The sequence below is a fragment of the Symphalangus syndactylus genome, chromosome 17, assembly GCF_028878055.3.
Source record: "Symphalangus syndactylus isolate Jambi chromosome 17, NHGRI_mSymSyn1-v2.1_pri, whole genome shotgun sequence".
NCBI lineage: Eukaryota > Metazoa > Chordata > Mammalia > Primates > Hylobatidae > Symphalangus > Symphalangus syndactylus.
Window position 1 is genome coordinate 52,451,758 of NC_072439.2, and position 144,179 is coordinate 52,595,936.

Genomic DNA, 144,179 nt, shown 5'->3' on the forward strand with positions numbered 1-144,179 from the left:
GAGGGATCTGGGTTGTGCGCTCCTTGTGAGAATCCTAATGCCTGATGATCTGAGGTGGAACAGTTTCATCCCAAAACCACCCCGCCAACCCCCTGTCCGTTCGTGGAAAATTTGTCTTCCACAAAAGCAGTCCCTGGTGCCAGAAAAGGTTGGGGACCGCCGGTCTACACTGAGTAGCGCCATACCACAGAGCAGAATGTAGAAGATTCGTGACTCATCCTAGATGCATCACGTGTAGAATGACTTAACACAAATTCAGCAAAATGGGAGCTCAGGAGATGAAAAGAATGATATAAGAGGGAGATTATATTTCTGAGAAAACACTGACTTAATTGTCTCAGTCTTATCACTTACAACCTTTTGCATGAATTTCTTTTAGAAGGAAGTATTAAATCTTTGAGTATAATATAAAATAACTGGTTTGACTTGCCAGATTTTCTCAGAGCAAACCAGGCAATAGCATGCCTACATTATCCTTAATTTACAGTGACAACTGATTTTGCTTTTCACATTAAGCAAAAATCTATTTAAATTCTTGCAATTCTGAGTAGAGAAAAATTTACATATTTAGCTTTATTAGAGTAATTAACTATAATAGAACTGTTTAAATTGCCACGGAAACCCAATCACCTATTTTATCCCCACCAACCCCCCTAGAAGGATTAATTAGTTCATGTAACTGAGAAAGTCCAATGTAGAATTGGCTTCAGGGGTTCAAATGAGAGAATCAGAACTCTCCTCTAAATTGGCCTCATTTTCTCCATGAGAGAAGTTATAATTAGGGAAGAGAGTTGGGGTAGGGGGTGAGAAGGGGGGATGATGAGGAGGGGAAAGGAAGAAGGAGAGCACGGATTAAAGTCCCAGAAAAGTACTTTGGTCCAACTTGTGTGTCACATTTCCTATCTTGGAACTTTCTCACTTGATATCTACTCCCTGATCATTTTGTCATCTGTTAATCCCTTTTTCCTTTATTGACCCCTTCCACCCAACCTCCTTCTCATTCAAGGTTATAATTGTTTAAGACAAGTCTATTGCTTTGTGGTTATAGGCTGCTCAGATCAAGTATTGCTCAGATCAGGTAGCTATTTAACCTGTTTGAGAGTTGTCTAGAATGGATGGAGCCAGCACTTGATTGCTTGGTTAAGAAACAAAAATATTAAGGCCTCAGGAGGTTGCTACCAACACTCCCTTGGGCCACTGGCCATACTCGTCTGTTTTGTGTACTAGCAACTCTTACAAGAGGGAAAAAAAACAATTACAGCTCCTTTATTCCTCTTGAGTTGCTAAGAGCAGATCTGTTTGAAAGAAAGTGTGCCGTTGACGTTTTTCCCTAAGCGTTTTAAAAAATAGTATTAGAAAAAAAATAGTATTAGAAAATGCTGCTGAATCTTGTCTTTTAACAGCTCATAAAATCTAGGAATAAAATTATTTTTTAATATATTAAAATACATAATGTATGTAAGCAACAGGTGACTCATAAATGTGATTCTTCCAGTAAAATTGTGTTTTATACAGATGTATAGAAATTTGGTGTTGAGATCTACTTCAGTACTTGAATTTTCAAATTAAAAAAAAGGCCAAGAGAGGTTAAATGTCTTGCCCTGGTTATATAGCTTATGGCAACAAAACAAAACCAAACAAACAAACCCTACACCCTTGGCGGGGCTTGGGGAAAGCAGAATAACAGCAGAGGACTTTGTCAGAAATTAGGTGGGAAGAGAGAAGACAGTAACAAGGCAATTTTACAAATTTAATCTCAATTTCACTTCACATTTACGCTTTAGCTAAGATGGGCTGAAATTTTTCAAATAAACTAAAAAAGGCAGGTGTATGTGTGTGCAAGATATATCAGAGGAAGGCAAGTTTACATAATAATTTCTCATCCTAATATAACGAAATTCAGATTTCAGATTGACTGGATCTATTTCCCCACTTGGAAAGATCCTTCCCCGAAAGCAGGTTTATAAATTGCAGTTCTTCAGACCACTCATCCTGTTCACTGATTACATGATGAGAATTGAAAACACGCAGAGATTACCAGCTATGTGTCCCAGGCAAGGTGGCTACCTCACGTGTAAGGTAAGTTTAAAAACAGCACACCTGGCCAGCCTCAGTGGCTCACGTCTGTAATCCCAGGACTTTGGGAGGCTGAGATGGGTGGATCACCTGAGGTTAGGAGTTCGATACCAGCCTGGCCAACATGGTGAAACCCCATCTCTACTAAAAATACGAAAATTAACCAGGCGTAGGGGCGCACGCCTTGTAGTCCCAGCTACTTGGGAGGCTGAGGCAGGAGAATCGCTTGAACTGGGAGGCAAAGGTTGCAGTGAGCCAAGATTGTGCCACTGTACTCCAGCTTGGGCGACAGAGCAAGATTCCATCTCAAAAAAAAAAAAAAAAAAACACACACACACAAAACAGCACATCTGCCTCTCAGGTGCAGTTTGGATCACATGTTCTCTCAACGTTCTTGCCATTTTAATTTGGTGAAATGCTGTGTTCAACTAGATCTCAACTTTGCTGAAGCACTGGCCTGCCTGGGACCATGGCCTGATGTGGCCCATTGCAAAACACTATTTTGTTGATGTCTCATTTTAAAATTCGTGCAAAAAATCATTTTATTTCAAATTGTTCATTGCTGGGTTTAATATAAAACTTTTGTTTTATTGTTCTTAACTCCCTAAGTTTTTAAGCAAAATGGATGCTCGGGAAATGTGTTTCTCCTGAGGCTGCGTGTAACCCTGACATCTTATTCCCCATGGGTTTGGAGGAATGCGTGGAGGAATGTGTGTATGTGTGGACAGCATCTTAAGAAATAAGGTGATCATTATAGAGTCATCTTCAAATTTGTATAAGTTTTCTAAATAATCTGTAGTACAGCCCTCTGCTTAAGGATTGTTGCGGTAACATAAGCCGGGCACAGTGGCTCACGCCTGTAATCCCAGCACTTTGGGAGGCTGAGGCAGGCAGATCACGAGGTCAGGAGATCAAGACCATCCTGGATAACACGGTGAAACCCTGTCCCTACTAAAAATACAAAAAATTAGCCGGACGTGGTGGCAGGCACCTGTAGTCCCAGCTACTTGGGAGGCTGAGGCAGGAGAATGGCGTGAACCCGGGAGGCGGAGCTTGCAGTGAGCCAAGATTGCGCCACTGCACTCCAGCCTGGGCGACAGAGCAAGACTCCGTCTCAAAAAAAAAAAAAAAAAGGATTATTGCAGTAACAGAAGAAGATGTGTTTCAGGAACTTTGTATCCAGAGATGCATGTGGGAAGATTATATGGAAAATGAAGATAATGTTTTAAAATAATACACAAAGTTACAGTACTAAAAAGGCAATTAAATACTGTACAAAGTAATGAGAAACATGCTGAAAAGAGTCTTGAGGAAGGCTAAAATTGTGGTTCCATAAACATTGACCGAATGAATGAATATGGTTAAGGCAGTTGTTCTCAACGGGGGTTTTACTCTCCAGGCTCATGCAGAGTGGCCTCTTTGGGTACTGTAATGGTCCTGTTCTTAACCACTACCTCTAGCTGGGGCCTGGGGTGGAAGAGTCTTATCCTAATCTGTCCCCAGACAGGGAGAGGGCAGTGCTTGTTTCCTAGCCACTCTGAAAGGCTGAAAGCTGTTAAGGAGGCTTAGTGTCATTTCAAGCAGTCTTCCTTGCCTCTGTGAGTAGTTTTTCCATATTTATGCTTAAAACAAACAGAGGAAGCTTTTCATTCCAATAATGAAATAAAAGGCTAAATTCAAGGTAACAAATGTTTTAGTGGGAAAGATTGTCTAGGATAACAAAACAAAGGGAAATATCTCTTATTAGCTCTTTTCTTCTTTTGATTAGAGAAAAAAGCCGAAGAGCTACTTTTGGGGCTTTAATTGGCTAGTGGACTACCCCAGAGGACACAAAGAAAGAGGGTTCACAGTGTTTCTCGGGCACTTCCTGTTTTCTTTGAACTTGTGTGGGAATGTGAAGCTGTGGTGAGAGGCAGCTTTGAAATGTGACCACAAAAGAAAGTCTCGTTTTAGTGTAGTTTATTTATTTTCTTTCAAAGCATTTGTGTTAATGAGTTGGATGGTAAGAGGTGATTAACATTCCAGACCAGTAGATTTCAGAAATGTCTTCCAACAATGAAAATAACTTGTGTTAATCCTCCAGGCTTTCACCTTTACTTAGGCTGACTGAGGGGTGGGAAATAGCTTTGGAATCTTTACTGAGGACCAAGCAAATTTACAGTTTGAAAGTCAATCCTATTTAATTTTCCAACTTCTCCAGAATATTGTTTCCATTTAGCTTCTTGAGAGCATTTTTGGAAGGATTGCTATGTGCTAGGTATCGTGGGGGGTAACAGTTGTGAAGATGTGTGGCACAATTCCTGCATTCAAAGTGCATATGGTATAGCAGAGGAGAGAATCACAAAAATGTTACAGCAAAACGATAAGAAGCCTCATGAGGCCTATAGGAGCAGGAGGGGGCATTGGTTCTAGATGCTTGAGTATGTAATTTTCCATAAATGGGGACAGTGCACAGGAGGAGCAGCACTTCAGGGACGAGAAAGCAGAAGCACAGGGTTTCTGTGATAATTCCTATAGGAAAGGGGGCTGGACCGTAGTATATATCGGTGGGGGTGGAGGGAGATATGCTGGGAAACAGCCTGTGGACATTGACAGCTGAGGTGAGGAATTGGACTGCTTTCTATAGATGATAGCCAAGGAGAGTTTCTGAGCTGATGAGCCATCAGATCAGATCTGGCTTTTAGGGGTGAATCTGTCTGCACTGAGGCTACGGTGGGCGGAGAGGAGGATGAAGAGGTGGAGGTTCTAACAAAAGCATTGTGGGCACTTTCAGCATCACACTCCAGGCATCTTTGGCCTTGGATTAATAATTTATAAGTAATATATTCAATTTAAAAATTAATGTCAACTTTTGTGGTTATATTCCCCTTGTATCCTCTGAGTTTTCTTTTGTCCTGCTGAAAACTATACTCCATTAGAATTATCCTTCTTAAATCTAGTCTCATCTTCCCAATTTAGCTTTTAAACTTTGGGTAACATTTACATTTTTCTGTCATCTATTTTCTGCTCATTGGCTAAGGAGCCTTTTTCCTGCCCTGAGAATATAAGATTCATTGCAATTAAAGAGCCTAGTGGTTTAATGTGATTATTCTTTCTTGTTTTTCTGAGAAGCCATCCTTGTCTTTTGTGGACCAGTCAAGCCTGACTTTGATCTCTAGGGACAATACACTGTGAGTATTTATTTCAGGAAGGACACTGATCCTAGATACTCACTTAGGGGATGACTTTTCCTTATACCAAGGAAAATTGTAAGATAGGAATTTGTTTTTTTGTTTTTTTTTTTTTGAGACGGAGTTTCACTCTTGTTGCCTGGGCTGGAGTACAGTGGCGCGATCTCGGCTCACCACAACTTCCGGCTCCCAGGTTCAGGCAATTCTCCTGCCTCAGCCTCCCAAGTAGCTGGGATTACAGGCATGCGCCACCATGCCCGGCTAATTTTTTGTGTTTTTAGTAGAGACGGGGCTTCTCCATATTGGTCAGGCTGGTCTCGAACTCCCGACCTCAGGTGATCTGCCAGGCTCAGCCTCCCAAAGTGCTGGGATTACAAGTGTGAGCCACAGCGCCCAGCCTGTATGATAGAAATTAAACTGATTACCCTTGTGAACTGAATGAGAACCTCCATATTCTCATTCAGTACAAGCATAAGTAGGACCTAGACATCTTATCTTGCTGAAATCTGGCAAGGCATACAGGCTGTCTGGCATACAATACATAGGATGCTCCCTCCCACCCCAGCCAAGATGGCATGATGCATGTACTTGTCCTTCTCTGGGAAGATAATGAGCAGTGATGGCAGATTTCTCAAGGGTGCCTTATGATGGAGTTGCAATTCCCCATTCTTTTTCCCTTCTCAGAAATTTCTGAAACTCATTTAGTTAAAAGATTAAAAAAACACATTGCAAAGGGACTTGAAGTGATTGGGACCCGACTCATCTTCCTGATATAAATAACTAGAAGTAGACAAAATATGTGAAACAACCACTCTCAGAAATTGGACAACAGACAGTGCAGGGCCTTGATTCCCAAGAGAAAGATAAATAGCAAGGAACTACACAAAATGTTTCAAGGAAGCTGTATTAATTAGGTAGGGCTGTCACAACAAAATACCACCGACTGGGTGGCTTAAACAACAGAAACTTATTTTCTCATAGTTCTGACAGCCAGAAGTCCAAGATCAAGCTGTTGTCAGGGTTCGTTTCTTTTCAATTTTTTAATTTTTAAAAATTTTTGTGACAGAGTCTTGCTCTATTGCCCAGGCTGGAGTGCAGTGGTGTGATCATAGCTCACTGTAGCCTTAATCTCCTGAGCTCAAGTGATCCTCCTGCCTCAGCCTCCCAAGTAGCTGGAACTACAGGTGTGTGCCACCACCTGGCTAATTTTTTTGATTTTTAATAGAGGCGAGGTCTTGCTATGTTGCCTAGGCTGGTCTTGAGCTCCTAAGATCAAGCATTCCTCCTGCCTTGGCCTTCCAAAGTGCTGGGATTGTAGGTGTGAGCCACTGCACCTGGCCAGGGTTGGTTTCTGGTATGGCCTGTCTAATTTTTGTAGAGACAGGGTCTTGCTATGTTGCCCAGACTAGCCTCAAACTACTGGCCTCAGGTGATCTGCTTTGGCCTCCTGAAGTGCTGGGATTACAGGTGTGAGCGACCGAGCCTGGCCAAGGGGCACTTTTTAGACTAAGGTACAGAGAGGGGGATCCCAAGCACAATACAGTCATCTCACTATTGGAGTTCAAGAAGGTGATCTGGAATTGGCAGGGCAGACAACTGTAGAGAAGAGACCTATGCAGAGAAAGAACTTCAGAAGTCCACACAGGAGTTTGAGTATTGCTGAAATCCAATGAACTAGGCACACTTTGCCCTATGCGTCTCTTCCATCTGGCTGTTCCTGAGTTGTATACTTTATAATAAACCAGAACATTTTAAGTAAAATGTATCCCTGAGTTTGTGAGCCATTCTAGCAAATTATTGAACTTGAAGGTTGTGGGAACCCCTGACTTATGTCTGATTGGTCAAAAGTATGGGTGGTCCAGGACCTGCAACTGGTGTCTGAAGTGGGAACAGACTTGTGGAACCGCCAACACTTAACTTGTGGGATCTGACACTAACTCCAGGTAGATAGTGTTATTAATAGAAATGAATGGAATGTCAGGACACTCAGCTGGTTAATGTGGGAACCTTTCCCCCCTCAATATACACATTTGATATCAGAAGTATAGTGTGAGTAGGGAAACAATTTTTAAAATTTTTAAAAAGTATTTTTTACTTTTTTATTTTTATTTTTTGATTAGAAATAGAGACGAGCTCTTGCTGTGTTGCTTAGACTAGTCTCCAGCTCCTGAGCTCAAACGATCCTCTTGCCTTAGCCTTCCAAAGTGCTGGGATTACAGGTGTGAGCCATGCCCAGCCAAGAAAGTTTTCTTTTATGGTTTTAAAACTTTTTCACTTTGAAAGCCTCATAGTGATCTGAGAAATAACCCAACAGCCTCACAGAACAAAGTCTTAGATCTATTGACAAAAGTAACAGAATTCAACACTCCTCAATGTAGAATTTGCAGTGTTAATCCAGTAAAAAATTACTACACATAAAAGTGGGAAATGTGAACTTTAGACAGAAGAAAAATCAGTAAATAGAAACCAACTCAGAGGCCAGATGGTGACTCATGCCTGTAATCCCAGTACTTTGGGAGGCCAAGGTAGGCTGAACACTTGAGCCCAGGAGTTCGAGACCAGCTGGGCAACATGGCGAACCCTGCCTCTATTTTAAAAAGTTTTTTAAAATTTAATTTAAATTAAAAAAGAAACCAACCGGAAATGACAAAGATGATGGAATTAGCAGACAAGGATTTTAAAATAATTTATGTATATGTGGTCAGATATTTAAAGAAAAACATGAATAGAACGAGAGAAATTGAAGATATTAAAAAAGAACCAAGTGAAACTTCTACTATTTAAAATACAATATTTTATATGAATAATTCACTGAGACTTAACAGAAGATTAGATACTGATAAAGAAAAAGATTCGTGAACTTGAAGAGAACAAAATAAACTATGCAAATGAAGAAAGAGTACAAAGACTGAAGAATCAACAGAATATCAGTGACCCGTAGACAACATCATGAGCTATAACTTACAGGTAATTAGAATCTTAGAGGAGGCAGGGATCAGAAAAAAAATTTGAAAAATAATAGTGAAAAATATTCTGAAATTTTTAAAAATAGAGACAGGGTCTCACTATGTTGCCTAAGCTGTTCTTAAACTCCAGTGATCCTCTTGCCTCAGCCTCCTCAAGTGTTGGGATTAGAGGTGTGAGCCACTATGCCTGATCATTTAAAAAAAATTTTTTTTGTTTTGAAATGGAGTCTTGCTCTGTCACCCAGGCTGGAGTGCAGTGGCGCAATCTCGGCTCACTGCAACCTCTGCCTCCTTGGGTTCAAGTGATTCTCCTGCCTCAGCCTCCCAGGTAGCTGGAACTACAGGTGCGTACCACCATGTCCCGCTAATTTTTTGTAATTTTAGTAGAGACGGGGTTTCACTGTGTTAGCCAGGATGGTCTCCATCTCTTGACCTCGTGATCCGCCTATCTCTGCCTCCCAAAGTGCTGGGATTACAGGCATAAGCCACCGCACCTGGCCAAAATTTTTTCATTGAGACGTAATTCACATACCTCACATGCTAATTCACCCATTTAAAGTACACAATTTGATGTTTTTAAGTATATTCACAGGTTTGTGAAACCATCGCTACCACCTAATTTTAGAACATTTTTGTCCTGCCTAAAACAAGCTTCTCCAATTACCACAGTCAATTTTAGAATATGTTTATTGACTCAAAAATGAAAGCCTGTGCCCTTTGGCTATCATTTCCCTATCCTGGCATCCCTGTAGCCTTAAGAAACGTCTAATCTATGTTCTGTATCTATATATTTGCCTATTCTGAATAATTCATATAAATTAAATTATATAATATGTAGTATTTTGTGGCTGGCTTCTTTCACTTTAGTGTGGTATTTTCAAGGTTCATCAATGCTGTTTCATTTATTAACACTTCATTTTTTAATTGCAAAATAATATTTCCATATATGAGTATATCACATTTTATTTCATTAATTGATGGGCACTTGGGTTGTTTATTTTTATTTTTATTTATTTATTTTTTTAGAGACAGGGTCTTCCTATGTTGCCAAGGCTGATCTCAAACTCCTGGGCTCAAGCAATCCTTCCACCTTAGCCTCCCAGTGTGCTGTGATTATAGGTGTGAGACACTGTGACCACTCAGGTTGTTTCTTTTGGGCTGCAAGAATGGTGCTCCCATCAGGCGCAGCGGCTCACATCTGTAATCCCAACACTTTGGGAGGCCAAGATGAGTAGATCGCTTGAGCCCAGGAGTTTGAGACCAGTGTGGGCAACGTGGTGAAACTCTGTCTCTACTAAAAATATAAAATATTAGCCAGGCATGGTGGCACACACCTGTAGTCCCAGCCACTCGGGGTTGGGGTGGGGGCTGAGGCAGGAGGATCGCTTGAGCCCAGGAGGCTGAAGCTGCAGTGAGCCCTGATTGTGCCACTGCACTCCAGCGTGGGTGACAGAGTGAGACCCTGTCTCAAAAAAAAAAAAGAATAATGCTCCCAAGAACCGCAGAATGTACATTCTCATATGCACAAAGAACATATACTCTAAGATTAACCACATGCTCAGTCACAAAGCAAATCACAATAAATTCAAAAAAATCAACATCATACCAAGCATCTTCTTGGACCACAGTGAAATAAAAATAGAAATCAATACCAAGAAGAACTCTCAAAACCACACAAATACATGGAAACTAAACAATTTGCTCCTGAAAGACTTTTGGGTAACAACAAAATTAAGGCAGAAATCAAAAAATTATTTGAAACAAATGAAAATAGAGACACAACGTACTAAAACTTCTGGAATGCAGCAAAGGCAGTGTTAAGAGGAAAGTTTATAGCACTAAATTCCTACATCAAGACAACAGAAAGATTAAAATTAAAAGCCTAATTTCACGCCTAAAGGAACTAGAAAAACAGGAACAAACTAAACCCAAAGCTAGCAGAAGAAAAGTAATAACTAAAATCAGAGCAGAACTAAATGAAATTGAGACCCCCAAAAAACATACAGATTAACAAAATTAAAAGTTGGTTTTTTGAAAGGATAAATGAGATTGATAGACCACTAGCTAGATTATCAAAGAAAAAAAAGGAGAGAGAAGATCCAAATAAGCACAGTCAGAAATGACAAAGGTGATGGATATAACAACCAATCCCACAGGAATATGAAAGATTCTCAGAGACTACTATGTACATCTCTATGTACACAAACCAGAAAATCTAGAGGAAATGGATAATTCTCTGGAAACACACAACCTCCCAAGATTGAACCAGAAAGAAATTGAAACACTGAGCAGACTAATAATGAGTTACAAAATTGAATCAGTAACACAAAATCTACCAACCAAAAACAGCCCTGGACCAGATGGAGTCATGGCTGAATTCTACCAGATATACAGAAAGCTGGTACCAATTCTACTGCAACTGTAAGAAAAAAGGAGGAGGGATTCCTCCCTAACTCATTTTGTGAAACAAGTATCTTTTTCGTATTATTTATTTATTTGTTTATTTATTTTTTACCAGTGTCATCCTGATACCAAAAATCTGCCAAAGACACAGCAAAAAAGAAAACTACAGGCAATATTCCTGATAAACATAGACACAAAAATCCTCAACAAAATACTAGTAAACTGAATCCAGCAGCACATCAAAAAGATAATTCACTACAATCAAGTGGGCTTTATCCTTGGGATACAAGGATGTTTCAACACGTGCAATTCAGGCCAAGCACAGTGGGTCACGCCTGTAATCCCAGCACTTTGGGAGGCCAAGGTCAGCAGATTGCTTGAGTTCAGGAGTTTAAGACCAGCCTGGGCAATATGGTGAACCCCCATTTCTACTAAAAATACAAAAACTTAGCTGGGCACGGTGGCATACGCCTGTAGTCCAGCTACTCGGGAGGCTGAGGTGGGAAGATTGTTTGAGCCTGGGCGGCAGTGTTCACAGTGAGCCGAGATCGGCCACTGCATGCCAGCCTGGGTGAGAGTGAGACATCATACCAAATGGGCAAAAGTTGGACGTATTTCCTCTAAGAACTGGAACAAGGTAAGGATGTCCACTCTCACTACTCCTATTTAACATATTACTAGAAGTCCTAGCCAGAGCAATCAAGCAAGAGAAAGATATAAAAGACATCCAAACAGGAAAAGAGGAAGTCAAATTATCTCTCTTTGTTGGTGATATGATTCTACACATAGAAAATTCTAATGATTCCATGAAAAGACACCTAGACCTGATAAATGACTTCAGTAAAGTTTCAGGATATAAAAAAAATCAATGTGCAAAAATCAGTGGCATTTCTATACACCAATAACATTCTAGCTAATAATCAGATCAAGAATGCAATTATATTTACAATAGCTACACACACACACACACACACACACACACAAAACCACACAAAAATACTTAGGAATACATCTAACTAAGGAGAGGAAAGATCGCTACAAGAACTAAAAAACACAGCTGAAAGAAATTATAGATGACACAAACAAATGGAAAAAATATTTCATGCTTATGGATTTATCATTAAAATGTCCATACTGTCTAAAGCAATCTACAGATTCAATGTAATTCTTTTCAAATTACCAATGTCATTTTTCACAGAATTAGAAGAACCTATTCTAAAATTTATATGGAACAAAAAATAGCCCAAATAGCCTAAGCAATCCTAAATAAAAAGAACAAAGCCACACAGGCATCACATTACTTGAGATTTTTTTCTTTTTTAATATAGGTCTTTACATCTACAAATTTTCTATTGAGCACTGCTTTAGCTGCATCCTATGTTTTGGTATATTGCGTTTTGTTTTCATTTATCTGAAATATGTTTTCTACTTTCCCTTGTGATGTCTTCTTTGGCCCATGTGTTATTTAGGAATGTATTTTTTAATTTACCATTTACAATAGCATCAAAAACAATAAAATAGGAATAATTTAACCAAGGGGATGAAAAATCTGAAAACTACATGATATTGATGAAAGAAATTTAGGCATTAGCTGGGTGTGGTGACTGGCACCTGTAATCCCAGCTACTCGGGAGGCTGACGCAGAGAATTGCTTGAACCTGGGAGGCAGAGTTTGCAGTGAGCTGAGATCGTGCCACTGCACTCCAGCCTGGGCGACAGAGCGAGACTCTGTCTCAAAAAAAAAAAAGAGTATACTATGGGCCAAGTGTGGTGGCTCACGCCTGTAATCCCAGCACTTTGGCGGGCCAAGTTGGGTGGATTGCTTGAGGCCAGCAGTTTGAGACCACCCTGGTCAACATGGCAAAACCCTGTCTCTACTAAAAATACAAAAACTAGCCAGGCATGGTGGCACATGCTTGTAATCCCAACTACATAGGAGGCTGACACAGGACAATTGCTTCAATCAGGGAGGTGGAGGTGGCAGTGAGCCAAGATCGCACCACTGCACTCCAGCCTGGGTGACAAGAGAAAGACTCTGTCTCTAAAGAAAAAAAAAAAAAAAAAAAATATATATATATATATATATATATACATATATATATATATATACATATATATATATATATATATATATATATATATATATATATATACATACAACAAAGAAAGGATAATCTCTTCAATAAATGGTGTTGGGAAACTGGATATCCACATGCAAAACTATGAAATAGGATCCCTGTCTTACACCACTCACAAAAAATTAACTTGAAATACATTAAAGATTTTAATGTAAGACCTGAAAATGTCAAACTCCTATAAGAAAACATAGGGAAAAAAATCTCCTTGACACTGGTTTTGGCAATGATTTTTGGATATGACACCAATAGCACAGACAACAAAAGCAAAAATAAACAAGTGGAACTATATGAAACTAAAATGTTTCTGCATGGCAAAGGAAACAACCAAAAAGGCAAGCTACAGGATGGGAGAAATATCTACAAACCATATATTTGATGAGAGGCAAGCATCTAAAACATGTAAGAACGCATACAACTCAATAACAACAACAACAACAACAACAAAACCCAAAACAAATAATCTCATTAAAACTGGGCAAAGAAGTCTGGGCGCGGTGGCTCACGCTTGTAATCCCAGCACTTTGGGAGGCCGAGGCGGGCGGATCACGAGGTCAGGAGATCGAGACCACGGTGAAACCCCGTCTCTACCAAAAATACAAAAAATTAGCCAGGCGTGGTGGCGGGCGCCTGTAGTCCCAGCTCCTCGGAGAGGCTGAGGCAGGAGAATGGCGTGAACCCGGGAGGCGGAGCTTGCAGTGAGCCGAGATCGCGCCACTGCACTCCAGCCTGGGCGACAGAGCGAGACTCCGTCTCAAAAAAAAAACAAACAAAAAAAAAACTGGGCAAAGAACCTTAACAGACGTTTTTCCAAAGAAGACATACAAATAGCCAAGTACAGAAAAATAGTGCTCCACATCACTAAACATCAAGGAACTGCAAATCAAAACCACGAGGAGATGTCAGCCCACTCATTATGATGGGTATTAACAAAATAACAAAAGATAGCTATTGATGAGGATGTGGAGAAAAGGGAACCCTTGTGCACTGTTGGTAGAAATGTAAATTGGTACAGCCATTATGGCAAAGGGTATTGAGGGTCTTCAAAAAATTAAATTAAAACTGTCATATAATCCAGCAATCCCACTTCTAGGTGTGTATCAAAAGGAAATAAAATCAATATCCTGAAGAGATATCTGCACCCCCATGTTCATTGCAGCATTATGCACAATAGCCAAGACATGAAATCAACTTGTGTCCTTTGACAGATGAACAGATAAAGAAAATGTGGTATATACTTATACAGTGGAATATTACTCAGCAATTAAAAAAGGAAAATCTTGCCATTTGAGAACATATGGGTGAATTTTGAAGGCATTATGCTAAATGAAAAAGGTCGGACAGAAAAGACAAATACTATATGATCTGAAATTTGATCATATATTTGTGCACTCTGAAAAAGTCAAAGTCATAGAAACAGAGAATAGAATGGTAGTTGCCAGGAGTTTAGGGGTAGGTGAAATGAGAAAGATGTTGGTCAAAGAGTACAAACTTTCAGTTATAAGATAAATAAGTTATAGGGATCTAATGCACACATGGTAACTGTCGTTAATAATATGGTATTAAATACTTGAAATTTGCTAAGAGAGTAGATCTTCAATGTCCTCACCACACAAAAAATTGTAACTGTGAAGTGATGTATATATTAACTAACTTGATTGTGGTAATCATTTCACTATATATATGTATATATACACTATATATGTGTGTGCATATATATAGTGTATATATACATATATGTATATGTATATATATGTGTATATATACATATATGTATATGTGTATATATAGTGTATATATGCATATATATGTATATGTATATATAGTGTATATATACATATATATGTATAGGTATATATATAGCGAAATATATATATATATATAAAATTATCAGGTTGTACACTATAAATACAATTTTATTCATTATACCTTAATAAACTTGGGGGATGAGGAATGACTGAAACCCATCTCCACCCCAACCAATTTATTTTTATTTTTTTGGAGACAGAGTTTGTCTGTGTTGCACAGGCTGGTCTTGAACTCCTGACCTTAAGTGATCCTCCTGCCTCGGCCTCTCAAGTGCTGGTATTACAGATGTGATGCACTGCGCTCGCCCCAACCAATTTAAATTTGGAATCTCTGGTGGTGGAACCAGGCTGTGTGTGTGTGTGTGTGTGTGTGTGTGTGTATAAAATTGTGTGCATATATAAAAATATGAAATATATGTATGTGTTTTTAACTTATATGGAAATTTAAAAATACATATCAAAATGGAGAGAACTGTATAAGGAACTCTCATGTACCACTCACCTAGCTTGAAAGATGATCAATTCATGATCATTCTTGTTCCATTGATACTTTCTTCCTCTTTCCTCCCCTGCTGAATTATTCAGAAGCAATTCCCAAATATCATATTCTATTCATATATCAGTATGTGTATTGAAAAGAATGACGCCTTACAAAAATAACCACAAAAGCATGATCACATTTTAAAATTTAATATTAATTTTATCAATGACCTGGGGAGAGTTCCGATTTCCCAGGCACAGGGATTTGAAAGGCTCCCAGGGTGATTCTAATGTGCAGCCAGAGTTGAGAACTACTAGATGCTGATCCGTGCTCCTCAAACTTACAGCGAGCACACACAAATCTACCGGATAACTTGTGAACATGCAGTTTCTGATTGGGGGGTCTGAGATTCCACATTTCTAACCAGCTCTTGCATGATGTCCATGCTGCTGGTTCAAGGGCTACCCTCTGAGTGGCGAGGCTATAGACCACAGGGTCTTTGGAGGAGTGGTGTGGGTGTGTGTTGATAGGACTAACATGCCACCAAAATGGCATAAAGGTTATTTTAAACTGAAAATTTTTTAGTTACAGCAGATGCAGAAATAAATCTTATCTGCATGTCCCATATCTGACTAAAGCAAAGCTCCCTGAGAATTCAGTTGCCATAACCCACTGCCTACCTTCTCCAAGAGAGTCTTCAAACAGAGAAGCAATTGACCTTTAACACAGTGACATTCCGAGAATATTGTGTAAACGAGCCTCGCAGAATCTTCCATATATTACCACTGAAGCCCCTTTTCACTTAAATCCTTACCGTTAGCTGTTTGGGAAGTCTGTCCTTCCTTCCCGCCCTCTCTCCTGCTCTCTCTCAGGTGCTTGCACATGTGTAATACACTTTTCTCCAGGTTCCATGCTCTAGGACACAAGGTGGTAGAGGAGAAAGTTTTCCTCCCTACAGTGTGTGCAGTGTGTGTGTGTATACATATAATAGTCTTTGCTTCATGACCAGAAAGAACCTCCATTTTGCACCTCGCAAGGGTAGGAAAATTGGTTATACTATATGTGGGGTGTCAACTTTTCTCTGGATGTTCAGCTAATGCTTTCCCCTCGGGGGATGGTCTAATTCAGTGATCTTCAAACGGGATCTGAGGACCTTCAGGGGTAAAGGCTTCTTAGGGGATCAGTTCCCATGGGCTCAGTATCATGCCTTCTCTAAATGGGAATGGACAGAGATTGTGTGTGTAATGAAGATGTAGGCTCCCATTTACGAAGAAAGGCAGACCCCTCACCATGGTGTCTCACTGAGGGGGTGTACCAGGTGCACAACCCTCCTAGGCTACACCCAAGGGATCCATGTTGAGAAAATCAGTGACCCTAGTGATTGGGTAACATACATGTTAAGCAGTTTGTAATTCTTTGAGTTTAACCAAATTTAAGGAGAGTGAATCATACATTTCCAATGAAATTTTACTTTCATCAAAATTTGCTATGTTGTTTTGATCAGTTATGTGCTAATAATAGTTGTAATGTTAATCAAAGGATTTTTTGGAATACACAGCCTTAAGGTCACAGAAAGTAAACTTTTACATTTTTAAATTTTAATATATTATTTTCGTAGTCAAGAAATATGAGAAGATGATCAGTAATAGATTTTCAAGCATAAAAATATATCACAGCCCAAATAAACTTCTTTGGAGGAATTAGGATGAAACTCTAAGTTCAAAAGAAAATAAAAGGAACGTTGCAGAATTTCTGGCTGTTAAAAAAGAGCTAGTTCATATATTTTTTAAATGGATAATGTCAAGTATTATATTACTGTGGTATTTAGATTCCATTGGATTCATTTTGGAAGGTAATGTTTCTTTCAAAATGTCAATATTTATAATACATTGAAAATGACATTTTTTGCAACTGCCTAAATTTATGATGAATCATTATAGATGTCAACTGAAAAATGTGCAAGGGGGAACATGCATTAAAATGTTTTCTTAAGGGCATAAAATGGGAAAAGTTTGAAGACCACTGATCTGGACTGATTGCTTCCTTCTGAGGGGGCTAAGTGCCATTCACTAGAATGTAATTTATTTTAAACCATGTCTGTTTTACATAAGCTATTGTAAAGAGAAAATTTAATGAAGTAGAAATTGATCCATACTTTACAATTTCATTTGTTTTGAGATTGATAAACAACGCTACAAAAACTTAAATGTGTGCTTAAGGAAATTGTGTGGGTACAATTTATGTAGCACTTTCTGTTTATTCTCTGTGGGTAAAGGAGAAACAAATATATTTGTATGGTACAAAGTTACTTCTATTATTGTTAATACTTATTAACATCATTTATTTTAATACTAATAATTAATTTCTTTCTGATATGAGCTTTCAGTTCCTACTAATTCTCTCTCATTTAACATGACTCTATAATTATTTCTTCTTTTATATTATAAACTAGAGATAAGGTCTCACTATGTTGCCCAGGCTGGTCTGGAACTCCTGAGCTCCAAGTGACCCTCCCACCTTGGACTCCCAAAGTGCTAGGATTTTAGGCATGAGTCATCACACCGGGCCTCTACAATTGTTTCTAATTCTTTGAAGCCCCAGAAGAAAGGTGAGTTAATTCCTTGGTTTGGTCAGAAGGACTGCGTCAGTGAGAGGCTGAGATCTCTGTAATTATGACAGTAGTTTCCATCACTAAGCACAACTATAGTAGGCCAGGCACTGCACACATATTCTCTCTAGTTGTCAGACGTACATGTTAAGGTCTGAATGTTTGTGTTCCTCCCCAAATTCCTATGTTGAAATCTCAACCCTCTTGATGGTATTTGGAGGTGGGGTCTTTGGGAGGTGATTAGGTCATGAGGATGCGGCCTTCATGAATGGGATTAGTGCCTTTACAAAAAGGAAACCCAGAGAGGTCTATAGCTCTCTTTCCACCATGTAAGGATACAGTGAGAAATTGGGAGTCTGCAACCCAGAAGGCGGCCCTCACCGGAAACTGATCATGCTGATCTCAAACACCCTGATCTCAAACTTCCAGCCTCCAGACTTGTAAAAAATGTTTATTGACTAAACATTTATCCAGTTACCCAAACCACCCAGTTTATGGTAGTTTGTTATAGTAGCCCAAACTTAATGAGACACTACAACCATGAGAAGTTGATTTTATCTTTTTCAGTTTACAGCTGAGAGAACTGAGGTTAAGGAAGTTCTGTAACTTGCCCAAGGGCACACAGTTAGTTGATGGAGAGCTGGGACTTGCCCTGGGATAGTCTGAGTGATATACTCTTTGGACCCCTCTGGGATTTGGTCCTTGGCAAAGTGAGCCCTGGTGAGAAACAGAGGGAAAAATATTTGATGGGGTCAGATGACCTGGGCTCACTTTATAACTCCACTTGCTGCTTAGCTGTGAGACCTAAGAAGTCACTTGCCATCTTTCAGTCTTAATATCTTTGCTGAAAATTTGCAGTATTGTGGGACTCAAAGTATAAGCAATATATGAGTATGAAGGAGGATTATTTTATCCTATCCTCTGGCTCAGATTTTGTTATAAAATTGACAAAAAAACAATGATATCACCTTTTGGTCCCAGAGGAGTTCCCAAAACCTCATTTGAGTTTGTGGAATTGGGAATTGGGTTACGTTTTTCCGTCTTTGTTGAATGCAAAATGATTGGATCCATCAGCAAATGGATCGTCAAAACTTAGAAGTGCATGGAAGTGTGTAGCATCCCTGTCTGATTTGGGCACTGGGAAAAGAAATCAGGTAGTGCAAACACAGGAAAATGTAACACATCTTTTTAGAGACACATTACCTGTGTGCATTCTAGGTAATCCATGAATTGAATGAACTCAGGTAGAGAATTTCTAGGTTGTTTGTGTTGAGTTCTAAATCTGGTCTCCATCTCTAGAGAATTATGTAAGCGTAGAGTTAAAAAGTAAAGATATACTTTGTATTAAAGAAAGTTCATCTGTTCTCTGGATAAGATGAAATGTCTAAGTTACAGCCTTGGTGGCCTGATTCCCTAATCTACTTTGAAGAATTCAACTAAAGCCTCTGCTGACTCACAGAATTGTTTGCTTCTCCCCAATAATTGCTTCCAGTCTCCTTTTCATATTTACTTGCTTGCTTCTGGCTAGTCTTTTAAATATAAAAAGAGAAATTTCAGATATTGGAAAAATATAAAGAACAGTTAATGAAGACCTCTTGAGCTTACCACGTTGCTTAAGAAATAGTCACAGCCCGCTGTATACCTCCCAACATCACATATAGCTCCAGTGGTAAGCGCCAGCCCAAACCTTGACATCAAGCATTCCCATGCATTACTTTATACTTTTCCTACACAAGTATGTCTACCTAAATGATACATGGGATCATTTTGCATATTTTAAAACTTCATATAAGTAGAATAATACTGAATGTGTTCCGTTGCCCTCTTGCTTTTTTCATTCAAAGTGAAAATGTTTTTTAGAGTTGTTCATATTGATGCAGGTATTTCTAGTTCATTCGTTTGCAGTACTGTGTGGAATTCCACTGTGTGAATACACTACAATTTACCTATTCTGTTGATGGACATTTTATTGTTGCTGTTGTTTTTCTATTACAAACAATGCTTCAGTGAACAAGCTTGTTTTTGTTTCACTGAGTAAACGTGAGTGATATGGTTTGGATCCGTGTTCCCACCCAAAGCTCATGTTGAATTGTAATCCCCAGTGCTGGAGGTGGGACTTGGTGGAAGGTGATTTTATCATGGGGATGGTTTCTCATGAATGGTTTAGCACCACCCCCCCTTGGTACAGTGTAGTGAGTGAGTTCTTATGCGATCTGGTTGTTTAAAACTGTGTGGCACCGCCCCCCAGCCCTCTCTCTTCTTCCTGCTCCCAGCCATGTGAAGTGCCTGCTCCCCCATCATACTTCCTGTCCAGCCTGTGGAACTGTGAGCCAATTAAACCTCTTTTCTTTATAAATTACCCAGTCGCAGGTATTTCTTTATAGCAGTGTGAGAATGGACTGATACAGTGAGTTTCTTTAGGATATCTCTATTTAGGAACAGAATCTCCATGTGTTGGGTAGGCACATCCTCAGCTTTATTGGCTAATGCAATTTGCTCTCCAAATGATGATACCAATTTTCATTTTCTCCAAAGGTATTTGAGTGTTCCCATTGTTTTTCCATCCTTGCTCCTGGATCATCATTATTGGGTAGGATAGAGAAAAAGCGCATAGTTTGATCAACTGCAGGTTTTAAAAATTGGCACCTCTTCAAGAAAAAGACAAGCGTCTGTGGATTAAAATCTCAACTCCTTACCCTAGTGCACAGAGCTGCATTCACTGGCTCCTCCTACCTCACCAGCCTCACCTTGCACCACATTCCCTGTCATGCACAGTGGCCTCCTTTCTAGCCCTAGAGTGTGCAGGCAAGCTCATTCCCATCTCATAACTTGGTATTCTTTCTTTCTGGAACACTCTTGTCTCAGCTCACTGTGTTACTAATTTCTTCTCCATTTTTACATATTGGCTCCTCAGAGAGGCCTTCTCTGACTACATATATAAAGTAGTCCCCTGCTTACGTGATTACTTACTCCTAACACATTCTGAAATTATTTTCCACTGCAATATTAACACCACAAGGGCCATGTACAGTGCCTGGCATGTGCTAAATTTGTATCAAATGAATGAATGTACACACTGATGCCTTCTCTACCATGCAAACCTGTTACCCTTTCCTATAACTTCATTCTTCATCCTTCCTGCATTTTGCTGATCACTGGCATATAGATCAGAGAGAATGCAGAGGACCCTGGTAGTGTCCTAAACAGAGGCTCTAGCCAGTGTTGCCTTTCCTTCTGAATGTCCCAACATCTCATGCGTTGGTTTCATCCACCACTGAACCTTTCACTTTGGAACAAAGCCAGGCCATCTCCTTCTGCCCTCAGTGCCTGAGATGAAGCCTGTGACTCCTTCTTTTGCTCTCTACCTTTCCAGAAGTCACTGTGGCCTCCTTCAGTACTTGGTCAAGGACAGGATTTGCCTGAATCATCTCTGGCCCTTTCTTGCTAATCTGATGGTGTGGGCAAGTCCCCAAGGGGTTGAGCACATACTTATTTACTTATCATCTGGATATTTGTGACTTTCTCGTCATCATTTGAGTCACCTGTGATTCTAACTTCCAGTCAACATACTCAAGGGTTAATTATTGCTTCTGGAAAAAATTCTATGATCATTCTGAGATGGGTCATTTGATTCCTTTGCCTTCTTTGCTCTCTCCTCCCTCCACCCGCACATGACATCTGCTTCCTGAGCTGAGACATATGCTCTCCTTTTGGTGCTCTCTGTACTTCTTTTTGTCACTGAGCATACCTCATTGTTTTGTCATGGCCTTTTCTTGTGTCTTGTTTTTCCTGAGGACGGGAAACTATGAGTTCTAAGTTTGTATCACCAGTACTTGGTACGAAATAAGCAATGAATAAATGTTTATTAAACAGATGAACAAATGAATGGATGGAGTAAACTCAGAGCCTGGAATTAAAACTTTTATTAACACATTCAGTTTATATAGAGACAGTGCCAGTGCCAGCCGTGTTTCTGAGAAATTTGTTACCAGTGGCAGCTCAACTCCAGAGAAAGCCAGGTTTTTCATAAAAAGATTGAAGTGGGAAATAGGCTTCGATATGAATCTATTTTAATCTATTTTCAACCCACTCTGTCAAGCACTGAATAGAGCAGCAAAGAGACACTAAGAATTTTCCTCCATGGCCATGTATATCTCTTACAGAGATTTCACTTTACTTGCTCGTTCATTCATTCATTCAACATTTGTCAGGTGCTAATATGCATTCATACGAACAAGAGATCAAGGGGTTGATTATGTTTCCAGCATGTTGCCCCTTTGCTTAATAGTTTAACAGAGGGAAGCCTCTGTGTTATTTTGAAAATGACACAATTGGGCATTGTCTCTGAAGAATCTGGATGGATGTTACACTGTGGTTTTCATTTCCCGGTGTCAGTCCTGTAGAGCAAGCATGTGAAAAGTGGATCCCTGGACTTTTCTGTGCATTGTCTAATGCTGGGTCACACCACAAAGTGTACTATAGATGCTCTAGTGATTTTCTTGTGTGGCTGTGAACACACACAGTCTTCTCATTACCTGCTTTGCACTTGCCAGTTTGGGTCAAATCAAGGTATTCCTAACTCCTGGATTTCACTCTGTGTTATAGGGGAAAAACTGAAACAACACTCTCTCTAAGGAAACGTGTAACTCGAGGAGGCCGTAATCACTTGTTGGTTATCTTCTCATTACAGATTGTGTTATCCCGACCTAGCAAGGGTATTAGATCTTGTGACTTTTTTTGTTTCTTCTTGAGACAAGGTTTTGCTCTGTCCAGCCCCTTACGGCATTTTGAAAACAATCTTACTCCTCATTTCATATTATTTTCTACTTGCCTCACTTATATTCACTTATTTTTAAAGTATTTTATTTTTCTATGTTGGATATATTCCTAAAAGGCACCTTATATCATTTCTGGAATAAGACAGAGATAAGAAAAAAAAAAGCATAATATTTGTTGTTTTGCAGGGAAATGGAACATTAGAATGATAGAATGATCAGGACAAAATTACTTGGTTTGAAGTAAAATCTATTGTTTACTTTTCCTTAGTGTACCCTCTAACATAGTTGGAGAAAAATACAGTTCATTTCTGTTTTTTTGTTTTGTTTTGTTTTTGCTTTTTTGAGATAAGAGTCTCACTCTGTTGCCCAGGCTGGAGTGCAGTGGCGTGATTATAGCTCACTGCAGGCTCAACCTCCCAGGCTCAGCCTCTCTAGTAGCTAGGACTACATGCCTGGCTAATTTTTTTGATTTTTAGTAGAGATGGGGTCTCACTATGTTGCCCATGCTGGTTTCAAACTCCTGAGCTCAAGTGATCCTCCTGCCTCAGCCTCCCAAACTGCTGGGATTACAGGTGTGAGCCACCATACCCAGCCAGAAATTCTGTGTTTCTGAGAAATTTTTATTATTACAGTATAACATTTGCTTCTGAATGTTATTGGCCGTCCAAATCCTATTAATTTTATTTAAATACATCTATTAAAACAATGTAGACTCCAATAGCCTTTGCTTAATTTTTTTAATAAGCTAGTAGTAAATTTACTGTGAAAATGAAAATCCTAACAGTTTCACAAGATATTTGTTTCCAGTTTACTAACAAGCAATGTGCATTTAATTTAGTTGGCTTATTTTGCAGTTCTATAATAGAGTTTTTCTGTGGCTTTCTTTTGAGAACAAAAATTCCGTTTACTTTCTATCTTTCAAAATTCTTATTGGCAATGACTAATTCCCCTGCGTGAAATTTCACACACACACGCACACACACACACACACACACACACAGAGAAAGAGAGAGAGAGAAAGGACTGGAATGAAATTGAACACAATATTAAAGATGGCTACCTGGCCCAGTGCTGTGGCTCACACCTGTAATCCTACCACTTTGGGAGGCCGAGTTGGGTGTATCACTTAAGGCCAGGAGTTCGAGGCCCGTCTGGGAAACATGGTGAAACTCTGTCTCTACTAAAAACACAAAAATTAGCCAGGTGTGGTGACGTATGCCTGTAATCCCAGCTACTTGGGAGGCTGAGGCACAAGAACCATTTGAACACGGGAGGCAGAGGTTGCAGTGAGCTGAGATTGTGTCACTGTACTCCAGCTTGTGTGACAGAGTGAGACTCTGTCTCTAAATTAAAAAAGATTTATCACTATTGTTATTTTGAATTATTCAGTTCTCTTAAATAATTCTAACTGCCTTGAAATATGAGACTGATAGATAGATGTTTTCCACTTGGGAATATTTTCATTTTTAATAATTTTTAAAATAAGTAATGTAAATTTCTTATAAATCAAAGAAAATGTAAATCAAATTAAATGACTGAAATGAGTCTCAATCATTTCAGAAGTTTATTTTGCCAAGATGGCGGATGCACCCGGGAGAAAGGAGCACAAAACCACAGGAACATCTATGACCCATTCTTTTTCCAAATAAGGTCTGAGATTTCAATATTTATTTATTTGAGAAAAGTCTGGCTGTGTCACCCAGGCTGGATCCGCCTGCCTCAGCCTCCCAAAGTGCTGGGATTACAAGCGTGAGCCACCACACCTGACCTGAGATTTCAATATTTAAAAGGGAAAGAGCTGGTAGTAAGGGAAAGAGGAAGGAAAAAAAGGGGGAAGAAAAGAAGAGGAAGGAAAAAAAGGGGGAAGAAAAGAAGAGGAAGGAATAAAAGGGGCAAGCAGTTGCATCTTTTGAGTCTTTGATCAGCATTCACTGAATCCACATTTTACATGGGAAAGGAGGGGATATAGGAATAATTATGCATTCATCTCATGCTGGTGGATCTGCATTTTTACATAAGATAAACATAGAGTAGAGGAAGTAGTCAAATATGCATTTATCTCAGGTGAGCAGAGGGATGACTTTTCCCTATGCCTGTGATGAGAAGCTGTTAATTTACATTGTCAGGTTAACATTCAATGAAGCTGTTTTAGTGTAAAGATTTTGGGGCCCCCAAAAGAATTTCCTTTTGAGTAAATTGTGAGGGAAGTATGTAGCCTTTTCTCTTTGCAGCTATCTAATTAGGAACAAAATAGAAACCAGTTTTGTGTGACTTAGTTCTCAAGCTTGACTCTTTCCTTTGGCATAGTGAGTTTGGAGTCCTGATATTTTTATTTTCTTTCACACCTTTATTACATGTCATTAGTTATCATTTAGTAAAGTAAATAACATTCTGGCGTTAGACATGAAGCAACATGGTAAAAGACGCTGTCCCATTATCCTGCTAATCTCAGCCAATCAAAGCCTTTGGGGCTCAGCACCCCAAAAGTGGTTTTTAATGATGTACAAAAACAGATTTCAGTTAGGGCTTTGTTGCAATTTGCCCTTATGTGCAAATTTTTAGTGCTATTCTGATACATTTAAGCTCTATTATTTTAATATCTTACTTGATATTGATAGAAGCTAAAAGTTTACTCATCAATGAAAAGGAAGAGGCTAAAGGCAAAATGAAAAAGAAAAAGAGAAAGACTTTAATGTAGATTAAGATATGAATCTAGGAACCTCTTTTTCACAAAGATAGCAGTGGGGAATGGCAAGAGTGAAAATAAAAAATAAAACGGAATCCTCAGTATTAACAAAATTCCTTGAAAGAAGGCTAACTAAAAGCAGGAAAAGAAAAAAAGGGAAGTTAATGGATTAATAGCAAGAACCAGGCCCCCTATCTCCCAGTCGCTCAGCCTCCCTGGAATACTCTATGCTTCCACTTACTCCGTTCCTTTCCATTCCCTCTTGTATTTCCTCAGGTAGCTCTTAGCAGGGAAACAATATAATTTGACACTAAGTCCTGAATGGTGGGTAGGCCTAATCCCTCTTGTTCCACACTAGCACCAAATTTGGAATTCAGTGTAAGGAGTGTCCCCTGAAACTACATTTCACCCTCTCCCAGAGAACAAAGAGTTGAGAAGTAAGTCCTGGGAAGTGCAGGAGCTACAGAGTTCTGGCACCCTTCTATGTCTTGAGGGTCCTCCACCTCCAACTCTCAACTTTGCTTTCTGTTTTAAAGCAACCCTATCATTGAACTGGCTGAGGTGGTAGGACCACTTGAGTTTAGGAGGTCAAAGCTGCAGTGAACTGAGATTGAGCCACTGCACTCCAATCTGGGTGCCACAGCAAATCCCATTCTCAATAATAATAATAATAATAAAAGGCATTCTTGGGTTATTAGGCTGGGGTGGCTCATCTGTAATTTCAGCACTTTGGGAGGCCACATTGGGAGGATTGCTTGAGCCCAGGAGTTCAAGACCAGCCTGGGCAACACATTGACATAGGAGTTAAAAAGGAATTATTTAGGCAAATAATGAGGGCAAGGATGTCCTCAGTAAGGTTTTCCTTTTAATGAAAAGCAGCCCCCAAATCATTTTCTTTTCTAACAAAGAGCAGCCTGTAAAATTGAGCTGCAAACATAGACAAGCAAACTGGAAGCTTGCATGGGTGAATCCTGGCAGCTGTGCCAATAGGAAAAGGCTACCTGGGACTAGGCATGTTCAAAATGGTGGCTCCATCTTCCCTTCTCTTTGCCAGCCATGTGTACAGTAAGAAGAAGGCAACATGGAGTCTACCAGGCAAAAACTCCATTTGCATAATAAGATTAGGGTGGGGCAGCCAGTTTCCCTGTGCATTATGTAAACATCACACCTGGTCCAACCAATCTATGGGCCCTATGTAAATCAGACACCGTCTCCTCAAGCCTGTCTATAAAATCCGGTGCCAGAAGTCCCATTTGGGCTCCTGTCTCTCTCCCAGGAGAAAGCTATTCTCCTTTCTCCTTTTGCCTATTAAACCTCTGCTTTTTTTTTTTTTTTTTTTGACATGGAGTCTCGCTCTGTCACTCAGGCTGGAGTGCAGTGGCATGATCTCAGCTCATTGCAAGCTCTGCCTCCTGGGTTCAAGCGAGTCTCCTGCCTCAGCCTCCTGATTAGCTGGGATTACAGGTGCATGCCACCATGCCCAGCTAATTTTTGTATTTTTAGTAGAGACGGGGTTTCACCATATTGGCCAGGCTGGTCTCGAACTCTTGACCTTGAGATCTGCCTGCCTTGGCCTCCTAAAGTGCTGGGATTGCAGGTGTGAGCCACCGCGCCCGGCCTAAACCTCTGCTCTTAAAACTCACTCCTTGTGTGTGTCTGTGTGCTTAATTTTCCTGGCATAAGGCAACGAACCTTGGGTATCACCCCAGAAAATGACACCGCTTCAACAGTGAGACCCCATGTCTTAAAAAAAATGTAAACCACTAGTGCTCAGAATTTGTTCTAAATTGATAATATAGCATATTTCTTGGTATTTTAGTCATTTTGTATACTTTTTTTGAATCCTCCCTGTATTAGTCAGGGGTCTCTAGAGGGACAGAACTACTAGGATAGATGTATTTATGAAGGGGAGTTTATTAAAGAGTATTGACTTACACCATCACAAGGTGAAGTCCCAAACTAGGCCTTCTGCAAGCTGAGGAGCAAGGAAGACAGTCTGAGTCCCAAAATCTCAAAAGTAGGGAAGCCAACAGTGCAGCCTTCAGTCTGTAGCCAAAGGCCTGAGAGCCCCTGGCAAACCACTGGTGTAGGTCCAAGAGTCCAAAAGCTGAGGAACTTGGAGTCTGATGTTCGAGGTCAGGAAGCAGGCAGAACAGGAGAAAGTTGAAAGCTGGAAGACTCAGCAAGTCTGCTCATTCCACCTTCTTCTGCCTGCTTCATTCTAGCCTCTCTGGCAGCTGATTAGATGGTGCCCACCCAGGTTGAGGGTGAGTCTGCCTTCCCAGTCCACTGACTCAAATGTTAATCTCCTTTGGCAATACCCACACAGACACACCCAGGAACAATACTTTGCATCCTTCAATCCAGTCAAGCTGACCTTTGATTGATATTAGCCATCACACTCCCGATCCTTCCACCCCAAAAAATCCTCAACCAAAAAAACCCCAAAAAATTCAACAAAACAAATGAAAGCACCATCATTCTTAGTTAAATTTCTTCATTTATTATATTTCTTATTGTCTTCATTATATCTTGCTTTATACCAGAACTGTGACAGAGGGCAATTAGTTTTAGAGAAAGTGAAGAAAGGTAGGAAGGTTGCTTTAATTTTTCCCAAACCTGGCTTGAGGGAAAATTCACACATCCTTCAAGTTTATGAAACAGGCGCCGGATCTTTATTAAACTGGCCAGCAGAAGAAGGTCATCTCCACTCACGTATCGGAGGATTGGAATCTCCTCAGGGTTTGGTAGCTTTTCAGCAAAGAGAAAGAGAAGGAAACTCAGAGTCCAGGAGTGGAACTGGGGAGGTGGGAGGAGCTGAGTCATGGCACTTATGTGGGGTTGGATTCCCCGATGAGGGTCCACTCTAATTCATCCATAAGCAGGGGTGGTGGAGTTATTCTAATCTGAATGAGGAAAGAGCTGAAACGCTGTGGAGACTTGAGAGACCAAATGGAATCTGGATACCTTCAAAAGCCTATAATGTATTCAAGTAATTTAACCAGCACCTACTGAGGGAATCACAAAGATGCCTCAGACACAGTCCCTTGCCTGGAAAGTGCCCAGTGGGGGAGGTAGGGTGAGTGCTGGTCTGAAGGCTGGGTGCTCACTGGGAAGGCACTGAGAATGGCAGTTCTCCTCAGAGAAGGTAGGACTGGGGAAAACTAAAACTCCCTTTCCTGCTCCTAAATGTGCCCCAACCTCCAGGAAGCCATTCCAAATTAATCTCTCCGTTACCCTTCTTTGGCCTCTGCTCTCCCCGCTCTCTCACAGCTTTTGATGATTCAAGGCTGGTGTTGTCTGCTTGCAGCTGCAGAAACATAAACGGATTTGCCAGGACAGTCTTGCCTGAGGTGTTTTCATTCTGTAGCTTCAAAGCCAGCCTAGGAGGGGCATTTAGCCTCTCTGCGGCAGGTTAGATGTAAGCAGAACTACTACTCTCTGCAAGCTAAGTGACCACTTACCTGCAAAAGATGATACTTACAGTATCATTTCTGTATTTCACTCCTCCTTCCATAGAAAGGAAGGAATGGAGGAAGGAAAGAGTATGAGATGGACAAATAACAAAGAATAAGTCAGAATCTTTTACCCCAAATATCACACCATGACAGAAAAGTTTTTTACTGATTAAGTCAATGATGACTCTAATAAGAAAGATTTCCTTCCCCCCCACCCTTGTTTCCAGCGGGGTTGGAATAAGAAAGATTTCATCGGCAGGATAATTTTAAGGAATTCCTGAAAAATCAAAAAGCAGATGAGACCATATGCATATAGAGAGAAATGACCAAATGAAACCAGTAACCAAAAACACATATATTCTGAGCAAAACCTCAACAGAAATGGGAAGCAGGACAGAGTCTGAGGTAAACATTAGGCCGATCAATTGGGAGGCAGGCCCCTCACCTTTTCCTTTGTGTTGAGCACTGGTGCCCATGGGCTGAGGCTGGCAGCGGGCACTAGTGCTAGCCTTCTACCCCTTAGCATCTGAAGCAAACTTTAGTAAGCAGAACAGGGAAACAGGAATTCTCAAATCCAAATTGAACACACAATTGAGAATCACCTAATATTTGATGCAACTAAAGAGAGGCACCACATTTACCTATCAGATAAACTTATACTCAAGGAAAAATAATTAGGAGATAGAGGAAGACTTTAGGAAATATATCCATATTTATATAGTTAATATTTTCTGAGGGACTTGAGAGAATATTGTTAAGGAAGAAAAACAACTAGAGGATTTGGAAGTTAATTCTATGCATATTATAAAAGATATGTTAATTTTAAACTAACCATTAAAATATAGTGTATTAAAAGACTGAGTCTGTTAGCTGGGCATGGTGGTGCATGCCTGTAGTCCTAGCTACTTGGGAGGCTGAGGCAGGATGATGGCTTGAACCCAGGAGTTTGCAGTTACAGTGAGCTATGGTCACGCCACTACACTCCAGCCTGGGTGACAGAGCAAAACCCTGTCTCTAAAAACAAACAAACAAAAAAACCACTGAGTCTGTTAGGTTGAGGAAAGCAACACAATCCAACTATATGTGGTTTGCAAGAGAACATATAACTCAAAACTACATTAAAAAGGTTGAAAATCAAAGGATGAAAAAATATCAAACAAATGCTAACAAAGAGAAAGCAAGTGTAAGAACTTAACATCAGATGGAACAGCACTTAAGATAAAGGCCACTAAAAGGGAAATTAGGAATAACACATGTTGATAACATTACTACCTTTATTGTCAAAATAAAAACAAAGCCCTCACTAATACACTAAGGCACGTAATGGGAACAGCTGAAGAGTGAATGAGTGAGGGGAAAGAATGGGCTGGCCCTGGCAAAAGGTACAACTCACAAAGAAGAGAGTAGCATCTTTAATTTCCTGATCACAGAGCTTCAAAATATATACAGCAAAAGTTGATTGAAACATTAGGAACGATGAACAAATTCACAACCATTTTGGGAAACTTTCATACATTTCTCAGAAGTAAACCCAATGACACAAAAATAAAAGGATAGAGAGGGAGGTATGACTAGAACAACTGGACATAGAATTTGTGCCAATAAACTATACAACATTTTGGTTAAATATACATGGAACACATAAAAATTATGTAACCAACCACAAAGAAAATATCAATATATTCTAAACAGGAAGGAAAAAACTGCAAGTCGTATTTCCTGACCATTTTGAAATTAACAAGAAAGGGGTAAATCTTTCTATCTATTTGAAAATTCAGTGACTACTATATTGAAGTCAAAATAGGTATTCTAAATTATTTAGAAGTGAAAGAAAATGACAGCACTATATATTAAAACGTGTGGCAAATGACCAAAGAGGCACTCAGAGTACTAGGGAGAAGGTGGGGGTGGGTGTGGCTAGTTTTGATGGATTGCTCAGGAAAGGGCTGCGAAGAAACCTGAAGGAAGTGAGGGAACAGCCACATGCTAAATGCGGGGAAAACATTTTAGGTTGAGGGGATAGCAAATGCAAAGATCCTATGACAGGAACATGCCTGATATTTTCAAGGAATAGCAAAAAGGCCAGTATGACCGGAACAGAGTGAGTGAGATCAGGTAATACAGAGATACTATTCAAAGAAAGCGGTCCAGATTATGTACAGCATTGCCAGCCTTTATAGTGCCTTGGCTTTTACTCGAGTAAAATTAGAAGCCCCCGGATAGTTCTGATCAGACTTATGTTTTCAAAGTATCATTCCAAGTATTGTGTTAGAATAGACTTTGGGAAGACCAGAAGCAGGGAGACTTATTAGGAGGCTATTGCAATAATCAAGCAAGAGATGGATCAGGTAAAGAGGCAGACAAGAATGATAGCACTGGAAAATGTGAGAAGTGTGAGACTCTGGAGGTATTTTGGAGGTAGAGTTTACAGATGAGTTGGTATGGGACTCCCGTGAAACAGAGCGTTTAGAGCTGTGAAACTACTCCCGAGTTTTTGTCCTGAACAAGTGAAAGAATGTACTTGCCATTTTCTGAGATGGAGAGGACTGAGATTGGATCAAGTGTTGAAATCAAGTTCTGCTGTGTTAAGTTTTTTCTTTTTTTCCTAACAGGGTCTTGCTCTGTTGCCCAGGCTGGAGTGCAGCGGCACAATCACGGCTCATGCAGCCTTGAATCCCCTGCCCCCCACTCTGCCAATGGTGGGCTCAAGCTATCCTTTCACCTCAGCCTCCCAGATAGCTGGGACTACAGGCATGCGCCACCATGTCTGGAGAATTTTAAAAACGACTTTCATAGAGATCGGGTCTCACTATGTTGCCCAAGCTGGTCTCACACTCCTGGGCTCAAGTATTGCTCCCGTCACAGCCTCCCAAAGTGCTGGGATTACAGGCATGAGCCACGGCGCCTGGCCTGTGTTGTTTTTAATGCCCTCTTAGAAATCCAGATGGGTATGTTGAATTGGAATCAGAGACTTGCAAGTCTCGAGTTCATAGGAGATCTACCTGAAGATACAAATTAAAGGGCTATCAGCATGCAGATGATATTTAAGGAAGTGAGATTCAATGAGATAATCTGATAATCTAATCAGATAATGAGATTATCTGAGATAATCTGAGGAGTGAGTATAGAGAAAAGACAGCCCAAGGACAAGCTCTGGGTTCCTCCAATATTTAGAAAATGGGGAGATGAAGAGTGATCAGGCCAGAAAAATGAGAAGAAATGGCCTGTGAGGTACAAGGAAAATCAGGGGAGAATAGTCTTGGAAGCAAGGGAAGAAATGATTCCAGGAAGAAGAGATCATCAGTGTTTAATGCCACTGAGAAGTCATTAAATTTCATATAAATTTAATATTTATATTGAATTCAATATTCTTCAAAATGTAGACACAAATCTTCAATACTTACTAACTGGAAAACAAAAACAAATAGGAAACCCCTCCAACTATATAATCTGTATATTATCTAATTTTTATGTTTTAAAAAAGATGTATAAAATAGGCTGGGCGTGGTGGCTCATGCCTATAATCTCGGCACTTTGGGAGGCCCAGGTGGGCAGATCACCTGAGGTCAGGAGTTCGAGACCAGCCTGGCCAACATGGTGAAACTCCGCCTCTACTAAAAATACAAAATTAGCTGAGTGTGGTGGTGCACGCCTGAGCCCCAGCTACTCAGGAGGCTGAGGCATGAGAATCGCTCGAACCCGGGAGGTGGAGGTTGCAGTGAGCCAAGATCACGCCACTGCACTCCAGTCTGGGCAACAGAGCGAGATTCCATCTGAAAAAAAAAAAAAATGTATAAAATAATTTATAAATGCATAGTAAAGAGGAAGGTACACACTAAATTTTGTATGGTGGTTACTTTGGGGAAGGGAGTTAGAATAGAAGAAGAAATGAAGAGAATCTCATTTTTTAAAAAATTATCTTTATTTCTGTATTGTTTGAATCTTTAAATATAAAAATATATTCGCAAGTCGCTTGTAATTAAAAAAAAAAAACCTAAAGGGTGATTATGAGAACAATGAGAAAAGTAAAAAACTTTAATAATGAACTCTTCCTTTTGCATCAAAATGACTCTTTTGATTAAAATTAATTTCTAAGTGGGGAGAGGAAGGGAGGTGCAGGGGTGGGGGAAGGAAGTAGAGGGAGAGAGAGAGGGGAGAAAGAAATATTTTTATATTTTGGGTAAGAATGTATTTACTATGGATGTAATGTAACAAAAGGAGGGGATACTGCAGATTTCTAATCAAGAAAGAAGTTTGTCTGGAGCCTAAAAATTTGACTGCAGTTTCCAGACTTACTGAAAGTAACTGGAATAGTGCTTAGCACATTGTAGACCCTCGCTCTATGTTGCCTGAATCTGAAATCTCCCCTTTGTTTGGTGGTCATGAGATATTCCTTCCTGTGTTGAATATTGAGATTCTATTTCCACATACTTAAAAGTTGAAGGCACTTTTGAAGTCTGGAGCTATGTCTTCCTTTAAAAATCAATGAAACAGGCCTTGCGTGGTGGCGTGCCTGTGTCCCAGCCATTTGGGAGGCTGAGACAGGAGAATCGCTTGAACCCGGGAGGCAGAGGTTGCAGTGAGCCAAGCTCGCACCACTGCACTCCAACCTGGCGATGGAGAAACTCCATCTCAAAAAAAAAAAAAAAAAAAAAAAATCAATGAAACAGGCCGGGAGTGGTGGCTCATGCCTGGAATCCCTGCATTTTCAGAGGTTGAGGCAGGTGGATTACCTGAGGTCAGGAGTTCGAGACTAGCCTGGCCAACATGGTGAAACCCAGTCTCTACTAAAAATACAAAAATTAGCTGGTCGTGGTGGCGGGTGCCTGTAGTCCCAGATACTTGGGACGGTGAGGCAGGAAGAATTGCTTGAACCTGGGAGGCGGAGGTTGCAGTGAGCTGAGATTGTGCCACTGCACTCTAGCCTGGAAGACAGAGCGAGGCTCCATCTCAAAAAAAAAAATCAATGAAACAAAGGTCCTTAAAGTTTAAGGGACCTGTTTGAAGTCACACACTATATGTGTTACTTATGTATATAGCTATACGTCCATCTCTCTTTGTATCCATCTCTATATATTATTTTATTTAGTGCCAAGTACCACCCTTAGTGCTTTGCATTCTCATAAAATCTTCACAGCACTCTGTAAGGTTGGAATCATTATTCCATTTTATGGAAAAAGAAACTGAAGTTCAAGCTCACTCAGTCAAGTGGCAGAGCTGAGGTTTGAAACTACAGAGAATCTGCAACCTGAATTCCACGTTCTTAACCACCGTGCATTATTGCTGGTCACTGAGGATGTACTCAGGGAGAGGCACTGGAGTTACAGAAGTCAATAAGACAGAGATTCTTCCTTTCAGGAGCTTGCCATCCAGTAGGAAAGGCAGTACTGTTCCGCAAGCTCGGGGATGGAGGCAAGTACACAGAAAACCCACAGAAGGATGTGTTTGAGGCTGACTGGGTAAAGGACTAGGAGGTCTGGGAAGTGTCTTCAAGGAGACAGGGCTTATGATTGGTCTTGAACATTATTCAAACTCAGGTCTCCTGACCCAACCCAAGGCTCTCTACCACGGCGGGGAGGAAAACAAACACAATACGAAATCTTTAAACTAAACTCCCAAAGCAGCACTACTCTGGCACAGAGCAAACACTCAATAAGTGTTACGTGGATCTGAGTCTGAACTAAAAGGAATTTCAGAGTAAGAAACAATAAAGCCACCTCAATTCCATATGAAGCTTTCACTACATGTTTTTCCATTGAATTCCAAAATCCTAGTGGACAGTAGATTATGCACTAGTGTAATCTATCAGTAATAATACTAACAAAAGTTATTTTACTCTTATTATTATTCTAAATGCTTTAAACTGTTTTTAAAAATGTACCTACCTTCACTTTGGTTCCAACACTGATTCTTGCCTGTTGGCCCATTGCTAGAAAAGTTATAGAAATCTTGTCTTGTTCTAAGATGCGGACTCCAATATAACGGTTCAAAGCCAGAAAGACAGGTTTAAATGAAACAAAGGGTGAGGAAGTGATGGAATTTGACCAATTCCAAGCTCTTATTCTGTTCCCGGCTTGATCTGAATATTGACCTCCCAAGATATTGAGGTATACCCTGGGCAGGAAGGAAATGTAAAAATCATAAACAGTAACACTGTAATTAAATACTGGAATTATCCCTGTCACTTGCTAACCAAGGGGAGTAACGGTTTATGCCAGCGATTAGCAGGAGTGGTGGAACTTCAGGTAATCTCAGGAGTGATAATACTATGACTAAATTCTACACGAATCTGAAGTACTGTATCCTATTTGAGCTCATACTGATAAACTAAAATGGGTCCAAAGGATCAGCCTGGGATGAAGGAGTCTGGAAGGTTGAAGAGGGAGCAGGGAAGGTTTAGTCTGGAGAAAATGAGATACAGAAGAGTCGATTAATCCTGAAAGAGGAGGAAAGACCAGTGCTTAGATTTTCACCACACCAAAATAAAGACCTGTGGCTGTAAATTCTGGGGAAAACTGTGTTGACCTCAGTACAAGAGAGCTGTTTTCTGGCCATGTCCAACTAGGAGCTAGGAGTCCTTCCAGGAGTCCTCCCATCATGGCTGAGTGTGGGGGCAGGGGCTCAGGGAACACCTCTGTGATCACTGCAGTGGAGAAGAGGTCTGTGACAGAGCAAAGGTGGACCTTAGACCCACGAGGCGACCCCATCTCTTCAGACCATGAATGCCTTACATTTTACTACCTCACGTTTAGCACCTCACCATCTGAGATCTGGCAGCACTAATCGCTGTGCCATTCTATTCAGTTATCTCCTTCTCATACCCTCTTACCATCCCCACCTTGAGGACAGACAATAGATACAGTGTTCTGGGTACTCAGAAAGTTGGCTTAATTTGATAATAAATTATTTTTTAAAAACTAGATGACTTGGCCATGGGGACCCCTAGCTAACATCTCATGTTAGAGATGTTATTGTTATACCTGTATAACAGATGAGATTGTTATACCTGTATATAACTTCAAGGAAAAGACCTCTTTCTAAAAAGTTCAAAAAGTTTGAATTGTATTTGAAGTTAGAACCCAAATTTCACTTTGTCAGGCTAAATGAAATAATTTGAAGTTACAGAGTATATACATAGTAGGTTAAATTGGACCCAGTATTGATCAGTGGTAGTAATCTAATAACAAAAGCACAAATGAGAAACCGAGGTGATTATCTTATTGTGTCTGGGAAGGGAAGATTTAGTTTTATCTTGAAATCTGGGTGAAAATCATACCTAGCTAAAATTATCTGGCTAAATCAGTCCCTTGTTTATTTAGTAAACATTCTTTGAGTCTACACTATGTACAGATATGCTGCTATGTAGTAGCAAAGATTCAGGATGTGCCCTCAAGGAATGTCTGTCAAGTAAGGGAAATGGACTCACTACACAAGAGGCAGAGAGAGGGCTATGAGAGTATCAAGGAGCCATCTCAGGGTGCCTCAGAGCTCAGTTCATGGGGCAGGGGCTTCATAAAACCAATCTGGAAGAACCTATTGGTTTCCAGCCTAGAAACCAATGAATGTTGGTGACAATATAGCACTGCATCGAAGGTAACATAGAAGTGCTATAGAATCCTGAAAGATAAGTAGAAAGTTTCCAATATACATGGTGGTAATGAATTGACTACTGCTGTGGACGAAAAACACAAATAGCTCAATATCCTAACTTTCTGAAGGACTAGCAGTATATAAACTTCACCAATTACTGGCAGAGGTTCCCAAGATGAGATTGTTATACCTGTATATAACTTAAAGGAAAACACCTCTTTCTGAAAAGTTCAAAAAGTTTAAATTGTATTGGAAGTTAGAACCCAAATTTCACTGTCAGGCTAAATGAAATAATATGAAGTCACAGAGTATATACATAGTAGGTTAAATTGGGACCAGGATCTTAATTTCTCTGGAGATTTTGTCTGTATGTTATTGTTCTTGCTTGTGGCTATAGGAAGCTTACTAGTTAGGAATGTATCTCAAACAATAACAACATAGTGTATCAACTGTCTATTGACAAGTTGTTTACATAGATGAAGCAGAATAACATCATCAGGGCACAGGCTCTAGAGACTGCCTCAGTTACATCCCAAATCCCTAGAGTTACCATATCATTTATCAAGTTTTTTTCTATGTTGTAATTATATAGTTCATATATTCTTAACTATGTATAGAAATAATATGATGAGCTTTATCTTTATAATTGCTTGGGATTTTTCCACTGAAAAGCATACGGAATGGTGTAAACCAAAAATGTCTCTGAGTTGAACATTACCATCTAAAGAACACTAACTTAAATAAATCTTCTGAAACCCATTCTTTTCATTTAAAAAGAAAAAACAAAATTTCCCAGAACGAAAGCCACAGAATGGCAGCAGCAGGAACCTAGAAGCTTACCAGACATTTCCATTGGGATGATAGCAGGAACTTCTGCCAGAGGAATCCAGCACTGCTAGGATAGCAGGGTTAGTGGGCATATCTTCTTGGACTATACAAGTGAAACCATTTACCTTGTTGGGCACTCGAATGATGGCTAGGTTTCCAGATGGATAGCTGAGATCAGATAAAGTCATATAAATTTTTCTAATGCTCCTTGACTATTCTGGGAACAAATTCAATTTATGAGAGAGCACTCTGAACTCATTAAGCATTCTGAAAATGGGAGGTACTATATTAATACAAAAAGTTTTATGCTTTTTATGTGGATCAGAATATACTGATGAGATACAAAAATCCTCAACAAAATCTTGCAAATTAACTGTCACAATATAGAAAGGATTATGCACCATGATGAAGTAGGGTTTACCCCAGATATGCAAGGTTGGTTTAACATCTGAAAATAACTTAATATACCATATTAATAGAATAAAGAGCAAAAAACACATGGTCATTTCAACAGACACAGAAAAAGCATTTGACAAGTTTCAACCCTCTTAATAATAAGAAAACTCAATGGATTTCACATAGGAATGAATGTCCTCAACCTGATAAAGAGTATCTAAAAAAAGCCCATAGCTGGGCTGGGCATGGTGGCTCATGCCTGTAATCCCAGCACTGAGGGAGGCCAAGGCAGGAGGATAGTCGAAGCCCAGGAGTTCGAGACCAGCCTGGGCAATATAATAAGACCCTGTCTCTACAAAACAATTTTTTTCATCTTTAGAATTTTGATTTTTTTAATTAAAAAAACCCCACAATTAAAACCATACTTAATGGTGAAAGACTTAGTGCTTTCTTCCTAAGATCAGAAACTAAACAAAAATGTCTGCTCTTACTACTTCTATTCAACTTTGCACTATTAATAGATGTTCTGGCCAGGCGCGGTGGCTCATGCCTGTAATCCCAGCACTTGGGGAGGCTGAGGAGGGTGGATCACGAGGTCAGGAGATTGAGATCATCCTGGCCAACATGGTGAAACCCCATCTCTACTAAAATTACAAAAATAGCCAGGCATGGTGGTGTGCGCCTGTAGTCCCAGCTACTTAGGAGGCTGCGGCAGGAGAATTGCTTGAACCTGGGAGGCGAAGGTTGCAGTGAGCCAAGATCATGCCACTGCACTCTAACCTGGGCGACACAGCAAGACTCCGTCTCAAAAAAAAAAAAAAAAGTTCTAGCCATGGAAGTTTAGGGGGAAAAAAAAGGAAATGAAAAGCATCCAGATTGGAAAGGGAAGTAAAACTGTACCTATTAGCAGATGACATGTTCTTGTATATAGAAAATCATAAGGAATTCATAAGATAATGTATTAAAACTGATAAATGAGTTCAGCAGGGTTGTAAGCTACAAGATCGATATACAAAAATAAATTGCATTTCTATACACTAGCAGTGGACATTCTAAAAATGAGATTAAGAAAGCAATTCTATTTTCAATAGCATCAAAAGCAATAAAATATACTGAAGAGAAGTCACTAACTGTTAATACTCATTTCCATATCCAGGCTGATTAGAAGTCCAGAAATGAACACAAGATTGATTCTAAATCATTTTGCAAATCAGCCACAGCCTTCAAGAAAGTTAAGAGGAATAAAGTCAGGGCATGAAATGATTAATAATAAAAGTTGGAAAACCGTATATTTTTATATGGTTTTTATACAGACACAGCCTGTAGTCCCAGCTGCTTAGGAGACTGAGGTGGGAGGGTCACTTGAGCCCAGGAGTTTGAGGCCAGCCTAGGCAACATAGCAGGACTCTGTCAATAAAAACTTAAAAAAAATTTTTAAGTCAGGTAAATTATTTAAAATTTATTGATGTAATTAAAACAAAACCTACACACTCTCATAGGGTCTAGGGAAATAAAACTTCATTATGCTTCCTATGCTGTGAAAGTCATTTTTCTGGCTTATTATTGGGGTTTAAGTAAACGCTTAGGAAACGATGACTAAAAATGACTTTCTTCTACAAGGGGAGGCTCTCAGTTCATGGAAAGATCTCCTCATTTTTTTGCTTCTTGTTTTTACTTTCCTCAGATATTACGAGGATCTGAAAAGCTCAAAAAGTTTAAATATTAAATGAATGACCTGGCCATCAGGCAGAAAGTCCAAGTGATCAATAACTTAGTGTTCCATGAAATGGATATTTAATTTTGGTATTAAAAATTGTCTACCGCTCATGGGTGTGTAAACTGGTATACATTTTCTGGGGTGGAGGGATGGCAAAATTCTATCAAAGCTTTAAAATGTCCAAATCATTCATCCAGAATTTCTAGCCCTATATGTTTATTTATTTATTTACTTATTTATTTATTTAATTTTTTGAGATAGGGTCTTGCTCTGTTGCCCAGGTTGGAGTGCAATGGCACGATCACAGCTCACTGCAGCATCAACCTCTCTGGCTCAGCAAAGTCCTCCCACCTCAGCCTTCCAGGTAGCTGGAACTACAGGTGTGCACCACAACACCTGGCTAATTTTTTGTATTTTTTTTTTGTAGGCACAGGCTTTCACCATGTTGCCTAGGCTGATCTCAAACTGCTGAGCTCAAGCGATCTGCCCACTGTGGCCTCTCAAAGGGCTGGGATTATAGGCATGGGTCACCATGCCCAGCCTCAACCCCTAGGTATTTAATTCAAGAAAGTAAGTGGTAACTATGCCACAAAGTATGCACAAAGCTGTTTATTTAGCTGTTGTGTATAATAGCAAAATTTGTGAAACCACTTTTGTTCAGTAATAGGGGATAGGTTAAATGAATTATAGTACATCTATATAATAAAGTACTATGTGGTTATAAAATGGTATTGCTACCTGTGGATGGATTTTTGGGGAAAAAATGTGTTGTATCTTTATATTTATTGCATATCGTATATTTATAACATTATTGTATAATTTCATTATGTAAAGGAGTCAGTTAGAAAATATGAATAAACAGTTAAAGAATCAATTTATATATACATATATACATATATATATACACATATATATACACATATATATACACACACACACATATATATACACATATATATACACATATATATACACATATATATATACATGTATATACTCATACATATATATGCTCATAGACAGAAAAAACATTTAAAAAAACCCCATAGGCCAAGTGTGGTGGCTCATGCCTGTAATTCTAGCACTTTGGGAGGCCAAGGTGAGCAGATCACCTAAATCAAGAGTTCAAGACCAGCCTGGGCAACATAGCAAAACCCTATCTCTACTAAAAATACAAAAATTAGCTGAGCGTAGTGGCATATGCCTGTAATCCCAGCTACTCGGGAGGCTGAGGCAGCAAAATTGCTTGAACCTGGGAGGTGGAGGTTGCAGTGAGCCAAGATCCCACTACTGCACTACAGCCTAGGTGAGACTATGTCTCAAAAAACAAACAAAAACCATATCTTTTTCTTTTTCTTTTTTTATTTTTCTCTCTCTTTTTTTTTAAATTGCTCTTTGTGGAGCAGGGCTACTCCATAGGAAGTGTGTTCAGAATAGCCAAAAATATATATATTTTTAAATGCTGGCCAGACACAGTGGCTCACATCTGTAATCCCGGCCATTTGGGAGACTGAGATGGGAGGATCGCTTGCACCCAGGAGTTCAAGACCAGCCTGGGCAACATAGAGAGACCCCATCTCTACCAAAATTTAAAAAATTAGCCAGGTATAGTGGTGCATGCCTGAGGTCCCAGCTACTTAGGATGCTGAGCTGGGGGGACTGCTTGAGCCCAGGAGGTTGAGGTTGCAGTGGGTCATAATTGTGCCACTGAACTCTAACCTGGGCCTCACAGTGAGACCCTGTCTTAAAAAAACAATAGTAATAAAATGCTAACAGCTTTTCTCTGGGTGGTAGAATTTGAAGGTAGTATCTCCTTCCTTCCTTCCTTCCTTCCTTCCTTCCTTCCTTCCTTCCTTCCTTCCTTCCTTCCTTCCTTCCTTCTTCTTCCCTCCCTCTCCCCTTCCTTCCCTTCCATCTGTCTTTCTCTTTCTTTCTCTGTTTCCTCTCTCTTTCTTTCTTGGTCTTGCTCTGTCATTTAGGCTGGAGTGTAGTGGCACGATCATGGCTCACTGCAGCTTTGACCCCTCCGGCTCAAGCAATTCTTTCACCTCAGCCTCCTGAGTAGCTGGGACTTCAGGTGTGTACCACCACACCTGGCTAATTTTCTTATTTTTTGTAGAGATGAGATCTCACTATGCTGCTCAGGCTGATCTCAAACCCCTGGACTCAAGTAATCCTCCTGCCTCAGCCTCCCAAAGTGCTGGGATTATAAGCGTAAGCCACCACGCTAAGTTCCTTTATAGTTTTCTTGTATCTTTCTATTTATTTATCTTTTTTATTAAAATTTCTATTTTTCAATTACACTGGATCTTTATCTTTTTCTGTGTTTTATTTATTTATTTATTTTTTTATTTATTTTTTCTGAGACAGGGTCCCACTTTGTTGCCCATGCTGGAGTGCAGTGGCACAACCTCAGGTCACTGCAGCCTCCACCTCCTGAGCCCAGATGATCCTCCTACTTCAGTCTCCCGAGTAGCTGAGGCTATAGGCATGCGCCACCACGCCCAGCTAACATTTTGTGGAGACGGAGTTTTGCCATGTTGCCCAGGCTAGTCTCAATCTCCTGAGCTCAAGTGATCTGCCTGCCTCGGCCTCCCAAAGTGCTGGCCTTACAGGTGTGAGCCGTGTATTTCCTTCCTTTAGCTTTCTTTTTTTTGAAGTAATAAAGCTAATAAAAATCACTTGTTGAAAGAGGATACAATATTTGTGTTGTCCCATCTGGAAATGAAGTCAGAAACTTGCTCCCATGTTTGTAGTGCTTCTCTAAGAGCTCATTCCCGACAACCTGTACACCACAGAAAAAAGACACTTAATTGTTTTGGACATAAAGTAGTAAGTACGCCAACAATGGACATCAGCTGGTTACTAGACAGTCATACAAATCAATTATTAATTTAAACGTTGGCCCTGCTTCAACAACAGGAGACAACCCTTAGCAATTATTAACAGATTGTCCCTAATCCTTGCAAGTATAACTTGATAAAAATCCTTCTGGTAGAAATCTGACATTACATATCTATTTTAATTTTTTTTTTTTTTTTTACTTTATACACGTTACTATAAGAATAAAACAAAAGCAGATAAAAACCAGCCCCAGCACAATGTGCAGTGCCATTGCTGTCATAAATCAGATATTCGTGCATGCATGAGTCTGTCTCCGGACTCTATTATGCATATGGATTTCTGTGTTTATCCTGCCCCAATACTATACTGCCTTAATTACTATATTTTGTAATAGATCTTAATATCTGGTAGAACACATCCTCCTTTCCTCAGCCTCTTCTTCTTCAAGAGTGTTTTGGTTACTCTAGTTTCTTTATATTTCCACATACATTTTAGAATCAACTTGTCAAGACTTCCCTTCTCCCAATACACACACATACGCAATCTTGCTGGAATCTGAGATTATACTGGATCTATGGATCACTCTGGAAAGAATGATCAAAGAGTGTCATCTTTAAAATATTTCCTCTGCCTATCCATGAACATTAGGTCAAATTTGTTAAATGGATTGCTCATATTTTCTGTAGCATTACTGCCCCCCAATCTTTTTTTTTTTGGTCTAGTAGTCAATTATTGAAAGAGGTAGTGCTGGGTGCAGTGGCTCACACCCATAATCCCAGTACTTTGGGAGGCTGAGGCAGGTGGATCACCTGAGGTCAGAAGTTTGAGACCAGCCTGGCCAACATGGTGAAACCCTGTCTCCACTAAACATAGAAAAATTAGCTGGACGTGGTGGCACACGCCTATAAAATTCCAGATACTTGGGATGCTGAGGCAAGTGAATCGCTTGAACCTGGGAAGCAGAGGTTGCAGTGAGCTGAGATCACGCCACTGAACTCCAGCCTGGGCAACAGAGCAAGACTCTGTCTCAAAAGGAAAAAAAAAAAAAACAACGAAAAGGTAGGCTAAAATATCTCATTATGAATATGGTTTTCTTTATTTCTCCTTTTACTTCCGTGAAATTTTGCTTCATGTATTTTTGAGGCTGTGCTAATATGGACAATATATTTTGTAATGCTATATCTTACTGGTGGATTGAAATTTTGTTAATTAAAAAGTGATCATCTTTATCTTATAAAGTGATTCTCTTATCTTTATGTTACACTTTCTTTTTTTTTTTTTTTGCGACAGAGTCTTGCTCTGTTGCCCAGGCTGGTGTGCAATGGTAAGATCTCGGCTCACTGCAACCTCCACCTCCTGGTGATTTTCCTGCCTCAGCCTCCCGAGTAGCTGGGATTACAGGCGTGTACCACCACACCCAGCTAATCTTTGTATTTTTAGTAGAGATGGGGTTTCAGCATGTTGGCCAGGCTGGTCTCAAACTCCCTGCCTCAGGTGGTCTGCCTGCTTTGGTCTCCTAGAGGGCTGGGATTAGAGGTGTGAGCCACTGCGCCTGACCTAGCTTACACTTTCTTGAAATATGTTTTAACTGGGTATAGAATCCTAGATTGGCCATTGTTTTCTTTTACCACACTGAAGACATTTCATTGCCTTTGAGCCTCTATTGTTGCTGTTGGGAGGTCATCTGCTAGTCTAACTGTTTTCTTTTAAATGTAACCTGAACTTTTTTTCCTCTGCTACTTCTAAGAAATCTTTCTTTCCTTTTTTTTTTTGGTTTTCGGTTTTCTGCAGTTTCACTATGATGTGTCTAGAATTTTTTTTTTTTCTCATACTACTTGAGATCACTGGGATTCTTAATCCTGTTGATTGGTCTCTTTTATCAGTTTTGAAAAATTATCATCCATTATCTTTTAAAATATTACCTCTGCTTGATTATCTTTTTTTCTCTCCTTCTGGGATTTTGAATAAATGCATGTTAGACCTTTCTTTTTATTTTTGTTCCTTACACTCTCTCGTGTTTCTTGCCATTTTTTATCCCCATAATGAGTTTTGATATTTTTTCTTTTCAACCTTTCTTCCTGGGCACTAGTTCTTTCTTTAGTGGAGTCTAACCTGCTTTCAGCTCTCAACTTTTAAGTTTTTAATTTCAATTGTTGTATTTTTCATTTCAGTTGTTGCAGTTTTCATTTTCATTTCAGTTCATTTTTGTCCATTTCAAATTTGCTATGTCTGTTTATAGTTTTCTATTCCCTTCATATATCTCCAAGCTGACCTTTTATTTTCATGATCACAGTTAGACTTCCTCATTTTCCAAAGTCTTTTCAGGTCTCTTCTTATTGGATATTATTCCTCTAGATTTTTAGTTGTACTGTTAAGTTTTCTTGTGTTCTTTGTTATTTTTCACTGTGTGCTGATAACTGAACTTGAAAAATAATTTGTAGGTGTGATTTGAAGGTTGAATTAGCGACCTTCCTCCAAAGATAGTTTGGATTTACTTCTGCCAGGCACCTGGGTTTACTGACAGCCCTTACATTCTTTTTGTTTGTTTGTTTTGAGATGGGGTCTTGCTCTGTCACCCAGGCTGGAGTGCATGGTCATAGCTCACTGCTGTCTCAAACTCCTCAGCTCAGGTGATTCTCCTGCCTCAACCTCCCAAGTACGTGGGCCTACAGGCATGTGCCACCATGGCCAGCTAATTAATTTAAAAAAAAATTTTTTTTTTTTGAGATGGAGTCCTGCTCTGTTGCCCAGGCTGGAGTGCAATGGCGTGATCTTGGCTCACTGCAACCTCTGCCTCCCAGGTTCAAGCAATTCTCTGCCTCGGCCTCCCAAGTAGCTGGGATTACAGGCGCCTGCCACCTTGCTCAGCTAATTTTTGTATTTTAGTAGAGATGGGGTTTCACTGTGTTGCCCAGGCTGGTCTCGAACTCCTGAGCTCAGGCAGTCCACCCACCTTGGCCTCCCAAAGTGTTAGGATTACAGGTGTGAGCCAACACACCCAGCCAAAAACATTTTTTAGAGATGGGATTTTGCTATGTTGCTCAGGCTGGTTTCAAACTCCTGGCCTCAAGTGATCCTCCCACCTTAGCCTCCTGAGTAGCTGGGATTACAGGTGCAAGCCAGTTTGCCTGGTTCAACCCTTAAATTCTATATCGCCCAAGATAAACAAACCAGATCTCAGTAATTTAATTCCGAGAAGTCTATTCTGAGGGCCTATACTTACACAGAAATGTACTTACATACAATGATATTTAAAGAAATGGTATTTAGTACAGCAAAAAAATTGTTAAGAATCAGTATGTCCAAGAACAGAAAAATGGGTTAAACTACATGACAAATTATATAGCTGTTAAAATAATATTAATGTAAACTATATAATATCATGGAAAAATTATTTTTTTTTGAGACAGGGTCTTGCTCTGTCACCCAGGCTGGAGTGCAGTGGCACAATCTCGGTTCACTGCAACCTCCACCCCCAGGCTCAAGGGATCCTCCTGCCTCAGCCCCCCAAGTAGCTGGGACTACAGGTGCATATCAACATGCATGGCTAATTTTTCTTTATTTTGTAGAGGTGGGGTTTCGTCTTGTTGTCTAGGCTGGTCTTAAATTCCTGGATTCCAGCAATCTGCCTACTTTGGCTTCCCAAAGTGCTGGGATTAAAGGTGTAAGCCACTGTACCTGGTCTTGGAAAATGTGTTTTTATAATTAAGTTAAAAAAGGAGATAAAAATTTTATATATGATACAATTATAAGTATGTTAACAAAAACCCATGCAAGGAAAACCATCTAGAACAGTGCTAATATAACTTTTGATTATAACAAAAATGTTCTATATCATCAATGCAGTACAGTAGCCACTAGTTACACGTAGCTATCTAGGACTTGTGGAATGGCTAGTGTGACTGAGAAATTACATTTTAAATTTAATTTAATTTAAATCTAAATAGCCAAATGTAGTATTACTACCATATTGGGCAGTGCAAGTCTAGAAAATATTGAAATATTAATGTTTTGGGAGAAGTGATTGGGACTTTTGGTAATTTTCTTCCCTTCCTTTTAATTTTCTAAGGGTTCCAAATGTTCTCTAATATGCAACTCTTACATTTTAAAGTAAAAAGGCTTTAACTCAAACATAAGATTGTTATAAAGTCTAGTAGAAGTTAAAAGGCCAAGTTTGTACCAATTCTTTTTGACAACTAGTTAAATGCGTCATGTAGCCAAGCTTCATGAAAGATTTTCTAATTTTAGGTAAAACTGTTTTTTTTTTTAAATAGCAAGTAAAAAAATTATGAGTTCATTACCTTTCCACATGCTGTCCGAGAATCACAACAAATGATGGACATGTTACTGTTTCTTAGTTGAAAATCAAATACAATGTCATCAATTGTCTGCTTTTCTGGAATATCCACAGAAAGTTGATAAGAAATTGTTTTTAAGCGCTTTGAATCTAGTGGGAAAAGAATCACATAAAAATACATATATGTTTTATTTTCTATAGCCTCTTTTCTAAAATGAAATTTCAAACCCCAATATAAATGCACTGATTCATAAGGCATTTTTATATTCAAAGTTTCATCATCTTTAAAAATTTTATTATTCCCCTTTGTCAAAAAATGAGAACATTCCTTTGTTAAAAGAAGAAAAATGAGACTGGGCGCAGTGGCCATGCCTGTAATCCCAGAACTTTGGGAGGTCGAGGCGGGCGGATTACTTAAGGTCAGAAGTTAGAGACCAGCCTGGCCAACATGGTGAAACCCCATCTCTACCAAAAATACAAACATTAACCGGGCATGGTGGCGTGTGCCTGTAATCCCAGCTGCTTGTGAGGCTGAGGCAGGAAAATTGCTTGAACCAGGAGGCAGAGGTTGCAGTGAGCCAAGATCGTGCCACTGCACTCCAGCCTGGGTGACAGAGCGAGACTGTCTCAAAAAAAAAAAAAAAAAAAAAAGAAAGAAAGAAAGAAAGAAAAAAATGACAATTTTCATTAAGTGGAAGTTTCTGGCCTTAGTTCTAGTAGAACTGATACTCTAACAGTTGGATATCAGGAAACTTTATATTAGGGATTTAGTTACAAAAATAAATTAAAATATATCTTCTCTAAGTATCTTTTTTTTGGCAGTTCAACTTTTTTTAAATTTTTATTTTATTATTTCAATAGGTTTTTGGGGAACAGGTGGTGTTTGATTACAGGAATAAGTTCTTTAGTGGCGATTTCTGAGATTTAGGTGCACTTACCACCTCAGCAGTGACGTGAAGTCTTTTATCCCTCACCACCCTCCCACCCTTTCCCCCTGAATCCCTAAAGTCCACTGTATCATTCGATGCCTTTGCATCCTCATAGCTTAGCTCCCATTTAAGTATCTTTTCAGTAGCTCTGGGTGGTAGAGGAGGAGCCTGATGCCCAGAAAGATTAAGTCATTTACCCCAAATCAAACAGCCTGTAAGGAGAAAAGCAAGGATATAAATCCAGGACTTCTGATTCTAAATTCAGGGTTTCTTCAACTGTACCAGTACTACAGTGATACTGGTGAGCTGACTTCTACCACAACTAATATATGAAGAAAATAAGCTGACTTTTTTTTTTTTTTTTTTTTTTTGAGACGGAGTTTTGCTCTTGTTGCCCAGGCTAGAGTGCAATGGCACAATCCCCGCTCACTGCAACCTCCGCCTCCCAGGTTCAAGTGATTCTCCTGCCTCAGCCTTCTGAGTAGCTGGGATTACAGTCACCTGCCACCATGCCCAGCTAATTTTTGTATTTTTAGTAGAGATGGGGTTTCACTATGTTGGCCAGGCCGGCCTCGAACTCCTGACCTCAGGTGATCCACCCGCCTTGGCCTCCCAAAGTGCTGGGATTACAGGCGTGAGCCACCGTGCCTGGCCAAGTTGACTTATTTTTGACAGATTTTCCATATTCAAGCTTGAAAACAAAATTGAAAGTATGCTTCATAAAATATGAGACAATGAACTTGAAAGCTCTTCGCAGTTATCTGTAAAGTGCTCTATAGGTGTTGCTAATTTATTTCAATGAATAATAACAATGAGATGAAGACTGAAAACTCCAAAAACCAGATAGCTGGAAACACTAGCTTTTCTGGGCCATTTTGACTGATGCAGGCTATACTGTACTTAGAAATAAAAAATTTTCAATACTACTACTTCTTCTTATTTTTTTATAGAGACAGGATCTCACTATGTTACCCAGACTGGTCTCAAACTTCTGGGCTCAAGTGATTCTCTCAACTTGGCTTCCCAAAGTGTTGGGATTACAGGTGTGAGCCACTGCACCTGGCCAATACTATTTTTTAAATACACTCACTTCATCTTTGGGTTAAACATCTGAGCTTTCTGACATTGTACAGCTGGTCTACAGGATCAGCACTGATGAACTCACCATCTTCAGAGAAATGAGTCTGTTCCCTTGATATTATAGCAAAATGTCTGGCCATTCGTTGTTCCTGTTTCCTATAAAATCAAAAAACATCAGGCATACATCTGAAATGTGGTTGAAGCTTAAAACAGTCTACTACAAAATTCAGCTGCCTAAATGCCATCCTTGTCTGTTTGATCTGTTATTACTTGTGAATCTAGCAAATACATCTTCAGAATTATATATCTTGAAAAAATGAGGTTCATTTACAAAAGGAGCTCCGACTAAGCCGGCCTGTGTGAGTTTCAGTATCAAAGGCTCAATGTTACCTTTGCAGGGCTTTTTCTTTTGCCTTGAGTCTGTCGACCTCACTGCCATGGGCTGCATGAGGGCCAATAGCAATTAATTCAGCTTTAGGGGGTTTGGTTTTTATTCGCTCCTCATAGATATAGTCAATCAGATTTTGGAAAGCAATACAACAGGAGGCCTGGAAAACACAGAAGTTACTTTCATCTCGTCAGTCCTAGATGACGATGATTAGAGGGGATAAAAATGACTAATAAGGTTTGGATAACAATCTATCATAAGTTTTTTTTTTTTTTTTTTTTTTTTTTGAGACGGAGTCTCGCTCTGTCACCCAGGCTGGAGTGCAGTGGCGCGATCTCGGCTCACTGCAAGCTCCGCCTCCCGGGTTCACGCCATTCTCCTGCCTCAGCCTCTCCGAGTAGCTCGGACTACAGGCGCCCGCCACCAAGCCCGGCTAATTTTTTGTATTTTTAGTAGAGACGGGGTTTCACCGTGGTCTCGATCTCCTGACCTCGTGATCCGCCCGCCTCGGCCTCCCAAAGTGCTGGGATTACAAGCGTGAGCCACCGCGCCCGGCCTATCATAAGTTTTTATCTGGTAAAGCTTTATTAAGATATAATTCACACACCATACAATTCGCCCATTTAAAAAGTATAATTCATTTGTTTTAATATATTCACAGAGTTGTACAATCATCATCACAATCAGTTTTAGAATCTGAAACCTGTCCTCACTAACAGTCACTTCCTCTCCTTTCTTCTTCACAGCCCCTGGCAACCACTAATTTACATTCCATCTCTCTAAGTCTGCCTGTTCTGTACAGTTTATAAAATGGAATCATACGACATGTAGCACTCTTTATGTCTGGCTTCTTTCACTTAGCATAATGTTTTCAGGGTTTGTCCACATGGTAACATGTTTCAGTCCTTCATATTTTTTTATGGCTGAATAATATTTCATGGAATGGATATACCACATTTTATTCATCCATTCATCCATTGATGGACAGTCGGGTTGTTTCTATATTTTGGCTATTATGAATCATTCTGCTGTGAACATTTTTGTACAAGTTTTTGTGTGGACATATGTTGCCATTTTCTTGGGTATAAACCTAGGAATAGAATTGATGGGTCGTATGGTTACCATTGAATCTTTCAAGGAACTACTAGACTTCCAAAGTGATGCACCATTTTATATCCCCCCTCAGCAGTACATGTGGGTTCTAATTTCTCTACATCTTTATCAACACTTGTTATTATGTGTCTTTTAAATTATACCCATCCTAGTGGGTGTGAAGTGGTATCCCGTTGTGCTTGTGATTTGCATTTCCCTGACAGCTAACACATAACTCTTTTTTTTTTTTTTTTTTTTGGAGACGGAGTCTCACTCTGTTGCCCAGGCTAGAGTGCAGTGGCACGATCTTGGCTCACTGTGACCTCCGTCTCCCGGGTTCAAGCAATTCTCCTGGCGCAGCCTCCCAAGTAGCTGGGACTACAGGTGCACACTGCCACGCCCAGCTAATTTTTTGTATTTTAGTAGAGACAGGATTTCACCGTGTTGCCCAGGCTGGTCTCAAACTCCTGAGCTCAGGCAGTCCTCCCGCCTCGGCCTCCCAAAGTGCTAGGATTACAGGTGTGAGCCATCAAGCCCGGCCTAACTCTTTTAAAAATGGCAATGCAGGGGAAAGATGCAAGAGAAAATACTACATATGTTTAAAGATAATACTATTTCCACAGTAAACCTGACTTAGAACTTACATGCCCTTTTGGTTCAGAGGAAACATCCACATTAGAAAAAAATGCTCTTAGATCGCTGCCACAAAATTCACATTTGGGTGATGTCTCCTCCTCTTCGTCCTTCAGAGAGAGAGGAAAAAATTAAAGAAGTCCCCACAAAGAGGCCCAGAGGCTCTGAGAGCGGCAGGAGCATGACCCTGGGCATGGTCAGTGAATGGAACAGCAGTGGTGATGACATGTGCCAGTAAGTGATATCACTTCCATTTAAGGGATGGTGAGGCTTGAGGAGCCTGAGGTGGTGTTTTGCAGGTCTCTGTCTGGTGCAATTCCCCAGAGCAGAGCTGAGCTGATCAGGAAGTGTGTGGTCTTTGGGATGCCTCCCTCGTATAAGAAGAAAGTTGCAGAAATGAATTCACTGTGGATACCAGAGTCCCTTGTTGGGGAGGGGGATGTGTAGTGTGTACCTAGATGCAAGAGATAAGGATAACACACACTGGATTTTATACAAATGATCTAAGGTATTTGAACATCATTAACTCTTTCAAGAAGTGCCAAGTAAGAAAAAGCCTTGACATTACTGTGTAGGTCAAAATGTACAATGACCGACTTTCTAAAATAAACGAGAATCCTTTCTCCGGGGAGCCTAGGTTGGAGCTCTGAATTTTGTCTGTATTGTGAAGGTAATTCAGGACAGGGAGGAGGAGGGGACGAAAAACAAGGGAGAGATTGGGAGTTAGGGGCTCAGCTGGCTCAAAGTGGAGTGGCCATGTCAATGACCTGAGGTCACGTCTGTGATTGCACAGGCTCCTGAGCAGGTGAGCAGCCAAGCCTTAGTACAGGCCTCCAGGAAGAGACCCAGATCATGACTTGCAGATCATTAACAACACCAGGGCATCTGTATATGCCATGGAAACCATTCTCTGAGACTGGCAAAAATGCCCGACATAGGGCTAAAAAGTGACTAAGGTGGCCAGTGCTGCCAGGGATTCACTACCCCAGAGTAATGTCCAACATATTTAGGCCACTGAAACTACCCAATAGTAAGTACTGCACATTGCTAAAAGCAGAATGGATGGAGTAGGGCAGAAAGAGAGCTGGGCAATACCAAGCCATTCACAACCTGTTCCATACAAGGGACTTGGTAGTGAACTCATCAGCCTGTTGTCCTTTCACCCTCAGCTTGGTGTGAAGCAAGATGGAGATACTTCAAAAGACCATGAGGGAGGCCAGGCACGGTGGCTCACACATGTAATCCCAGCACTTTGGGAGGCCGAGGCAGGCCAATCACCTGAGGTCAGGAATTTGAGACCAGCCTGGTAAACCCTGTCTCTGCTAAAAATTCAAAAATTAGCCAGGCATGGTGGTGTGTGCCTGTAGTCCCAGCTACTAGGGAGGCTGAGGTAAGAGGATTGCTTGAACCTGGGAGGCAGAGGTTGCAGTGAGCTAAGATCATGCCACTGCATTCCAGCACTCCAGCTTGGGTGACAGAGTGAGACTCCATCTCAAAACTAAACAAAAACAAAAACATAAAGACCATGAGGGGAGTTGGGATCTTCACCTGAAGAGGGTGTGGCTAGAGAGAAGAGCTGGGCAAGCCAGCCGCTGCTACCCCTGAACTAGATTGGCATCAACACTAGACCTGAAAGACCTGCTGAGGAGCAGGAGGAGCCAGCCTCATCCAAGTGCCAGTTCAGGGACATCTTGGGGGAGAAGCTGCAAGGCCTTCCCCATGGTAAGACCCATCTCTGGGTGTTGCAGGAGGAGAGTATAACCTCAGAGACATCCCTAAATACAAGCCTTTGTGGTGCAGAAAAAGGAAGGTGCTACATTTAAATAAAGAATTTCAGGGCTGGGAGTGATGGCTCATGCCTGTAATCCCAGAACTTTGGGAGGCCAAGGTAGGGATATTGCTTGAGCCCAGGAGTTTAGCCCACCCTGGGCAATATGGTGAGACCACATCTTTTCAATAAATAAATAAAAAGAAAAAACAATTTCAGCCTGAAGAGTCTGTTAAGTGACCATAAAGTTTAGAAACCTGGGTAAATATAAAGAGTAAATGTTTATAGATATTATATTACATGATATACTGAATTTTTCCCCTCACTAGATTGCATAGCTCAATGTGCTGTACAAAATAGCAATGAACACAACCTCAGTGCATCCATACAGCATTTCCATTCATCTCTACACGTGCATCCATGATATGTTGCCTTGCATGATTCGTGCCCCTTATTGTTAATGAATAAACCTCCACCTTTACTATGCCCAAGAAGAAGTCATCAAGGGTTCTCAGATCTGGGGAGTAAGCAGTTCTCTCCACATGACCATGGCATCCAGTCCAGGTTTGGAAACAAGCATTCCACCAGTCAGTCCCTTACCACTCTAGCGGCAGTGTGGTGGTGCATCTTATTGGAATTACTTGAGGTAACCTTTCTCTTGCCTTTCAAGTACAGGCATTAATCAGTCACTTCACGTGACCAAATATGGCAAATATTCACCCATGTTTCCAGGCTTGGTTCTTTTTCTTTCTTTCTTTCTTTCTTTTTTAATAATAAGCCTGGGAAACATAGTGAGACCCATCTCTGCAAAATATTTAAAAAATTATCTAGGCATAGTGGTGCACACCTGTGGTCCCAGCTACTTGGGAGACGGAGGTGAGAGGATTGCTTGAGCCCAGGAGGTTGAGACTGTAGTGAATCATAATCGTGCCATTTACACTGTAGCCTGGGTGACACAGCAAGACCTTGTCTCAAAAACAAAATAAAATAATAATAATTTTTTTAAAAAAAAGACAGAGTCTCTCTCTGTTACCCAGGCTGTTCTCAAGTGATCTGTCTTAGCCTCCCAAAGTGCTGGGATTACAGGTGTGAGCCATCATGTCTGGCCTGTTTCCAGGCTTTGCGGCCACTCTTACAGGTTGAATTGTGTCTCCCAAAAAGATACATTGAAGTCCTAACTCCTGGTACCTGTGAATGTGACCTTATTGAGAAATACAGTCTGTGCAAATGTAATCAAGTTAAGATGAGGGCATGAGAGTGGGCCCAAATCCAACTGGACTTGGTGTCCTTAGAAAAGGGGGAAATTTGGACCCAGACACACAGAGAGAATGCTGTGACAACTGAGGCAGAGATTGGAGTGATGCAGCTGCAAGCCAAGGAATGCCAAAACTGCTGCCACCACGACAAGCTAGGAAGAGGGAAGGGAGGATTCGCCCCTATATTTTGGCCCTGCCAAAACACTGATTTCGAACTTCTAGCCTCCATAACTACAAGACAGTAAGTTTCTGTTGTTTTAAGCCACCCAGTTTGTGGTACTTGTTATAGCAGCCCTAGGCAACTAACACAGACACTCTAAGTGCTATTCTGAGTAATTGAGCTCTTCGACTTTTTTTTTTCCTTTTAGAGTATTTTCACTGTCTATTGTGCAAATCATTATGTGTTTTTTTATGTCATTTTTTAAGAGTAATAATAAAAAACATGAATTAAAGTCACCTTGAAGTTAATGCCTAAATTGGAGCTCTCTTCTTTGTATGCCAGAATGGATGGTGGTCCGATGCTGGCTAACGTTCTTAGAGAAGGCTCGAACAGTGTTAGGAAGTCTTCTTTAAACTAAATTTAAAAAGAGAAAGGGGTGAGGAGGGGAAATAATTGAAGATTTGATAAGCCATTTTTACTATGAGAACAATGTAGTAGTTAGTATGATAAACATTTCTTACCTCCAGCTCATATAAAATATTTAGTTTCGACTCTTCTGGATTAATTACCCATTTTTCTGAAGAGAAAGAATAGATTTGTAAGAAATGTTTAAAGCCTTTGTGCAGCGCATTCCACTTCTGTAATTTGGAGATTCACACCCACCATCATCCTCTTTGCCCAGCACGCACACACTGTTCAGATGCCCTGAACGCCGACGTTTTCACCACCTCCTTACACCTGTTCTTAGGTGAGTCCTTTTTCACAGCATATGGGCTCTGTGCGAGTTAAGGCGATTCCCTACTGGTAGTTTACCTTTGCCAGCAAAAGGAGATGATGCCAAACATGTATTTACCTCTTAATTTAGATGCCAGACATTCAGGTTCAGCTTTCTCTTTAGAGGCGTTCTTCCCTGTGAAAACAGGGTATATGTGTCATCAATCTGACAAAGTAGAAAAGAAGCTGAATATAAAAGAAAATACATCTCTCAGAAAAATAAGTACCCTTACTGTGTTTCTTTTATCTTTTAATCTTTTGTCTCTTTTTCCAAATAACATTTTGCCAACAATAAGGAATAAACAAAGGAAAGTTAGCATTCTGTATATCACATTTTAAAATGTTTCCCCTTCCTTTCTAGTCCTAGAATACAGTAGTCCCCCTTGATCTGCAGGGGATACATTCCAAAATCCTGAATGGATGCCTGAAACTGCAGGAATACCAAACCCTACTATGCACAATTTTTTTTTTCCTTCACAATTTTATAGATAGAAGATTCATTCTTACCATGTATCTTAGTAACCTCAGCATACTATTTTTTTCTTTTTTGAATGAAGTCAATAACTTTTACCTTTTCACTTAAAGGACACACTTTATGGATTCTCTTTGGCATATCCAAATTGCCAACACCACTTCTTTTGAGCTTTGGGGCCATTATTAAGAAACTGAGGGCTAGGTGCCGTGGCTCACACCTGTATTCCCAGCACTTTGGGAGGCCAAGGCGGGTGGATCACTTGAGGTCAGGAGTTCCAGACCAGCCTAGCTAACATGGCAAAACCATGTCTCTACTAAAAATACAAAAATTAGCCAGGTGTGGTGACGGGCACCTGTAGAACCTGGGAGGCAGAGGCTGCAGTGGGCCAAGATTGTGTCATTGTACTACAAAATGGGCTACCAAGCGAATGTCTGTCTCAAAATAAATAAAATAAAATAAATTAAGGGTTATTTGAACATAAGCACTGCAATACCACTACAGTTGATCTGATAATCAGAAGGCTGCTAAGTGACTCCAATAGACAAAGAGATAACTCATGTCCCAGGCAGGACAGAGTGGGATAGTGAGAGATTTCATCACTCTACTCAGAATATCATGCAATTTACAACTTACGTGTTGATTATTTCAGAAATTTCCCACTAACATTTTCAGACTGCAGGCAGCTGAAACCACAGAAGATGAAACTGTAGATAAGAGGGGACTACTGTGCTACACAGATTAATATTTTCCTTGGTTATAATCATGCTTTGCATACCCTTTTATTTTCTGCTTCTTTTATGTACCATCGATCTACTTTATGACTGTTATTCTTCATGAGATTTTTCAGGTGGGAGGGTGCTGAGGGTTCTAGTTCAAGACAGTGAAGTAAACCACCAGGATTACTCTATCTAGATTCCAGAGCAGCACTGGAAATGGGGAAGAAGCCATCCATGAATCAGCAACTTTGAGTAAATGTCTAGAAGATTTAAAGCACATAGGATTGGAATGATGAAAAACCAATCAGAGCAACCTATAATGGGACAGAGGCAAAGGAAAGAGGCTACTAAAATGCGAGGGACTCATTTTCTTAGCAAAGCCAGGAGAGCAAGGGCTGCTGTTGGAGACAGGTAGCCTTCAGAAGTTGATCTAGGCTGGGCGTGGTGGCTCATGCCTGTAATCCCAGAACTCTGGAAGGCCAAGGTGGGGAGATTGAGTCCAGGAGTTTGAGAACAGCCTGGGCAAAATACTGAGACCTGGTCTCTATGAAAAACTTTAAAAAAATTAGTTGGTTGTGGTGGTACATGACTGTGGTCCCAGTTACTGGGGGCTAAGGTGGGAGGATCGCTTGAGCAGGAGGTTGAGGCTGTAGTGAGCTGAGATCGCACCACTACTCTGAAGCCTGGGTGACAGAGCAAGACCTCGTCTCAAAAAGTAAGTAAGTAAGTAAATAAATAAATAAATAAATTTTTTTAAAAAAGAACTTGATCTATTTTGGGGAGGTGGGGGGCAATGTGGATCATCTGAAAAAATTTTGAAGATGTTTTAGGCATCTTTATCTATAGAAATACCAGCACAGGTATTTTAAAAAATTAATGCACAAAGATTTTTATTAATACATTATTTGTTATAGGGAAGAGCTCAAAAAAAAAACAAAAAAGCAAAACAAGGCAAGAACAACCCCAATATATCTAGCATTACATAAGTCACAATAACTGTATATGAGGAAATATTATGCAGTAACTTCAAAGAATTAGGTCAATCATTCCTGACATGGAAAGATGTCCATGATACATTGCTGTCTTAGTTCATTTGGGCTGCTATAACAAAATGCCTTAAACTGGGTAGCTTATGGGAAAGGAAAATATACTGGGGCCCCAAAATCACTAAGCTAAAGTGAAAAGTCAAGCTGGGAACTGCTTAGGGCAAACCTGCCTCCCATTCTATTCAATGTCACCCCTCTGCTCACTGAGATTAATGCATATCTGATTGCCTCCTTTGGAGGCTAATCAGAAACTCAAAAGAATGCAATCATTTTTCTCTTCTCTACCTATGACCTGGAAGCCCCCTCCCGACTTTGAGTTGTCCCGCCTTTCCAGACGAAACCAATATTCATCTTACATATGTTGATTGATGTCTTATGTCTTCCTAAAAGGTATAAAACCAAACTGTGCTCTGACCATCTTGGGCACATGTCGCCAGGACCTCCTAAGGCTGTGTTACAGGTGCGCATCCTTAACCTTGGTAAAATAAACTTTCTAAATTAACCGAGGCCTGTCTCAGATTTTCGGGGTTCACATTTTGGTAACCACAGAGGAATTCTGAGTGGAGGTACCCCTGATATTTGACAAATCTTCTACTGGTGCTTGGTACTAGCTTGACCTATCTGTATGTCTCAAACCAATAGGACAATTTGCTGAGGCTTGGAATCACCCCCTCCAGAGAATCCCTGATCTCCTCAAATTTGGTCACGATCTAAGTTTATTTTGCTGTACAGCTTCTCTTTTTTTGAAGTTTTACTTGCTTCCAACACAAAGAAGTCATTTTTTTCCTGCTTCCATGACAATAGAAGGCAGGTAACTATTTTATATAACATATATCTTTTATATAACATATATTTTGTATCGTCATATAACAAGGCCACCATTTGCTAGCCGGGCCAAACTGAAACAGTGGTTGTTGCCTCATGCTGCAGTTCCATAGCTAAGGTTTTGCCTTCTTTTTTCCACCACAACAGCCTGGGTTTTGTTCCTAAATCAAGCCCTTTCTGGTTTGATACTTGGTACTTCTGAAATAGCAGCAATTTTTTCTAGCTGAAATATGCTAATGAGATTTTAAAAGATTTTTTTAAAAGAAGCTCAATGGTTAAAATTAGCTTAATTAAAAGCTAACATCCAAGATGTGTGTGTGTGTATGTGTGCATATGTGTGTTTGTATTTAAAAGGCCTTCATGTTATTTTTTTCCCTCCTAGAATCTTGTCCCTTTTTTTTGAGCAAAAGTTTTTTTCTTCTCAGTTGACTGAATTCTGTTTTCTTCATTTACTTCTGCTGTTTCTCCTTTCTCTTGTACCCTCTGCTGCATGAGGAGCCTAAAATAGTTTATAATAGCCCAGGGTTCCTTAAAGAAAACAGAGAAGGTACCAGCGTCCCTTTGAGGGAGAACGCTGTTTTTCCTTATGGGAACTCCAAGAATGTAAATAGACAAGTTCAGCTCAGCTTTTAAACTGCTTTCTTTGGTATTGTGTTACCTGATTTATTGACTAATATAGTTACTGCAACAGAGGCTACTTTTGGTTTTTTTAAGACAGGTGTGGTTTAGGCACTTATGTCTTTGTTTAAAAAAATTTTTTTTTTTTTACATGCACTGTAAAAACATGATGTGGTCTAGCCTCATAATAATTCTCCCTCTTTGGAAACCCAGGATTCGGCATGGGCTTTGCCCAGAGCGCAGCGATCCAGTTAAAAGATAGGTAGTCCCTGTCTGAATAAAATTGGTCTCTTTATACAAAACTATGAAAGATTTTTATAATTTTATGTTTGATTTGGCATCCATCTTTAATCTCCCTCTAGCACACCAGACTTTTTCTCTCCATATGTTATGATATAAATGTTGTTATTTGATTTTCACCTGAGTTGTTTCCTTTAATATGCAAATTTAAGTCTATTTAGCTGAAAACTGCCTAGGGTTGTGAAATAGGTTATCAAGAATCTGAATGTCTAAGATAGGAAAACAAAAAAAGGTTTTCATTAATCTATAAGATGTACTTCTATTGGCATGCCTAATATATCTATGTATTTATGTGTTTTGTACACACTGTTTCATTACTGAAAAGATATAAAACAACTCTAATTAATTGACTTAAAGAAAAATAAAAACACTTGAATCAAATACTTTATCAGGAAAAAAGAAAAGACTAGTCAAATACTTTTTCAAGTTTATGTAACTTCAGTAAAATCTTTAATAAATAAACTAGCTTTTCAATTATTGGTAAAGTAATATTAGAAATGTCTTAAGAATTGTCAGCATACATTTTTGTCTGCATTTATTAATCAAGAAATTTCATACTTATCCCTGCCAAATACTATAAGATGTAAAAATTTGACATAGGGGTTACAAATCTATAAACCCAGCCCAAGACAAAATGATCTTTGCTTGTATAATCTTTAATAAGTAAGACATTGATATTGATTTAATAAAAAATAGCTACATCTTAAATTTAGTAAGATTACTATAGCTTCTAATCTTGTGGCTTTCGGCAGTCTGGTCCACAGGCAGTGAGGTTTGTTTTGGGAAAGGACCATTATCATCTTTGTTACAAAGCTCAACTGTAAACTAAGTTCCTCCCAAAGCTAGTTCAGCCTATGCCCAGGAATGAACAAGGACAGCTTGGAGGTTAAAAGCAATATGGAATCAGTTGGGTCAAATCTTTTTCACTGTCTCAGTTATAATTTTGCAATGGCAGTTCCATAACTCTAAATGATGGCTATCACGGTTTTCATAAATAATCCAGGTAAACAATTAAAATAATTAGGTAAATGTAATGTGATAAATACTTGTAGACAAACTCACTATAATTTAGAATCTAAAGTTAAATTATAGATATTTCATTACTTGGGTATTTTCCATTACAAATATATTTTTAGGAAAACATTCTTTAAAAAAAAGTGTGTCCTTTTAAAAAAGGTGAATAATTTTTGTCTAATTCAAAGCTTATTTAAAGATCATGTATTAAACAAGGTAAAAGTAACCAGGAAATAAGAGAGATGTAAAGAAAGTTATAAAAATAAAGAGGTTTGTTTGTTTTTTGTAAGAAAGCTTAAAGAGAAATAATTTCAATGAGAAAGAAAGAATCTTGTATGGTAAATTTAGTCCTAGAGTAGAATGACTGGTTGTTTAAGAGAGAGGGATGTTCAGGACAAACTAGAAAGTCCAATCATGTAATGAATGGTATGTGTAAGTCACAATAAGAGGATTTCTTTAAAAAAACGTACATAATCAAGTTTTCATATTATTATTATTATTTTTTATTTTATTATTATTAAACTTTAAGTTTTAGGGTACATGTACACAATGTGCAGGTTTGTTACATATATATACATGTGCCATGTTGGTGTGCTGCACCCATTAACTCATCATTTAGCATTAGGTATAACTCCTAATGCTATCCCTCCCCCCTCCCCCCACCCCACAACAGTCCGCAGAGTGTGATGTTCCCCTTCCTGTGTCCATGTGTTCTCATTGTTCAATTCCCACCTATGAGTGAGAACATGTGGTGTTTGGTTTTTTGTCCTTGCGATAGTTTACTGAGAATGATGATTTCCAGTTTCATCCATGTGCCTACAAAGGACATGAACTCATCCTTTTTTATGGCTGCATAGTATTCCATGGTGTATATGTGCAACATTTGCTTAATCCAGTCTATCATTGTTGGACATTTGGGTTGGTTCCAAGTCTTTGCTATTGTGAATAGTGCCACAATAAACATATGTGTGCATGTGTCTTTATAGCAGCATGATTTATAGTCCTTTGTGTATATACCCAGTAATGGGATGGCTGGGTCAAATGGTATTTCTAGTTCGAGATCCCTGAGGAATCGCCACGCTGACTTCCACAATGGTTGAACTAGTTTACAGTCCCACCAACAGTGTAAAAGTGTTCCTATTTCTCCACATCCTCTCCAGCAACTGTTGTTTCCTGAGTTTTTAATGATTGCCATTCTAACTGGTGTGAGATGGTATCTCACTGTGGTTTTGATTTGCATTTCTCTGATGGCCAGTGATGATGAGCATTTTTTCATGTGTTTTTTGGCTGCATAAATGTCTTCTTTTGAGAAGTGTCTGTTCATGTCCTTCGCCCACTTGTTGATGGGGTTGTTTGTTTTTTTCTTGTAAATTTGTTTGAGTTCATTGTAGATTCTGGATATTAGCCCTTTGTCAGATGAGTAGGTTGTGAAAATTTTCTCCTATTTTGTAGGTTGCCTGTTCACTCTGATGGTAGTTTCTTTTGCTGTGCAGAAGCTCTTTAGTTTAATTAGATCCCATTTGTCAATTTTGGCTTTTGTTGCCATTGCTTTTGGTGTTTTAGACATGAAGTCCTTGCCCATGCGTATGTCCTGAATGGTAATGCCTAGGTTTTCTTCTAGGGTTTTTATAGTTTTAGGTCTAACATGTAAGTCTTTAATCCATCTTGAATTAATTTTTGTATAAGGTGTAAGGAAGGGATCCAGTTTCAGCTTTCAACATATGGCTAGCCAGTTTTCCCAGCACCATTTATTAAATAGAGAATCCTTTCCCCGTCATATTATTATTAAGTTTTGGTTTGCTTAGGAAAAAAAGCTGAGATTCAATTTTTTAAAAAAATTAAGGCTATTACATCTGTGTATCCTTCTGTATGCACTTTTAAAGCACTTGTGAGACTGAGTTACAGGGCTTTGACTCCTGGGTCTAAAAAGGACACCAAGTCCAGCTGAATTTTAAACACTGACAGCAATTAAGGCCCCATCTTCAGGCCTGGTAGAAGATGTCAATCAAAATAAACTGCATTCCTGAGACACAGGGCCAGAAATTAAAGCTATTCCATTCCTCAAGGCCCAGGGACTATCATGGAATAGATAGACCTGTGAGATTGTAAGGGCCAATTTTGAGGGATAAAAAAAGTTCAGTTTCTCTTTAATCATCAATGCCAAAAGCACACTGATATAATACTAGCATATAGGTGCTTGTGTCAGTTTAACAAGGTTTTCATGAAGCATTAACCAACTCCTTAATAAAGGTTATAAAGTTTATAAAAGGCTTATGGAAGTTATATCTTATGGTCAAGATTAAAATTTTATAGATAGTTTATAAAATTTTGAAAAACAAATTTAATTGGCTTCATGCTGCCTTTTTAGGGCTTATAATTTGGAAAATTAAGTCTCCTCTCTCAAAGAATGAAGGTTTTTGCTCTTTTTTGAAATCCTTGAGTTATCACTTTGGTTAAATGAAATGACTTATTTTACAATAACCTGTGATCCTATTTCATGATATCAAGGGTTTTAAACCTTTGATAACTGACAAACTTTCCAAATCAAATTATAAATTATGTCTTTTCCTGACCTAATCAATCCTTTAAGATATTAGGTTCCTTAAAGTCCAAAAATGACATATTTGGCTTATTTGGTATAAAAATTATACAGGAAGCACTCTCAAATATAAAATGATCTTTGGTTTTCTTTGGCCTTATTTGTATAAATATGTTATTAGTATGTGTTCTAAAATTATGGGAAACTCCTATAATTTTGATATGAGTTAATGTACATTATCAGTAATAATTATAATTATGTTAAATTATTGTGTACCACAGAGGTAACAAATTTTCTTGTCGATTGTGTCTTTGACTATGGCTGCCCTAAAACTTTTTTTCATCCCCAGACAATTGTTATCTTGTTTTGGTTCTCTTTAGAAGGTGGATTTATAATCAGCTATAAAACTCTAACAGGTGTTCTCAAATGCAGGTTTCTGATAACTCCAGAGACTGTGACATCAGAATAGAGGAAAAGCTTTCAGGTCTCATGGAGAGCTGAAATATTCATGAATATCAAGCAGAACAGGAATTAACTGCATAGACTAAACTAATAGAAGTCTGAAGTAATCCTTTTAACTTTTTGCTTGAAATGTTGCTCATCCTTTGTTTTGCTTTTCAGATTCAAGAAAACTTTTAAGCTATTTACAGCTTTTAACAATCGAGTAAACTGTACTCCTAAGAACAAAATTTGGAGTGTATTTGTTTTCTCTCTACCTGATTTCTCCAGAATTTGGAAACTATTTGTGAGTATTCTTAACTTATAGCAATACAGTTATTTGTATAAGTGCAATAAGAATCTGTTTTCATTTATGATAGAACACAATTGGAGAAACTGGTTATTTTACCAAGGCTTTGACTGGAATGGTGTGCTTTCCTTAAGGAATCAAAATTGACTTATGGATCCAATAAAAGCCCTTTGGGAAAACTGGCCTCATACTTGTCCATACAGTCCCTGTACGGAGTTCCTGACCTGTGGTAAGTAAAGAATGTCACTTCCTGACAGGCCTAGGAGCCCCAAGTTTTATCTTGGAACTTCAAGAGAAGAGAGGATCACCCAACTCATAGGTATTTGATGGTACAAATCCATGGCTGGGTTCGACTTTAAAAAAGTCTTATCTGAGATTCTTTCTACAGAACAAAGTTCCATCAAAGCCAATTTAAAAGCCTATATAAAAATAATTACTTTTTTTTACTGCACTATATACAAATAATTAGGCCAAGTATAATAAAGCAAACCAGTCCTACCATGATTTGTCTTTAGTAAAAATGGGAAACTGGAGAGAGAAAAATTATGTTTCAAAACCTATAGTATACTTGTTGTTAGATTCTTGTCTTGACGAATGTTTTTCAGTTTGTATTATTTTCTACAGTTTGGTCTGAATTCTAATTTTTCTTGGTTACAAATCTTCAAAATAATGTTTTCAATTTTTTTTCCTTCTTTTTTCCCCCATTTTCCCCAATTTGGAATCACTGAAAACTAAGCTGTGCTTTTGTAAAGCCCTGCAAACTGAAGCTAGAAAACTTAAACTTCAGAAGAAAATAACAAAAACCTATTTACATACGTAAGCCACTTTCATACCTGCCTAGTGATGTATGGATTTCAGAGTAATGTGGCCTATAGCAGTTTTCCAGGATCGTTCTTTTGTTTGTTGTTGTTTTTCTCCCTTCCTCCTCTTATTTTTTCTTCCTAGGACATGAGACTTCACAAACTGCTAAAACCATTTTAGCCATGAAAGATCAGAAACAACCTGAGACCAGATTCTTTTTTCTAAAATGCTTTCTCTGAAAAATTTTATTTTTAAAATTTTATTTATTATTATTTTTTGGTGTGTTTCAGAAAGATGAAACATTTTTAAAAGAAAAGGGAGAAGAAATGTGAATGAAAAATAAAAACTCAGGAACCCAATTCACTATGCCACAAGGAAAAAATTAAGCTAAAATTTGAGTCATGCAAGAAACCACTTTTCCTTTTGCTCCTAAGCAGACAGCTACAGATAAAAGGTTAAATATCTCCATGGGTAGCTACTCTATGTTTGTTTTATCTTATGTAAAGTGCTGATTTACTGAGTGCCAGATGAATACAGAATTGACTATTCCCCCACCTGCTCGTTTTCTCCTGCAACAAGTGGATTATGACTTCCTTCCTCCTTTCCTTCTGACCTGCTTTTCCCCTTTAAATACTGAAGCCCTCAAAATCATCTTTGGGGGAAGGCAAAGACCATTTCAGTGACTCTGTCTTACTTCTCTTCTAGGCATGTCCTTAACCATGGCAAAATAAATTTCTAAATTGATTGAAACCTGTCTCAGATACTTTTTGGTTTATAAGCAGCATCCCCACATCTTGGTACCAATTTTCTGTCTTAGTTTGTTTGGGTTTCTATAACAAATTATCATAAACTGAGTACCTTACATAAACAACAGAAATTTATATTCACAGTTCTGGAAGCTGAGAAGTCCAAAATCAAGGTGCCAGTAGATTTGGTGTCTGGTAAGGGCCTATTTCCTGGTTCATAGATGGTGCCTTCTAGCTGTGTCCTCACATGGTAGAAGGAATGAACTAGCTTTCTGGGGCCTCTTTTACAAGGGCACTAATCCCATTCATGACAGCTGCATCCTCATGGCTTAATTATCTCCAAAAGGCTCCACTTCTTAATACTATCACATTAGTGATCAGATTTCAATATGTGAACTTTGGGGGAACACAAACATTTAGACCATAACAACTGCTAAGTAAAAACAATAAAGAATAGATAAAACTGCCACTATTCACACAAAATGTAATTGTCCACTAAACTTTCAACTGATAAACTACTATCATGAATAAGGTAGTACGGCAAGGGGGTCAGATACAAGATTGATACATAGAAATCAATAGTTTTCCTATAGATTGACAATAACCAGTTAGAAAATACAATAGAAAAAAAGATTCTGGCTGGCTGTAGTAGCTCATGCCTGTAATCCAGCATTTTAGGAGGCCGAGGCGGGCGGATCATGAGGTCAGGAGACTGAGACCATCCTGGCCAACGTGGTGAAAGTCCATCTCTACTAAAAAAAAAAAATACAAAAATTAGTTGGGCATGGTGACTCATGCCTGTAATCCCAGCTACACGGGAGGCTGAGGCAAGAGAATTGCTTGAACCTGGGAGGCAGAGGTTACAGTGGGCTGAGATCGCGCCACTGCACTCCAGCCTGGCAACAGAGCAAGACTCCATCTCAAAAAAAGAAAGAAAAAAAGACCCCAATGTTTGGCTACATCAATGAAAGACTATAAAACACCTAGCATAGACTAATAAGAGCTTTATGAGGCTCATATATATAGTATATACTGTATATATATATGCATATATATATGCATATATATATGCAGTATATACTACATATATAGTATATACTGTATATATATGCAGTATATACTATATATACATATATTCATATATGTATATACTATATATATACATATATTCATATATGTATATACTATATATATACACACATATATACATGTGTATATATATATATATACATATATGAAGATCAGAAAAAAAATGGAGAGGTACATTAGGTTCCTGCAAAGCAAGAAAGACTTAATATTAAAAAGGTATCAATTATTCACAAATTAATCTACATAGTCAGTGTAGTTTTGGTGGGAGTTTTCAATGGGATTTTGATTCTAAAATACTTTTGAAAGAACAAGCGCCCAAGAATAACTGGGAATAATATTTTGAAAAAGAATAAGGAGGGCAGAAATTGGTTTATCATATATTAAATATGTAAAACCACAGAAATTAAGATAGTGTGATATGGTATAGGAAAATACCAATAGTTCAGTGGAACAGAATATTTGCATGTGTGTACATACACACACAAAATATACACACAATATATATTTGATAATTTAGTATAGGATAAAGACACCATTTCAAAGCAGAGTGGAGAAGTTGGACTGGTTAAGGAGTAGTACAGAGACAAAATTTGGGGGAAAAAGGATGGTTATTTTCTTAAGCCATTCACAAAAATAAAGTCCATATTGATTTAGGTGCTAAAGATAAATAGTAAAATTCTAGAAGTTTTAGAAGAAAATTTAGGAAAATATACATATATTATTGAATTAGGGAAATACTTTTTAAACCACAAAATGTGAGAATCGCAAGGAAAATATTTACTTACATCAAATTTAAAATTATATATAACAAAAATGACCACAAGCAAATGTAAAAGACAAACTAGGAGGAGCAATCTGCAACATATACAACATTCAAAAAAGTATTACAGATATGTAAAGAGCTGCCAAAAAACAAACATCAAGAAAGAAAAGACAACTCAATGCTTAACTCAAAGAAGATAATCGAGTGACCAAAAAAACATATATTGGTATCAAGATGCTCAACCTCGGCAATAATCATAATAATTAAGAAATAAAATAATAATAATTTCCACCTACCAGACTGTCGAAAATTTAAAAGAATGACAATATCAAATATGGGAAAGGGTAGGAAAAGGGTGGTCTCAACAATACTTTTGATGGAAGCATATATTGGGTCAGCTCTTTAGGAAGGTGATGATTAAAATGTGTAACTTTTCACTCAACAATACCACTTTCTTGGCATCTGTCTTAGAGCAATATTTGGTGTGTACACAAAGAGGAGGCAGCTTATTGTAACACTGTGGAAATGAATATCTAGGAACAATTTTATGCATCAGCTGGGGAATCTTTAAATAAATAATTGTACATCTATACTATGTACTATTATGCAACAGTTACAAAGAATTTTTACCTGTATTTACTGGTAAAAATTTTCAAGGCCTATTAAGTGAAAAAGCAAGTAGAACAACAGATTCGGTGTGATACCATTCATGTAAATAACAACAGCAAACAAAACGGGCCACACTACTATACTTTTATATGGATATAAAAGCTTAGGAAAAGATTTGGAAAGATACACACCAACATGATAATAGTGGTGACATCTGAAATTGAGGGTAATAGTCAAAAGGAACTATTGTTTGATTTGTATCTTTTGACTTTTTAAAAATAAGACTATGTTGATGTTTTAGTTACTCCACCGTACCATTAAAAGCTTAGCAATGAAATGCGACTGTGGAGTATGATTCCATTTCTATTCTACACTTATTTCACTCTCCTTTGAGCCCACTCCCAATTTGCCTTTTATCCCCAGAGTTACACTGAAGCTGGTCCTATCCACATCACCAATGACTTCCACATGCTAGATCTAGTAGTCAGTCCTCAGTCCTCATCTTCCTAACCTCTGAGTATCATTTGAGCCTGTTGATCATTCCTGCCTCCTTGAAACTTTACTGGTATCTAGGACACTTCTTGGTTTTTCTTCTACATCACTGGATGCTTTTCCTTAGTTTCTTCTTCATGTTCCCAACTTAACAATGGAGTGCTGCAGGGCTCAATCTCTGGGCTCTTGCCCTCATATTTTCTCAGCAGCCAGCAGTCATTAAAAATACCAGTTGGATTATATCACTTCTCTGCACAAATTCTCCAGCAACTTCCCACCTCACTCCCAGTGAGAAAGATCTGGTCCTCAGATCTCTGTGACCTCATCCCTGAAGATTCTCCTCCCTGCTTACTCCACTGCAGCCACACTGGCCTCTTGTTCTAGAAGGAGGCACTTGCTGTTCCCTTGCCTGGAACACCTTTCCTGTGAGATTGTCCTGGCTCATTCTCTCACCTCTTGTAGGTCTTTTCTCAAATACCTCAGATTCTCAGGAAAGATTTCTCCGGGCATCCTGTGCAAACTTGCACCCTACCTCCAACCCCCGACACTTTCCAACCCCTTCCCTGCTTTACTTTTCTTCTTAGCACTTACATCATCTAATGTTTTATATATTAACTGATTTATTCTATATATTATTGCTCTCACCATCACCTCCACTTCCCACACTTTAATATCGCTGAGACAGGGGATTTGCTTGTTTTTTTCACTGCTGATACCCTATTATAGGCTAGACCTATGATAGGTGCTTGGCAAATGGTAGGTGCTTGGCAAATGGTAGGTGCTCAGTAAGCGTTTGATGAATAAATGACATAAAATAAAACGTGAATATAAAAGCTGAAAGGAAATATACTGGAAAAATTAAAGTTTTAATTATTACATTTTCCACTTCTTAGTGGTTTGACATTTAAAAAGTGTGCATGTTACTTGTATAATAAAAAAAAGATAAGTATCAAAAATATAATGGCAGATTATTTCTTGATGTGAACATAATTGCTACCATTTATTGAACATTGAAAATATTTAACCTTGTTTTTTTTTTTTTTTTTTTTGAGACGGAGTCTCGCTCTGTCACCCAGGCTGGAGTGCAGTGGCGCGATCTCGGCTCACTGCAAGCTCCGCCTCCCGGATTCACGCCATTCTCCTGCCTCAGCCTCTCCAAGTAGCTGGGACTACAGGCACCCGCCACCACGCCCGGCTAATTTTTTGTGTTTTTAGTAGAGACGGAGTTTCACTGTGGTCTCGATCTCCTGACCTCGTGATCCGCCCGCCTCGGCCTCCCAAAGTGCTGGGATTACAAGCGTGAGCCACCGCGCCCAGCCAACCTTGTTTTGATCTTCGTAAGAATCCTGTGACAATATGACTATTACCAAGAGATGAAGAAAGTAAGACTCAAAGAGGGTAAGCAACTTGCCCAACATCACAAGTTTAGTATGTGTTGGGGCTGGGATTCAAATCTAGCTGTACTGGCCTTCTACACCTGTGGTATTTCCAACATGCAATCCCTCCTCCCAGGAAAAGCTAAGAAATCAAACTACTCACTCGATTGCACTTTATCAGACAAATCTTGGAGCCAGCTTTCTTCTGTTTGTACTGATATTGGAATTCCTGGAGACAAATTGTGATGAATATTTCTGAAATTTTGACAAAAATGTTTTGAGTATATCTATATAGTTGTTAGCAGGTCTTCTAAACATTGAACATTTAATAATCAATTAATTAATGCACATAGGAAATACTGAATTTGTTTTCTTTGAAATATTTTCTTCCATTTTTATCTCTTCAGTAAAGTTAACTCAGTGTGTTTGCATCAAATCTTTTTTTGGGGGATGAGCTGGGTGGATAGCTTGAGCCCAGGAGTTCAAGACCAGCCTAGGCAGCGTGGTGAGACCCTGTCTCTACAAAAAATAAAAAAATTAGCCAGATATTATGCTCCCTGCCTGTAGCCCCAGCTACTTGGGAGGCTGAAGCAGGAGGATGGCTTGAGCCCAGGAGGTGGAGGCTGCGGTGAGCCGTTATCACGCCACTGTACTCCAGCTTGGGAGACAGAGCAAGGCTCTATCTCAAAAACAAACAAACAAATAAACCATGACCATACACTGAAGTGTCCTTGTCCTAACTCCAGTAATAGGATTACCCAGCTTCACTCCTCCCTGCCCAGACACTCCACAGGAAATGACTCTAATATGCCCCACCCATCTGCACAGGGATCATAGCAGACTCTCCCATGCAGACTCTCCCATGCAAGCTCTGTCAGAAAACAGAACTACTAAAGCTAGGGAAGGATTCCTTTCTAGCTATTTACCAGCCATTCATTTATAAATAAAAATGGGCAACGAAGGATTACCACTTAAGAAAAATCAATAGCATTGAAGAGAAAAAGCAAGAGAAATAAACAGAACGATTGACTTTGAAAGGAAAAATAATACAAAGAACAAAGGAGAACTTTAATATATTAGAACAAAGCCCTCAAAGAGATAAAAACAAACCAAAAAAACACACAAAAAACAAACCAAATTATTTTGAACAGCAACAATCAGAGAACAAGCACTGGTTCTTCGAAATTTCAAATATGAATCCTCCAGTAAAAAAATTCTGTACAAGGGCTGTATAGTAGCATGTAAACAAACATCAAAAATCCTGAAGATACTGAAAATACAAAGGAAATGTTATTAAAGATGGAGAATCTACCTAAGAGGTCCAACAGCATCTAGGAGGAGTTCTGAAGAAAAGAAGAAAAGGGGAGAAAGTAATTATATATCAGAATGGTCTGAGGATAAGACTGGTGAGGCAGTATTGGCTACTAGGAGGCAATGAAGCAATGTCTTCAGATCTCTGAGGGATTTTTTTTTTTTTTTTTTGAGATGGAGTCCTGCTCTGTTGCCCAGGCTGGAGTGCAGTGGCACAATCTCGGCTCACTGCAAGCACTTCCTCCAAGGTTCACACCATTCTCCTGCCTCAGCCTCCAGAGTAGCTGGGACCATAGGCATCCGCCACCACGCCTGGCTAATTTTTTATTTTTTTGTATTTTTAGTAGAAACGAGGTTTCATCATGTGAAATGGTTTTAAATCCCTTCTTTTTGGCAGGTTTTTATTTTTATTTTTATTAACAAGTCAAGTACAAGGGCAAAATGAAATTTCAAGGCAGGCAAGAACTCAGAAATTTGACTATCCGTGAGACCTATATAAAAAATTCACCTGAGGAGTTTCTCCAGCAAAAGGAAAAGCAACAAAAGAAAGAAGACAATATGGGAACCAATAAAGTGTGGCCAGTGAGCCAACCCAGAAAAACTGTAGACAAAACAACGGAGAGTCAAAAAGTTTATTTATTTATTTTTTATTTATTTTTTGAGATGAAGCCTCACTCTGTTGCCCAAGCTGGAGTGCAGTGGTACGATCTCAGCTCACTGCCTCCCAAGTAGCTGGGACTACAGGCCCACGCCACCATGCCCGGCTAATTTTTGTATTTTTAGTAGAGATGGGGCTTCACTGTGTTGGCCAGGCTGGTCTTGAACTCCTGACCTCGTGATCTGCCTGCCTTGGCCTCCCAAAGTGCTGGGATTACAGGTGTGAGCCACTGCGTCTGGCAAAAAGTTTACTTTTTAAGAGACAAATTTTATGGACATAGGATTATATTTTCTTGTCCATAGATTCAATCATATTACTGGCTTGTCAACATAGAAGTGTTAGTATTGTTTGTTGGTTTTCAATTTTTAGAAACAACCCCAGAGCACTTTAATTATAATTAACAAACCATAATACAAGCATAATAAAGCTTGGAAAAGTAATATAACTTTATGTAAATATATATTGCATTTTAATATAACTTATCATTTCATATAGTTTGTGTTAATTGGGAAAAAAGAGGAGAGAAGAGAGATGGAAAGAGGAAGTGCATTAACATGTTAATTTTTCATTATAGTCAATAGATGCTAAAATTGATGAATCAAGAAGTAGAGGTTTAAATACCTCAAAGTCCTAAATGTTAGAAAAACTAAAAATAATATAACTACCAAAGTGGAGAGGTGGGAATTCAATACATATGTCAGAAATTGATAAACCAAGAAATGAAAATGTCATTTTAAATAATAATGGAAACAAAACTGAAGGTGAGTGGGAGTGGGGGTGAAGAAGGGCATGAGATTTTCATTTTTATACCATTGTATAGTTTGATTTTTTTAACCACATGCATACATTATCTTTATTACAAATTGAATTAAAAGGATAACTAAAAACATGTAAGTGAGACAGAACAATTCTCCTTAATCTTAAGAATTTAAAAGTTGCTTACAAAAGCAAAGTAGGGTAACTAATAATTCAAGATCATTGACTCAGGTTTGGTGTGAGATCTCAGGGAATATTTACAAAGATGTTCCAGAAAGCATTTCACTGGTATCTTATTATAGTAACTTATTACAGTTACTTATTATGGTAACTTATTATAGTTAAAGTGCCTGAAGGCTAATAGCAATAACAAGAAAAAGAAGAGAGAGAGAGGAAAAAGGAAAGGCCATTATTTCCACTCTCTTCCACAAAAGGCGTCCCTGGTCACTCTTGCATTTAGCCAATAAAAGCCTATATTCTAAATTCTCAAGCACTTACAATTGCACACATGGCATATATAGTTATTCTTTCATGTTACATTGATAAGTGGACGTGTAATCTCTAGAGCTAGGTAATAAGCTGGGGATAAGTGGGAACTTTTATCTCTTCCAAAGTGTCTACCAGTGTATATTAAAAAAAAACTTTTTAAAATAAGTAAGTCATAAATGCCCTGGATTATTTTACTCTACTTCCTAACATGTTTATCCAAAAGGTAAACATTATTGGGTTCAAAAAATACGAAATTTGAAAACATTTTCTTACCTATCTATACTCATTTCAGACATGTCTTTCCTAAATGTCTGAAATATTTTAGGGAAACCTGTTGAATGAAACATTTAAAAATCAGCTACTCCTTCTAAATCAAAAGGTCAATTCTACCCCCCCAGGAACACATGGCAATGTCTGGAGATTTTTTTTTTTTTTTTTTAAGACAGAGTCTCGCTCTGTCGCCCAGGCTGGAGTGCAATGGCGTGATCTCGGCTCACTGCAAGCTCCACCTCCCGGGTTCACGCCATTCTCCTGCCTCAGCCTCCCAAGTAGCTGGGACTACAGGCGCACGCCGCCACGCCCGGCTAATTTTTTGTATTTTTAGTAGAGACGGGGTTTCACCGTGTTAGCCAGAATGGTCTTGATCTCCTGACCTCGTGATCTGCCCGCCTCGGCCTCCCAAAGTGCTGGGATTACAGGCGTGAGCCACCGCGCCCGGCCTGGAGACATTTTTGATCATCGCAAGGGTGTGTGCTTCTAGCACAGCCACGGGTAGAGTACAGGGATGCTGCTAAACATCCTATAACTCACAGGACAGTCCCCAATCCTCCCCAACAAAGAATTATCCAGACCAAAATGTCAATACTAGAGCTTGAGAAACCTACTCTAAAAGACTTCTCTGCTTCTTTTTTCAAGGAAGTGACTGGAGTGGCTTCAGTACAGGATGTTAAATTAAACACAAAAGAGAGTTGTGGTTTTTTTGCGGGACTGTTTTAGTAGTACAGCACCCTTAAGGCACTTCTCTGGAAATAATATGAGTGTGTGTGTGTGTGTGTGTGTGTCTGTGTGTGAGAGAGAGGTGTGTATATATGTGTGTGTGTGTGAGAGAGAGGGAGCAAGAGATGGGGAGGGGAGAGGGAGGGGAGGAAGAGGGAAGAGGGAAGGGAGAGGGGAACAGAGAGAGAGAGAGAGAGAGAGAGATGTCACGGTGTGAATGCACGAAAAATGTTATAAAAATGAGCACTTCCAGCAGCCTTGGCAACATAGTGAGACGCCAGATTAGCTGGGCGTGGTGGCGTGTGCCTGTAGTTCCAGCTACTAGGGAGGCTGCGGTGGGAGGCTTGAGCCCAGGAGGTCGAGGCTGCAGCCACGGCACTCCAGCCTGGGCAACAGAGCGAGACTCTAGACTAAAAAAAAAAAAAAGCACTTCATACAGCATTGCCAAGTTCAACTTTTATGGTGTTTCGCCTATATCCTAAATCGTGCCTCATCACAAAAGCTCAGCCAAGGGTTCAGTGTCTCTGACAAGGGCGTGAGAGAGATTAGGTGTGTGGAATGGTGCATGCATTTAGAAATCAGGCACGACGCGCAGGTCGATGAAGGCACCACCCAGGAGTGGGTGGACCAGTGCCCCCTGGGGACAAGAAACCCTCCAGGAAGGGGTGGGTCGGGGGCGGTACTTTTATGCGAGGAGGTGCTGGAGGGTGGGCTTGCGCTCCGCGTTTCGGTGCTGGTCGCGCTCTGGCTGGGCACGAACGTAGAGGTCAGGCTAGGGCTAACGATGCTAGCTAAGCCGGGGCGCACGTCTGGGAAGTCGTCGTCGTAGTCACCGATGTCCATGACCTTCCAGAGGTACTCATCGCTGAACGTCTCAGGGGCCTCCAACTCCTGCTCTTCCCCCACCAACTCCTCCTCCACCACCTCCTCCTCCTCCTGCTCCGCCTCTTCCTCCTCCTCCTCCACCTCTTCCTCCTCCTCCTCCACCTCTTCCTCCTCCTCCTCCTCTAACTCCTCCTCTGACTCCTTCTGGTCCTTCTTCCCCGGGTCTCCGAAGCTGCTAGGCGAGGGCAAGTGGGCCATGGCTGGCGGGAGGCGGGATTACAGCCAGCTCCTTGGCCGCAGCCCCGGTGAGCTCTCGCCGGCGCGCGCCTCTGTTGTGCGTTGGTCTCCCCAGGCAACTGCCTGCCCTGCGCCACCGAGCTTCCCGGATTTAAAGCGGCAGGACCTGGTTAGCCAGTTAGAATGTGGGTGCCGGGGGCCGGTGGGGGCCACCGCAGACTTCTTTCTGTCCCTGCTCTCCAGCGTCTCTGAAACCCCTGGCAGCCTGCGGAGAAACGATCTTTTCTTTGTCTCTCAGCTTATCTGGAGCCTTTTTTTTTTTTTTTTAAACTGTGGTGGAGGAAGTGGCTTCTAGCGACGGACACACACAGTGCCATTTGGTATTGCGGATGCTGGAGTCTGGTTATTGAGTAGACAGATGCTTGCTGTAACTTCCAGGGAAACTTTATTTACAAAATCAGGCGCCAGTCCTTGGGCCCTCGTTTGCGGATATATTTTTAATTGCCTTAAATATTAATAAGCGTATTAAAATTGCCTTAAATGTTAGTTGTCCTAAATAGTTAGATTAATATTAATTAATCTTGATTAGCGAGATTTTTAGCGTCCCATAAATTTTGCTCCTTGCTGTGATCTGTGTCCTGCTTCTTACTTGGCCCATCTATCCATCCTGGAGTAGAAAAGTCCTGAAGCATCTGGCCACCTACCTAGGTACCACCTGCGTCCTTCTGGGACTTTATATTTACTTAAATTTTTGTAAAATATATATATTTTTTATTTTTGAGAGACAGGGTATCACTCTGTCACCCAGGCTGGAGTGCAGTGGCGGCATCATGTTTCACTGCAGCCCTGAACTCTTGGGCTCCAGTGATCCTCCCACCTTGGTCTCCCAAGTGGCTAGGACAACAAATGTGTGCCACCACGCCTGGCCAATTTTATATATTATATTATATTATATTATATTATATTATATTATATTATATTTGTTTTGAGACGGAATCTCACTCTGTCGCCCAGGCTGGAGTGCAGTGGCGCGATCTCGGCTCACTGCAACCTCAGCCTCCCGGGTTCAAGCAATTCTCCTGCCTCAGCCTCCCGAGTAGCTGGGACTACAGGCATGTGCCATCACGCCTGGCTAATTTTTTGCATTTTCAGTAGAGATGGGGTTTCACCGTGTTAGCCAGGATGGTCTCTCTCTCCTGACCTCGTGATCCGCCTGCCTCAGCCTTCCAAAGTGCTGGGATTATAGGCGTGAGCCACCGCGCCTGGCCTATAGTGTATATATTTTGAGACAGGGTCTCACCCTGTCGCCCAGGCTGGAGTGCAGTGGTGCTATCTCAGCTTCCTGCAACCTCCGCCTCCTGGCTCAAGCTGATCCTCCCGCCTCAGCATCCCAAGTATCTGGGACTACTTTTTGTAGAGATGGCATCTTGCCATGTTGCCCAGGCTGGTCTCAAACTCCCGGTCTCAAGCTCCTGGGCTCAAGAGATCCTCCCAACTCGGCCTCCCAAAGTTCTTAGGATTACAGACGTGAGCTACTGTGCCTGGCTAGGGAGTATTTTTGAAAGAAGAGATCTTGCAGGCTAAAGGAGCAGGCAGCACAGATGACAGGGGACATTTGAGTTGCTTTAAAAGGAAGGGCAAAATGTGGTGACCAGAGAGGAAAGTGAAAAGCTTTCCAGCAGGCTCAGGGCAGGAAAGAAGGGCCAGGACAGGGAACTATGTGTACAGATATTGAGGTACAAATAAGGTAAGTGTAATTTAAAAAAAGAAAATAAGAAAAATCCCATTTCTTTTCCGGACAATACTAGCAGTTTGATGCTGGAAGCTATCTTAGAAGTTAGGAAATTCAACCAGGGTCCTCAGAGAGCAGACTGGAAGTCAGGATGTGGGGATGAGACACGGGGCTGGCAGAGAGCAAGGGTGACAGTGCTTGTGCTTACTCTGAAGTGCCTGCTCTAGCCCAGTTCTGTGACTGCCCTGGCATTTTCTCAATTGTGTGGTGAATTAATTTGTTTAAGTACTCCTTGTTTAGACCTTCTATTTAAGGCCATTTTTGAACATTTTATGGAATCTCCTTTCCTTGGATCTACTTACTACACAAAGAACAGTGTCTTATTTTCCCATGAGTTGATGCCACTTTCTTGTTTTGGCCATTCAGAGATAATATGATGCTGGGTCAGTTTTTATTTTCCCCTTCCCCATTCCTGGTGTCTAGCTTCACTCAGGAGCTTGAGATTTGAGAACCAGGCACCAGCCTTGACTAACTGTGACTTTGGGGTTATTGAGCCTCAGCTTCTTGGTGTGTTAAATGGAAATATCAGTACCTTTCCACTTAATTTATGGGGCTATTTTGAGATAAAATTTAATTATTGTTTATTTTCTTCTTCTATTTTTTTTTTTCCTAAGATGGCATCTCAGTGTATTGCCCAGGCTGGTCTTGAACTCCTGGGCTCAAGCAGTCCTCCTACCTTGGCCTCCCAAAGTGCTGGGATTATAGGTGTGAGTCACCCTGTCTGGCCTATTTTCTATTTGAGGACTGATTTATTTTTGAGGACTGTATATTATTATTATTTTTTTTAGGACCACATAACTCTGTTTAGAAAATGTTTCTAATGTATTGAGTGCTTCAGAGGTATATTAGTTCAATTTCACACTGCTATAAGGAATTGCCTGAGGCTGAGTAATTTATAAAAGAAACAGGTTTAATTGACTCAGTTCCACATAACTGGGGAGGCCTCAGGAAACTTATAATCATGGCAGAAGGTGAAGGGGAAGCAAGACACGTCTTACTTGGTGGCAGGAGAGAGAGAGAGTGCAGGGGAAACTGCCACTTTTTTTTTTTTTTTTTTGAGATGGAGTCTCGCTCTGTTGCCCAGGCTGGAGTGCAGTGGCGCGATCTCGGCTCACTGCAGGCTCGGCCTCCTGGGTTCATGTCATTCTCCTGCCTCAGCTTCCTGAGTAGCTGGGACTACAGGTGCCCGCCACCGTGACTGGCTAATTTTTTGTATTTTTAGTAGAGACAAGGTTTCACGTGTTAGTCAGGATGGTCTCGTTCTCCTGCCCTCAGGTAATCCACCCGCCTTGGCCTCCCAAAGCGCTGGGATTACAGGTGTGAGCCCGGCTGGAAACTGCCACTTTTAAACCATCAGATCTCATTGAGAACTCCCTCACTATCACGAGAACGGCATGAGGGAAACCACTCCCATGATCTGATCACCTCCCACCAGGTCCTGCCCTCAACATGTGGGGATTACAATTCAAGATGAGATTTGGGTCAGGAAACAGAGCCAAACCATATCAACAGGTAATGGATTTTTAAAAAATCTCCTATCTCAAGTATATAATATTATATAATTGTTCCCTATTGTCATCATTTGATATTGTTTGCCTTTCTTTAATTTTGTTTTTAATTGGCATATCATAATTGTACATATTCATGGGATACAGTGTGATGTTTCAATATGTGATACATTGTGTGAAAATCAAATTGGGATATTTAGCATATCCATCACCTCTTACATTTATCATTTGTATTAGTTCCTTCTCACACTGCTAATAAAGACATACTTGAGGCTAGATAACTTATAAAGGAAAGAGGTTTAATTTACTCACAGTTCAGCATGGCTGAGGAGGCCTCAGGAAACTTACAGTCATGGCAGAAGGGAAAGCAAACACATTCTTCTTCACATGATGGCAGGAAGGAGAAATGCCGAGCAAAAGTGGGGAAAGCCCCTTATAAAACCATCAGATCTTGTGAGAACTCACTCACTATCATAAGAACAGCAGCACGGGGGTAATTGCCTCCATGATTCAATTACCTCCCACGGGTTCCTCCCATGACACAGGATTATGGGAACTACAATTCAAGATGAGATTTGGGTGGGGACACAGCCAAACTATATAATCATTTGTTTGTGATGAGAACATTCAAAATGCTCTCTTCTAGCTATTTTGAAATATGTAATATTGTTAACCACAGTCAGCCTACTGTGCAGTAGAACACCAGACTTTATTCCTCCTATCTAACTGTAACTTTGTACTCGTTGACCAACTTGTTTTTATTTTCTCTCCATCCTCCCCTCTGCAGCCTCTGGTAACCACTGTTCTACTCAATACTTCTATGAGATAAACTTCTTTGGATTCCACATTTGATCAAGATCATGAGGTATTTGTCTTTCTATAGCCAGGCTTATTTCATGTTACATAATATCCTCCAGGTTCATCCATGTTGTTGTATATGACAGGATTTCATTCCTTTTTATGGCTGAATAATATTCCATTGTATCTATACACCACTTTTTCTTTGTTTGAGACAGATTCTTGCTCTATTGTCTAGGCTAGAGTGCAGCGGTGCAATCATGGCTCACTGCAGCCTCAAACTCCTGGTTTCAAGCGATCCTTCCACCTCAGCCTCCCCAGTAGCTAAGACTACTGGTGTGCACCATCATGTCTGGCTAATTTTTTTAATTTTCTGTAGAGACAGAGTCTTGCTATTTTGCACAGGCTGGTCTTGAACTCCTGGCCTCAAGTGAGTCTTCCACCTTGGCCTCCCAAAGTTCTGGCAGTACAGCTGTGAGCCACCATATTCTGGCAGATTATTGTCATTATTATTATTATTATTTAGCTTTTGAGTGTTTTGAGTTCCTCATATATAACCCCTTGTCAGATGTATGATTTGCAAATATTTTCTCCTGTTCTGCAACTTGTCCCTTCACTCCGTTAATTGTTTCCTTTGCTGTGCGGAAGCTTTTTAGTTTGAAATAATTCTATTCGTCTATTTTTCTTTTTGTTGCTTGTGCTTTTGGGGTCTTAATAAAAAAAATCCTTGCTCAGAACAATGTTATGAAGCATTTCCCTTATGTTTTCTTCTACTAGTTTTATTGTTTCAGGTCTTACACTTAAGTCTTTAATCTATTTTGATTTGATTTTTGTATATGGTAAAAGATAGGGATCTAGCTTTATTCTTCTGCATGTGGATATCCAGTTTCCAGCACCATGTATTAAGAGACTGTCTTTTCTCCATTGTGTGTTCTTGGAACCTTTGTCAAAAATCAGTTGGCTCTAAGTATGTGAATTTATTTTTGTGTTCTCCATTCTGTCCATTGGTCTGTGTGTCTGTTTTTTTGTCAGTATCATGTTGTTTTAGTTACTACAGCTTTGTAGTATATTTTGAAGTCAGGTAGTGTGATGCCTCCAGCTTTGTTCTTTTTGTTTCGTTTTCTGTTTTCCATTTTCCCTCAAAGACTGCCATGAATACCACCACTTTGAGAAAGGCAGGAAAGTGAATTTTTGTCCAGCTTAAACTTCTTATTTGCATATAGAATATTTTGAATGGGCTATAGATAGCTCCCTAGCACATCCATGAAGAAAGCACAGTATCTCTTTAGAATGCCTTAGTTAAGCATTGTTCTGATTCATAGTGGAAGAACAACTTTAAAGAACTGTAGTCTTGATGATGGCTAATTAAGAATGTTCCTAAAGCTGGGCACGGTGGCTCATGCCTGTAATCCTAGCACTTTGGGAGGCCAAGGTGGGAGGATCGCTTGAGCCCAGGAGGTTGAGGCTGTAGTGAGCTGTGATTGCACCCCTGCACTCCAGCCTGGGCAACAGAAAAAAAGAAAAGTGCCTGGTTGCATTAGCTATGAGGGGCATCTTTCTAAACATCACATTCTCTTCTCCCAACAAGCTCTTTTCAGAAGGTGATTTCTGAATGCCCATTTCTGTCTCTTAATTAGCGGTGACATCCACCTTATCCTTGCTCTTAATATTTTGTTATTGTTGTTACTATTCATGTAGTCTTGTCTCCTTAAATACTTGGTTATTTTTTATCCTATGCCAGATGTTATTTGAAAAAAAATGGTGGAAAAATTTGAGGTTCAGGATTAAGTTCCTCTGGAAGGAATTATATTTGCTTTAGGAAGGCACCTAGGAGGCCTCATAATCCAGAATCATCTTAATCCAATTTCAGTGATTACTACGATTCAAAACTAGATTGTGTCCCTACAAAGATATTCTATTTCTACTTAGCCCTTATGCTTAAAATATGCTTAAAATGTAGCCCTTCAGGGCCCCAGTCTCAAGTGGGGAGTTACCGGCACCTCTCTTCCACCCTTGGTTGGCTTTGACTCTCATTTTTCCATTTTCTTAGCCAGTCAAGATCATCAGAAATCTCATTCAGACTCTCAGTTACCTGTTTTAGAATTGGCAAATGCTTCAGGGAAAAAGCAACCCCAAAGACACCTCTCTGGGTTCTCCTCTTCTTTATTATCTTAGCCTAGTTATTTTAAAGTGCCTTGCTAGTTCTTCGTGCCTTTATGAGTTTTCAACAAATACATTTGTCTGGCTTTTGTAGATGTCCTCAGTGGGAAAATTAGACTTACAAAGCTCATCATTACTGGAAGTAGAAGTGGCAACTGTCTTTGATGGGGAAATATATAAAAGGTGATGCTGTGGTCTGAATGTGCCCCAGAGTTCATGTGTTGAAACTTAATCATCAATGTGAGAGTATTAAGAGGTGGAGGCCTTTAGGGAGTGAGTCAGTCATGAGGGCAGAGCACTCAGGAATGGGATTAATGACCTTACAAAAGGGCTTGAGAGAACTAGCATCTGTTTTACACATCCGCCATGTGAGGACACAGTGTTTGTCACCTCTGGACCCAGCAATAAGGCACTATCTTGGTAGTAGAGAGACTGGGCCCTCATCAGGCACTAAACCTGCTGGCACCTTGGTCTTGGACTTCCCAGTCCTCAGAACTGTGAAATGTTTCTGTTGTTTATAAATTACCCAGGCTGTGGTATTTTGTTTTCGAAACACAAATAGACTAAGACAGGTAGGTTTATGGGAATGAGTGCATGAAATCTCAACCTTAGGAAAGGATATAGGGTTGAAATTCTAGGAAGGAACCTTCATCTTCTAAAGAAGACGTCTTCTAAAGAAGGTATAGGCTAGGTTGTTGTAACAAAGAAAAATACATTAGTTGCAACAAGATTGCAGTGCATTGATTTCTCTCCCAGAGTAGTCCAGAAGAAGATAGTTTAGGTTATTGGGGCAGCTCTGATCTACAAGCATCCAGGGACTTAGGTTTCATCTATCTTGTTGCACCACCATCCCCTAAGATGAGGTTCTCACCCTCACACTAAATACCATATCAATATTCCAGCTGGGAAGGAAAGAGGAAGAGGAAGGCAGCCAGATTTTTGCTTGCTTGCTTGTGTGTTTTAAACAATATAATCTGGAAGTTGAATGCATCACCTCCATTCACACATTCTTAGTCCAAACCAATTATTTGCATAGCCATAGCTAGAGGCCAGAGAGGATTGGACATGTCACTTCTTGCTGGGAAACTGTATGACTTGCTAAAAGTTGTGACAGCATGTAGGGGTGGCCAGTGATTGTAATGGTGGGAAGAAGAGTAGAATAGACCCTGGGGAACAATTTGCAGTCTCCATCATGGACCCCGGTTAAGAGAGGTAGAGAATTACATCTAATTCCCACAATGGGCTAATGGGACAAGCCCAGCCCAGGAGAGACACCAGTATGGCTTCATATATGAGGAGGGACACCTGATACTTCTGTGTGTTAAGGGAGGATGAATTCAAGTGGTGGTTGTCAAACTAGAGAATGCATCAGGATTATGTGGAAGGTTTGTTAAAATATAGATTGCTGGCTGGGCGCAGTGGCTCACGCCTGTAATCCCAGCACTTTGGGAGGCCGAGGCGAGTGGATTGCCTGAGCTCAGAGTTTGCGAAGAGCTTGGGCAACACAGTGAAACCCCGTTTCTACTAAAATTAAAAAAAAATTAGCTGGGCGTGGCAGCTTGCACTTGTAGTCCCAGCTACTTGGGAGGCTGAGACAGAAGAATTACTTGAACTTGGGAGGCGGAGGTTGCACTGAGCTGAGATTGCACCACTGCATTCCAGCCTACGTGACAGAGCGAGACTCCATCACTAAATAAATAAATAAATAAATAAATAAATAAATAAATAAAAAGGATTGCTGGCAAGATGGCTGAATAGGAACAGCTCCAGTCTGCAGCTCCAAGGGAGATCAATGCAGAAGGTGGGTGATTTCTGCATTTCCAACTGAGGTACCCAGTTCATCTCATTGGGACTGGTTAGACAGTGGATGCAGCCCACGAGGGCGAGCTGAAGCAGGGTGGGGCGTTGCCTCACCTGAGAAGTATAAGGGGTCAGGGAACTCCCTCCCCTAGCCAAGGGAAGCTGCGAGGGACTGTGCTGTGAGGAATGGTGCACTCTGGCCCAGATACTATGCTTTTCCCATGATCTTCATAACCCGCACAGCAGGAGATTCCCTCTGGTGCCTAGGCCACCAGGGCCCTGGGTTTCAAGCATAAAACTAGGTGGTCATTTGGGTAGACACTGAGCTAGCTGCAAGAGTTTTTTTTCCATACCCTAGTGGCACCTGGAACGCCAGCAAGAGAGAACCGTTCACTCCCCTGGAAAGGGGGCTGAAGCCAGGGAGCCAAGTGGACTAGCTCAGCAGATTCCACCCCCACAGAGCCCAGCAAGCTAAGACCCACTGGCTTGAAATTCTTGCTGCCAGCACAGCAGTCTGAAGTCAACCGGGGATGCTCAAGCTTGGTGGGGGGAGGAGCGTCCACCATTACTGAGGCTTGAGTAGGCGGTTTTCCCCTCACAGTGTAAACAAAGCCACCGGGAAATTTGGACTGGGTGGAGCCCACTGTAGCTCAGCAAAGCTGCTGTAGCCAGGCTGCCTCTCTAGATTCCTCCTCTCTGGGCAGGGCATCTCTGAAAAAAAGGCAGCAGCCCCAGTCAGGAACTTATAGATAAAACCCCCATCTCCCTAGGACAGAGCACCTGGGGCAAGGGGCAGCTGTAGGCACAGCTTTAGCAGACTTAAACGTCCCTGCCTGACAGCTCTGAATAGAGCAGCTGATCTCCCAACACAGCATTCAAGCTCTGCTAAGGGTCAGACTGCCTCCTCAAGTGGTTCCCTGACCCCTGTGTCTCCTGACTGGGAGACACCTCCCAGCAGGGGCTGACAGACACCTCATACAGGAGAGCTCCAGTTGGCATCTGGCAGGTGTCCCTCTGGGACGAAGCTTCCAGATGAAGGAACAGGCAGCAATCTTTGCTGTTCTGCAGCCTCTGCTGGTGATACCCAGGCAAACAGGGTCTGGAGTGGACCTCCAGCAAACTCCAGCAGACCTGCAGCAGAGGGGCCTGAGTGTTAGAAGGAAAACTAACAAACAGAAAGAAATAGCACCAACATCAACAAAAAGGATGTCCACTCAGGGACTTCATCCAAAGGTCACCAACATCAAAGACCAAAGGTAGATAAATTGATGAAGATGGGGAGAAACCAGCGCAAAAAGGCTGAAAATTCCAAAACCCAGAACACCTCTTCTCCTCCAAAGGATCACAACTCCTTGCCAGCATGGGAACAAAACTGGATAGAGAATGAGTTTGATGAATTGACAGAAGTAGGCTTCAGAAGGTGGATAATAACAAACTCCTCTGAGTTAAAGGAGCATATTCCAACCCAATGCAAGGAAGCTAAGAACCTTAAAAAAAGATTAGAGGAATTGCTAACTAGAATAACCAGTTTAGAGAGGAAAATAAATGACCTGATGGAGCTGAAAAATACAGCATGAGAACTTTGTGAAACATATGTAAGTATCAGTAGCCAAACTGATCAAACAGAAGAAAGGATATCAGAGCCTGAAGATCAACTTAATGAAATCAAGTGAGAAAACAAGATTAGAGAAAAAAGGATGAAAAGGAATATGGGACTATGAAATCCAAGAAATATGGGACTATGTGAAAAGACCAAATCTACATTGATTGGTGTACCTGAAAGTGACGGGGAGAATGGAACCAAGTTGGAAAACACTCTTCAGGATATTATCCAGGAGAACTTCCCCAACCTAGCAAGATGACCAACATTCAAATTCAGGAAATACAGAGAACACCACAAAGATACTCCTCGAGAAGAGCAACCACAAGACACATAATCATCAGATTCACCAAGGTTGAAATGGAGGAAAAAATGTTAAGGGTAGTCAGGGGGAAAGGTCAGGTTACCCACAAAGGAAAGCCCATCAGACTAACAGCAGATCTCTCTGCAGAAATCCTACAAGCCAGAAGAGTGGGGGCCAATATTCAACATGCTTAAAGAAAAGAATTTTCAACCCAGAATTTCACATCCAGCCAAAGTAAACTTCATAAGTGAAGGAGAAATAAAATCGTTTACAGACAAGCAAATGCTGAGAGATTTTGTCACCACCATGCCTGCCTTATAAGAGCTCCTGAAGGAAGCACTAAATGTGGAAAGGAACAACCAGTACCAGCAACTGCAAAAATATACCAAGTAAAGACCATCAACACTATGAAGAAACTGCATCAACTAACATCAAAATAACCAGCTAGCATCATAATGACAGGATCAAATTCACACATAACAATATTAACCTTAAATGTAAACAGGCTAAGTGCCCCAATTAAAAGACACAGACTGGCAAATTGGATAAAGAGTCAAGACCCATCAGTGTGCTGCATTGAGGAGACCCATCTCACGTGCAAAGACACACATATGTTCAAAATAAAGGGATGGAGGAGTATTTGCCAAGCAAATGGAAAGCAAAAAAAAAGCAGGGGTTGCAATCCTAGTCTCTGATAAAACAAACTTTAAACCCACAAAGATCAAAAGAGACAAAGAAGGGCATTACATAATGGTAAAGGGATCAATGCAACAAGAAGAGCTAACTATCCCAAATATATATGCACCCAATACAGGAGCACCCAGATTCATAAAGCAAGTTCTTAGAGACCTACAAAGAGACTTAGACTCCCACACAATAACAGTGGGAGACTTCAACACCCCACTGTCAATATTAGATCAATGACACAGAAAATTAACAAGATATTCAAGACTTGAACTCAGCTCTGGACTAAGTGGACCTAAGAGACATCTGCAGAACTCTCCACTCCAACTCAACAGAATATACAGTCTTCTCAGTACCACATCACACTTATTCTAAAATTGACCACATAATTGGAAGTAAAACACTCCTCAGCAAATGCAAAAGAATGGAAATCATAACAAACAGTCTCTCAGACCACAGTGCAATCAAATTAGAACTCAGGATTAAGAAACTCACTAAAAACTGCACAACTACATGGAAACTGAACAACCTGCTCCTGAATGACTACTGGGTAAATAATGAAATTAAGGCAGAAATAAATAAGTTCTTTGAAACCAATGAGAACAAAGACACAATGTACTAGAATCTCTGGGACACATTTAAAGCAGTGTTTAGAGGGAAATTTATCGCACTAAATGCCCACAAGAGAAAGCAGGAAAGATCTAAAATCGACACTGTAACATCACAATTAAAAGAACTAGAGAAGCAAGAGCAAACAAATTCAAAAGCTAGCAGAAGGCAAGAAATAACTAAGATCAGAGAAGAACTGAAGGAGATAGAGACATGAAAAACCCTTCAAAAAATCAATGAATCCAGGAGCTGGTTTTTTAAAAAGATCAACAAAATAGATAGACAGCCAGACTAATAAAGAAGAAAAGAGAGAAGAATCAAATAGACGCAATAAAAAATGATAAAGAGGATACCACCACTGATCCCACAGAAATACAAACTACTATCAGAGAATGCTATAAACACCTCTACGCAAATAAACTAGAAAATCTAGAAGAAATGGATAAATTCCTGGACACATACACCCTCCCAAGTCTAAAACAGGAAGAAGTCAAATCCCTGAATAGACCAATAACAAGTTCTGAAATTGAGGTGGTAATTAATAGCCTACCAACCAAAAAAAGTCCGGTTCTAGATGGATTCACAGCCAAATTCTACCAGAGGTACAAAGAGGAGCTGGTACCATTCCTTCTGAAACTATTTCAAACAATAGAAAAAGAGGGAATCCTCCCTAACTCATTTTATGAGGCCAGCATCATCCTGATACCAAAACCTGGCAGACACAACACAAAAAAAGAAAACTTCAAGGGGCTTCAGGGATCAAACTTTAAGAACACTGAATCTTGTGCGCAATTAGCTTGTATTGGATTTGCTTCTACGAGTTGATGAAAAGGAATGTGTATAACAATAATATAATTGAACTCTACATTTTCAGCTGCAGGATTCTAGAATCCTTCACCATTGTATTATTGAGGGGATCATTGAAGTCTAGGCCAATATCCCTGATGAACATCAATGTGAAAATCCTAAAAAAAAATTGGTAAACAGAATCCAGCAGCACATCAAAAAGCTTATTCACCATGACCAAGTTGGCTTCATCCCTGGGATGCAAGGCTGGTTCAACATATGCAAATCAATAGATGTAATCCATCACATAAACAGAACCAATGACAAAAACCACATGATTATCTCAATAGATGCAGAAAAGGCCTTTGACAAAATTCAACAACCTTCATGCTAAAAACTCTCAATAAACTAGGTATTGATGGAACATATCTCAAAATAATAAGAGCTATTTATGACAAACCCACAGCCAATATCATACTGAATGGGCAAAACCTGGAAGCATTCCCTTTGAAAACTGGCACAAGACAAGGATGCCCTCTCTCACCACTCCTATTCAAAATAGTATTGGAAGTTCTGGCCAGGGCAATCAGGCAAGAGAAAGAAATAAAGGGTATTCAAATAGGAAGAAAGGAAGTCAAATTGTCTCTGTCTGCAGATGACATGACTGTATATTTAGAAAACCCCATTGTTAGAATGGTGATCATTAAGAAGTCAGGAAACAACAGATGCTGGAGAGGATGTGGAGAAATAGGAACTCTTTTACACTGTTGGTGGGAGTGTAAATTAGTTCAGCCATTGTGGAAGACAGTGTGGCAATTCCTCAAGGATCTAGAACCAGAAATACCGTTTGACCTAGCAATCCCATTACTGGGTATATATCCAAAGGATTATAAATCATTCTACTATAAAGACACATGCCCATGTATGTTTATTGCAGCACTGTTCACAATAGCAAAGACTTGGAACCAACCCAAATGCCCATCAATGATAGACTGGATAAAGAAAATGTGGCACATATACACCATGGAATACTATGCAGCCATGAAAAAGGATGAGTTCATCTCCTTTGCAGGGACATGGATGAAGCTGGAAACCATCATTCTCAGCAAACTAGCACAAGAACAGAAAACCAAACACTGCATGTTCTCACTCATAAGTGGGAGTTTAACAATGAGAACACATGGACACAGGGAGGGGAACATCACACACCAGGGCCTATTGGGGAGTGGGGTGCTAAGGGAGGGATAGCATTAGGAGAAATACCTAATGTAGATGACAGGTTGATGGGTGCAGCAAACCACCATGGCATGTGTATACCTATGTAACAAACCTGCATGTTCTGCACATGTATCCCAGAACTTACAGTGTAATATATATATATATATATGTATATACACACACACACACACACACACATACACACAGATAGATAGATAGATAGATAGATAGATAGATAGATAGATAGATAGATAGACAGACAGACAGACAGATAGATAGATAGATTTCTGAATGTTATCCTCCTGGACTTTTTTTTTTTGAGGCCAGGTCTTGCTCTGTTGCCCATGCTGGAGTGCAGTGGCACTTTCATAGCTCACTATAACCTTGAACTCCTGGGCTCAAGTGATCCTCCTACCTCAGCCTCCTGAGTAGCTAAGACTACAGGTGTATACCACCATGCCTGGCCAATTTTTTTTTTTTTTGAGAGATGGGGTCTTCCTATGTTGTTGCCCAGGTTAACCTCAAACTCTTGGCCTCAAGTGATTCTCCTGTTGTGGCCTTCAATGTGCTGGATTACAGGTGTGAGTCACTGCACCTGGGCTCCCCTGGATTTTTGATTCAGTAGGTCTGGGACAGATCTGAGAATTTTTATTTTTTCTTTTCTTTTTTTTTTTTGAGATGGAGTCTCGCTGTTGCCCAGGCTGGAACGCAGTGGCGTGATCTCGGCTCACTGCAAGCTCTGCCTCCCTGGTTCATGCCATTCTCCTGCCTCAGCCTCCCAAGTAGCTGGGACTACAGGCACACGCCACCACGCCCGGCTAATTTTTTTTTTTTTTTTTTTGTATTTTTAGTGGAGACGGGGTTTCACCATGTTAGCCAGGATGGTCTTGATCTCCTGACCTCGTGATCTGCCCGCCCCAGCCTCCCAAAGTGCTGGGATTACAGGCGTGAGCCACAGTGCCTGGCCTGAGAATTTTTATTTCTAACAATTTTCCAAATGATGCTGATACAACTGCTTCAGGGATCAAACTTTAAGAACACCGTATCTTGTGCTCAATTAGCTTGTATTGGATTTGCTTCTACGAGTTGATGAAAAGGAATGTGTGTAACAGTAATATAATCGAACTCTACATTTTCAGCTGCGAGATTCTAGAATCCTTCACCATTGTATTATTGAGGGGATCATTGAAGTCTAGGTAAACTCCTTAACATGGATGAACATAATCACTTCACTTTTTGATTTCTTAATACCTGCTTTATTACTCCCTTGTTAATCCCAATAGAATATCTTGCAAAGCCAGTTAAAGCTCCTCGCTTGAAGAATCACTGATTAGCAGATTTCACTGTGCGCTTACTTCAGAAAGATGTGTGCAGCATATTATTTTTATAGCTTTTAATTCATACTTTAATGAGAATTTTATGAATATAGGTAGGTCTTGGTTCTTCAGGACAAGATAGAGCATGATTTGTTTAATTGATTCCCTTTCTTAATTTTTTTTTTTTTTTTTGAGACGGAGTCTTGCTCTGTCACCCAGGCTGGAGTGCAGTGGTGCGATCTCAGCTCACTGCAAGCTCTGCCTTCCAGCTTCATGCCATTCTTCTGCCTCAGCCTCCTGAGTAGCTGGGACTACAGGCACCTGCCAACACGCCCGGCCAATTTTTTTGTATATTTAGTAGAGACGGGGTTTCACCGTGTTAGCCAGGATGGTCTCAGTCTCCTGACCTCATGATCTACCCGTCTTGGCCTTCCAAAGTGCTGGGATTACAGGCGTGAGCCACCGCTCCCAGCTCCCTTTTTTAATTTTAAGAGACTGAATTTTTAAGTAACTGAATTCCTGTATTAGCTATAGAATGGAATTAAAAACAAGGACAGATCAATTTGAAAATGATTATGTCAGGCCAGGCTCGGTGGCTCATGCCTATAATCCCAGCACTTTGGGAGGCCGAGGTGGGTGGATCAGCTGATGTCGGGAGTTCGAGACCAGCCTGACCAAAATGGAGAGACCCCGTCTCTACTAAAAGTACAAAATTAGCCGGGCATGGTGGTGCATTCCTGTAGTCCCAGCTACTTGGGAAGTGGAGGCAGGAGAATCGCTTGAACCGAAAGGCAGAGGTTGCGGTGAGCCGAGATCTCGCCATTGCACTCCAGCCTGGGCAACAAGAGTGTAACTCCATCTCAAAAAAAAATAAAAATAATTAAAAAAAATTATGTCTTCTGAGGAAATTACTAAAATTCAGCCACTGATAAATGGATAATTAAAATGTAGTGTGTCCTTACAATGGGATATTACTTGGTGATAAAAATGAATGAATTACTTATATATGCTACAACATGGATGAACCTTGAAAACATTATGTTAAAGGAAAGCAGCCAGTCACAAAGGACCATGTATGTATTGTGTGATCCTATTTGTATGAAATATAGAACGGGCAAAACAGGCAAATCTGTAAAGAAAGTAGAGTCATGATTTTCTAGAATCGGTGGAGTTTGGGGAAATGGGGGGTGACTACTGATGGGCGTGTGATTTTTTTTAGGGGTGATGAACATGATCTAGAATTGATTGTGGTGTTCTTACACATCTCTGTGAATATACTAAACACCACTGAACGGTACACTTCAAGTGGGTAAATTGTGTGGTATGTGAACTATATCCTAAAAAAGTTGTTTTTTAAAAAGGAAAGGAAATGGTTTACTTTTGAGGGTAAATTGAAAGCTCCCCACCCAGATATTATTAATAACAGGTAATGTAACAGCAGTACAGAGCACTGACCCTGCCATCTGCGTGTATCTTCATTCTGATATTCCTCTCTCTATCCATCATATGCCCCTTGATTTTGCTTTTCTTTTTTTTAACTAATAGAGTTGATAATTTTATTTTCACATTTCACAATACAAATGAAAACTTCACTCTTGCTGGTCCCACTTCTCCCCTCTAATACTATTCTCTCTTTGATCGGAAGGAGGAGCAAGTCTTCTTTTTCATGCTGTTAAGAAAACACCCAGAGTCACAGCACCATGATCTCCTTGTGAAGCAGAACAAGTAATATAAAACTGATCTAAAGAGGCCTCCCCTCTACTCTTATCTGTCTGGTCGAGTCATTTGGGGCCAAGTGGGCACCATTGTGGGAGGGTGGGAGGACTCATCACTGGGGGCCCAGGCATCATTTGCATGTGGCCTCCTGTGTTAGTCTGTTCTCATGCTGCAAATAAAGACAACTTGAGACTGGATAATTTATAAAGGAAAGAGGTTTAATGGACTCACAGTTCCACATGGCTAAGGAGGCCTCACAATCATGGTGGAAGACGAAGGAAGAGCAAAGGGACATCTTACATGGCAGCAGGCAAGAGGGCGTGTGCAGGGGAACTCCCCTTTATAAAACCGTCAGATCTCGTGAGACTTATTCACTATAACGAGAACAGCATGAGAAAAACCCACCCCCATGATTCAATTACCTCCCACCGGGTCACTCCCACGTCATGTGAAGATTATTACAACTCAAGGTGAGATCTGAGTGGGGACACAGAGCCAAATGATATCACCTCCCATGGGCAGCCTCATTTCAGGAGCACACCCCATTGGCATCATCCAGGAGGAGGGGGGGCCATTACTGGCATCATGGGACGGCCTGCCAGATGGGGTGCTGGCATCATACCTGGTGAGGAACAGGAAGAGACTGGGGGGAGGTTGGATCATCGCTCCTGCAGGAGGAGGAGCAGAGAACAGAGTAGGAGGTGTTCTTCCTTGTTGAGATGCAGTCTTTGTTCTGTCAGGCTCCGAGCCTGCTCTTCTATCCATTTCTGGTAGTAGTCTTTCACATTCTCTTTGTGTTTCCTTCCACTGCAATGGTAGGTTCTCACAGATGGAGAGTCATGGGTGAGGTATGTATTGCAAAGTCACAACAAAACTTAGGCATGTTGCTCTGTAGCCCGTTGACCGCTCTGTTCCCTGATTTTGCTTTGTTTTGATGTGACATTGAAGCACTGCACATGCGCAGAGCAGCTAATAGTTCTCCCCTCTTTGGATTGTTGGATGAAATTATTTTGAATTTTATTTTTTATTGATACATAATAGATATATGTGCTTTGGGGGTACATATGATAATTTAATACATTTATATAACTTGTTAAGAACAAATCAGTGTAATTGGGACAGCCACCACCTTAAATACTTGTCCTTCCTTTTTGCTGGAAACATTTGTATTATTCTCTTAGCTATTTTGAAATATACAATAGGTTATTCTAAACTATAATCACCCTAGCGATCTATGAAACACTACGTCTTATTTGTTCTGTCGGGTTAAATGATTTAATACCTGCAATGCTCTTAGCATTATGCCTGGCACATGATAAATAAATATTAGCTGTCGTTATTCCGACCCAAAACAAGAACATTTTTTATTGTTACAGAAAGAATAGGACCATTGATTATGTTTCACCATTTAAGTGGCTATTATTTGCGTGCTTTCGACAGTTCTATCCCATGTCCTATACATTTACGTTCCCCCAGACCTCCCTCCGCTCCATCAACCTATTACAACAGGGTGTAATAATATAGACGAACACTAGAGGGCAGCATGCAATTGCAATGAAGAAAATCGGCACCAGCACACTTGAAATTCAGACAAGAAGATAGAAGAGGTCTAGTATCAAAGGAAAGTGAAATGTCTTCCTTTAATATAGTGTCTTGTAGTATTCTTCTATAGGAGGGAAGTATTATTACTCTATCGGATGAGTATTCCTACTGGAAGGATGGCTGCGGCATTTTTAAAAATCCTGCCTGTATGTGCCTGCCATAGAGATGTCACATAACCATTTCCTCACGTGCTGTTCGCTCCACACCCCAGCTCTCTTGAGAGCACTTAGCTTCTCCCGTGAGCCGGTTCCTCCGATAGGAGGCATTTGGAAGCCTACGTTAGTATAGTGCTGCCTTACAACGCGCTTTAATGTAATATCTAGTCTCTGGGAGGCCCAGGAGTGCTTCAAATTCTAGGCTTCCCTGAGATGTCCAGTGCGTTTCTTTTGAGGTGTATGTGTGCTCACTCGGCGTGAGTTCCTCAGGGGCAGGGAACGTACCCCATCTTCACCTTTGCGTCCCCAGCAGTTTGCAGTGCTGGGCATGCCCTGAAGAAGCTGGATAATGTCTGTTGGACTAAACTGCTTCATGAGCTGCAGACAGAACAAGAGGGAAATTTATGCTCACTTTATGCCTGAGCAATGGGACTCTAAACTGCACCCCAGCCAGTGAATTTTTTCATTATTTTTCTGTATTATAAAAACAGTTCATGCTCATAATGGGAAAATCATGCAAAAAGAACATCTAAAATATTCATAATCCCATCCATCCAATATTAACCTGGGGAATACTACAGATTCTTTTAACCTTATGTCAGAGTATAATATATAAATATATGTGTGTGTATACATATATATAGTGTTTACATTTATGGCAGCATGGAACACCTATCTTTTAAAAATTTTTTTTGAGATGGTGTCTGTACTCCGTCACCCAGGTTGGAGTGCAGTGGCGTGATCTGACTTGCTGCAACCTTGGCCTCATCCTCCCACCTCAGCCTCCTGAGTAGCTGGGACCACAAGCGTGCACCACCATGCCCAGCTAATTTTTTGTATTTTTGGTACAGACAGGGTTTTGCCATGTTGCCCAGGCTGGTCTTGAACTCCTGAGCTCAGGTGATCCACCCGCCTTGGACTCCCAAAGTTCTGGGATTACAGGTGTGAGCCACCGTGCCCAGCCCTACATCTATCTTTTTTTCTTTTTTTTAAACTAATCCCTTTCTTTTGGGAATTTAAGCTGTTTCTCAATTTTTGCTTTTCTAAAGAGCAGTCTGGTGAATATTCGTGTAGCTAAGTGTAAGCCCACATTCTTTATTAGTATCTTAGGATAAATTCCCAGAGGCAGAATTTCTGGGTGATGGGTAATTTACATTGTCACCAACAGTGACAGTGCCCTTGATCAGATGAAGAGTTTTAATTAAACGTCACACCAGAACTCCATAATCTTGTCTCAGTCATGTCATCGCTGCTCAAAACATTTGGTGAACTCTGTTTGGTGATCCAGGCTATGACTCATATAAGAAAATAAATCTTAATCTCTCATCTTGCCTTTGATCTTTGACTGTTCAAGAAAATCTAATTTACCACAAAAGGACAAAGACAGCAACCATGGCAGATTTTCATATAGGTGTGCCACCAGAGTCAGCAGGAGTTAGGGAAGTACTTCCCAGACTGTTCTGAATAATGGCAAATCAGAGAATAATTTCTCTAAGCCTTTTTGGAAATTAGAATGGAACTTCCCCATCATCTGAAGACTCCTTATGGATTGAACAAGGAGGGCCCTCTTGACTGGTTTGTTTTTTTCTCTCTCTTTCTTTCTTTTTTCTCTCTTTCTCTTTCTTTCTTTCTTCTTTCTTTCTTTCTTTTCTCTTTCTCTCTTTCCTTTCTTTCCTTCTCTCCTTCCTTCCTTCCTTCCTTCCTTCCTTCCTTCCTTCCTTCCTTCCTTCCTTCCTTCCTTCTCTTTCTCTCTCTCTTCCCCCCTTCCTTTTCTTTTCTTTTCTCTTTTTTCTTTCTCTTTTCTTTTTTCTTCTCTTTTTTCCTTAACCCGACTTTTCTAGCTTTAACTTCGCCTACTCTTACACAGACCTGAATGGTTGCTGTACATCCGCTTGGCCCAGCTGCAACTTCAGCCACTGCTGCAGCAACCAGTTTTGTGCAGGTGTGGCCGACGGCTCTGGCTTTGGCTGCCTGATGCCTCCCGGATCCTGCAGCATGGCATGGGACGCATTTGCCTCCTGGTTGCCTTCTGGACTTGCAGGGTACTTACCATGATAGGGGGTACCCTTTGATGAGCTGGGGATGGGAATTGGAGGGTGAAGACCTCCCTCTTCTCTCTCTCGGTGGACAATTCTGAGGTCCTACACAGCGCCTCAGAAGCCCCCAGTGGGATTGAGCCTCAGTTACCTAAGGCAGTGACCAGTGGATAATGCACCTTTGCTGGCTTTCTTTCCTCGCCTACTCCCCTCTTCGCAGTCCCTCAGTCTGTTGCCTGGAATCACTTTCCTAAATAAATGTCTTTTTTTTTTTTTTTTTTTTTTTTTATTTGAGAGGGAGCCTCGCTCTGTCGCCCAGGCTGGAGTGCAGTGGTGCGATCTCAGCTCACTGCAACCTCTGCCACCTGGGTTCAAGCGATTCTCCTGCCTCAGCCTCCTGAGTAGCTGCGATTACAGGCACATGCCACCTCGCCTGGCTAGTTTTTGTATTTTTAGTAGAGATGGAGGTTTCACCATGTTGGCCAGGCTGGTCTCAAGCTCCTGACCTCAGGTGATCTGCCCACCTCGGCCTCTGAAAGTGCTGGGATTACAGGTGTGAGCCACCATGCCCAGCATTTCCTAAATAAACTTCATCTAAGCTTTGTCTCAGGCTCTGCTCGCTTTGGAGAAACAACAGTCACCACCCTATTTGCTGTTTTTTGATGATGTTCCTTGCTGTTCATCTATTCAGTTCTTTAATACTTGCCTGGGGAACATCTAGTGTGTTCCTGGTCTGGGGAAGGGCCCTAAAATATAAAACAGAATCAGTCACAGGTCTTGCTCTTGAAGAGTTCTTGGTTTAAGAGAGAGAGAACAGACAGCTTAAAAAAAAAAAAAAAAAGTCAGTGTATCACAAGGTGAATGCTGTTCCAGAGAACCAAGAAGGAAGAACACAGGAGACAGGACAGCTGATCTGGCTTGGGGTATCTGAGGAGGTTTTCTCAGGAGCGTCTTTTAAAGGATGAATAGGAAGTAGTTTACAGGAACAAGGTGGGAAAAGACCTTCTGGGTTGAGAGACTGGTCTGGGCAGAGGCAGAGAGTCATGAAAGAACTCGGTATGTTTGTGAACTGTGGGAAGTTCGGGGAGACTGGAGCAGAAGGTGCCTAAGGAATGTGCTATAGAGGAGTCTGTTAAGACCTGGGTGCCTGCTACACTCCGAGAGGTCAGCGAAGGGGCCCTCAGTGGCTTCTTTTGTGTTGATGGCCTGGTCTGTATTTCTGTACTAGGTGGGTCCTCTCATTGTCGCCATGACTGGTGGCCAGTGGACACCTGCAGGAATAGACTTGGGGTAGGCCTGAGGCCCCAGTCTGCTGGGGTGCTCCTGGGAAACTGAGTCTTGCCTCACCTAGTCTCATGGTAATGTGCAAGGGTTGTTTTGCATCAGCTTCTTGCTACTGGGGAGAGCCAGCATGCAGCCAGAGCTTCCAGAACAGTTGGGTGGGGCTGGGAGGGTATATTCACTTCCCCACCCACTATAAGAATGTGTATACCTTTGCCTGGGAGCAGGCTGTGAAATCTCCTGCTTGTGTGTGTCTCTGTTTACTTTGTCATGAAACAATCCTGTGTGGGTCTGCTGGTGTCTTCCCTTCCATTGACCCCTATATTTCATCGGGTAACTATGCATCTCCTGACTCAGGGAAAAGACAGTGACTTTTTAAATAGTTATTAATTAATTTTTTTTTTTTTTTTTTAGAGACAGGTTCTTGCTCTGTCACACAGGCTGGAAGTTCAGTGGCATGATCATAGCTCACTATAGCCTTGGACTCCTGGACACAGTGATCCTTCCACTTCCTGAGTAGCTGGGACTATAGGCACACACCACTATGCCCAGTTACTTTTGTTTTGTAGAGACAGGGTCTCACTATGTTGCCCAGGCTGGTCTTGAACTCCTGGTCTCAAGTGATCCCTGCCTCAGCCTCCCAAAATGTTGGGATGACAGGTGGGAGCCACCTCACCCTGCCGAGACCAGTGACTTTTAAAGTCGACTAGTGGCTGGCCGAATCAAGTGGTCCCCTCTTTGGGAGTTTGAGTCAGCAGTAGTTGGTAAGGAGTAGAAATTAAAGGATACACAGAGAAGATGCTAGGCAGAAGCAGCGAGGATGGGAGGAGAGCAGAGGGAAGCAGGGTGCTGGCAGCAGGAGTAGCAGACTGAATGTGGCTGAGTAACACTGATGTACCAACACCAGCGGCTAGGAGATAGTGAGGCTTCAGACCCCAGTGGGGCCTGGGTGAGCTTTCCATTTCTGAACTACACTCCAGAGTGCCAGAAACCTGCTGGGGTGGCTGGTCCTGTGCTCCAGGAAGCGAAAATAGACACGCACTTTCCTATTCCTGTACATATCCTAACACGGAGTAGGGTCAGCAGAGACACTACCTGGCCACGCTACTTCCCACCATGTAAACTTGAGCAAGTAACTGAGCACTCTGTGTCTCAGTTTCCTCACTTGTAAACTGGGCTGTTACTGGTGTCTGCTTCATAGGGTTGTTTTGATGCTTGAATGAGTTAATGGACATAAGATGTGGAGAAGGGCCTGCTGGTGCATATGAAGCACTCTGTAAGCAGGTAGCGATCTGGGTCTGGGCAGGACACCCAAATTGGGTAACTGAGGAGAGGGTGAGAGACTATTTACAAAGGTATAGGTCGGATGAAGGGACAAAGGATGGTGGAACACCCTGGGCTATAACTGGCTGAGAAGTCTTTAGTACTCCTGGGCCTGATGAGGCGAAGGGAGGAAGTAGTTATCAGACACCCAGCAGCCTCAAGACAGGGTGACAGGGCAGGAACTGTGGGGGTCTGGACAAGACTGCAGCTGGGCCAACCTGGCCCTACAGGGCAGGGGTGGAAAGGATATATACTCTTAAGTCTTCTCCCTCACTCTGATCTCCTGCCTATGATACCCAAAGGCCAATCCGATTGGAGGCCAAAGGACGAGGCTGTTAGGTGGTTACAAAACACAGAGGTCAGCCTGCCAGGCCCAGAGCGGTTGGAGAGGCATGGAGCGGGGATCCAGGAGCCAGTGCAGCCTCTCCAGCACAAATGTCGCCAATGTTGGCTGCAGTACTGTTATTACGATAGAGGCCTGTCACTTGAGGCCTTGACCGAGTCGCCATTCCTTGCAAACAAAAGAGCCTTACAGAGGCCGGGCACGGTGGCTGACACCTGAAATCCCAGCTCTTTTGGAGGCAGAGGTGGGTGGATCACATGAGGTCCAGAGTTCAAGACTAGCCTGGCCAACATGGTGAGACCCCGTCTGTACTAAAAATACAAAAATTAGCCAGGCGTCGTCGCAGGCACCTGTAAATACCAGCTACTAGGGAAGCTGAGGCAGGAGAATCACTTGAACCCAGGAGGCGGAGGTGCAGTGAGCTGAGATAACACCACTGCACTCCAGCATGGGCGACAAGAGCAAGGCTTCATCCCCCTACCCAAAAAAAAAAAAAAAAAGACTAACAGAGAAGAGCAACGGGAGCTCTGCAGGGAGACCTAGCGGACCACGCCATTCCCGTGGTCATCATCAGGTACTCTGTTTACCAGCTCTACTCTGTTTACCAGTCTCCCACACTAGCTGGGAAAAGCTCTCTGGGGCAGGGCAGAAGCCTTTTCCTCTTTATAACCAGAGTGCCCAGCAGAACCAGGGACTTGTCACTGAGGGCTCTGTTGAGGTTTAAGGAACCCCTAAGAACCTGCTACTCCAGCAGATAGGAGACAGAGGCACTTAGGGCCTTAGGGGAGAACGCTGAGTCGGGGAACGGTGTGTGCTGCTGTTGCGTGTGTGTGCTTGTGAACATTTACATTTTATACACGTCAGAGAGGATGTTGAAGGCGTTGCCTGTTTTGGGCTGAGGAGGCCAGGCCCCAGATGAGGCTCCTCCCTGGAGCCCTTCTTTTGTCAGCTCCCATTTGTGCCAGGCCCTGGGCTTCCCTGGATCTCACAACTCATTGCAACCCTGTGGAGTTGGCAGCGTGCCTGTTTTATGGACAAGGACGCTGAGGCCAGTGAATTCACAAAGGTAGCGGTAATTAGCAGTGTCTGAATTTGAGCCTAGATATGGCTTGAAAGCCTGAGTTCTTTTATTTTTTGAGGGGAAGTCTTGCTCTGTCTCCCAGGCTGGAGTACAGTGGCATGTTCTCGGCTCACTGCAACCTCCACCTCCTGGGTTCAAGCAATTCTCCTGCCTCAGTGTCCTGGGTAGCTGGGATTACAGGTGCCTGCTACCACGCCCAGCTAATTTTTGTATTTTTAGTAGAGACGGGGTTTCGCCATGTTGGCCAGGCTAGTCTCAAACTCCTGACCTCACGTGATCCGCCCACCTCTGCCTCCCAAAGTGTTGGGATTATAGGCATGAACCACCGTGCCCAGCCAGCCTGAGTTCTTAACACTGAGCTAGTGTTTCCCAGTGTAGATATTGCAGGTCATCATTTGAATTTTTGTCAATTCTGTGTATTTCCTGTTTATCATTTACTTAACATTTTTCTCGAAATTGTCTTTTTTGGTACTTTAAACAAGTTTACTTGAAAAGGAAACTGTATCACTACCATAAATGGAGAGCTAGAATCACCTACTGTAAATAGAAGGTATCATAAATATAAACACAAAGGAATTCTTGGTCTCCAGCATGGCCGACTCTGAATTCTAGAGCAGAATGATTTTGAAGTAACTCCATTCCTTTTAACTACTTCGTTACCTTGAGAGGCCTCTCTCTCCTCTATCTGTCTGGGTTCTAAGATATGTAAAATTGGATTTGATAAGATTGTAGCCAGAGGTGTGCTGGTAAATGTTTAACAACTGGTGCTCCAGAAATTAAATGTTGTTTTTTTTTTGACACATGCAAGTGTCAGATAAATCTTACTGATACAAAGGAATTATAGCACCCAATGTACAAATAATAAGAAATTATACAGTATTCTAAACTGTAAATTCCATATAGCTTATTGATTCCCTCAGAATGTTTTCATTGCTTTTTGCTGAACCCTTGTATCTGAACCTTGTATTTTGCTGAACCCTTGGCATATATTGTATGCCAACCTGTGGTTGATATTGACAAACAAGTAGTTATGACATAAATGCTGATTGATACCAGTAAGATTAAAATGAAGAAACCTTAACTTTCAGATGTTTGTCAAAATTTCACTAGTTCATCGGTGTCATCAATGATGTGAGTGACTTCTTTGTTGATTTGGGCAATAGTTTTTGACTGCTAGAAAAATATTTCTTTAACTTTTTTTTCTATTTGCAATGTAATGGTTCCAGGTATGACATAATTGTAAGTTAAAGCTCCATTATTAACATTTTCTTCATCATTTTCTTAAGTCTAGACAACAACTAATAAATCAAGCCCCAATTTGTTGCTTTTGCCACTTTCTAAGTACTAAATACTGCTACTATTAAATATATACTGTTAAATATAATACTGTTAAATATAACTTATTTAATTATAAATCTAGAATTTAATTTTTAATAATAGCGGTGTTTGTCAACTGGCTCTCGAGATTCCTAAACATTTGACTGCTGCGAGTTGATACGTGCCAGCTCCTGTGTGCCACTGATTATGGCCCTTATCTTGAAACCAGGCAAGCTGCATATGTTCCCCTTGTGGAGTCACCATCCAGAATAATTTCTGCTCTTTTCAGATGTAAACATGCCTCTGTGCTCTGCTCCAATAAAATAGCAAAGTTTTTCTCTCCTCGCACTTTCTCACCTCAGCTCCTACTTTCCTTCCCCGGACTCCGTTCCCTGGATATTCCTTGAACACACGAGACATGCACACCTCAGGGCCTTTGCACTTGTTATTTCCCCTGCCTAGAATGTTTTTCCTCCAGTTAGCTGCATGTTTCATTCCCTCACCTCCGTCAAGCATTTGCTCAAATATCACTCTGTTTATAACTGCGATCCCGCCTCTCTCCTATTCCCCTACTGATCACCCCTTCTCCCTGCTTTATTTTGCTCCATAGCATTGACTATCTTCAATGTATTATACTGTATAAAATCTTCACATATATTTTGTTTATTGCCTTCTTCTCTCCATGAGAATGTAAGCAAAACAAAGTCTAGAGGTTTTTTGCTTGTTTATTTTGTTTTGAAGACAGCGTCTCACTCTGTCACCCAGGCTGGAGTTGCAGTGGTGAAATCTCAGCTCATTGCAACCTCCACCTCCCGGGTTCAAGAAATTCTTATGCCTCAGCCTCCTGAGTAGCTGGGACTACAGGCTTGCGCCACCACACTCAGCTAATTTTTTTTTGTAGTTTTAGTTGAGACTGGGTTTCACCATGTTGGCCAGGCTGGTCTCAAACTCCCGGCTTCAAGTGACCTGCCAGCCTCGGCCTCCCAGAATGTTATGATTACAGGTATGAGCCACCACGCCCAGCCAGGGGCTAGAGTTTTTGTACATTTTGCTGGATCCTTTGTGTATGGAACAGTACCTGGCATGGTGTAGGGAAGCAGTATGTATATATGTGTATTGGATAAATGAATGAATATATAATATGTAATATATAATAGAAACATTCTTACATTGCCTCTGATGAAATGCTTATGTCTCTTTTAATCTATAGATTCTCCTTCTATCTCTTTTGCTTTCTTGAAATTATTTATTGAAGAACCCAGGTTCCCCATAGCAGAGTTTCCTATAGTCTTATTGCAGCCCAAGAATATAATCTGCTCAGATTCAGATTTGATTTTCCTTTTTACAAGACTGCTTCAAACCAACCAGGGAACTATTGGGGAAAAAACCCTGACTGCTTCATAGTTGATGGTGGTGATGTGCACATCTACAACACAAAGGACAGTGAGTGTCTGTCTGTCATGTAAATTTATATATGTATATATATACACACACACACACACACACACGCATGCATGAGGCAGAGATCCAACTTCATTCTTTTGCATGTGAATATCCAGTTGTCCCATTTGTTGAAACAATTATTCTTTCTCCATTGAATTATCTTAGCACTCTTGTCTAATAAAGGGAAGATTTTAGATTAGATTTGTGTGACCAGATTTGCTTCTTTCGTAACTTATTTTGGTGGAAACATTGAGAATTCTAGTCAACATCTATTCAGCTCCAAGGTGGAAAATCCATTCAAACTGGCTCAAGTTTGAATAACGGGGGCTCCTACTGCCTAGACTGTGGTCTTGAATCATTGTTTCACACTAAAGAAATCAACGTTCCTTGAAGACATCGTTGATTACTTGTTGAGGGCAGGGAAAGAACAAGATGAGCCTGGAACATCAAAGGCTATTTGTGGTCACGTCAAAAGCACTCAGGAACCAAGCTGAATATACATTTGTCAGGCCAAGATGGAATGATATGAATATCAACAAGGATAATAATGGCAATGAATTGAAATACATAGAAAAGTTAAAATCCATGAATTCATAATGATATTCTTTTTTGAGAGAGACAATGATTTTTAGTTTTTGAGACAGAGTCTCACTCTGTCATCCAGGCTGGAGTGCAGTGGTGTGATCTCGGCTCACTGCAACCTCTGTCTCTCAGGTTCAAACGATTCTCCTGCCTCAGCCTCCCAAGTAGCTGGGACTACAGGCATGCACCACCACACCTGGCTAATTTTTGTATTTTTAGTGGAGACAAGGTTTCACCATTTTGGCCAGGCTGGTCTCGAACTCCTGACCTCAGATGATCTGCCCGCCTTGGCCTCCCAAAGTGCTGAGATTACAGGCATGAGCCACCATGCCCGGCCTGCCTGATACATTTTTAAAATGTTACTTCATTGGTCTTATTTTTGGAGGATGCTAAAAAACTACCTCATTGTTTTGAAAACTGATAAAGGAAAATAATCAGGCATTTATGTTATCTTTCCCTTGTAAAATGTACCTTAGGGTAAACAAATAGTTGAAAAGAGGAAGTTTGTCACTATAGAAGTTTTCCAGTTCATAAAGAAGGAATGATAGATTTGAAAGATCATTCTGTAATTCCTAATAAGTGAATATGAGCCATCAATGGCTGATAATATCACTAAAAGAGACAAAGAGACAGAGTTAGAGGAAGAGAGCAACAGGCATTGTCCTTTGTGTTATAGACATACACATCACTACCGTCACCTATGAAGCAGTCTTCTTTTCCCCCCCGCCCCCAACAGTTCCCTGGTTGGTTTGAAGCAGTCTTGTAAAAAGAAAAATCAAATCTGAATCTGATCAAATGATATTCTGAGGTTGCAATGAGACTGTAGGAAACTCTGCTATAGGAACCCTGGGTTCTTCAATAAATAACTTTAAGAAAGGAAAAGAGGGCCGGGTGCGGTGGCTCACGCTTGTAATCCCAGCACTTTGGGAGGCCGAGGCGGGCGGATCACGAGGTCAGGAGATCGAGACCACGGTGAAACCCCGTCTCTACTAAAAATACAAAAAAAATTAGCCGGGCGTGGTGGCAGGTGCCTGTAGTCCCAGCTACTCGGAGAGGCTGAGGCAGGAGAATGGCGTGAACGCGGGAGGCGGAGCTTGCAGTGAGCCGAGATTGCGCCACTGCACTCCAGCCTGGGCGACAGAGCGAGACTCCGTCTCAAAAAAAAAAAAAAAAAAAAAAAAAAAGGAAAAGAGATGGAGGGAGAATCTGTAGATTAAAAGAGACATAAGCATTTTATCAGTAGCAATGTAAGGATCTTATATATGTATCCCAGTCCAAACAGAATGTATATCAACCAGAGAAATGTGACCTCTGACTGGATATTTGATTATATTAAAATTTATAATTTTTATAGATGTAGAAACAGTATTGTGAGTATGTTTCAAAGTCCTAATCTGTAGATACTCTGTACTGAAACATATATAGATGAAATGATATGATGCCTGGGATTTGATTCAAAGAAATCCACATGTGGATATAGGTGAGGGTATAGATGCAGCACAGCTGGCCAAGAGTTGATAATGGTTGAAGTTGGTGATAACACATCAAATTCATTACATTATTCTCCTTCTTTCTGAAAATTTACTTAATAAAATGTTTTTTTAAAAGTTATACATCTTGGCTGGGTGCAGTGGTTCACGCCTGTAATCTCAGCAATTTGGGAGGCTGAGGCGGGTGGATTGCTTGAAGTCAGGAGTTCAAGACCACCCTGGCCAACATGGTGAAACCCTGTATTTACTAAAAATACAAAAATTAGCTGGGCATGGTGGCAGGTGCCTGTAATTCCAGCTACTTGGAGGCTGAGGCAGGAGAATCGCTTGAACACGGGAGGCGGAGGTTGCAGTGAGCTAAGATGGCACCACTGCACCCCAGCCTGGGCAACAGAGAGAGACTCCGTCTCAAAAAAAAAAAAAAAGGTTATACATCTTGACAGCAATAATCATAAAATTAAGCAAAATTAGAAGGAGGGAGAAACTGTGTGTGTTACTTTCTTCAATTTTGATGGTGGGAGTGAATAAATATGGTTTAAAATTGAAAAAAAAAGTGATAAGAAGAATTAATTGTGAAGGCACAGCAGGCTGTCTCCAAGATGCCTCAAAGCAGGAAATGGAGTGTTTCTGGGCTCCCTGGGGAGGGATTAGGACCTGGGAGGGTGGGCGGCAGTGGCTGCTCCCTCCACCCCTTGGGGCCTCTTGCTATCAAGGCTTTTCCTTTGCTAGTGTGCTGACTTTCCAGAGCTGTGTGACTCTGGTGCACACCACTGACTGTCTTTGATTCTCTCAAGAGAATCTAACTGGTGGCTGCTCAGCCAATGAACTGCTGGCCTGGGTAAGGTCTTATCAGCTGTGGCCTGCATTACGAGTTTGTGGGTGTGTGAATTAGTGGGGGGTTTGCATGGAGTGTTCCAGGAACTATGGCAGGGCAAATTCTCTAGAATAAGTAGTTTTTATTGTGGGCAGGGTTCGTCCTGAAATTTAGCTAGTATGAGGATGGGTTAAAGGATAGATTAGAATTAGGGACCAGGCATGACACTGCTGAACTCTGATATTCACTCGGCACCTTCTACGTGTCTGACCTTGTGTGGGTGTCAGGAACGCGGGGACAAAGGAAGTGGGAGAGAAGAATAGCCCTGAGAAGTGGATGGGAGGTGGACAAGGCTGGACTTAGGCATTGAGTGGATTGGTCTTGATCCAGGAGAGGCTGATCTCTTGGCACATCCTCCTAACTACCTCAGCCTTGCAAAAACCTACCCAACACCCAAGGCCCAATGCACGTGCTGCTTTCTCCTGGAAGCCTTTTCCAATCCTCCTTTGAACTCCACAGCAATTTGTACGTCCTTGTCTTAACTTGCTTTGCAAACATAGTTGATGTAGTTGTGGTTGCATATTTCATGCTACTGTAAGTTGCCTCTTTGATGCTTTCAGACTTCTGCTAGACTGTAAAGTCCATATCTGAGTCACTTTTGCAGTCAGCAGGGCTGTTGGAAGGGCTACATTCCTGAGTGTAAATCCCATTTTCACTGCTTACAAGCTGTGTGACTTTGGGCAAGTTACTTAGCCTCTCTGAGCCCCCACCTTCTTCTTTGTTAATGGGATTGATAATAGCCACCTCAAGGTGTTTTGTTTTGAAAGTTAAACCATATCAAGTATATAAAGTACAGGACCAAGCACAGGGCAGTTGATTGGTGTGTATTGAATTGAGGAGGAATAACTCGGATCTTGAGGGATGAGCAGCATTAGCATAGCGGGTGAGATAAGGGAAAGGGAAGGGCATGCTCCAAGCTGTTCTCTCCAGTCCCTCCAGGGGAGGGGGCAGCACGTGGGGCCACACTCTGGACAGGGCAGCTACTCCTCACATTGTCAGCAGAAGCCACTGCAATTCTAGGACTCAGGCAGCCACACTCTTGTCCAGTGTAATGGAAACTGCCTTCTGAGCTGCATGCACCCTTACTTGATATCAATGTACCAGGGACTCGGATCTGTAACTAGAACAGCACTTACAGCTTGTCTCTCAGGGAAATGGTGTTGGATGGTCCTCAGGAATATTTCATCCAGGTTTTCATGGAACCTAGAAAAACACCACAGCTTGCTGAGGTGTAAACCTCTCAGACGCCTGGGATGTTCTAGACTGAGCTGCAGCCAGTACCTTTCTCCTGTTCAGGGCTGGATATGCACAGACTCGCTCACCAGGGCCTTCTAAACATAATTTGCTTCAACCCTTGCTTGTTGGCACAATGTTTTTCCCACCTCTCTCTATTTCAATAGTGGCTGCTTCCTGACCATCTCTACTGCATAAGTAAGTAATCTGCCCTGGAAACTTGTCTTTCTGATTACTTTGCCCCTGCTGTGATTGCCTCCTTCTCCACATCATCCATTTCACTCTCTCTTCTGGATCTTTCCCATTGGCACAGTGCCATGCTCTTGTGGCTCCAATTTTTAAAACGCAAAATAAAAATCTTTCATTGATCCCACTATTCTCCTGCAGCAACTGCTTCATTTCTCTTCGTCTTCTCTGCGGAACTTCTTAAAAGCCTTGTCTATAGCTCCTTGTCTATAGCTCTATAGCTATAGCTCCTGCCTCCTCTCCTCACCCATGCCCTGTTCTCTCCCTCACCTGCTCTCCTCTGGGCTTCTGTCTTCCCCACTCCATGAGACTGCCCTTGACACCTCGCCACAACCTCAATTGTCTTCTCAGCAGCTGACTCCTCTGTTGTACTTGAGCCGGATTTTTTTCCTGGGGTTCTGTGATGCCATACTCTCTAGGAGTTCCCCTCATCTTGATAGCCACTTCTTCTATCCACCCTCATTTCCAGGCTCTGGTTCCTCATGTGACCTCTAAAAGGTTGGCAGTCCCAGGAGATAGGCCTGAGTCCCACCCTCTTTTCTGTCTGTATGCCCCTCCCAACATCGCCCAAACCCCCAGGTCTTCTCACTTCCACCCCACAGCTTAAACATCATACATATAGTGATGGTGCACACATTTTGGTATTTCCATCCTGGCCTTTCCTCAGAGCTCCAAGCTCATACAAACAACTGTTTGGTTGATGTCTTCAGCCATGTGTCTCTCTAGATTTCTGCCCTATGCTGGCTCCTTCACTAGTCTCTGCCCCAATACATGGAACTTCTTACCCATTTACTCAGGATGAGAGCCTAGGAGTGATCATCCTTGATTCTCTCTTTTCCTTATTCCTATAATCATCACTCCTCTCCCACCCATCCAACTTTTTAGCAACTCCTGTTAACTCTACCTTGAAAACATAGCCCAAATCTGCCCATTTCTGTTAATCTCTACCTTTGCTCACTCTGTCCAAGCCATAATTATCTTTCACTGGGTGAAATGCAATAGCTTCCAAAATGCTTCCATTCCTGTCCTTTACAATCATTGTTTTTGTTGTTTTGTTTTGTTTTAATCGAACACCTACAACTTGTTTTAAAAACCCGAATCCCATCATCCATGCTCCTTGAAACTTTCCAGTGGCCTCCCATTGTACCTGGAAAGAAAGCCAGACCCCTAGCTGGCCTCACAGGGCAAGGCTGTAGCTCCTTACCTGCCTCACCTCAAAGCATTTTTCCTGCTGGTTCTGCCTCAGGCCTCTGCACTTGCTGTTCCTTTCTTGCTGCAATGCTTCCCTCCAGGTGGTTTTTACATTCACTTGCATTCCTCAGCCTTCCCTGGTTATTCAATCTACAGTATTGGCAGGTCACTTCACTTGTCTCAGTGGCTGTATGAGAAATACAAGAGAAAATAAGGCAGTGAGGTTGGACTGGGTCAGAGGTTCTCATCCCTGACTGTGTGCTGGTCCCTTCTGGGAAGCTTTAAAAAGCACACAGAAGCTCAGCCTTACTGCTAAGAATTCTAACTTAGGTCCTGGCATTCTTTAAAGTTCCCCACGTGATTCTAAAGGACGTGTGGGGTGATAACCTTTGATCCGACCAGTGCTTCTCAAACTTGAACATGCATCCACATCACCTGCATACTGTGTTAAAATGCAGATTCTGGTCAGGAGGTCTGGGGTGGAGCCTGAGATGCTGCATTTCTAACAAGTTCCCAGGTGATGCTGATGCCACTGGTGCATGGACCACACTTTAACTAGTGAGGGTCTGAACGATTTCTATGTCTCCTTCCCCTTCTAGCATGCCATGACAGTGGGGAAGGCAGTTCCAAAGCACAGGTGGTATGTTCTGTTCACCAAGCATCCTGCACCCCTCCATCTTGTTTATCTTTATCTGTTACAAATAAGCAATATTTCTGCTGGTGGTCAAAATATGTGAAAGCCAAACAAGAATAATGATGGATCACGTGATATGGTGAAGGGGCATGGACTCCACAATGGGTTCATATTCCAATTCTGTTTCTTACCAGCTGTGTGAGTGTAGGCAAATTACTTGATCTCTCTGAGCCTTCATTTCCTCAACTCCGAAATGGGGATAATAAACACTTCTTATTTTATTGAGAGGATTAAATGGGTTAATACAGACAAAGCACTTTGCTCACGATAGGTACCTAATGGATGGCAACTGCTGTGATCTTGGTGGACTTTGCAAATTGATCTAATCTTGTAATCCAGTTGCTGCAGGTCACAGGAACCTTGATCTGTGCTTGCTGCAAGGATCATCAAACATAGAGCGGAGTCAGCCTTTGATCTGAATGTCAGGTGACTCCATGACATAAGAAATTTCAAGGCACAGAAACTTCAAACCAGCCTTAGTGACCTTGCCTGGAGGATGACAGGGGCAGAGAAACCCTTTGTTTCTTCCCTTCTCTAGATTGTTAGATTATCTCCCCATCTCTGTTCCCTGCCTACTTGCATAATTTCCCCAGGGACTTTTGGTACAAAAACAGAAAACCTTAACTCTTAAAGTGTTGACTTCAATGCTGCTCTCACACTAGCTTGTTAGTAGTTATTTATTCATTCAGATATTAATTGGGTGCCTAGGTGCCAGGGACTTCATTGTCTCTATTACCCTGCAGGTTGTCAAGGGGAGGCAGGCACTGGACAACAACAAAAAATATATGTAATCACAATTGTGGTGCCATGAAGGAAAAGAACAGGGTGCACTGCAAGATAATACTGAAGAGCTGTGGTGCCAATGATTTTTGTGTCAAAAGAGCCTCTGGTTGCCTATGTGTGGAATAGATTGGAGCAGGCAGGAAGAAGGAGGACAAACAGTTAGGAGCCCTAACAGTGGTCCTGGCCCAGATGGTGGCAATGGAAATGGGGAATCAAGACTGGGAGCCACTTCCCTTAGTCATGGTAAAATGTTGGCTTGTACTTTAAGCTGTTTTGTAATTTTTTCCCTTTTACTCAGTACAGGAGACACCATGTCATCATCACAGAAAATTCTAATCAGCAGTGTGGTTTGGGGCCAGTGCGTTTCCCTCTGTAGGCCTTACTTGTTTATTCTGTAAAATGGTAGTGGTGGTGGGTGTTGGTGTCAATGGGATCAAAGTTCTTTCTGCTTGTCATTTGAAGACTCCAAGACACATTAACGGTATTCACAAATAAGAGATTTTAAGCTTCAAATTAGTAGAAGGTTTAACAATACAGGGAATTAGATTTCTCCCTTTAAGCACTCTTGCCTCCCTTTCACAGGTCAGTGAAATTATAATCATACTTTCAAGCACAGCCTGCATGAATCAGGAGGGTTCAAGGCCACAGGCCTCTCAAGCCAGAGCCACAAAGCAAAACTGGTCTCTCTACCCTGGCACCACCCCTAGCTCTAAACCATGGGAATCTGAGAGGTAGCTGGAGCATGACTCACCTGCCAACGCTGATAGACAGACACATGTTGGGCCACAGTGATACCAGAACCACCTCGTACAAAGGCTGGCAGGAATGATTTACATACCTCAACCTAACATTGAATAGCTTGACTGTCTCACAGAAATTAGTACTAAAGTAAAAACATTTAGAAAATAAACCTTCAAATGTTGCAGATTAGGAAACTTAAGACCAGAGAGGTCAGCTGACCAAGTTAAGGTCACATTGCTAGCTACTTGGCAAGCCCCAAGAACCTGAATGAAGTTAGATACAAGGAGAATTTCTTGAGGAAAATTACTTTGGGTGGTATTGTAAGGGACTTGCTTGATGCTGCTAAAAGAGACACTCGGCCATTAGTTTGGATGTGTCAGTTGAGTCCGAGGTTCAGTTGGCAGAGTTCCAAGATGGTTGATGCTTAGGTGCCTCTTCTCTGAAGTATCCCATAATCCCTTGGACAGTTCCCTCTAAGAACTCCACTGTCTCAATCCTTTAAGTCTTCCAGATTCAGGGAAACCAAGACCAGTTCCTCCTTACAAGAATACTGGGAACCCCTAATCTCAAGGTTGGTTGGTTTTTTTAAAAAAAATTAAAAACATAGAACAATGCAATTAATAATATAACATATACCCAGGTTCTAGGCACCCAGAATTAATGACTGTTAACATTTTCTCCCAAGGTATTTTGAGAACCCTTTTTTCTTTAGAATGACTCATGCGTCATAAGACACAGGCTTAATCTACCGTCATTTAATTGCCAGATTATCAAATTAGAATATTGAACTAGGACAGGAAAGATAAAATATTCTCATTTTATTTTTTAAAATATGGTACTTAAGTGGACCACGTGATGAGTTTTGACAAATGCCTATCATTGCTTTTCTTTTTTTTTTTCTCACTTTTTTTTAAAGCAACAAGCCAAGGAACATACTCATCATGTTTTAAATTGCATTTGCAATTGGAACTGCATAAAAAGGCATTTTAATTTACATAATCTTTTTTTGCTATTTTCACTTCCTGTTAAAACAGGGAATAACCTGGGGATTTTTATTTTCTGGTAGAAAATGCACACAGTTTCAAGAAAGTCAAGAGTAAAGGTTAAGTTTACAGATTTCCAGTGACAGAGATGAAAGGGAACTACGTAACTCTGGAAAGTAAAAGTTCAGAGTTGCATTGCCTACACCTTTTTCATTTGTTAAGTTCTAGGAGCAAGTTTGAATGGGGAATGAAGAAGCCTGAATTATAGAACCAGTGCTGCCACTAATGCACTGTGTGGCTGCTGGCCCGTCACTTTACTTTTTTGGGCTAAAACTTTTTGTGCTTTTGGAATAACTTGTGTCCACTTTCTCCTTCTTTATGTCTTTTGTTCATAGGTTTGCCTTTTATGCACTGTTAACCAATCAGTCCTGATTCCTCTATCACACGTAACAAGAGGGTAAGCCGGGGACCTGAAGTGATGCTGACAAGCTTGGCTAGTGTATGCACGCTGCACCTTGCGTGGGTGCCGTGAGGGCCCTGGAGGCCATATCTGGACTGGCTCTGGTCCTGAGGGTCAGAGTTCACCTGCTTCTGGATCCTAGTTTCACCTTCACAGGTCCCTCTGTATATTGACTTGAAATGTGACTTTCTTAGTGATAAGAGTTGTGGTTTTCATTCATTCACCACAAATGTTGTAAACCCTTACTTTTGTGTAGGGCACTGTTTTTCACTTTTATTTAAGAACAGCCTAGAAGAGGTTACTTTAGCAATTCTTTAAATGTCAGAGCCTGGTGCTGGCTAAAAACTCAACACTCTATCTCACTTATAAAACAAAATCAACTCCAAAGCCATCACCTCCATTTGGTAGTATGCTAATGAAATTGGGACACTGAGGGCCGGGTGTGGTGGCTCACGCCTTAATCCCAGCACTTTGGGAGGCTGAGGCAAGTGGATCACTTAAGGTCAGGAGTTCAAGACCAGTCTGGCCTCATCTTTACTAAAAATACAAAGATTAGCTGGGTGTGGTGGCATAGGCCTCTAGTCCCAGTTACTCGGGAGGCTGAGGCAGGAGAATTGCTTGAACCCAGAGGCAGAGATTGCAGTGAGTGCCATTGCACTCCAGCCTCTGTCTCACATACATACAAAATAAAAATAAAATAAAAAAAGAAAGAAATTGGGACACTGAGGTAAGCAGCCTTCAATCCTTGCTGAGCATTTGGCCCTAGTCCTCTGAATTCTTTTGAGAGTATAGGGTTGGGACTGAGGGAGTGGGTGACCTTGGATCAACCCCAGCACTCTGGATGTCAGCACTGGCCAAGCGTCTTCCTTCTGACTCTGTAAAGCAGGAGCAATCCTCTTCTTGCACAGGTACTGGCACTGTCAGACAGAAACGACAGCCCTGGAAGGAGACCTGCAGCACTGACAGTCAGTGGTTCAGACACAGGAGCCCGGACCCCAGTGCTGTCATGGACCCGTGCCATGACCTTGGCCCAATGACTGTTTCCACAGTGGAAACAGTGAAAGTTCCAACCCCAGATGTAGTGATGAAGGTTCACTGCACTTGCACACAGTAGATGCTCAATAAATACCCATTATTCAATTAGGGAAATGAAGCACGATATCCATTTTTGGAAAATATTTATTAAAAAACTAGTGAATGTGGCAGAAAAACAAAACCAACACACAGCTTTAAATAGCAAGCATATGACACACCAGTTATAAAGCTTTTCCAACTCTACTGATCTAGTCTTTCACACCAGCTACTGTTGAGGAGGGCTTCCGAGGGAAGCCATGTGTAAACGGGTCATCTGTACTAGTGGTGAGCAAAACTAATTACATGAGAACTATCAATGGCCATATGACTTGCTTTCCTAGGCAATCCACACAAAACATAGGTGAGTGACCAAATCTCAGGCGTGCGTTCATGTGGATCTATAGTTCTAGTTTTAATTTGAGGGTTGGGCGAAGTTAGGGGATGAAACAGTAGAAAGACAAACAGTATCGGCAGAGGGCAACCTTAAAGCACCTTTAAAATCTGGACCCTTTCCCACAATTTAACCCAGTAATTCTCAAACATTACTGTTGAAAAGAATCACCTGATGAGACTGTTAAATTGGCAGGCTCCCTAAATCTGCAATTTTAAGATAAGCACTCCGGGTGATTCGGTGTCTATTAGCCAGTCATCCAATTTGAGAAACACTGTTTAAAATGCATTAAAACAATTCCTACCTCCCACAAACAAAAGTAAAGGAATCTGCTGACAGTCACTGTGCTTTTGTCAAATGTCAAGGGCCCAATATGGGAAGGCAGGCAGGAAGGGGCCTCCCATTCCTAACACACTGATCTACAGAAGCCCTGTGCAACAGCCTGTCAAGTGTTGTTTAGGGAGTAAATACGATTTAATAAGAGTTGTTTTAGATCACAGAACAGCATCCAAATTACCAACAGGCCAACCCCATTCATCCCAGGTTAATGAACTTTGTTGGGTCGAAGCCAGATGGGAAACTGCTGTTCAAACAAAACACGGGTAATTGTGGGTCCTGGCTTGTGAAGACATATGGAATAAAACATCTATAAAAACCTTTATTAAACATAGAGCACTATGCTCAAATAATTTTGATGGTTTACGAAAGTCACATCATGGACAACATGTAGAAATAGTCACATTGATTCCAAGGTTCCCATTATCTGCAAAAAGATGTGCTATGGCTGTGTCAAAAACAAGGCAGTCGCTGTTCATGATGGCCGCAGCCACACCATCATGAATCGAACGGGGCGTGGCCTCCCAGGTCAATCTCCGCCGGTTCCCGTTCAACTCCAGTCTGTAGGCAAAGTTCTCGGCTTGCTTGCGGGTGCCAATGAGCAGGACAATGGCAAAAAACTGCTGGTGGCCTTCGTACTTCTCTTGTTTTTCCAGCACCAGCATGAAGTGATGGCCAAAACATGACTGCATCATTACCCAGTCGACAGCCCCTGGCAAGTTAATGTCTGTAGCTAGAAAGACGATGTCTTCTCCCTGAAGGGTAGTAATGCTCTTGTGGGCGTGCATGAGATGGGACATCACAGCTTCCAGGGACCCCTGCCACTTGCAGGAAGCACCAGGACAAGGGCAGGAGTAGGGACGGTATTCACAGATGTCTTCATGTTCTGGTTTCTCCGTATGGTGCAGGGTCAGGGAACAGCCCGTGGTGGCATACTGCAAAGAAAGAAATGCATTGAGCCATTGGGCCTTCTCAAAACTTCTATTGCTTCAACCCTCTATGAGCACTTAACTACTCCATTTTCCTGGGCTTAAACTGTGTTCTTAACTACTTTTGCTCAAAGCAAGTGAAATATTCAAGACTAAAAGTCTCAGTCTCTATTCATCATCAATGCTGTCATGCATAAAATCAAGGGTATTTCCTGAACCAGAAATATGCTGTTTTCCATGCCCCCTGTTCTGCTGTCAAAGGGATGAGAACTAAAGTTCTCTTACTATGCACATCTCAAAATTGTTGAGCAAGCCCTGTAAAAGCTGGTCTTCTCCATATTTTCTGTGAAGCTGTTTTTTAAAGAATTCAATTGCTTGGGGATAGGGATGGGGTTGGGCAAGGAATATTATTTTATCCCCAGATTAATTTTCACATATGGACAATATTAACAACAGTATAATTCTGTTATCCCCCTCCACTGCTTCCTGGCTCAAACTGGTGACTGGCAGGCAGGCTGTGGGGAAGGCTGCCCTTTGGTTCCTTGCTCTTTGCTGCTGGCATCACCAGGCTAGGGCAGTGGAGGCCTGGAGACCCCTTCGTACTGCTAGAAATATTACCCCACTGCATCCTTTTGACCTTCCCTCTGGGGGGCTTTGCCCATATTTTTTGGGTGGAAGGAAATCATATCCAAGAGCTACTTAACTAACTTGGAAGACTGCCAGCCAGTCTGGTTCTGGCCAGTGGAGGTTAAAATGAGAAGGGCCTAACCCTCCTCTCAAAGCTTGCTGACCCCCAACACTTCCTCAGATTGAAGAGCACATCATTTCATGGCCAGGTATGTCAGGTCCTCACAACAGGCCCGGGAGGAAGCAGAACTAGACAAGCTTGCTGACATGATCAGTCTGCCCCTCAGACACTGCCTTAATAGGGTAGGGGAACAAAACCTTTTTCTCCCTTGCACTTGGGATGACATTCCTAATGGATAAATCATACCTGCTGTGGCAAAAGACCACACTAGGAGGAAATGAACTTCTACTCCAGACTCTGACAAGGTGGCAGTGTTAATTCCTAGATACCAGATGGAGAATCAGCCCACAAGTAGACACCTGCCCTGAGTACTAAGCTGTTGTTCTATAAAGAATTAAGAAACCTGAATCACCTTTTCGGGTGAAACTAGGTTTCGGCCTTAGACTCCTGGAGCACAGAATGGCAGGGGAACTGTCTGGCTTACCACACTTGGATTCCCCTGCTCCACTGAGACGTGAAGGCACCAAATAAGGGCAGGGCCAGGTCATTTTTCTAAGATGCTATGTCCAGTTGCTAAAAAAAAAAAACCCACCACCGCTGTTTTTGCTTCTCTCAACCCCGCTTTATGGAATAATCCCCCTTTTAAATTTGAAGTCGGTCAAATTCTAACCTTTATAGATGAATTTATCACTAGCAACAAGCAGATATATGTACTATGTGCCTTCTCCATACAAGATGCTAAGTTACAGTCACTCAGAGGATTCTGAAGCAAAGATGACAGCCTCCACTCTCAGGGGGATTAGTCTCCCCTAATCAGAAAGGAGAGTGGCTTAAAGAAAGAAATGTAGCTCATCCTCCAACCCCCACTTCCCCATACCTAAGTGGATTATAATATCCAACAGAAATTGGCAGAAATATTTCAGTTACTTATTTGCCCATAGGAATTGTTAGTTCATCTTTTAAAACTCCAAACTAATTTCTAAAGCCTGGGTGTAAAAAAACTCACTCAGGAGAAACAAATTTATTTATCCATGTGTATTTATACTTTGTGTTCCCTACTTTGTAAGGCCTGAAAAACAAATCCCTATTAACTGTGTTTTAAATCTAGGGTGTGGCTTGGAATACAGAGCCTCCTAATGTTCTTCTGTGAGTGATGGGTGAGACATTTCTGTCCAGTTAAAAAAAAACACACAAACACAATAAAAATAGCAAGAACTAGCCCAGAGCCTGGCAGAGTCTCGAAACAAGCTCTCAATATCTGAAGATGTTTCAAAACAAACTGTTCCCCATAGCCACCCAGGAATAATCCCAGGAATGAGATGAACTTTGGCCAGTGGCACCCAGAAAGGTACCAGCTGCACCTCTGCCCAAAGCCCCAAACCACTCCTCATTCATGACGAACTCCACATTTACAGCAAATATTTATCACTTGGCAATCATTTTATAACTTTCCCCCACTCAAGTAGGAGTATTTATACTCTGAATTATTTGGTTTACCGTACAAATCACATATTCAACACTTCTTTCCACCCAAATATACAGAACAGGGAACCTCCCCAAACTGCACAAATAGAAAAGGCATTACTTTGCATTTGTGTGGACAACGATCTCATGTTTTTTCATAAGGATCTTGCTACATCCTCTATTAACTTAAATAAATAGTTTTAAAGCCTTAGGTGCTTACTCTGCTTTTACTGAACAAGCAGAACTTTCATGGCAATCTATTCCTTCTCTTTCCATCATGGGTAAGGTTCATGTCTTCATAACCACTGGTGCCACTTTTATGATGACTAAAGTCTAAACTTTAACCCCCTACACACACACACACACACACACACACATACACACACACACACACGCCACATTTCATACTTCAAGCGGTCTTGGCATTGTTCTGGAATGGCATGTCAGAGCACCATGGGTGTTTTGTCACTTTCATCAGGGGCTCTCATCCAGGGATCCGAGGGAGGGCTTTAGGAGTTTGTGAATTCCCCAAGACTGTATGTAAAACTGTTTAGGTGCTTCTGAGTAGCAAAGCCAAGTCTCATTGGCCCCTGGCCTTGGGCGTGTGTTTTCTTTTCTTTTCTTTTTTTTTTTCTTTTTTAGATGGAGTCTTGCTCTTATCACCCAGGCTGGAGTGCCATGGCGCAATCTTGGCTCACTACAAGCTCTGCCTCCTGCGTTCATGCCATTCTCCTGCCTCAGCCTCCCGAGTAGCTGGGACTACAGGTGCCTGCCACCACGCCCGGCTAATTTTTTGTATTTTCAGTAGAGACGGGGTTTCACCATGTTAGCCAGATGGTCTCAATCTCCTGACCTCGTGATCCGCCCGCCTCGGCCTCCCAAAGTGCTGGGATTGCAGGGCTTGGGTCACCATGCCCAGCCTGGGCTTGCGTTTTCTTGAAGAGCTCCAAGGGTTTCTAAGGGTTTCCAGGGCTGAGAACCTCTATCCTACAGCACACAGAAGGAATCAGCTGTGGATCCTGCCCTTGTGGTGTTTCCAGTTGAGAAAGACCATATAATAAATTTAACAACTGTGTAAAGGAAGACCAGGAGGGCAACAGGTGATTTCAAGGTGGGACAGGGTGAGGAGGACATGGTAAGGAAAGCCTTATTGTAGACAAGTGGATTGTGGATGGAGTTGTTCCATCTGGTTCTAGCACAGGGTGAGTGGAGGAAACAGTGGGGATAAAACCTCAAGCAGGCCAGGCGTGCTGCTCACACCTGTAATCCCAGCACTTGGGTAGGCTGAGGCAGGTGGATCACTTGAGGTCAGGAGTTCAAGACCAGCCTGGCCAATATGGTGAAACCCTGTCACTACCAAAAAAATATAAAAAATTAGCCAGGTGTGGTGGCATGCACCTGTAATCCCAGCTACTAGGAAGGCTGAGGCAGGAGAATAACTTGAACCCAGGAGGCAGAGGTTGCAGTGAGCTGAGATCATGCCACTGCATTGCAGCCTGGGTGACAGACTGAGACTCCGTCTCAAAAAACAAACAAACAAACAAACGAACAAACAACCTAAAGGAGAAGGCAGGTCAGGGACTTTCCTGACAATGGAGTTTATTTTGAGTTTCTCGACAGTGGTGCTATTGACATTTTGGATCTGATAATTCGTTGTTGTGGGGGCTGTGCTGTGCACCGTAGGATGTTTAGCAGCATCCCTGGTCTCTATTCATTAGATGGCAATAGCAACCACCCCCTGCCCCTCAGTTGTGACAACCAGAAATGTCTCCAGGTCTCCAGGCATGGCCAAATGTCACCTAGGGGACAAAATGGCCCCAGTTGAGAACCACTGACTCTGATGAGAACCACTCATTCCAATTCTCAAGAATGACAAAACCTGGCTTCCAGGCAGCCACAATCACAGTTGCAAGGAGCGGCCCATGCCAGCAAGCAGGTCCAGTGGGTCACTGCCCCACCCAATGAGCACTACCAGGGCAACTCAGGAATGCCAGCCCTGCCACACAATCAGAACATGATCGCTAGCCAAGCATGGAGTTAGACCAGGGAGTCCATTCTACCCGTTTTATTCACTAGAAGCTGGATGCTCCCAGAGTGTGGCTGACTGGTCACGGCCCTGTGGTCATTCGTGGCTTCACAGGGAGCAGAGCCCTGCATTCACAGGCTGCCCCTCCAGGGTTCTTTCATAGCACACAACAGCTCAGGAGTCAAAGAATATTTTGGGAAAAATAAACAAATAATTTACATCTGCCTTCACCCCTGGCCACCAACCCAACACACATAAAACCCAGAGTCCACAGATACACTGCTTTTGGAAGCAGGTTCTAATATTAACTTCTTTGGTTTGCAAGGAGAGAAAAACAGCCCTGAAAGTGCCACTCCCTGAGGAATAAGGCAGCAGCCATCTCAAATCAGTAACCAGCCATTAGGCCCTCCCAGCCTTCTCTGGGATCTGGCAAGAAAGTCCTGAGGTTTCACTTCATACTCCAGCTAGGGCTTGCCCCACAAAATGTGAAAAGGTCAAGGACTTGTGTGTTTAAGCTGGGGAGGGCTTTCCTTTAGATGTCTGGTTCTTAGCTGTACCCTTTTGTTACTGAGAGAAGGCACCTGGGCTGGTTCACAGAGGGCTGCCACTGTGTCTCCTGGGACAAGTCCACAGCTATAAATGAGATTTCTCCTTAGGGAAATATCTGCTCATTTTCCCCAGGGGGAATTAGTTTTAAGTAATCCTCTCTAAAGAAAACCACACACACACACACACACACACTCTCTCTCTCTCTCTCTCTCTCTGAAAACTAAAGAAGAAAATAGGGAGGTAGGACCGGGTGTGATGGCTCACTTCTGTAATCCCAGCACTTTGGGAGGTTGAGTTGGGTGGATCACCTGAGGTCAGGAGTTCGAGACCAGTCTGGCCAACATGGTGAAACCCCGTCTCTACTAAAAATACAAACAAAAACAAAAACAAAATTAGCCGGGTGTGGTGGTGGGCACCTGTAGTCCCAGCTACTCGGGAGGCTAAGGCAGGAGGCAGAGGTTGCAGTGAGCCGTGGTTGTGCCACTGCACTCCAGCCTGGGCAACAAGAGTGAAACGCCATCTCAAAAAAAAAAAAAAAAAAAAAATAGGGAGGTAGATGATGGCCCAGCAGAATGAGAAACAAAGAGATGTTGAAATCCCATTTCTAACTTCTCTTTACAAACTTTTCATGTTGCGGTGACTCAAAAGTCTTGTGCAAATGTGTTCTGCCACTGAGATGTGATATGTAATCCAGACCCTCATTCTTAGGTCTTTGCAGAAAGCAGCGAATAGTTCCCATTCTTTTCCTGGGTGTGGGGTCTGAAGGTTATATTTAAGTTGGAATTTAGGCAGGATTTTTCCCTTTTCAGCATAGAAACCCCTTCATACACAAATACATACAACAAGATACATCAACACACAGTCAAACACAAGACACCTGTTATTTACACAGTCACATTATGTTTACTTATGAAACCAGTATGCAAGCAAAATACGCCTTCTTAGCCGTGGTGCTAGTGAAGGTCATGGATGCTGTCGCTGGTTTAGAACAAGTCACTTAACCTATTTAATTAAATCTGATTCCATGCAATTCAAGAATGATTTACTGAATCCAACAATCAACAATCTACTCAATGGGAGGAGCATGTGCCCCACAGCAGAAGCATGGCTCTTTCGGGAACTGTGAGGTAACCACACTGCCTAGACCGGCTTATGTCCTAGGAAACAGCTGAAATTTATAGCAAAATACCTGCTAGCGCCTCAAATGAGAATGTCTCAAGAAAAACAAACCACAATCAATATTTTGTTGTTGATGCTCATAAACTTTTGAATTAAATCTAAGTAATGACCTTGTCTTGGAGTTAAAAAAAAGCAAATGGCACTTTCTTTCAACCTAAATCAGTTGTAATGATCACAGAATGCATACTGACGGCTAAAAGCGATGCATAACTCTAGAATGAGAAACCAAAATTCCTATAAAGGACATTACTGGGGCAAAAGCTGTAATTTGAATACGGACTGTGGATTAGATAATAGGATCTGCTGTGTGTCACATTTCCTGATTTTGATAACTGTGCTATGATTATATAAGAAAATGATTTTAGATGAAACACAATAAGGTATTTAGGGGTAAAGGGACAAGATGCCTGCAATTTACATTCAAATGGTTAAAAAAAAAGTATGAGCAGAGACAGCACAAATGATAAAGCAACTGGAGCAAAAAGGAAATAACTGGTGAATCTGGATAAAGGCTATAAGGGAATTTTTTAATGCCATTATTACAACTGCTGTGTAAGTTTGAAATCATATCAAAATAAAAACATGGTCAGGCAAGGTGGCTCAAGCCTGTAATCCAAGCACTCTGGGAGGCCGAGATGAAGGGATTGCTTGAGCCCAGGAGTTCAAGACTAGCCTGGGCAACATAGGGAGACCCCTGTCTCTATAAAAAGTTAAAAAAAAAAAATAGCCAGGCCTTGTGGTGCACACATGTAGCCCCGGCTACTAGGAGGGCAAAGGTGAGAGGATTGCTTGAGCCTGGGAGGTCAAGGCTCAGTGAGCCGTGATTGTACCACTGCCCTCTAGCCTGGGCAACAGAATGACAGACACCCTGTCTCAAAAATACATACATAAAAACATACTAAAGAATCCAGGGACCGAGTTAGCATATTTATCCTTTATAGGACAGAAATGGTTTATGCAGAATTGGTTGAATGAATTAAGTTTTATCATAATAGTGTTTGTTTTAAAAGAATATGTACCTTTAACTACATAACTACATGTAAATACAACTGAAGTTGGTAGTTTTTCTTTTACTAGAGGCTATTTGAGACTGTAGTGAACCAATACAATTTTGCAATGAGAAATGAATTGTCATAATAACCAACACTTCTTTGGCCCCTATAGAAGACAATGCATTCTCCATTGTCCTCTGATCCTTCTAAAGGTTTGCAGGTCCCTGACAAGGACCTACATGGCCTTGGCATGTAGTTTCATTATTCACCACTCTCAGTGGTCCAAGGTAAACTCCACTTTGTTCTAGACCCATTTGAAAGATGAGCTCCAGGAATAAAATTTACTCAAGCCTCCTTTTTCTTTTGGGAGGTGAACCTGGAAGTGGGAAGAAGAGATATATGAGCTCAACTGGGAGGATGAATTTCTGACAGTATAATTTATTATGTATGATTAGCAGATAATTAGGACTTGTGCAAATAGGAGTTGGCAGCTAAACCTAGTATAGATCCACATCATGGTAAAAGTTACATTTTAACCATCAGTCAAACTTTTAAAAGGACTTCTAGCAATTCAAGCTAGCTGTTTTGTGATTTAAAATGTTTACCTGCCCCACAAAGACCACTGAATGATCATAGGTTATTTTCCAGTTAATTTATGGGTTTGTTAATTTTGCTTATTGGTTCACTGATTCATTGCTTGCGTCTTGCCCACCTAATATTTGTTGATAAATGAATAAATGTTAGATGTATCTGCCAAAGATGGACTGTTTTCCACCATGTTAATTTTACTTTAATTAGAAGTTTTACTGTGGGACTTAGAATTTAAAAAAAAATCAATAGATTTTGAGATCATGTAAGAAGAAATGTTTGTTTTAGATTTCAGGCACTATGGTTTTGTCATTTTTGATGAAAGTGTTTCACATATTTTATTTACATAACTATTTGGAGTGAGAAGGTTTTAAAAATTTTTTTTTTTATTGAAATGACGGGGTCTCACTTTGTTAGCCAGGGTAGTCATGAATTCCTGGCGTCAAGCAATCCTGCCACCTCAGTCTCCCAAAATGCTGGGATTATAGATGTGAGCCACCATGCCTGGCAGTGAGAAGGTTTATAGCCTTTCTGAGATCTTACCTAGACTGGAAAACATCAGCACAGTTGTTCTTTTGATGGCTGTATGTTCCTCTTGCTTAAAATATGTTTACAACAATGGTAGAGTAGCTGTGATTGGAACTCAAGTACCCAGTGTCCTGTGTGACCTGGAGCCTACCGAGTCACCTATGAGTGGGTCTATAAAACTGTTTATGACTTACTCCTTGACTATTATTAACAGTGGAAGAGTTCTAGACTCTTCAAGTTAATCATGTTAAGGCTTGGGAAACAGGAGAAAGTGAAATCTGTTCTTGTGACTTATTTATAATATTCAACCTGCATCTGTCTAGCATCCTTCCTCTAAGAACCTTAGCGTATTTTCACTTAACTCGAATGGTAAATTCCTGAACTCTGCTGTGAGGCAGTGTGAAGAGATAATCAGGCCTGGCACGGTGGCTCATTCCTGTAATCCTAGCACTTTGGGAGGCTGAGGCAGGCGGATTGCCTGAGCTCAGGAGTTCGAGACCAGCCTGGGCAACATGGTGAAACCCCATCTCTACTACAATACAAAAGAAATTAGCCGGGCGTGGCAGCATGTGCCTGTAGTCAGGAGGCTGAGGCAGGAGAATTGCTTGAACCTGGGAGGTGGAGGTTGCAGTGAGCTGAGATCACACCACTGAACTCCAGCCTGGGCGACAGAGAGAGACTCTGTCTCTTAAAAAAAAAAAAGAGAGAGATATCATCGACTAATAGTGCAGTAATGGTTTTACAGACAATGATATAAAAAGACACTATTACTCAGCACTAGAACTATCAAGTCAAACAGTGTCACCAAACAGTGGTGAGAGTAAGGAAACACTGTTAACTTTACTAAATTTCTTCTGGGGAAGACAATTCTAATTAAAATCTTGGGCCCAAAAATCTGTCCTTTTTGCCTAAGAGAAAGTCAACAAACCACCTTTTAGCTTTCTTACTAAGGTGTCTTTGGAAGACTTTGGCATAAATTTATTTTCTTTCTTTTTAAAAAGAGACATGGTCCTGCTGTGTTGCCCAGGCTGATCTCAAACTCCTAGCCTCAAGTGATCCTCCCATGTCAGCCTCTCAAAGTGCTGGGATTACAGGCATGAGCCACCACAACTGGCCTGGCATAATTATTACTGCAGAAATCTGAGAACACCCTGCTATCGAGGGAGGGTGTGTTTAGCCTTAGAGAGACTCTCAGGGCTGGCAGGGGCTTATTTTTAATTTTAGAAACTTTAAACAAAGGTAGACTTTTGACGATGTATGTTTCTCATCTGTCCATAGCCAGAGTTAGCAGGTAACTACACATTGTCATGGAGAACCAGTTTTGTGAGGTCCTTTCAAAGTGCATGCTCAAGCAAATAAAGCACTTAAAAGCTGAGTTAAAGGCTCTATGCCGTGTGACCAGTACCACACCCACCCTTTCAGTATGCCCTCACTCTTCCATGCCAGGTTCCCACCTGCACAACCACGTAACTGCCCTGACAGTTCTTCAAACAGCTCTATTCCCCTCAGCAGTCTTTATTTCTCAACGAAAGCAACTGAATTCACCAAAAGACTTAAGTGGTAGGGTTGTAAGATTATTAAATAGGCCAGGTGCAGTGGCTCACGCCTGTAATCCTAGCATTTTGGGAGGCCAAGGCAGGCGGATCACCTGAGGTCAGGAGTTCGAGAACAGTCTGGCCAACATGGCGAAATCCTGCCTCTACTGAAAATACAAAAATTATCCGGGTGTGGTGGCATGAGCCTGAAGTGCCAGCTAATCGGGAGGCTGAGTCATGAGAATCACTTGAACCCGGGCGGCAGAGGTTGCAGTGAGCCAAGATCGCACCACTGCACTCCAGCCTGGGTGACAGAGTGAGACTCCATCTCAATATTAAAAAAAAAAATTATCAAATAAAAATACAAGATGTCTCTCAGGCAATATTTGGAATATACTTATTATTCCTCTCTGGCCCCGCAAATTATTTGTTGTTTATCTGAAATTCAAATTTAACTGGGCATGCTGTATTTACCTGGCAACCCTAATAAGAGGGCCCTCTGGTACCACTGCCATCCCTGCAAAAGCCACTACTTGGGTCTCGAATGGGAAGAGGGATCACTGTTCCTCAGAAGGGTAGAGTGGGCACAGAAAAGGCAAGAGGTTGTAGTGAAAAAGACACTGTATATGTAATTAGTCCAGACTGGAGTTTCTGTCCCCAAACTTAAAAACTGCATGAACACGGGTGCCTAGCTCGGGCCATCTATAAGCAAGGCAGGCAACGTCCTTCACAAGCAACTCTGCTGGCCTCCCACACAGCCTCCTTATGAGCTTCCATCCCTTCTTTCTTCATGGGCAAACCACTGCACATCCTTCAACATGCAGCTGGTGCCACCATGGCAGCAAGGTCTTCAGACTCCTTTCGGCTCCTAGTACTTCAGAAGGGCTCTGCCCTATTGACACATCTCTCTCCACCACTAGACTTGGGGGGAGTTTCAGAAAGACAAGAGGGGTGAGCAGAGGCAAGAACTGGCTAGGCAGATGGGTTGTGGGAAGGAGAGGGCCTGGAACTGCAGGAGATTCCAAGGCAAGAGTGAATATGATGTAAAGTTGGTGGATAGGTCAGCAGCGGCCAACTCTGGCCTGACACTGCACCAGGGAGAAAAAGCAGGCTGTGGCGTTAAGAAAAACAAAAGGTAACACCCAATGTTGGTGCTGCTGGGAAGAAATGGACATTCAACTGTAAACCATTCTAAGGGAGAAAACAATTTTGTTCTACTATCAAAAAGCTTCAATTTCTCAGGCTGGGTGTGGTGGCTCATGCCTGTAATCCTGCCACTTCAGGAGGCTGAGGCCGAATCACTTGAGCTCAGGTGTTCAAGACCAGCCTGGACAACATGGTGAAACCCTGTTCCTACAAAAAATACAAAAATTAGCCAAGCATGATGGTATGTGCCTGTAATCCCAGCTACTCAAGAGGCTAAGGTGGGAGGATCCTCCGAGCCCAGGAGGTTGAGGCTGCAGTGAGCTGTGATTATGCCACTGCACTCCAGCTTGGATGACAGAACTAGAACCTGTCTCAAAAAAAAAAAACCAAAAAAATAAAAATAAAAAAAACACTTAGATTTCTGCATATACCCTTGGGCTCTACCATCCAACTTCAAGGAATTTATCTTTGGGAAATAACTATTTTTTTGTGTACAAAGATTTGGTTATAGCAGTGCTTTAAAGAAAAATCTCAGTAAGAAAACAAAATTTAAATGACCACAAATAGGAGCCTGATTAAATAACTCTGGTACTGTTATAGAACTGTAATATGTGGCCATTAAATATGATCCTAAAGAATATTTATCACTGTAGAAAAGCAGTCACGATGTGTTAAATAAAGAATGTTTAGATAAACAAGCAGATTACGAAACAGTGTGGACAACAGGATTCCCCGCCTGTATTGTTCCATTCTCAAATTGCTACGAATAAATACTTGAGACTGAGTAATTTATAAAGAAAAGAAGTTTAATTGGCTCACGGTTCTGCAAGCTGTACAGGAAGCATAGCGGCTTCTGCTTCCGGGGAGGCCTCAGAAAGCTTCCAATCATGGTGGAAGGCAAAGGGGGAGTGAAGCATCTCACATGGCAAGAGCAGGAGAAAGGGTGTGAGAGGTGCTTCACACTTTTTAAATAACCAGATCTCATAAGACTCACTATCACAAGAACAGCACCAAGAGGATAGTGCTAAGTCATTCATGAGAAATCCACCCCCAAGATCCAACCACCTCCCACCAGGCCCCACCTCCAACATTGGGGATTACAGTTGAACATGAGACTTGATGTGGACACAGATCCAAACCATATCACCATCTCACCTGTTTTTGTTTTTAAAGAAAAACTCCACTGACGTAGAAATAAGTTTGCAAGGATGTATGCAAAATGGTATAGTGGTTATCTTTAGGTGAGGGAGATTATAGGAGATTTTAATTTTATACTATTTTCTATATGTTCTACATTTAAAAATAATCATAACTTTAGAAAACATAATATGTAAAAATACACAAAATATAATACATATAATTTAAAATGCTGCTTAATCTAACCAGTTTTCCCTCTCAAAAGATTAAAAGAAATGAAAAAAAAGCCTCATGACTGAAAAACCAATACAAGGGCCAACTTACACGGCTCTATGAAAATACTATATGATTAAGAGTAGGGAAGGGAAGCTCATCGGGAAAATCTATGGGAAAAAATAGGAATGATTCCTTTTTATCTTTTTCAAGTTTATGCATGAACCTGACCTCAGACATCGGCCATCTAGTTTCTGTCAGCTTCTAACTGAGCACATTTATGTAGTGCCTGGGCTGTGTTAGGCACTTTGCATGAATTATTAGTGTGTTTGGTCCTCACGGCAACCTTGAGGCTTGGAGAGGTCACCAGCCAGTCACAGTGGGGCTGGAGTTGTGGTTTGGACCAGGCCAGACGAGGGGCTGCCCTCAAAACTGCCAGAGTAAGAGGGATCCTGGGGGTAAAAGGGACCCAAAGATACTATCTTTGCTGATTCAAAATTTTAAAGCAGTGCATAGGCCGGCACATTAGCAAAAGAATATTTTTCTTTTTCTTTTCTTTTTTTTTTTTTCTCTGAGACAGGGTCTCACTCTGTCATCCAGACTGGAGGGTACTGGCAAGATCTCAGCTCACTGCAGCCTGGACCTCCTGGGCTCAAGCAATCCTCCCACCTCAGCCCTCTGAGTAGCTGGGAGTATAGACACAAGCCACCATGCCCGGCTAATTTTTGTGTGTATGTATGTATGTATATATTTATTTTTTGAGATGGAGTTTCGCTCTTGTTGCCCAGGCTGGAGTGCAATGGTGCGATCTCAGCTCACCACAACCTCCGCCTCCCGGGTTCAAGGGATTCTCCTGCCTCAGCCTCCCAAGTAGCTGGGATTACAGGCATGCGCCACCATGCCTGGCTAATTTTTTATTTTTAATAGAGACGGGGTTTCTCCATGTTGGTCAGGCTGGTCTCGAACTCCCAATCTCAGGTGATCTGCCCGCCTCGGCCTCCCAAAATGCTGGGATTACAGGTGTGAGCCACTGTGCCTGGCACAATTTTTGTATTTTTAGTAGAGACGGGGTTTCACCATGGTGGTCAGGCTGGTCTTGAACTCCTGACCTCATGATCTGCCCTCCTTGGCCTCCCAAAATGCTGGGATTACAGGCATGAGCCACCATACCTGACCAGGAATATTTTTCATCCATCTGTATATCACCTGTGGGCAAAAACTGAGAACAGGATAACCCTTTTATCCCATAGATGCTACACAGTCTAAAAATCATTACATAAAATCTTTACCAAACTGGAAATGAGGAAAACAACAGTTTTGCAATCTAGGGCAAAGTTGATGAAATTCTGAAGAGCATTTCAGTATCCTTCATAAGCCTTAAAAGGATACTTCAAAGCTTTAAATAAAGATACATTTGATCAGGGAGACTTTATTTTCCTTTTCAGGATGTCCAGAGTGGAACCACATTCAAATACCCTGTGTATGATCATGTCCTGAAAAACTCGCCAGCAACACAGTGGCTCCAAATGCTGGCACTGGTACACAGTTTAGCAAATGTGTATCTGCCACGTGCCCCTTTCAAGGAGTGAGGACTTTAAGGGTTTGAATAAGAATGGCCATGTCTCACAAATTTTGTCAGAAGCAAAATCTGATGCTTAAGACATTTTACAGTGAAGCCTTACTATATTCATGTATATAGCACTTTTTAATGGGGCTTCAGAAAACAGCTGTACCACAGAACGGGAGAGTCTAACCCAATCTTGGGCTGGTATTTTATAGGCCAGACCTGCTGTAACTTTTGGTAAGCCTCTGTTCTGGTTATACTAAGGCTCAACTTTCACTGATAACTATTTACTCCAGTTCCAGGTCGTGGTGACCTGTGAAAAATCTTTGGCCAATTATGTGTGGAATCACCATTAAGCTTCAGTACTGCCATATAGTATTCTAATGCTTCTGCTTCTGCTTTATACAAAAAGTAAACTACAATGAAAGGTGTATTATCAATTTTGTTCTTTAAAATCTTGAGCCCCAGAGTTAATGTATGTGGACTCTGGTCCTTGCCAGTTCACTCTGTGCTTTTATGAGCCAATCTTGCCCATGTCAGGCAGTAGTGAGGACTTCAGGGACAACTTCCAAAGTAAATAGTTTTGTCTTAGGAGAATTCTGGGGGTTAGGAAGAAATTTTTGAAAGTATTTTTGACTAATCGGCTTGTGCTTCCTGCTTCCAGGTGATCCCCCATCGCAACCTTCCAACCACCCTAATACCCCCCATATTCCATTCCATATGGTGAAGCAAAAGCCCTCAACAGCACTTCTAATCTGATTTCCGAGCACCCACTAGCTAGGCGTTATCTCCATTCTTTCTAATGGATGAACAAACAGGGTCAGGGAAGTATGTGACTGGACCAAAGTCACACAAAGCCAGGACGAGAATCCAGGTCTTCTGTTTCCTGGCTCACGTTCTTTTCACTGGGACCGCTTACTATATTTTAAAATTTTAGGGTAAGAAAGAACCTTGGGATAATCATTTAGTCCAATCCCTTCTCTTAAAGACCCTAGGGTGAAAAAAGAAACTGACCTGTATAGAGTCAAACATGTAGTCACAAGGCCATCATCTGAGGGTTCCTGATGGCCAGAAAATAATATTCTCTTGGCAAAATAAAGATGAAAAGAAAACAAGCTACAAAATCACCAACAGTTAGGGCCTAACAGAGTTTCAAAGTTCATGTATGGCAAGAGTTAAATGAGAACTTCTGGGCTCAAGGAATGCTTCTACAAGAGAACCAGATCACAGGCTGCATGCTGGCAGCTGGAATTTGGCCTGGAGACACATGGTTGGCTTGGTCTGCAAGTGGTGACTATACATGTGAAGCCAGCCAATGCTAGAAAAAAAATTGAGACATTTAACATAAAAAACAAATCCAGGCTAGGCACGGTGGCTCACACTTGTAATCCCAGCACTTTGGGGGGCTGAGATAGGAGGATTGCTTGAGCTCAGGAGTTCAAGACCAGCCTGGGCAACATAGTGAGATGCCATCTCTTAAAGGAAAAAAAAATCCAGATTTCTGGCTTTTCTTGAAAAAATCTAAAAGTCTGATATGCCTGCACCCACATCCCCAACCCCACCAATCAGCCAGAACTAAGTAAAGGCTGCCTCTTGGGAGGTGGCACCTGTTCTCTGGCTCTCCACCATCTCCACTGCTCCTCCAGGTCTCCCTGACCCAGAGGCCATGAGTGCGTCAAATACTTCTCTCCTCTGCATTACATGGCCCTCCTCCCATTTAGAAAGTTTGTCTCCGCTGAACTAGATGAAGCCAAGGGCTTTTAAACTTTCAACTGTTTTGTCTAACCTTACTTGGTTTTATGTTATTTTTTATTTTTTTAAGGAACACAGACATTGTCACAATTCAACCACAGAGAAGACTTGTCTGGCTGAGGCTTTCAAATTCAATAATTATTTGGAGATATGCTACTAGAAACTTTCAGAGAGGACAAAGAAAATGTATCATCACAGTGTAAGAAGGCTGGAGTGGATTAGCATTGCTCACAGTTGTAGAGAGAAATATTTGGCTATCAAAATACACCATTGGATGCTAAAGTAGACTGTTGTTGATATGAATGTGTTAACCTTCACTTCTCCCCCTAAACCCACACACTGAAGGGGTGAGTTTAGGTCTGGGCACAGGATGTCAAAAGTTCTCAGGCATGGAACAAGCCACAGAATGGATTAAAAAATACCCTAAGTGGAAGAAAGCCATACACTATTAGACATTTCATTTTTTTTTTTTTTTTTTGAGACGGAGTCTCGCTCTGTCACCCAGGCTGGAGTGCAGTGGCACAATCTCAGCTCACTGCAACCTCCACCTCCTGGGTTCAAGCAATTCTCCTGCCTCAGCCTCCTGAGTAGCTGGGATTACAGGTGCCTGCCACCACATCCGGCTAATTTTTTTTTTTTTTTTTTTTAATGAGACCGAGTTTCACTCTTGTTGCCCAGGCTGGAGTACAATGACGCGATCTTGGCTCACTGCAACCTCTGCCTCCCGGGTTCAAGTGATTCTCCTGCCTCAGTCTCTTGAGTAGCTGACATTACAGGCATGTGCCACCATGCCCAGCTAACTTTTTTGTATTTTTAGTAGAAACGGGGTTTCTCCATGTTGGTCAGGCTAGTCTCAAACTTCTGACCTCAGGTGATCCGTCTGCCTCAGCCTCCCAAAGTGCTGAAATTACAGGTGTGAGCCACTGCGCCTGGCCCTAATTTTTGTATTTTTAGTAGAGACAGGGTTTCACTACGTTGTCCAGGCTGGTCTCGAACTCCTGACCTCAGGTGATCTGCTCGCCTCTGCCTCCCAAAGTGCTGGGATTACAGGCATGAGCCACCACACCCAAAGATCTGGGCTAATAATGCACCTGGTTCCCCAAATCAAAGGTGCTGGCAACATTCTAGCCTTTAATTAATTACCCTACACCTAAGTAGGATAGTTATTTGGCAATACATCCATTTTTTGGCCAACTGAAGCAGTCCAGAGCTGTGATGATATCCCACAAAATACTAGGTTTGTAGGTTTCCCCCACCCCCTCATCTTCCTACCCTACATGCCCTACAAAATTCCTGCCAATGAATTTCATAGTGAGTATGTATGTTGTCATTTTGGGATGGTCCCATAAGAGGCCCATCTGGTGAACTCATCCAACCAGATGGTTTTGTTACTGGTGTCAACCTTGAGTTATGATTCAGAATCTTGAGTATACACTCAGATTCGAAATCCCTATGTAGTAAGGTGTGGGACAAAGCATCTGTGCCTTTGAGATGCAGGTGCTTGGACTGGTCCTCTTACTAGCTGTGTGATTTGACAAGTCACTTCACATTTAACCACTCTGTAGGCATGAGTTTCCTCATCTGAAAAAAAAAAAGGCAAACTAGTAAAAGCTGACCCCTGCAAAGTAGCTGGCAGATAGAGGGCATCCAATAACATTCCAGATAGCCTCCCTTCTTTTCATGCAATGCTAGAAGCTACAGGTCCTCAGAAGTCAAGCGGACTCATCTCTCATTTATATAGATGAGGAAATCAAGGCCCTGGGAGGTGGTCTTTCAGGCAAACAGTGGCAGTGCCAGGCAGCTCTTGAGATGTGGGCTCTGGTACTTTATTCAACGTTGGTTTGTTTCACACAAGCCAGCCCATGAGAGATTCTGAGAGCAGGTGGGGACAGTAAAAAGGCAGTCCCATAATTTCTAGGAGCCTCAAACTGTAGGCCAAAGGGCTAGGTAAACAGACCTACCTTGTTTTCAGTTTGATACAGGCCTTACGACTCCCTGTTGTTTCTCATTCTCTACAACTAACACATCTTGGTTGGTCGCTGGGCCTATGTATACATTCAAGTTTGGTTTATCCAGACTAACTGGCTGAGCTGCCCTGCCAATAGTTTGGATTATTGATCAACCAAAGGTGAGGCACGCACACCCCACCTTTATACAACTCACACACATGCACACACAAAAGCATCCCCAAGGTCACATTCGAAGCTTGGTTCTTGGTCTGTAGGGGAATAATTGGCCCTTTTAAATTTCAGCTTGCAAAGTAATAGCTTTACCCAACTGCATTCTTATAGAATAGAGACTCAGAAAACCACTGCCATGTACAGAAAGGCTGAGAACCCCTGATTCCCAGAACTACTCTTCCAGGTTGATTTCACTAGCCTGTTTCACGTTAGGAAAGAACATATGCTTTCACAGGAACCAGAGTTCTAGATCCTGAAAGTGAAACTTCATGCTCCATATAGCATAACTGTTTCCTTCCCTTTCTCTTGGGAACAACACAATTCTATTACGAGGTTACATTTTAAAAACAAATTATGGATTACTGACTAATATCAAATGCTCATTTGTGAACTAAAACTCACTTAAAAGCCATTTCTTTTGTTAGCCACTGCGGGTTTAAGGGAAAGTAAAGGGGTGAGAAAATGGCTCCCCAGAAATCTTGTGGGGCATCCCCCACCCCTGCAATATATCTCAAGCATCAAATAACCACTCTATGTTAACTACCACCAAACCTTTTCCAAACACTAGGTTGTCACCTTTTTCACAACCCTAAGACAACTATGCAAATACTTTATCTAAATTTTGAGAAACTGGGCTGAGTGAATTAGTAAGCATTATATGAGGAGGGGTTAAAAGCAATTTATTAAGGTTGCCTGAAACACCCTAGTCCAAACACCGATTCAAACTCTTATTTAAATATGCTATTTTAAACCTGATTTGCAGCAGGGCAGCAGACCAAATTAAAGCACTCATTTTACTGACCTGAGTCCCAAGCCTGAATTCTCTGGTGGATTATTTTTAATTTAAAAATGAGCTCTTGTCCTATAAAATAAGCAGCACCAAGGAGAAATGCAAGACAGCCTAAATGGCCCAAGAGGCAGCACAAGTTACTTTTACAAAAAAACTGGAAAGTATTAATGACATTATTTCCACTTCTAATTTCAGAAAATGACTTTACAGTATAGTTCTAGGTTATAATGAAGTAATGTAGACAAGTATGTCTGTGAAACTGCTCTGAAGGTTTCCACGTAATAGCTGCAGGTAAACAAATGTTATAATATGACCACACAATGCAATACTATGCAGCCATTTAAAATACAATGAAGTCGACTAGGTTTCCGGCATAGAGAAATATGTGTGATAATATGAATTTAAGAACAGCAAGTTGCAGATGCCATTTTTGGAGAAAAACTTACATCTATGTGTGGGTATTAAAAAACCTCCCTGACATACACTGACATCTATGATTCTATATTTAGCTGCGAGGGTGTATGTATATATAGTTTAAAAAGATACACACTAAACCTAACAATGGTGGGAAAGGAGGGGAGAGATCTTGGTCTTTCATTTTACTTCTTGTCTTAGTGGCTTGCATTTTTCGCAAAGGCATTGAAAACTTTTTACATTAAATAAAAAATGAAGTGATGAGCTTTAAACAACAGCTCTTGAGTGCCCTTGTTAATTTCTTGATTGACTGTTTTCACCCCACTTAGTACAAAAACGCAGCCACAACTCCTCAGTCCTTCCCAGTCTTGGGAAGGCTAGGAGAGAAAAAGGCGTGGCTTGCAGGGTTTTCTTCTAGCTAGAGGAAAACAGGCTGTAGGCGCCCTTTTTTTAGCTACACTCCCGAGAGCTCCCACGTGTCAGGGGTGCGCAGACGGTAGGCGCGGGGTGCAGGACTCCAGTTATCAATTCAGCCAAGCCTAGCGCTGGTAAAGGGTGCGTTTAGCTCGCCCGTTTCCTCCCTCCTCAATCCCCACATAGTTTCTCGGTCCAAGTTTTACTGGTGCGGCCCAGCCCTACCCAGAGTACCCGAATACACGTCTGCAGAGGACGCGGGCATTGGGCCGGGTGAGCTACGATGTTCTAACGATCAGCAAATGCCAATTAATCTGTTAATTGTCTATTACCCATTACTCGGTAAATGTCAACCCAGAACTACTCCCAAAGTGGGCTTGAGGGAGGGTGGACGAAGTGTAAACATTTTTTCTTTTTTTTTTTTTATTTTTAAATGAGAGATGCCGCCCGCCTCTCCGGGCCTGCGAGTAGGCTGGAGGATACCGGAGTCCCTGAGGTCACCGGCGGAGGTACGCGGGCTGTCCCTGGGCTTACCTTACAGGGAAACAGGACTGCCGAGGCCACCTTCTCCATAGCCAGGTTCCTGATGCTGGGCGTCAGGGCGCCCCTGCACGTCGGGCAGCAGCTCAACTTCTGGCGGCATTGGTTACACACCAGGTGCCCGGCCTGGCACTGCAGAATAGGAGGCAGGACATAGTCAAAGCAGACCGGACACTCGAAGAGTGAGGTCAGCTCGTGGTGCTGCGGGGACACCGGGCCGGCCCCGCCGCCGCTGCCGGGGCCCGAGATCACCGCCGCCGCGGCGGGCACCGCGGACGAGCCGGGGCCCGCAGCCGAGATGGTGGCGGCGGCCGGGGGCGCAGCCGGGGACGGAGTGTGCTGGGGCTGAGGCGGCGGCTGCTTGCTGCAGGGTTTATTAGCGCTGGGGCCGGTGGAGGACGGGCGGCTCATCGCGCTCCGAACCAACCATGGAACTGCGGGCGCCTGCCTGCCGCGGGGCCGCCCGGGTCAAGGCGGTGCGCGCCCCGCGGGCAGCGAGCTCCGAGGCAACGCCACGGCGCCCAGCCGAGGTCCGGGCGGCGGAGACGCTCGGCGCCCGGCAGGCGGAGGGCTGGACCGCGCTAATGCACTTCGCAGCCCCCGGCGTTCCGAGCACGCCTCCGCGTCTGACCCCGCGCGGTGCCCTCCTCCAGGCGGCGTCCTGGGCCCCGAACCCCAGCGGTGCGCAAAGAGCCCTAGCCCACCCGCTTCTGGAACGGCCGCTGACGCAAGCCCCGGGGGCGCGCGCGGACGTGACGCCTGGACACGTGTGCGGCCGCCCAGGCGCGCGGGGACTGGCAGAGCCACCCTGCGCCGGGGCGCTGGCTCCGCCCGGCTCCAGCTGGCAGCGCAGGGGGCCGCCTAGCGCCGGCGCTTCCTGCTCGGGCTGCGGGCCGGGCCTGCGCCAGTGAGCATGCCTGGTTCGCTGCAGCCCCGCGGGGTTGTCTTTTCTGGGTTGAGGAGGGGGGCCACTCTCGCGGAAGGCGTCGCCGAAGTCCTCTGGCCACACCCCGGGGTGCCTGGCCGACGCATCCCTCAGCTCAAACGAGAAGGGCAACTTCAGGCGGGGCGGGAGCGTGGACGGTGGGTGGGACCGGACGCGAGTGGGCAGGGGCGGGGCGCGGGCCCCCCTGCACTGGTCGGAAAAAACCGAGAGGTTTCTCTTCTCAGGGTTGAGTCACCAGCGCGCAGGAGAGAAGGGCGACGCGGCCACCCGGGTTCTGTGTTCGGAGTCAGGACGAGAAGCATTGGGTGGGAGCAGGGCGAGGGGCTCGAGTTGGGTCTGCAGCGGGCACAGGACCTAGTTTTGTACAGTCAACGGTGGGGTTGAGTAAAGAGGGGGGCGGTGGGGAGGATGTAAGCTCCGTTTATTCCCTTCCCAGCGGACCAGGAGGAAGCTTCGTTGAATTGAGCGCCCCTGGCTTGTATAGCAGGCCAGGAGGGAGCTCATGGACAGCGTTGGCTAAGAGTTCGAGATCATCTAGGAATGCCAGAAACGTGGGTTGGGTCGTGAGGTCTCTGAAGACAGTGGGTGAGCCTCCAGTGTAAGGCGCTGCGTCCGCTTGGTAGAGAGCCGGCCAAAGTCCGAGTCTTTGTTGCGAGGCGTAGGGCCACCCTGCGCGCCCAGCAGAAGCGCTAGAGGGCACGGTTGCCCGGAGTGAACAGCATGTCCAAATGTAACTGTGTGCTCCGAGTTAAATTGTTTTTCTGCAAACTTTGCTTGAGCCAACGATTCCGGAATTGGGGAAAGGGTTAACTTAGGTAGAAATCGGATATTTATAGGAGACACAGAGGTAAGGACCAACTGTTAGGACTGAGTGAAAAATGGTTCCCTCCGACTGTAAAAGTGGTATAAAAACAATACCTATCTTATAGGTGGGGCGGTGAGGAGTAAATGAGTTTAATGCATTTCAAGCTTTTAAAACAACCTCGCCCATCATAAGCACTGTTTAAACATTAACTGTTATCTTTTAAAAATATTAGTGGATGTTAAAAATGAATGAATACAATTTGTCCAAGAAATATGGCGTTAGAGCCCAGAAGAAATAAAGTTTAATCTTACAAAGGGCTTCTGTAGAAAGAATACATGCATGGAATTGATGGAATTTGGTATAAATCTTGAAAAAACTTAATAGATGTATTCAATCGTTCAGTAAATGTTTCCTGAGCATTTGTCACGTGTCAGCTACTGTTGGAGCTCTGAGAATGGTTCTCATGCAGTTTACATTCTAGTAAGAGAGCAAGGCCCAATAACCAAGCACTTGTGGGAGAAGAAGGATTTCAGATACCACGGGGTGGGAAGGCATTATAGCAGGAGCTAAAAAGCACAGAGTGAAGGAATGTATTCTGGGATTGCATTGGGACTTGGAGGGGATATAACGCGAGTGTAGGGGTGTGGTGTTAGCACAAGGGGAGCCTCAGCTGGCTTAATAAGACATTTACCTCAATGATAGGGGTAAACCACTGTAGGGTTTTGTTTGTTTTTTTAAGAACACACAAGTAACAACACTAGGTTTTGTAGGTTTTGGGAAGCTCTTTAGTAACGTGGCTGAACTTGAGTTTCTGGATGGGTAGGGAGCATAAAATAAAAACTAATGTTAGTTGAGTGCCCACTATATGTTGGGCATGGATAGTTTTAAGTATTTATCATAACTCTGTATGATGAATGCTACTGTTATCTCCATTTTACAGTTGAGGAAACCGAGACCTAGGTTACTTTGCTCAAGATCACACAGCTGAGAATGTGACAACACGCTCGGAGCCCTTCTTAACTACTAGTCTGTATGCCTCTAAATTATGCCTGATTCCTACTTATAGTCTTGTTAAAGAGTTAAGATTAGCACACTCAACAGAGTCAGAAAACAGTTGTTCAGCCTATAATAAAGCACTGAATTTTGTGGGCAAACTTTACATAAACTCTTTCCTTAGCTGGTCTAGAGAGAAAAATTAAATCATGTTCTATTTATTTCATTTTCACCTTTTTATGACACAAAACATAAGTGATGACACAAAAATCACCTACTGTTTTACTGTTATTGGAGAAAATGTAATATTTTTCATTCTTAATTTAAAATCAAAGCGTTTGGAATTTATTACTGGAACGCATTTTCTTTCCTTCCACTTCCAGCCTCTCCGTGTGATGACCTCCATTCCCACGGCTTCTTACTAGCTCTCATTAGGAGACTGGAGTCCTCACCCTTGCCCCGTTGACATGAGCTTTAAGTGTTCCAGCTAGATATGCCCTGGTCATTCAGAAAACAATTTGGTTTGGGAGGTGTTGAAACAAAGAACAGGAAAAGCAATTCTCTGCAGAGAGAATTTGGTTTATTTTTCTAAAAATACAGCGAACCCATCCATTCTTACCCTGGCAGATGCCTCCCCTGGTATAGAGAAATTTTTTCTTTCTTCCTCCTTCACATCATTGCACACCTGATTAAGTCAACCAGGGTAATTAAAATACAAAAGCAAAACAAAAAAACTCTGGGCCGTTGCTGAAGGTAGGCGGGGGCAGAGTGCATAGGTCTGCTATGTGAGCCACATCAATGACCAGGCTGGTCTTCCCAGTCGCCTTTCTTCTTCCTCCTTCCTTGGTGACTTTTGAAACAAAGAAAGGTGACCTTTGCACACTGGGCACTATGAGCTAGAGCCTCCTCTTCCAGAGGGCAGTCAGTTCAGAGGTCGCATTTAGCGTGTACTCAAAATGTGTGCTGAGTTGAGTTGTCGCGAGGTTTATTTACCCTTGGGAGTGTCGCTGCTGCTTCTTGGCCTGTTTAGTGAGTGACTTTGTGGTCTGGGGGAGCAGGGTCCAGCCTTTTGTTATCTCCTGATTCATGACTCATTTACCACATCTGCTGTATGAGAGGTTGGCCTCATTTGCCCACCTACTGAGTCCCAGATTGCATATGTCAAGCAGGACACCTCTCCTTAACCCATCTGCTCTATGCTAAGCTTGAAAGACTGGGGGTGTACTGAGTAGCCTTTTCTTTCCTTAAAATAGCAGGGTGAGTCTTAAAAAAAACACCTCACAGGTGAGTTCCTAATTTCACTAAACTGCTGAGCACAGTGAGAAATGCTCCAGCTAGGCAGACAAGCTCTTGCCCATTTTTCTGTAACTTACAAATTGTGTGGTTTTGCAAATCAGGCAACTTCTGCAATCAGGCAAATAGTGTGCATTTGCAGAGCAAATTGTGGTTGGCTTTTTAGAGATGACTCAGGTATGCATTGGAGCTTGCTGCATGGAAATTCCTCATCAGGGGAAGCTTGTGGGAAATCTAGAGGTGATGTAAGGCCCCCTGGTAATTATAGTAGGAACTTTTAACTTCATCTGTTTCTGGGGTAATTTCCAAATGCTCAAACTCCTTTTGAATAATTGTAGGTCTCTTAATTCAAGTCTTTTTTTTTTTTTTTTTTTTGAGACACGGTCTCACTCTGTCGTCTAGGCTTAATGCAGTGGCTGGATCATGGCTGACTGCAGCCTCGACCTCCCAGGCTCAAAGGATCCTCCTGAATAGCTGGGACTACAGGCACGTGCCATCATGCCCTGCTAGTTTTTTAATTTTTGTAGAGAAGAGGTCTCAGTGTGTTGCCGAGGCTGGCCTCAAACTCCTATACTGAAGTACTCCTAATTCAAGCAGTTTTTGAACAACCATCATGGACTTAGCACTGTGTACTAAGAGCAGTTCTATGTATTTGCATTATTTTTGTATCCACACTTAGCTAATTAGTGCTCACCCTGTACCAGGGAGTGTTCCAAGTACTTCACATATTTTAATTCTCACAATGTCTTTTATAGGGTAGATCTTTATAGATGACAAAACTGAGGTACAGAGAGGCCAAGAGAGTTGTAGGAAGTCATCATTAAGAAGGCTCCCAGGGATCCCTCCTCCTGGTGTTGCCCAATATGTAACACCTTTCCTGTGAATGAGGGCTGATCCTGCTTTAAGTGAACAGAATATGGTCAAAGTGATAGAATGTCACTTCCGAGATGAGGTTAAAAAAGACTATGAATTCTGCCTTACTGTCCCTCCATTCCTCTGGCTCGCTGTCTTAGCTTGAGCTGCTATAATAAAATATCATAAACTGAGTGGTTTAAATAACAAGCATTTATTTCTCACAGTTATGGAGGATGGGGAGACCAAGGTCAAGGCGCCACAGGTGTCTAGCGATGGCTTGCTTCCTAGTTCGTAGACGGCAGCCTTCTCACTGTGTCCTTACATAGCAGAGATAGGAAGGAAGCTCCCTCAGGACTCTTCTAAGGATACCAACCCTCTCCATGAGGGCTCCACCCTTAGCACCTCCTCTAATCCTGATTACCTCCCAAAGACCCTGCCTGCTAATATCACATTAGGGGGTACAGTTTCAATATGTGAATTTTGAGGGGACACAAGTATTCAGTCTGTAATACTCTCTGAGCCCTCTCTGTGGATGAAGCCAGCTACCATGTTGGGAGTAGCTCTGCAAAAAGGTCCACATGGCAAGGAACTGATGTCTCTGGCCAACAGCTAGTGAGAACCCCGGGCTTGCCAACAGTGAGTGAGTTTGGAAGTGGATTCTCTCAGCCGAGCCTTGTGATGATTGCAACCCTGGCTCACAAGTGATTGTGCCTGTGACACCTTGAACTAGAGGACTCAGCTGAGTTGACACACAGAAACTGTGAGATAATGAATATGTGCTGTTTTTATTTTTATCTTTATTTTTAGAGACAGGGTCTTACTATGTTGCCCAGGCTGGAGTGCAGTGGCCATTCTCAGACACAATCGTAGTGCATTACAACCTGGAACTCCCAGGCTGAAGCAATCCTCCTGCCTCAGCCTCCCAAGTTGCTGGGACTACAAGTGTGTGCCACTGCACCTGGCTTTGGTGTTTGTTGTTTTAAGCCATGAAGTATTGGGATCATTTGTTACTCAGCAATATATAACTAATACACCTGTCCCAGGTCACAAGGCTTATATGTAAAATGATTTTTTATTATAATGCTATTTAAATATATGGAAACAAATATAGGAATATTATTTTTATTATCTACAGCTATAGAAACAAAAAAATTGAACACCAACAAAACCAGAATTAATGTTCTTATTTCTTATTTTTATGTTAATCCATATTTTTCAGATGATAATTTGATGTGATAAAAGATGTGCTAAAATGAAATCATCATTTAGTTTGGAAACAACCTCAGTGTCCATCAATAAGAAAAAGAACTATGGAAAGCCATCCTATAAAACCCTCTGCAATTTAGAAAAGTTCTCCAAGACAATTTGTTACATGAAAAAAGCACACTGTGGCCGGGCATGGTGGCTCACGCCTGAAATCCCAGCACTTAGCGAGGCTGAAGTGGGCAGATCGCTTGAGGTCAGGAGTTTGAGACCAACCTGGCCGACATGGTGAAACCCTGTCTGTACTAAAATTACAAAAATTAGCTGGGCCTGATGGCGGGCACCTGTAGTCCCAGCTACTTGGGAGGCTGAGGCAAGGAGAATCACTTGAAGCCAGGAGGCAGAAGTTGCAGTGAGCCTAGATTGTGCCACAGCACTCCAGCCTGGGCGACAGAGTGAGAGTCCGTCTCAAAAAACAAACAAACAAACAAAAAACACTGAAGCCAAAAAACCCAAAATGATTCCATTTCTGTAAAAAATACCGTGCAAGGCAAAATGACTATATGCTTACAAGGGCATAGAAAGGTCTGGAAGAAGACAGTGAACTGACGGCAGCAGCTGCCTCCAGGGAGGGGGAATGTGAATGGATATGGAGCATGGAAAACATACATACTTCCTGTCTTTCTGGAGTTTCTTTTTTCTTCTCTTGTTCTTTTTTGTTTGTACAATGAGAATTTATTCATGTGTTTCGTGTGTTATTTTTTAAAAAGTGTGTTGTCCTTGCCTTTCTGGGGGTTATTTTAGTGAAGGATTTATTTAGCTGCAGGGTTGGTGCCAAATTGGGTGATAAAGACTAGCCAGCCAGAAAAGGTGGGTATTATACTGCTGGGAAAGGAACTAGGAGCTTCAATCAGGTCTTGGGTCTGAGAGGTGACTTGCTGAAATTAATATTTTAAGAAGAGTAACCCAAAGGCAGTGTGTGAGTATAATTTGGAGATCCCAGAAAGAAGGAAATAGGTTGGAGGATCTAGTGCTCCAAGAGGGGCTTCCTGGGTCAAGTAGAGATGAAGGCTATGAGCCAGGTTGTGGCCACTGGTCAGCTGGCTAAGTGCAAAGATTTATTCAGTCAATAGTGTCACATTTGGAGGCCATGGATAATATCAAGCCCAGGCTTGATTTTTGGAGAGATAGTAGCCCGGTAGGAGAATAACATTAATTATAAAACCTTTACACAGTGCTCACTGGATATCAGACACTCTTTTTTTTTTTTTTTTTCTTTTTGAGATGGAGTTTCACTCTTGTTGCCCAGGCTGGAGTGCAATGGTGTGATCTAGGCTCACCACAACCTCCACCTCTCGAGTTCAAGCGATTCTCCTGCCTCAGCCTACTGAGTAGCTGGGATTACAGGCATGAGCCACCATGCCCAGCTAATTTTTTATCTTTAATAGAGACGGGGTTTCTCCATGTTGATCAGGCTGGTCTCAAACTCCCAACATCAGGTGATCCGACCACCTCGGCCTCCCAAAGTGCTGGGATTACAGGCGTGAGCCACTGTGCCCAGGCCCCAGACACTCTTTTAAGCACATTGCATTTAATCCTTATTAGAACCCTCTAAGGCATGTAGTCTATTAATCCCCTTTTAGAGATGAACAAACCTCCAAGAGGAGGTTTAATCCCTTGTCCTAGGTCATATGCTGGTGAGTGACAGGAACATGATTTGGATCCAGGCTGTTTTAACTCCAGTGACTGTGCTCTTAACCATTTGGCTGTCCTGCCAGACATCATTTGGAAAATCTAATACAGTCTGATACGTGTATTATGGAGATGGGAAAGGAGAGGAGGGCGAAATTCAACACTTCCTGGGCAAGTGTGAGGAAGACATCAAGAAAAAGCAAGAGTAGGAATGTGACAACCAAAGAAGAGGGTAAAGACTGCAGTGCAGAGAGAGGGGAGCGTATATCCGAAGGTACAGAGCTCCTGAAACTTTCCTACCTTGGGGAGTCTTCTGTCCTCTCTCCTCTAGGAACCATCCTTGGATCCCTGCTGGCCTCCTTTCTGAACCCGCTGTTGAGGCAGAGTTGCATATACAGCATTTCTCCCAGGACTGTTTGTTCTTAGATCTCTATCCCTTAGTGAGAAGTGAAGAAAGGCAGAGGGGAGAGAGTCCGGAATAATCTCCTTATTCTCCATCCCCACATCCCTAAGTCTGATTTGAGATTCCCCCAAAGAGCCTCATCCACGCCAGCCTAACCCAACAGAGAGTGTGGATCACTGAGAACCAGCAAAATTGACATAACCTTGAGGCCTCAAATAATACATTCCTTTCCTTTGACATCAATTTTGTCAGATTAAAAATCCAATAACAGGTTGTCATTGAGTCCAAGAAAAGAGATGGTAATAAAAGGGAGAATCTGACTCCATAATGGAAAGCAGGTGATTTTTAAAATTGGTTCCTCCAGCTGTCTATGCTACAGAAATTCCAAGAAAAAGTAGAAAAGCTGCTCCTTCCCCTTCTGTCTTCTCCGACTTGGTGAGTGGCCCCGTTACTGCCCTTTGTCTGGCTTCGACTCCAGGAGGTGTCCTCATGTCTCCCTCCCTCCAGCTTAGCCAAATTCTGCGCGTCCTGCACACCTGGCCCACCACGCCATCCCTGCTGTCCCTGCCTTCACCAAGGGCCTACACAAGTCACCTAGGGACTCTGCCTTCCACTACCTCACCAGCCTCTCCCTCCTCCAGCCCCTGTTTCACTGTCTCCACAGCATAAACAAATAATTCTGGCAAATGAATAGCTGATCTACCGTGTAATGAGTGCTATAGCATTGAGTAATAAGATGCAAACCATTTACCTTATTGGTGCATTCATCAAGTGTGAAAATATTTACTGTATGCCCAGCCTTGGGCTAGGTCCATTGTAAATTCCTTCAAATAAGATGAAACTTATTTCAGACTACTTCAGGGGGTCTCATGGAAAACAAGGGTGGGCAGTGTCCACAGGCCTGAGACCCCTAGAATCAGGAGCTGCAAACCTCCAGTAAACAGGCAACTTGTGCTCTCCAATTATTTGTCATAGAGTCTATTTAACCCTTCCCCTTTCTGCAAACTGGCTCTTACTGCTTTCCAGAGCCCAAGGTCAAAGGTAGCCAGCCTGCAGATTTTGAGTTTATCATCCTGTGTTCCAGCTGCCTCTCCTGAAGGATGAGGCACTGCCAGATCTCAGATTTAAGCCAAATCTCAGGAGAGAGAATCTGATTGGACAGCTTAGGTCACGTGACCATTCCCAGTCCATTGAGCTAAGGCCGCACAGACAGGCTCACTGGGTAGAAACATGGCTGCCACTCGTCTACCCTTGTGGGTGAGTGGGAGGGATTCTGACAAGAGCAGTTTAGGGCTGGCCAGATACTCCAAAAGTTGTCTATTATGTGTGGTTGGTTGGTTTGTTTTTTGAGACCGGGTTTCACTCAGTTGCCCAGGCTGCAGTGCAGTGGCATGATACATAGCTCACTGTAACTCGAACTCCTGGACTTAAGTGATTCTCCGGCCTCTGTCTCTAGAGTAGCTGGTGCCACAGGCACCTGCCACCACACTAGGCTAATTTTTTATTTTTTGTAGAGACAAGGTCTGGCTATGTTGCCCACATTAGTGTCGAACTCCTGGGCTCAAGTGATCCTCCTGCTTCAGCCTCCCAAACTGCTGGGATTACATGGCATAAGCCATGGCACCCAGCCTATTATGTGTTTTAAGGAAAGACATGACCTCTGGCTTCTCAGCACTTAAGCCCCGTTGGGGAAATTAAATGGTAAGTTGAGGTTACTTCAAACGAATGCAAAATCTTTGATTTTGTGGAAAGAATTTAGAGTTTATGATGGACGTATTGATCTTGACTTTAAGGGATCATACGCCTTTGAGTTTTAGCGAGAATGCTTATTTCAAATAAGAATAGAAGGATCATAGGTTTCTAAAAGGAATGCATGAGGGCAGGAGATGGTCCTCAAGGTGGATTCCATTTTGAGTGCTGAGAGGTGAGATTAGGTGGAAAAGTGGGAACATTCATCAAAAGGATTTGAACAACAAAGACCTAAGTTTAGACTTGGCCTTAACAACAGGGAATTTGGATGGCTAAAATGGAAAATGGGTGTGTTCAGGAGTCACCCAAACTTGGTGATTATTATTTTTGAGACAGGATCTTGTTCTGTTCCTCAGGCTGGAGTGCAGTGGCCCAATCAGGGCTCACTGTTGCCTTGATATCCTGAGCTCAAGCGATCCTCCTGCTTCAGCCTCCCAAGTAGCTGGGACTATAGCCATGCACCACCCCACCTGGCTAATTTACAGACTTGGGTTTGAGTCTGTCCCTTTCTGTAGCTTATGGGACTGGGCAATTTTCTTAACTGCAGAATCTCAGTATCTTCATCTGGAAAATGGCAATAATCATACTGGTGGGTAATGGGCATCTGTGGTTTTGTCTTTCTAGCATTCACATCCATTCGCTCTCTCTCTTTTTTTTTTTTTTTTTTTTTTAAAACAGAGTCTTGCTCTTTCTCCTAGGCTGGAGTACCATGGCATGATCTTGGCTCACCATAACCTCTGCTTTCCAGGTTCAAGTGATTCTCATGCCTCAGCCACCCAAGTAGCTGGGACTACAGGCGCGTGCCACCACACCCGGCTAATTTTTGTAGTTTTGGGAGAGATGGGGCTTCACTATGTTGGCCAGGCTGGTCTTAACTCCTGGCCTCAAGTGATCTGCCCACCTTGGCCTCCCAAAGTGCTGGGATTACAGGCATGAGCCACTGTGCCTGGCCCATTCCCACTCTTGATAAGCAGTCCTTGGTGTTACTTTGGGGAACTACATTGTGTAGTTTGGGTAGGATTGGCTTCACCTCACAGCTAGAAAATGGACACATGACACTGGCCAGGGCCACCCATGCAGCACCTTCCTCAGGACCCTTTACCTTCATCCGTTGGAAATTGTTTTATTTCATATACAGATTTATGACATATATGATGTGAATGGTGCCTCTTTACATGTGGTGCTGTGCATATTACACAACCTGTCCAATGTACAAAGCTGCTCTGACCCTGGCTAACTAGAGCAGTCTACCCTTGGCCACAGATCAGGGAAAGGGAAGTGACCCAGGCCAATGGGAGATAATTGCTTGCTAGAAAAGTGATGGATTTCTTAAGCTCATGTTCTTTGGTTGCAATGTAAATGTAACCATGTGCAAAGTATCCATCTGAGCCATACTGTGTCACCCTGGAAGGACATGGCATCTCAGGATCCTTGGGCTGTCACTTTGCCAGCTGGAAACCTCTGTGTGCGGCAGTGCCTCCTGCCTGAGTATTGCTCATGCCCTCTGGGCTCATTCTGCCCACTTGGCCTGGCAGGCTGTGCTCAGCTTGCGCTACCAGCCCAGATCCCATACCTGCCAAGGGCAAGCCAGACACGGAGCAGTGATGGGTGTGTGGGTGAGTGAGTGTGGGTTCAAGCTGCTATGCACAGCTAGGCATGCTGGCTATTGCGGTGGGGCGGGCACTTCCAGGCACCAGCAGAGGTGCCAGCTCCGTGCGAGGCTGCTGCTGGACCAGATGTACCACATACAGCTTCGGCTGCAGGCACCTGCATCTGGATGAGGGGAACTTGGTGCCCAGTAGCTTGGAGATGCCAGGAACCACAGAGCCCCCAAAGAAGGTGTCAAAGCCCT

The 144,179-nt window shown here is 41.8% G+C and overlaps 2 protein-coding genes, 1 long non-coding RNA gene and 1 pseudogene across 8 annotated transcripts; 1 reads left to right on the top strand and 3 right to left on the bottom strand.

Annotated features, from left to right (window-relative positions):
• Positions 1 to 27,591: 27,591 nt before the first annotated feature.
• Positions 27,592 to 73,771, bottom strand: ERICH6 (glutamate rich 6). 4 transcript variants are annotated; one of them, XM_055247535.2, is made up of 15 exons: positions 73,676 to 73,771; positions 73,372 to 73,570; positions 71,966 to 72,023; positions 68,642 to 68,733; positions 54,401 to 54,457; positions 54,069 to 54,124; positions 53,845 to 53,961; positions 50,375 to 50,473; positions 48,641 to 48,798; positions 48,336 to 48,406; positions 46,246 to 46,391; positions 41,800 to 41,885; positions 37,000 to 37,155; positions 34,455 to 34,683; positions 27,592 to 27,862 (listed from the first exon to the last, which is right to left on the bottom strand). In XM_055247535.2, exons 1-15 carry the CDS (start codon positions 73,769 to 73,771, stop codon positions 27,599 to 27,601), a joined length of 1,884 nt encoding a protein of 627 aa, XP_055103510.1. In that variant the 3' UTR covers positions 27,592 to 27,598. The 4 variants fall into 4 exon arrangements, with proteins under 4 accessions (XP_055103510.1, XP_055103509.1, XP_055103511.1 ...); XM_055247534.2 differs by having other exon boundaries at positions 73,372 to 73,771; XM_055247536.2 differs by lacking the exon at positions 73,676 to 73,771 and having other exon boundaries at positions 46,246 to 46,340; positions 73,372 to 73,531.
• On the top strand, positions 73,398 to 93,124 carry LOC129465457 (uncharacterized). Of its 3 annotated transcripts, XR_010116458.1 has the most exons (5): positions 73,427 to 73,543; positions 76,818 to 77,054; positions 77,838 to 77,915; positions 89,971 to 90,511; positions 90,861 to 90,929. It is a non-coding gene; the product is annotated as an uncharacterized lncRNA (long non-coding RNA). The 3 variants fall into 3 exon arrangements; XR_010116459.1 differs by having other exon boundaries at positions 73,398 to 73,543; positions 89,971 to 93,124; XR_008651962.2 differs by lacking the exon at positions 73,427 to 73,543 and adding an exon at positions 73,700 to 73,818 and having other exon boundaries at positions 89,971 to 91,380.
• On the bottom strand, positions 90,011 to 90,999 carry LOC129465444 (U1 small nuclear ribonucleoprotein C-like; annotated as a pseudogene).
• A 17,936-nt stretch (positions 93,125 to 111,060) lies between the features above and the next one.
• Positions 111,061 to 133,444, bottom strand: SIAH2 (siah E3 ubiquitin protein ligase 2). The gene is made up of 2 exons (XM_055247538.2): positions 132,383 to 133,444; positions 111,061 to 112,635 (listed from the first exon to the last, which is right to left on the bottom strand). The coding sequence occupies exons 1-2, from the start codon at positions 132,797 to 132,799 to the stop codon at positions 112,078 to 112,080; spliced, it is 975 nt and encodes a 324-aa protein (XP_055103513.1). The 5' UTR covers positions 132,800 to 133,444; the 3' UTR covers positions 111,061 to 112,077.
• Positions 133,445 to 144,179: the final 10,735 nt, after the last annotated feature.

Excerpts from the sequence above, each read along its gene's own strand:
- ERICH6 (XM_055247534.2), bottom strand. The coding sequence starts at position 73,771 with ATGGCCCACTTGCCCTCGCCTAGCAGCTTCGGAGACCCGGGGAAGAAG. Across the intron at positions 48,407-48,640 it reads AAAGAAAAAGCCCTGCAAAG|GAAACAGGAACAACGAATGG; the intron begins GTAACATTGAGC and ends TTGATTTTATAG. Across the intron at positions 37,156-41,799 it reads GATGGGACAACACAAATATT|CTATCCATCTGGAAACCTAG; the intron begins GTATCCTCTTTC and ends ATCTGATCTCAG.
- SIAH2 (XM_055247538.2), bottom strand. The coding sequence starts at position 132,799 with ATGAGCCGCCCGTCCTCCACCGGCCCCAGCGCTAATAAACCCTGCAGC. Across the intron at positions 112,636-132,382 it reads CAGTCCTGTTTCCCTGTAAG|TATGCCACCACGGGCTGTTC; the intron begins GTAAGCCCAGGG and ends CTTTCTTTGCAG.